Here is a 140,761-nt window from a genome sequence, read left to right on the forward strand (position 1 = left end):
GGGAGGGGACGAGACCTGAGGATAGCTCTAAGCTGGAGAGTCTTTCTATCCCAAGGGGAAGCTGATTTAGTCTCCCCACCATGGGCCACCAGAGGTGCCTTCACGCACACACACGCACTACACACATACATTCTGACAACACGCCCCCCATCCATTCCCATGCTGACCTCTGCTCCAGCCCAGATCCCACGTCTGCCATCACTCTCCAAGCCCCTCCCACACAAGGCTTTCCCCTCCCTGGGCCTCCCCACTCCCTCTCCTCCCGTCAGGGGGATCATCACACCCTTCTCTGGGCTCCTCATAGCATCCAGGGTCCCTTCCCTTTTCTCAAGGCCCTCTGAGCTCTCATTATCTCAAGATTCCCTCAAAGTTCCCTCACCACTACCTGAGCCCTCTGGCCCCCATTCTCAGGGTCTGTGTTCCCAGGAAGCAGAATAAAGTAGTACTGACTTCAAAGTCTTTGGAGTCAGAGGTGCCTGGGTTTGAATCCCTCCCAGCTCCGTCACTTCCTGTATATGACTTTGGGTAAGTGACTCAACCTCTCTGAGCCTCCGTTTCCTCCACTGTAAAGGGGGCACAATAAATTTCTCAGATCAGAGAGCGGTTGTGAAGGTTAAATGAATATATACCAGAAGGCACTCAGCACAGTGTTTACTGCTGAATACACGAGAGCTCAAGAGATGGAGGCTATCTCTAAGGTCTTGTCATCCCTCTCAGGCTTCTACTCATTCCTGGGGTCCCCTCACCATTCTCGGGGTGCTCCATCTCTCCTATGCTGCCATCGGGGGTGGTGCGCTCATAGTGATCCTCAGGCAGAGCCAGGGGACCGAGTCGGGGCCCCGAGGATGACTTGCTGGACGGCGTCTCAGACTCCTCCAGGCCGCTGTCGTAGTAACTGTGCTGGGACGGGTCCTGCAGCTCCTGCGCCTGGCTGGTGGCGGAGAAGGTGACGCGGCGGTGAGGTAACTGCAGGGAGAGGGAGTGTCACTGCCGGCCAGCCAGCCTGCGCCGCGGGGCCACCCACCGCACCAGGCCACAGCCCCAGCCAAGCCCGCCCCCAGAGTTCCTAGCCCTCTAGGCCTCAACAGCAACCAGGGAGAGGCCCAGCCTCCTAGCGCAGCAGAACCCCCCAGAAAGCAGAGACCTTAATAGAGGACTGCCCCTTGATTCTAGGTCAGCTCCCAGGACAGCCAGGACCACGCACTGGAAGTCCCAACACAGCACAGGCCGCAGTGTTATGATAGCTCCCAGGCCAGCACAATAAGCTTAATCCAGTATAACCACTTGTTAGAGCACAGCTTCCCAGTACTGGCACAGCCTCTGTTTAATTCCAGACAGCCAACACCAAAACAGCACAATACCAGCCAACTCCCCTAATTCCAGCATAGCCTCTAAACACCAGCAAGCCTCCAGTTTTTAGAACAGCTCCCTAAAAGCAGGACAGACTCCTAATTCCAAAACAGCTCACCAATACCAGAACAGTTCCCTGATTTCCAAATAGCACCCTCCAGACTCCAGCTCCTCACCTGTCTCATTGCTCTGTTAACTTCTCATTGCCTCCATCCATTGGGGTGCTAACCTCTTTCTGATCTTCTGTTCCTCAGCCCTGGTCTGTAATGCCATAGGCAGGACTCCCTGCTGAGTCCCCACCCACCCAGGTGCCCACTGCGTTCCCCTTCAGAGAGGCCTGGGAGTGGAAAAAGGTGGGAAGGAAGAGGGAAAGGGAGCCTGATGACAAACCAGGGCACCTTGGGGGTGGGGTAGCAGAACAGTGGAAACTCCCCAGTCCTCCAGATCAGGAAACAGTATTAACTGGAGAGGGCAGGGCCCAGGAGGACCTGGGCATAGGGGGAGGGGCCCAGCATCCATCAGGGATTTGGAAGGCTGGCTTCTTCAAATGGAGACTCCTTTTAGGAAATAGGAAGGAGTTTCCGGGAGGGGCCGGTGGCTTGTTAGAGCCGGGATTTAGGAGCTTGGAGCAGGGACTGGGGTGGAGGGAGGGCAACAGTGACAGGCTGCTCCCAGACAGCAGCCCTGCCTGCCTGCCATGGGTTGATGATCATCCCAGGAACCTGGCAACCTCAGCTTGGCACTCGGTACAACCAACCCATCCCCCAAACACCCACCTGGGACCACCACTGGTTCTCCTGCCAACTGGAAATTAGAAGTTGTGGAGGCCGCAGACCCGGGCCCCTGGAGGCCAGGGGTGGGAGCAGCCCAGGCCCAGGGCCCTGCTGACGAGTCTCCAGGCTCCTTCTAGTCCTCTAAGACTTTGTGGTGCTTTGTCTTTAAAACTCTCAATAGGAGGTTCTCAAGATGGCCAGAGGAGGGTGTCCCAGGTTTGCAGACCCACCCTACACAATTTCCGTGCCATCCAAGGCAGCTGGGGTAAGGGAGGCTGTCAGCACAGGGAGCTTTGGAGCTGCCTTCCCACCTTGGCTCCCACCCCACCTTCAGGCATAGGCAACCCTTCTCAAGATCCATGTTGGGATCCAAAACACTGAAAGGTCTGGGTGATGACAGACAAGATCCCCAAAACTGACCTGATACTTGGGGCTGGGAGGATGTAAAGGAGCACGTCCACCTGGTGATGGAGTGAATAGGTTCCAGGAGGGTCTGGGAGGCACCGGGCAGTCTGGCTGTTGGGTGTTTTTCTTTCCAGTTTTCTTTAAGACATTAGCCAGCAGCCCTCCCTCCCTGCAGAACCTGTGCCTGGTAATCCAAGGCTTCAGTCCTGCCTCCTAGGCACATCACTTGGTCTTTTTCCTATGATTCTTTTCTGTAAAATGGAGGGTTGGGTCATACTCAACACTAAATATTCCCTATCATTCCATGACTATCAAATCGTAAAAAGCCTAGATCCAAAACCTCTCTCAGACCCTAGTCCAGGAGTTCTAGACCCTTGCTGGTTATTTCCAATCGGCTGTCCCTATGGACCCTTCAGATTCAACATGCCTGAAACCAAATTCTTTTTCTTTAATCAGCTTCTGCATGGGCAATGATCTCATCATCCTACCACCCAGACTCAGAAGGATGATATCTATCTGGGGATCCTGGTAGCTCTCCACTCACTCCCCATCCCTATCCCATATCCAATTATCCCTTGAGTCCTGTGGGTCATTTCTCCAGAAGGTCAGCCTGATCCATCCATCCATCATGCCCTTTTCCACCATCCTTGCTCAGACCTTAGAGGTGCAGTCCTGTACCTTCACCTCTACCCACTTTAAATCCACCATACACTCCAGTAAACTCTCTAAAACTCAGTTCATCCAAAACTCATGAGCTTTCAGGGCCTCCCACTTCTTCTTAAGGAATTTTTGGCAAAGCATCTATGTCCTCTACAACCTACAGTCTTCCAGTCTCCTGTCTCAGCTCCCTCCTATACCCTCCACTCCAGCCAGAATCCCCTTTCTGCCCTCCCCCTGCCTCCAACTTGGTCACGCTCACTCCCGCCTCGGGATTGGCTCAGCCTCCCGTCCAGCTCACTCCCGCCTCAGGACTGGCTCAGCCTCCCGTCCAACTCCTGTTCCTCACTTTATGAAGAGCCGGCTCCGGGTTCTCATTCCCCTCCCAGAAGCCCACCCTCCCAGAAGCCCACCCTCATGTCCTATGCACATTTTCTCATACTATGTGCCTCAAAGAAAGGGAGGGGGCACCATGGTCAAATAAATTTGGAAAACCCAGAGTTATACAAAGTTTAACAGGTTTTCCCTTCTTGCAGGCTTTGCAGAGCCTTTAATAGGTTAATGTGAACTTAGTCTTGGAACCCCTTTTTTTTTATAGCATAACGGAAAACAGCAGACTCTGGCAATCAGATTTCCTGATGATTTGTGTTTGAATTTGACTCCATCGCTAACTAGTTTTCACTTCTGTAAAACGACCTGCATCACAAAGAGTTATGACCAGTGGATGAGGTAATTCACATAAAATGCTCAGCATGGTACGTTGCACCTGGTAAGGACTCAAAAAAATGGAAGCAAGTAGTGGCAGAAGTGGTAGAACAAGTTGGGAAAAGCTTTAATATGTGGCACTTCTCACTGGTGAGAATCGACACCACGATTCGCAACTGCCTCATCTTGTTACTTGTATGTCTTGTAGAAATATGACCATTTTTTCCTCAAGGTCTAGTACTATGCTGAGCACACAGTAGGGATTCAGCCTATGTGTTTTAACGGACAGTGGTGTTGTGGTTTTGTTGTGTTTGAATGTTCAGTGTGGCTCCATGGATGGGTTGGACTGGAGCCAAGTAAGGGATAATCCCTCAGACCTTGGGAAAGAAAAAGAGATTAAGGAGCTAAAGGAACAGAAGAAAGAGAGAGGCGGTGGCAGCAAGGAGAGGAACAAAAGAGAAAGAATGATTGGTCAGGAGCTGCTGGAGGTCACCCTAGAGATGCTTATTTGTCCGAGGGAAATGCGATGAAACCAGATTTCACTTCCCCATGCACCACTCCTCCAAAGCCCCTAGGAGTTTTTACTTTGGGGGTACCCCGGGGCATTGGGGAGTTTGTGGATGGAATCAGAGTAGAGAGCTGGCACCCTGGACCTCCTGGGAGTGTCTCAAGCCTCTTCAGTCGCCACGGAGACAGGTTGCCTCTGGCCTCAGAGACTCCCCCAGGACCCGAGGCCCCTCACCCAGACTTTAGCCTCCTCCTCAGGCACAGCCAGAGACAGGGCAGACCCAGGAGAGCAAGAAGTGAGAGAAGGAGAGAGAGAGAGTGAGTGAGAGCTAGCAGCTCAGGGTGGCCAGAGCAAGGAGCTGAAGGAAGGGAAGGGAGGGGGCCGGGTAGGGCGCCTCAGCCCTGGCCAGCAGTGGGGATACAGAGCAGGTCAGTCCATAGCACTGGGGGATATCCTCCCCTCTCCCTGGGCCCTCCCTCCCGGCAGCCCAGACTGGTGACCATGGTGGGGAGATACAGGGCAGAGCAGGCTAATTGCTGGGCGTTGAGCAGTTTTGGGATGAAGAGGCTGGGAAAAGGACTTGGGAAGATCTTACCTCGAGGGAAGGTGCCTGGTATAATTAAGAGGTTCTCTGCCTTCACTTGAGGCAGCCAGGCTGCACTCCACCCCCACCAGCTGCTCTGAGCTCTGCTGGGAGATGCTCAATGTGCACAAATGGGAAAGGTCAAGTCTCAGCGAGCGGAGAAAGGGCAGGACTTGGGTGCATCTCCATCCGCTTTCTTGGTAAAGGGTGCCATTCCCAGGGAGGTCTCACAAACATGAGGGAAGGGGACACTGCTGGACAGCTCCATTTGAAGCCTGCTCAGAAAGCACTTCCCCCAGTCATGGACATGGTCATGGTGGTGGTGGTGGGGGCTGGTCAATTAAGATAGGGTTGGGGCAGAGGGGCAGGTCTGGGACGGGGGCAGGGACAAAGAGCAGGGATGGGGAAACTGAGGCAGGACATCAGACAAAGGGCTGTTTCCAGTCTCTCTCGCTCCTTCTCTCAGTTCCAGGAAAATAAGAAGCCAAAACTCCAAAAATAGAGAACTTTATTATCAGGGTGAAGTGTTTGGGGCTGGGGGAGGGGAACTGGGGCCCAGCCCCAGGAGTCTGGGGTGGGGAAGAGGGTGACACACAGCACACAGAGAAGGCACAAATGGGGAGGCCCCCCTCCCTGACAGAGCGTCCACCTGGTTACCCACCAGGACCCCAGGTCTCCCCCTTTCCCCTCTAGAGAAGCACCCATGGCTGGTCTCGGACACAAACCCACGTTTGGAGGAGACTTCTTCTCCATTTCCCCCCCCCGCTCCTGCCTCCAAACCCTTCTGCTCACCTACCCATCAGTCCCCACCTGCAGGACCCAGCAGCTGGTCCAGTGTCCCAGGATGTGACAAGTCACAGGCCTCTCCCAGTGCGGAGGGGGCGGGGGGGGACACGGAGCACACCCTCCGTTTTCATTCTGCCCGACCCTCCAAGCCTGGGTGAGGCAGCGGGGTCCTCAGTGGTCCCAGCATCCCCCTATCTTTGGCTCCACCTCCCACCACTGACGGGCCGGTACGCACGGCAGGCCCGAGACACCAGCTCTGTCACTCCCACACCTCGGTCCAGATGGCCCCGTGGTAGGGGTGGGGTGGGGGCCGGGGCATGCTGAGCCGCAAGGGCTGGCCTACCTGCTTGCTGGGGTATTTGGGGGGGTTGGTGCGGTAGCTGTAGTCGGAGTACTGCTCAGAGCCCGTGGATGTTGTGTCCCCAGTGCCTACGAAAGTGTTGGCTGGTGGCAGGTCCTGCACCACCTGGTGCTTCTTGGAGGCGGAGGGTGACTGGGGCTGTAGCTGGATGGAAGGCAGTGGGGAGTTAGAGCGATAGTGGCGGCCAAGGTCAGGGCTGCCTGGTGGGTAGTTGAGGGGCAGGTGGATGCGGGGGCTGTCCCCAGGGGCATCGCTCATCAGGTTGAACTTGAGGGATTTCTGCAGCCCGGCCTCATCCTCGTCCTCCACCGGCTTCACGGGCTTGGGAGACTTGCTCTTCTTGCCCTTGCTTTTGTTTCCCTTGGAAACTTTGCTGCTGGGCTTGGGGGCATACAGGTCCTTGGTCTCCTTCTTGCCAGCCTGGTAGCCACTCTTGGCCTCCCGTTGCCGGCAGTAGCGCACGAGCACGGCCAGGGCGATAAGCAAGGCCACGGCCACGACACCCGCCACCACGCCAAACAGGATGTTGCCGCGCTGCTTGGAGCGCTCGTATTCCGGATCCCCAGCAATGTCGATGTCCAGCGGTGTGTCCAGGCTGTGGCCCAGCAGGGTCTCCAGCAGGGTGCGGTTGGCCAGGGTGTCATTGACATACAAGTGGACCAAGGCTGTGCCATAGCGAGGGGGCTTGCCGCGGTCACTGACCTTCACCACTAAGCGGTGCAGCCCGTGGTGGCGCCGCTCAATCTCCTTTTCCAGGGTGATGGCACCGGAATGTGACCCAATCTGGAAGAGTCCGTAAGGGTTGCCACCGGCGATGCTGTAGGTCAGCTCAGCGTTGACACCAGAGTCAATGTCCTCAGCTGTCACCTGGCTGACCGTCTCACCCAGACGGGTCTGGGGGGTCAGCAGCCGGTGGGAGGTGTTGGAAGGGGCGGTGATAAAGGGTGCATTGTCATTCTCATCCAGCACGTTGATGGTGACACCAACGTAAGCCGAGCGAGGTGGGACGCCGCCGTCCACGGCCTTCAGCTGGAAGGTATAGGTGCTTTGCTGCTCCCGATCGAAGCTCAGGCTGGAGAGGATGGTGCCCGTGCCGTTCTGGATAACAAAATCACCATTGTCCTGCTCCACCGTGAGCTGCACCCGGGCGTTCTCCCCCTTGTCCCCATCAATGACCGTCACCATGCCCACTGGACTCAGCGCCGGCATGTTCTCCATCACTGAGAAGTTGTAGCCACTCAGCATAAACTTGGGGTCATTGTCATTGCAGTCCAGCACGTTGACAAGGACGGTGGCTGTGCCTTGGAGGCTGGGGCTGCCCCGGTCGGTTGCCACCACCTTCAACTCGTAGCTTTCCCTCTGTTCCCTATCAAGGGATGTCTTCACCCGGATCTCTCCAGTCTCAGGTGAGATGGTGAAGAGGCCCTTGGCAGCCGGCTCAGGCTCCAGAGAGTAAACCAGCTCAGCATTGGAGCCCGAGTCGGCATCACTGGCAGTGACCTCAGCGACCACTTCACCTGGCTTGTTGTTTTCTGGGAAGGCGACCTCAGTGACGCTCTGGGTGAAGACAGGTGCATTGTCATTGACATCCACCACCTGCACCTTGAGAGAGTTGGTGCTCGAGAGCGGGGGATTGCCAGAGTCCACGGCCACAATCTCAATGGTGTAGTCTTTGACCTTCTCATAGTCGAGCGGGGTGGTCGTCTGCAGGAAGTACTTCTTCTTGCTGTCACTTCCCGTCTCACTGGCCTGGCGGAGCTGGAAGGGCACATCACCTGCCACCACACAGGTGACAGCTGCATTTTCTCCCTCATCTCGGTCAGATACCTGCACCAGGGCCACAGCTGTCTCTTCTGCCACGTCCTCTGAGATGTTAGCCATCCCGTCTTGATGAGTCACCAGCCCTATGCCCCGGATCTCAATGGTGGGGGCATTGTCGTTCATGTCCTTCACGGTCACCACCACTTGGGCTCGGGCACTCTTGGGGTTGGTGCCTCGGTCCTTGGCAAGCACCGAGAAGCGCAGGGTGCTTAGGTCCTCGCGGTCCACGGGGCCCTGCACAGTGATAAGTCCCGTGTTCCTGTCCAGTCTCAGAAGACGCCTCACAACTTCGGGCGCCTGGTGGAATGTGTAGTCAATCTCTGCGTTGGCACCTTGGTCGGAGTCATTGGCCTTCACCTACAGGGCAGGGGGAAAAAACAAGGAAAACAGTGCTGGGTTAGTTTGGGGATAAATTAAGCGACACACGTTGCTGCCTTTCCAACAAGCATGGCAGATGCAACTAATCTAACAAGGCACCCTTTCCAAAAGCAGCACATGCATGCCCTGCCCTTTTCCCAATCCTGACACTTTGGCATATATTACTGATCTTTTTCCCTGAAGAGCACAGATACAGACCACAAATCCTCAGTGGTGCTACAAGCTACTACTAGAGATGGGACAGGGCAGAATTGAACTCTACTTATTGCTCCTATACTAGTCCACCCAAATATGGCGATGAGGATCCAATTAGCAACTAGGGAAGCCCTTCCACCCCATTAAACTGGCCTTCAAACCCTTCTGAAGAGCTGGAAAGGTGTGAGTAGTAGAGATGGTGTGTATGCATGACATATGTGTGCAACATGCATTCAGGCACACACACGTGTTGTGATTATGTGAGAAGGTATGTGTTTATGCACGTGTCTATTGGCACACGAATGGAGGGAGACCCACGTGCCCCTCTGGAGGCCACAGGTGAGGGGATTTGTTTTTTGAAAGGAGCCAGGTAGGGATGTGGGTCAGAGGGAGCCCGCCAGGCCAGGTCAGGTCACTACTCTGTCAAAACCGGGGAAACCTGTTTCATCTCTCTTCCCCTCCCAGGGCTGGCACTGGCTAGGCAACAACTTGAGGAATCCAGCCGAGCCTGCGGCCAGGAGGGAGGGGCTGGTGCAGCCCACAGAGCCTGCTGGCAGCGGGCTGGGCTCCCAGCATCACACAATGAACTGTCTGTCCCTTTGCAGTGGGCACATCCTCCCACACCAAGGCCGACACACACTCGGCCCAAGTCTATACAAACATGGGTGGTAATGGGGCAACAGGAGCCAGGTGGGAATGGTCATAAGGTAGCACTGGTCAGCGAGAAACGAGAGGGATGGAGTTAGGTCACAGCCCAACAGAATGTGATGGCAGTACAGGTGGGGGCGGGGGAGGAGGGGGTAGGGGGTAGACAGGCTAGGTGCAACTTGGCAGAGTCTCTGGGGAGCAGAGCAAGAGTCCTAGGTTCAAATCCCAGCTCCGCCACTTCCCAACTATGAGGCCTTGGGCCAATTATTTAACATCCTCAAGCCTCAGTCTACAAATGCGTAAAATGGGGATAATAATAGAACCTATTTAACGGGGTTGTGGTGAGGATTAAATGGGATGATAAGTGTAAAAATGCCTAACACTGCCTGGCACATGGCAAGTGCTCCCTAAATAGCATTTATCCCTCTTTTTGTCCATCCATCTCTGAAAATCGGTGCTGACACAGTATTGGGCATTGCACCTAGCAGGCCCTCAGGCCACTGCTAGTCTCCTTTCCTTCCCATCAGGATTTTTTTGACAGTGAAAACACTGGTGAGCTACCTGGTCTCTGCTCACCCCTCTAATGGTTTCTCCTCACCCCTCGATCCCCCTGTTCCCCCAGTCTGTCACCAACTTTTTCAATATGATTCCCACTGTCTCCCTGTCTCTAGATTGGTCACCCACCTCCTTGCCTGCCTCTCTTGCCATCTTACCTCTCTTTGTCTCTGTCTCTGACTCGTGACTTCTGTCTCTCTTTCCCTCCCGTCTTGCTCAGTTCTCTTTCTGCCTCTTTCCCACTGCTGGCTCTCTCCCATCCTCTCTTTTCTGCTCTGTCTCCCCGTAACCTCGTCTCTGCCCCATTCTCCTGCTTCATCCCACTTCCCAGCTCTTACACACATGGGCTCTGAAGCCAAACTGTTGGATGTGGCCAAGGTGGAATCTGAATACATCAAGTGGGTGTTACCAGGCAAGTTTCCTAATCTCTGTGGGCTCAGTACCCCATCTGCAAAATGGGGATAATGCTTATATTGTACTGTGGAGATTAAGTGATATAATACACATAATGTATTCAGGACAGTACCTGGCACCTAGGCTATTATTATTTGCCATCCCCAACCGTCTGTCTCCCTTTTCTTTCTCAGTCTCTCTCCTATAGGTTCCAGTCCACCAGCCTCTAAAAAATGGCCCAACCTCCTCCCCATGCCCTGCTTCAGCTTGAGGACTTGGGACGAAGGGTTTCCCAGGATGGGTAACGGTGTGCAGGGCAAGCTGAGCCCTCCTCAGCTCCCTCATATCAAAGACAGACAGCTTTAGCCCATGGGGAAGGAGAAAGGAGCTGGGGCTGGCAGGAGGCCAGGGCTGAGATGACAGTGGGAGATACGCCCACCTGTCTGCAGGGACGCTTTCTTTGCTCTCTCCCAGGCCCTGACCCCACCAAGCTGCCCAGCCCCTGGGGCAGTTCCCATCGAGAGGGGTGTTGAGAGCTTCAGCAGAGGCCACCGACTCCCCCTACTGTGCCCAGCACCCCACACCCATGGGTACCCTGTGCCTAGGGGAGGAGGTGGGTGTATAGACATCTGTGTACAGTTTTCTAGAATTCTGAGGACTCACCTGGCTAAAATGATCTCATGTGACTGTCAGGCATGGGCAAAGCAAGTCTCTGTCCTCCAGCCTCAGGAAACTCGCATGTGGCTAAAGGGGCCCTGGTTGGGAAGACATTCTCATCTCTGGAGAGATTCTACTTGGACAAAAGGCAGTTCACTTGTTCCAGCTCAGCTCACTTGGCTGGGGAGGAGGATATCATTTGACTTGGGAGGGGGTTTCACTTTGCAGAGGTTTCTCCAGCTTGAGTCTGCCTCGGGGATGGGGGGATCACTGTTCATATGCTATGTCACTGTCACCTGAATAGCTTGACAGAGGAAAGTAAATCCCCTGCTGGGGTGTGGTGGACTTGTGGGAAGGTCTCACCAGGCGGGGGCTGGGGAAAAGAGATCTCACCACAATATCTTGGCCATCTTGCCCTTAAGTGAAGGGAACTCTCACGAGGTTGGGGTGGGCTCCCATTTCTAAATGTGGGTCACCCTGACAGTTAGATGGAGGGGCCTCTCACCTGGACGACTGAGTGTCCTATGGGGCTGTTCTCAGACAGCTCAGCCTCGTAGGACGGCCGCTCGAACTTGGGGGCATTGTCATTGGTGTCGAGCACAGTGACTCGCAGCAGGGCGCTGCTGGCGCGTGGGGGGTTGCCACCATCCTGCACCTTGATAGTGAGGTCGTAAGAGTCCAAGCGCTCCCGGTCCAGGTTGCCCATCACGATGAGCTGCGGCTGCTTTCCGTCCTGGTCCTCTGCCACCTGCAGCCTAAATAGCTCCTTGGCCTCGGGCCCCACCTGCAGCTCATAGGATGCCACACCGTTGGGGCCAACATCGCGGTCCGAAGCCACGGGGATGGGGAAGAGTGAGTCAATGTTGGTGTTCTCGGGGATGGGCAGCGTGATGACTGGTGAGGCGAAGTTGGGCGTGTTGTCATTGATGTCCTGGACCTCTATCTGGCCCTCTAGCAGCCGGGGGCTGCCATTCTGCACGAGGTCCGTGATAGACACCTCAAACTCCAGGATGCAGGGCTCACCAGGGAGCTGGTTCTGGCATTCACGGAGCCCCTCGCGGTCGATAGAGGTCTCCGTGGTAAAGATGTCGCCCGTCTTGCCATCCACCCGCAGGTACGGGGCGCCTACTTCTAGTTTGTATAGGTGGCCCACGTCTGGAAAACCATAATCGGCTGCGAGGCTCCCAATGAGGGTGTTGGGTGGTTGTTCCTCTGGCACCTTGTACACCACCCGAGTGGCGTGGCCTGGGGATGGAGCCAGCAGCAGCAGAAGTGCCAGCAGCAAGGCGGGCAGCAGCAACCGTTGCCCCCCGGGGCCTGGGCTGCGCCTCAGCGACCCCATCCGGGCAGGCTCCAGAATCAGGAGGGCTGTACGCAAGGGAGACAAAACAGGGGGTCAGCTGGGAGGAGAGCCCAGGCCCTGAGGGCTGCCCAGAGCCAGCCCCCGACTCCCCCTCTGCCACCTACACACTGGTCTCCCAGGAGAGAGCTCTGCCCCAGTACAGAACACTGATTCCAAGACCCAGAACCCTGAGTCTCACCCACAGCTGGTGTAGCAGCGGTGTCTGCCCCAGCTGGAGGAGCAGGTCTAGAGCAGTTCCTGCCCGTGGAACGCCCTGACACACCTGACACTCCCTCCCTCCCTCCCTGCTCTCTACTCTGTGCTTTGCCCGACACCTCCTTCTCACCAGCATCCTGCCATAGTCACCCATGCTAATTACCCTGATACAGGAGAGACAGCAAGTGGAAGGGCAAGACCAGGAGCAACCCCCCACCCACCCCCCGCCACATACAAGGTAGGAGAGAGACGCAGGTACCCTCACATTCCCCAGACCCTGGATCATCGCCGCCCACACTGAGGGCCACTCACGTTGGCTGCAGGGAGAAGGGATGACGTCACGTTCCTCTCCCTTCTGAGATGCCAAGTCAGTGTATGCACAGGAGGTAGGATATCTCAGACCCCTTTCTCCTGGCAGTAATCACCCTAGTGCCCATGTCCCCACCCTCATGAAGGGCCAGCCTGGACTGGGCACCAATCAAGGCTTGAAAACGGTTAGAGCTGTGGAGTAGGTGTTAGCCCTCCCTGACCCCCTTCCAAACAAACATGCCCCTGGGCACTCACACCTGTGTGTACACACACAGTGCCCGGGGCTCCTCTACCCTCCCTCTCCACCAGGGTGGGGGGCGGGGTGGGGAGGAGAGACACGGGCAGGTATGTGGAAGAAGAGAGTAGACGTCAAGACTGGGGTCAGGACTGTGGTCAGAGCTGACTAGCCCTGGTACTGGCAATGGGAGCTGCCCCAGCCTATCCTTAGCAACTAGGAGCCCAGCAGGTCTAACTGGGACAGAGCTGCCAATAACACCAGCAGCCTTGCCCTGACCACGCCCCATACCCCTGCTCAGTCTCTCAGTGAACATCTGGCCCCTCCCCCGCTTAATCGGTCCAGTCCCATCTCATACCTGCCTCTCCCCGCCCACCCCCAAATCCTTCCAGTTAGAGCCCTGTATGCCCCAGCCAACCACAAGCTGCACCGCCATCACCACAAGAGCCTGCTTCTTCTGCCCATCTCCCCCAGCTTTGAGCTGTGCATCAGCAGACCCCAGCCAGACCCTCCAGCTAAGTCCCAGCCTTGACTCCCTCCTCCTCTCCAGCACTACCACGACCATGGCCAGCCCTTCTATTCAAATCCAAAGTCTTCAGCCCAGTATTTTCAGCAGAGGCTCAATCTCCCTTCCCTAGCTCCTGAAGTATGTGCCCCATACCTGGAAATCCCACCCCACGCCCTGTCACAGGCCACACCCACCCCACTGAAGGCGGGTTCTGGTCACCCAGGAAGCCTTCCCAGGCCTCTTCAGCCCTCGGTGACCTCTCCTTCCTCCAACTCATTGCCAATCCCATGGCAATGAATCACTGTGCAGCCTGGGACACCGCCCGCCCGTGTTGTTCAATCTCAGTTATTGTGCACTTATTCCTGTGTTCTCTAAACTTATTCCTCTCCAAGCATCCTGAAGGAAGGGACAGGGCTCCCTACACTCAGCCCCCAGCCCCCACCCATTCACCTTCACAGAGCTGGGCATACTATAGGTGCTCATTCATGCATTCAGTGAGCGTTTATTGGGCACTTACAACATTCCAGTCTCTATCCTGGGCAGTGGGACACAGCAGCGAACAAGACAGATGCAATCTGTCACTGTGGAGCTGACAGTGGTTCTAACTCAAGGGCTATTTGTCACTTTTGTTCGGCTGTACCCATTTGACAGATGTAAGGCAGCAGAGTGGAGAAGAGCAGGGAATGTGACATCAGACAGTCTGAGGCAAACCCCAGCTGCCCACTTTCTGACTGCGTGAGCTGGAGCAATTGATTTAGAGCCTCAGTTTCCTTATCTGTAAAATGGGGATAATACTACCTCTTTCCTAGGGAGTTTGAGATCATGTGGGCTAAATGCCTAGCACAGTGAGTATTCAACAAATGCTCCCTCAAAGCACTCACAATTGTAGTTAGGTAGCTGTTTGGGAAATAACTTGTGAATTGTTTCTCTTTCCTATAAGACTGTGAGCGGAGACTGGGAGAGCCTCTGCTTTGTTTACTCCTACATCCTCAGGGCCTTGCCCTGGACCCTGCACACTGTAGGTACTCAGTAACAGCTCATGAATGACTGTGATTATTTTACCTCTCAGGCTTAGCCTTTCCTGGAACTTTCTGTATGGTCACTGCTTGTTTTCTTGCCCAATTTCCCTACTCCACTGAGAACTCCCTGGGGTCTGATTTAATCCTTCTCTGTGTAGGTCCGTAGCAGACTCTCAGCAAATGGTCATTGAATGCAGATGCCTTACACAAGCACAGCCCCTCCCTGGTCACTCCTCACACTAATAGGCTCAACTGCCTGTGAGGCTGTTATCAGATTAGCGTGTGTGTTTGCTCTCAGCTGCAATCTTAATCTCTTTAAAGGAGGGAGGAATTTATCTGATGCTCTATTTGGATCGACCCTCCAGCCATTTCCCCTCTCTCTGCATGGACCTGGCACTGGGCTCATCTTACCAACAAGCCTCAACCCAAACACACCTGTCTCCAAAGAACCTCATTCCCTTCTGGGCACCTTATCCTGCCCTCCCTTGCACAGCACACACACAACATGGGATCATGTGAGCACCAATTCCGTGCAGAAGTCTTGGCAGGGTGGGGGTTACTTGGGAGTTACCCTAAACATGACAAAGCTGAGAAATAAAGCAGTGCTGGCCTGCCTCCACTCCCTCCCTCCAGATCAACGGTTTGTAACCTTTTGGGGTCACATTCCCCTTTATGAATTTTATGAAACCACACGGCAGATTTTTCCAAGAAAAATGAACACTCACAAATTTTGGCTACAAATTCAGAGGTCCGTGGTCTGGCACCGTCAGGGTGACTGATTTGTAGCTGCTCTAAGAGCTACAGATTAAGCACTGACCTTGGGGGCTTCCTTCCCCATCTTGGGTCACAACCAGGGGCTCTAACCCCTCAGGCCTTCCAGGCAGCACAAACATAGCATGCTTGTGACACATTCCCCCCATCCCCACGCCTGCCCCCTAACTCTCATACACATTCTCTCACTCACCCTGTCACCCTTAGGGGTCAGGAAAGGACTGTGGTATCTAACTTCTGAGTTGGGAAGAAAACCAAAAGGGAATATCCAAGGCAAGCAAGGTTGGGGGCGGGGGGGGGCGCGGTTTCCTGGGAGGAAGGAGGAATTTGGGGGGGAAATGGGGTTGGGGGAGGGTTGCCCAGAGTTGGTTGCCCAATAAGAGCTGAAGAGAGTTTAGGCTCTTTAAGCACCTGGAGAGTTCCTTTAAAATGAGTATTATCAGGCTTCCCTGGTGGCGCAGTGGTTGAGAGTCCGCCTGCCGATGCAGGGGACACAGGTTCGTGCCCTGGTCGGGGAGGATCCCACATGCGGCGGAGCGGCTGGGCCCGTGAGCCATGGCCAATGAGCCTGCGCATCCGGAGCCTGTGCTCCGCAGCAACGGAAGAGGCCACAACAGTGAGAGGCCGGCGTACCGCAAAAAAAAGAGTATTATCTGGCTACACCCTTAGGAATTCTGATTCTGGAAGAGGGGCCTGGAGAAACCCCCAGGCAGCAAGGTGGAGGCAGCAAGGGTCAGGAACCTTTTGGGAACAACTTTAAGGTACTCTAGGTCTTTGGAGTTAAGAAAGAAGTATAAATTCTATTATCATCACCTTTATTATCATCATCACTCTCCTCACTATCATCATCAACCCAACTAACACTCCCCGAGAGATTTTACTACATTTACATCCATTTCCCATCTAATCCTCCCAACCCACTGAAATGGGTACTATTTATTATTAATTTATGGCTCCCCATAGTACAGATGATAAAACTGAGGCTCAAAAATAATAATTGCCTTAGGTCACAGAAGTAGTAAGCAGAAGAGCTGGGATTTGAGAAATAAGAATGCCTCCTCACATGAGTTAGGAAAAGGCTGGATGGGGGAAGGCAAATCAATGGAAATCAGTGGTTGCTATGTACCACCCCTGCCGCCCACCCTCCCCGCCAGCGCGCGCGCGCGCGCGCACACACACACACACACACACACACACACACACACAAACACACACACAAACACACACACACACAAACACACACACAAACACACACACACACACAATCCCTGGGCTGCCAAACCTGCAGGGCAAGGAGTGAAAGAGAAAGAGAGAGCCTAGGGTTCAAGGTCCAAAGGAACCCAGGCCTCCCAGGATTCAGAGAGAGAGAACAGCCAGGAGTGGCAGTGAAGCAGCCTTTCCTACCCCCTGCTCCCACCATCCCTGAACTTTGTCCTGGTGGTTGGTTGTTGGGAGTCATTAGTCCCCTTTGAAGCGATTAGTGCCTTATCTGCCCTTCCCTAGGCATTGGCTGCCTTCCCAGCAGGGGTGTCCCCACCTCCACCTAGCGACATTGGGCACCCAGGACCCTGAGAAGCCAGAGCCTCAGTAGGGACAGTGACTCATTCTTCTCAGGCCAGAGGAGCACAGTGAGGTGTGAGGGGGCAGAGTCCAGGGAAGACCAAGGAAAACACCATCTGTGTCAACATCTGGGAAGGAAGGAGAACAGTGGTGAGGGTTCACCTGGAACCTTCATTGACAGTCCACCTCGGGGACCAGGGGCCATTTCCGGCTGAATGCTGTGGCCAGAGAGGAAACACACGGGGGCAGACATCACTGTCCCAGAGGCCAGGTCAGCCCTGACCCTCACTCCTGCACTGTTACACAACAGTCACCACCACTGTGGGCACAAAACACCAAGGGACATAGCAAACATCTGGGAGAGGAGGGTAAGCAAGCTGGGCTGTGTGGGGTGGAGCTGTTCAGAGGCTTCCCACAGTGAATAAGTGCACAGCCCTCAGCTCCTCTCCCTTCTTTTTCACAACCCTCTGTTAGCCTCTGCAGGGTTTCCAGGCACCTGCATTCTTGAGTCAGATTGTCGGGGTTCAAACCCTGGTTCCACCACTTCCTAGCTGTGTGACCTTGGCCAGGTGACTTTACCTCTCTGAACATATTTCCATATTGTGAAATGGAAATAATCCTGCCTCTTGAAGTTATTTGGGAGGATTAAATGAGAGCTGATGCATTAAGGTCTATTACATTGTAAAGGACAGATAGCTTTCCATCACCGAATAGAGCACTTTATTTCCAACATCAGGCAAACAGTAGGTGCTCATTGGTTCAATAAATAAATGATCCAATCCCCTGCCAGTTGGGAAGACCTATGAAGGCAAGGATGGTGTCTGTATTACTACAGTACTGCATCCTCATCACCCACCATGGGCCCTAGCAGACAGTAGGTGCTCAATACATGGTTGAAAGGATCTCTCTCTGCAGCACCAACTGTCCTCTCTCATGGTAGGGGCAGACCTCACCCGTATCAGAAGGGCCTCCTCCTTTCCCATCTCCTCTCCCCCCAGCCTTGACTCCTGCTCAGCTCCTCCCCCCACCCTTGCAGACCTTCTCCTGACCCTTCCACCCACTCTCCGCAGCAGTTAGCTCACTATCTCTACCTAGCCCAGCTCCCCTGACCAAGTAGCCACAGCAGCAGCCCGTCTGCCAGGAGGACGCCTTACCAGCAAGACCCCCCTTTCCAGCTGAAATCCCTTTTGGAATTGGGGATTGGGTGGGAGGGAAGGGAAGAAACTAAATGCAGCCAGAACTGAAACCAGACCTGCTCCCCTACCACCCCGTCCCTGGCAGTCTCTGGAGGCCCCTCTCATCCCTCTCTCCTCGATTCCACTCCATCCCCTGGTCTGGTCGTAATTACACATTTCAATCCTCCCAGATCGCCACGTCAAGAAAGTAACACCCCTCCACCCCACACACACCTAGACCTCTGGGCTGTCACAAACACCTTCTGCGCGCTCTCCTTCCTGGCAGCTACCAAGGGTTGGCCCAGAGCAGGTAATGCAAGGCTCCCGGCGTTTTCTGGCACGACTTCTCGGACTCTGCCGGCCGGGGCAGACCCCAGCCTACACCGCCGCGGTCAGCGGGCGCTCCCCGTACACCTCCTGCGCGCGGGGTATCTCCTCCCAGAGGACGCGGGAGAGTGTGTCGGGGGAGGTGGGACGGCGGCTGTTCTCCGCCAGCCTCCGGCTCGGCCGGCCCCACCCCACCCCCACCCTCAGCAGGGCGACGCCAGGCCTTCCCGAGCTCAGGGCGAGGCGCGAGCGCGGCGCGGTGAGAACGCGCCTCACCGGCGTGTCCCTGGTGCCCCCCGCCCCAGGGGCCGCCGCGGGGACTCCCTCCTCCTCCGCCTCTCGGGCCTCAGCCTAGGGACCCCGGCAAGCCGGCGTCGGCTAGAGCCGCGCAGCGGGCGCAGGGAGGGGGCGGGGAGGGAGCCAGCGCCGGAATCACAAAGCAGCGAGCCCGGCCCGGAGGAGAAATTCTCGTAAAACGGACCCTCTAGCGGACGGCGGAAAAGGGAGCTTTGCCCCACTCTCAATCGTCAAAGACCTCACAGCAGCCCCGAATATTTCCTGCTAGAAGGAATGGTCTCCGACCACTGCTGAAAAACTGAGGCCAGACGTCTGGGCTCCCGAGGGTAGCTGGGGGGAAGGGGTGCGAGTCCTTCTCGCCTGCCAGTTGTGCTCCTGCGCGTGCCGCGCGCGTGCCCTCCGGGTCCCAGGGCCTTGCCCTCACACACGACTCTGGCCTGCCGCCGGGACCCGGCGGAGAGGACGCCCAGGTGTGAGAGGGACACAGCTGTGTGGGCCCCAGGTGTGCTGGGGATCCAGGTGGTTCGGAGAACGAAGCTAAATGGTCCGAAGAGGGTCGCAAACACCGCCCAGGGCTTGCACCCTCTGCAAAGGGACCTAGGGCCCTGGAGCTCCGGGGAGGCGGGTTGGCGCGGCCTGCCAGGTCCAGCTCGTTCCGGGAATACCCGGCCGGCCGGCCCCGGAGTGGGGGTGGGGAGGCGCCAGCGGGGAAGCAGGTCCGGCCAGCCCCTAGGGTTTCCGCTGGGCCGAAATTTACACTCACTGTACAGCGCTAAGGGGAAAGGGGCGCTAGGGGCTCTCCGGGTGGCCCGGCGGCTTCCCCTGACGGAATCTGGCCTCCGAGGGAGAGGGACAGAGCGTGTATGTTTGTGTGTATACGCTGCAAGGTGTAATGTGACACTGTTGGTGGAAGGTGTGTGTGACACCCAGTGTTAAGATGTGTGAAGCAGTAGATTCTGTGTTTGTGACGGTGAGGCGCTGCTGTGGGTGCCACTTGCTGTGTTAGGGCGTGTGCCGTCAAGGAGTGTGCTGAAACACTGGGTTCTGTGTTTATGGGTGCAGTCGAGGGGTGCAAGCGAGACATGTGTTGTGTACCTGTGTTCTGGCCACGGAGTGTAACATAATTTAAGTTAGGGTGTGTGCCTTAAAGAAATATGTGTGTGCGGGGCTGGGTTTTGAGTGTTCATCTGGCGAACTGTGGCCGTGACACTCGTATGTGAGGGCATGAGATTGCGTTTGTGTGTCCGTGTCTCCGAATGTCACACCCGGTTGTGTTTTGTTGCTCTGTATGGCCACGGGTTGTGTGTCCGTGCTGCTGAGCGTGCAGAAGCTGAAGCAGATTCTAAGCTACTGACGGTGCCCCAGTGGGCGCTGGTGTGCGGGAAGTATGCCTGTGTGCACATATGTATGTATGTGTGTACATATGTCCGTGATCTGGCCCTCCGGGTGCCCGCGGGGAGCTGGAAGCGCCTGAGTGATCCGAGCTGGTCGCCCAACAAGTGTGTGTGTGTGTGTGTGTGTGCGCGCGCGCGCGTTGTGAATGAGGGTCCTTGCTTGCTACATGCTCGGGGACGGCCCCCCTTCCAACTGGGGGCTGCAGGCTTGCCCCAGGCCATCTCCATCCCTCGCGTGGCTGGAGCCCCCCTATCCCCGCAGCTCCAAGCGCTCCGGGGTGCAGGGCGCCCAGGCTGGAGCCCAGTCCAGCACCCGCTCTCCTCGCTCGGCTTTTTGCGGCGGACCTTGGAGGCCAGGGTGCCCCAGCCGCAACCCCAACCGCCCCCACCTCAGCCCCGGCGCGCTGAGCACCGACCGGGTCCCCGTGGCCTCGCTCGGCCGAGCGCCCCTCCCTCGGCTCCCGCCGGCCATGGCCGCTCCCGGCCGGGAGCCACCACCGCCTCCACCGCCACCGATGCTTACCCGCCTCTGGGCAGCGCAGGCCGCGGGCCCTGCAGTCCATGAGCCGCCACCGGCCCCGGCCCGGGCTGCGGCTCGGCACGGCACGGCTCTGGCTGGCGCTGCGGTTCAGGCTCGGCTCCGGCTGGCTTTGGGCACAGCAGCCCCGGCGGCTTCGCGTCCGCGCCGCGCTCCCGCTCCCCGAGTGTGTGAGGCGGCGGTGGTGGCGGCAGCGGTGGCGGAGCCAACGGCGAACGGAGAGCACAGCCGGGCCCGCCCCCTCCCTCCCGCCCCCTCCCTCCCCCTCCCTCCTGGCCCGCCCGCCTGCCTCCCTCCCTCCTCTCTGCCCCTCCCCCGCCCAACACGGCCGGGAGGTGGAGCTCGGGACCGCTCCGGTCCTGCTGGGAGGGGACCCCAGCACCGCTCCCCAAAGCCAGAACCCCTTCGGCTATCTCTCCCCTACCTGAGGCCCGTATACACAGACCGTCCCCCTCCCTGGCTCTTCAGTTTATACTTATCCCACCCGTGCCCCCACCTGGGACCCCTCCCGAATTCCTTTCCTAACCTCACTCAAACACCTGTCCCCTACCCTGTCCCCCTGGGAAGTGGAGGCACGGGAAATGTCTCCCCCGGTGCTTTCTTTTCTGGGCATCTGCTCCTCCAGATCCACCTTCTTCCCGCCCAGACCCCCAGATCACCCCGAATGGCCTTCCCTTCTCACTGCGCTCAGGGGAAGTACACCCCTCCCCCTCTGGCCGAAGCCGCAGAGCGGTCAGCGTCGGTGGCCGCAGCAAGTCTTGGGGGTGGGGCTATGGAGGGGACCGTGCGAGGGAGAGGGTAACGGGACCCGGGGGGCTCCTCTAGAAAGAGGACTGGGGAGATATACAAGTGTTTGGGTGAGGTGACGCGCCTAATCTCGGGCTATTAGAGGGGTCCCCAATCACCTGCCCTCTGGGCGGCATGCAGCTGTGACCCCTACACATTTACCAGTGACATATACACATTCACACAGTCACATGGGTCCCTACCCCGCGAAGCCGAGCAGTGTCACGGCCTGTGTCACACGCCCTCGCAGTGCCACACGCTCCCTGTCACAGTCACACTCACCGAGTCACACACTGTGTCACACGCAGTGTCTTACACACTCATACTCAGTTTCTCCCACTCAGTTTTGGCTCTCTGGCGCCATCTAGAGGTGTCTGAGCAGCCTGGGAACTCCTTTTCCTTCGTTCAGGGTTTGGTACCCCAGGCTTTCAAGTGCCCCAGTCTAATACGACCTCCAGCTTTTGCCACTTATAAGCCAATGCAGTGGGTTCCAGGCCAGAAGAGTGAGAAAGACTGTCCCTGGTAAGGCCTAGCACTGGGTGTGCAGAGGCCTAATATGGGATGACTGATGGCTGGGCCTCTATTTGCCATAACCTCTGACTACTCCCTATCCACCGGCATTTTCCCATCCATACCAGTCCTCTATCCCTTGTCTCTTTCCTCTGCTTCCTCCCCTTCTGATACCTGTATTCTCTGTGGAACACTCTTCAGGGTAAGGGTGGGCTCTCGGGCCAGCTGAGGGCTGCCCAAGATCTCTCCGAGAGCACCCCCCCTCGAACTCCCTTTCTGGCCTGGGCCCTGCTCTAGTCTGCACTCCCAGACCTCAGCCCCAGAATCCAAGATGGGGTGCTCTGGATGGGAGATGGGGTGAGCTAGTGAAAGGAGGATCTGTCCTATAGGTGGTTTCTCCCTGTCCCCTGCAAAACTCATATGCTCCGCATCACTGAGCACAGCTCCAAGGGAGGAATCAGTGGCCCAGAGACAAGAAATCTTCCACAGAGGAGCTGCCCCAGCTTCCCTGCCCCCAGCGTGTGCCCGCTGCCCACTGCAGCAAACCCTCCCCAGTCTGCTTGCTGGGAGCCATTCAAAGGCTCCTCTGTTCTCCTCCCTTGCTCAGGGCTGAGCAAGATAGGCAGCCGCAGAGCTGGGCAGGAAATGCTAATCTCCCAGATGTTCTCCTCCGTCCTCCCTGCTCCACCACCGTCAAACCCAAATCCTGCACCTCAAGTGATAGGAGCAGAACTGGGCCAGTGCAACACCAGGGTGTGTCTACTCTTCTCCCTGCTCCCCATCCCCTCCTACCCCAGCTGCCAGGCTGGGCTCTGTGGGGGACCTGAGCCTGGGACAAGGTAGAAATGAGGATGGGGCTGTCTTCCCCAAGCAAAAGGGCAGGCAAGGGGCTGAGACTGGGAGGTTGCATCTGAAGAGGAGAGAAGCCAGGCTCCTGGCCCCATACCAAACTGGGAGGAGGACCTGGTTGGCAAGTAGGGAATCGGGGTCTTCTAAACTGATGATGCCTGAGATTCCAGCTGAGACCGTGGCCAGGGATTGGGGGATGCTAGGTGTGGGAGTGGTTGCGTTGCTTGTGGCTTAGGGCTCTTGCCATGATATGTATGTGCATGGGATGGGCCGTGGCTAATAGAGAGTTCGGATGCTGTAGAGCCTTGCACTGTAACAGAAAAAACTGCTGTCTCTGATTGCAGCTGGGACACTGTTGTGATGCTATGATGCTGGTGTGCCTAGGGTATAGCCAGAACAATCAGATTATCAGAGAGGCTATTGCCAGCTGTGTGTATATGTGTGTGTGTGTGTGTGTGTGTGTTCATGTGTGCATGTTGAGAGGAGGGCTGTAACTGAAATGCTGTAAGGCTTGAAGCTAAAAGTGTGAGGTTGGCATACCTGAGACTGGCTATAGCTGAGAAGCTGTTCTCTGTTAATGTGACGTAGGTAGAACTGTAGCTGGATCCATTGCTTAGGTACTAGGAGATGAGAGGCCGTTGCTAGGAGCCTGTACCTGAGAGGAAGGCTGTTACCTGGGATAAGAGCAGAGCTACTGTTGTGTATAGGACTGTAGCTGGGATGCTATTGGTCCTGAAGCTATAGCTGTGATGACAGCATACTGGGGATTGGCTATAGCTAAGGTGCTGTTGCCCAGGCTTGTGGCTGGGCTGTTACTGTGTGCAGGACTCTAGCTGGGATGCTGTTATGCCTGCAGCCATAGCTCTGAAGCTCAAGTGGAGCTGAGAGGCCATTTCCTGGTAATATAGCGGGACCACTGTTGTGTGGGGGACGGAGGCCACACTCTGTTTCCTAGGAGATGAGAAGCTGTTCCCTGGGAAGCTGTTCTGGAAGGCAGGATGCTACCTAAGATGGGAGCTGATCTGCTGTTGGAGCTGATCTACTGTTGTACTTGGGAGGGTGGCCATTGCTGCGTCTGTGGCTGGCTGGGTGGGGGAAGGCGAGTGAGTTCTGCCTTGAGGTCTGGGAGATGCCAGGAGCCCAAGGCTGGGCGGGGGCTGCTGCTCTGGGGAGGCTTCAGCAGTTGCTCTGCTGTGGAGCTGGAAAGCCTGTTTTCATTACTGTTTTAACTCTTTTTTTAACCTTGTTTTTCTCTCGGCTGCACTTTCACTCACTCATTAATTTTGGTATTTTTCTCACGGTGCCTCAGCCCCTGTCACGGCTGCCATGGCAACAGGAGGCAGTGTGCACAGCGCCAAAATATCTGATCAAAAAATAACCAAAATAAGCAAACACCGAAACGACTGTGCTGGGGGCTCTGGCTGAGGGAGAGCCTATGGCTCAAGTCCAGGAAACTCTAGGTTCCCAAGGGACCCCTTTTTCTTCCCCAGGGAAGCTTCGCTGAACCTTCTGATAACCTGGGAGGCCCCTTCCCAAGGGAACCCCACCACCACCACACACACACACACAGATCTCCCAGGACTCTGAGATTTCCAATGGTCCCTGCCCGAGAGGCAGTTTTGCCTGAGGTGGGAGCATTGGGAGGGTGTGAAGGCTGGGGTTCACTTCCCAGGAGCTGACAGTCAAGCCTCTAAGAAGCTCCCTACCTGCCCTCACCATACACATCTGCATCACCCCACCCACCCCTCTCCCTGCCCCTCCTTCCTCAGGCTTCTTCCACTTTCTCTGCTCCCAACCCCTACTTGGCCACCTCCACTCTCTTCTTTTCATACCCCAGCATCCTGACAGGATGGATGGAGGGGAGGAAGCTGCAGTCTCTCCCACAACTCTTTTTTTTTTTTTTTTTAATTTTATTTATTTACTTCTGGCTGTGTTGGGTCTTCGTTGCTGCACGGGGGTTTCTCTAGTTGTGGTGAGCGGGGGCTACTCTTCTTTGCGGTGCGTGTGCTTCTCATTGCGGTGGCTTCTCTTGTTGCAGAGCATGGGCTCTAGGTGCGCGGGATTCAGTAGTTGGGGTGCGCGGGCTTAGATTGCTCTGCAGCACATGGGAGCTTCCCAGACCAGGGTTTGAACCTGTGTCCTCTGCATTGGCAGGCGGATTCTTAACCACTGCGCCACCAGGGAAGCCCTCCCACAACTCTTCAGTGGAGGTGCTAGGAGAGATGCCACAAAAGCACCTGACACTCCTGGGCCTCTGGCCACCTCTAGCTCCAACTGCCTACGGGAGATTCCTGAACAGCCCTGAACACTCACACCCCCAATAGCACTGACCCTCACTTTCCCCCCAGTAGCATTCTAGTTTCCTGGGGACCTCCTTCTCTCAAGCGGGCATGTCCCCAGGAGGGGTAAAACAATAGAGCCTCATGTGAAATAGGAAGGGGCAAAGCTCTTGGTACTACCTGTCTCCCTTCTTTACCCACTAATTTCCCCTCTGAGGGGGCTTGTCTAGATTTCTGGAGCGCTAAGAACCGGAGGAACAAGAAGCTCTTCAACTCTGCCTCAGTCACATCACAAAATTATCTCTCTGGCTCCTCTTCTCGGTACCCCTCCAGCAGTGAAAATCTCACTCCCGACAGGTCTTCGTCCCTTTCTGGGAGCTAGGAGTCACCTCCTGCCCCTTACATTCAGTTCCTATAACCCCCTCCCCACCAAGAGCAGTAGTGGCCTTGGCCTCCTGGCAGAGCCTTCCTGGGCCTGTTTCCATAGAAACCAGATAGTCTGTGCAGTGTGAGAAGGGGAGGGGAGACAGGAGCAGGGAGGAGGGACCAGACCTCAGGGGCAGCCCCAGAAGAAGGGACCTGGGCAATGAGAGAAGGAGGAAGCTGCCCCATCCAAAGGGAGGGTGGGACCTTGATCTGGGGAGGGGAGAGAGGAGGTAGCCAAAGCTTGGTAGGTTCTATTCGCCACCCCCCTCCCCGCCCCTGCACCACAGCTTATTCTGCTGCCTCCTGAGGAGATCCACGACTGTCTCTTCCCCTGGCGCAGAGAGGGGGGCTCCTCTCTCCCCACGCCCCTAAGATCCTTCTTTACCAGGAACTACCTGATCTGGGGTGAATCTCTTTCCCAGGAGCCAGCAGTCTTAGTCTAGGACAGGGACCATAGGATACCTTCCCTCCCCCAAGATCTATGCACTCACCCCAGACCAGTGGCTCTGTGCTCTGGAGGCTGGGCCGCCCCGGGACCCGGTGACCACTGCTGACCCCGTGGCGTGCGGCTCTCAAAGGCCCCATTCATCTCCAGGGGCTGAAGGCACCATTGTCCCTGGCGGGGGGTGGTGGGGGCAGTGGGGGGTCTCGACTCAGAAGGAAGGAATGTGTCTGGAGAAGTTGCCCGCAGGGCTCCAGTCTCCAGGTCCCCACCAGCTCTCCATCGGGACCCCTACATGACCCCAAGCCCTTTCCCCCACTAGCTCCCAGCAGCCTTCATGCTTCTCTTGAGGGTGGGGACTGCCGTGGTTTGGGGGAGAAGCCTCGCCCCAACCCTCTGGCTCTCTCGGCAGAACCCTTTCTGGGGCTGGGAGCTGTCCAGCGCCTTGGGTCCTGACGGACCAATGATGCGCCTAGGTGCCATCGGACCGAGGGGGCTCAGGGCCAGCCTAAGCTGGCTGGGGGCTCGGGAGCTCTCCTGCACCCAGGCTAGCACTGCAAACCACACCTGACCTGGGTGGGCATGGGTGCAGCTCTGGACATGGGGATCCATGGGTGCTGAGAACTGACCTGAGGAACAACTTGACCCCTGCCCTATCTGAGGAGAATTGAAGGGTCAAGTGCCACCAGGCCACTCCCCTGGAATTCAGTCTCTGACAGAGTTAACAGAAAAAACCAGGAGAGGTCAGGCCCTGCCTCTTCCTCCCCCGCCCGTCTCTGCCGTGCCTCTGTTTCTGTTTGCCTAGCTCTCTCCACCCTCCTCTTCTCTTTCCCTCCCTGCTGGGTTGGGGGCTGCTGAATTATCACTTCCCAGCTCTGCTAATGTGCTCCCTGCTGCAGGGAGGGATCATAATTCTGGGAGATGATTAAGTTTCAAATTGTTTTTCTGTGTGTCGTTGAAGATGAGGCTTCAATATGGTCCCTCCCCAGATAGGGAGCCTGGCCTGGCCCCAGCTGCTTGCCGCATCCCTCCTCTGCTGGACCTCTCCTCTCTGGTAGGCCAGGTCTGGGAACATGACCCTTGGTGTCCCCTCTAAACTTATGCGGGGTGTGTGGGGGCAGGTGGGTGGACCCACCTTTGACTCAAGCTGGAATACACATAATGTGTGGTGAGAAACACTGGTTTTGAAGTCAGACAAGTCAGAATTCAAATCCTAACTCTGCCACTTACTATCTGTGTGACCTTGGATGAGTTACTTAAACTGTCTGAGCCTCAGTTTCTTCATCTGTAAAATGGGGATAATTTAACAATGGTCTCATAGAGAGCTTTGTGGATTTAAAATGATAATGCATGTAAAGTGCTTAGCGGAGTGCCTGGCTCACGGTAAAACCTGGTCAATGTTAGTGGTTATTAGAACACACGTACCCCATCCTGTGTGATCCTGCCTCCCCCATCCTCCCTAACTTTGTTCTTCAGTTCAGTAAATATGCATCTAATGCCTGCTATTTTTCCAGGCACTGTGCAGTAGAAATTAAGTTATTCAGGAGTGAGGAAGTTGGTTTTCTTGCTTATCTGCCCTTAAACACCCCTTCATTTGCCTCCTTTCCTCCTTTCAATTTAAGTTCACTCCCATTTTACCCTCCCACCTACTTCCAGCTCTTCCTTCATTATTCCTACTTCATTCTTCCTTCTTTCTCTGCAGTCTTATCACTTCACCTTCTTATCCTCCTAACATACACACGTCTTTTACCTTCTAAATCATTCTCCATCCCATTTGGGGCCATCATAGTGAATAAAGTGGTTGAGTTTTCAAACTAGGAGAGAGATTCCTGAGTCATGCCATGTGTGTGTGTGTGTGTGTGTGTGTGTCTAAGGGTCACACACATTAATCTGAATTCAATGGTGGATCTGTAACAGACTTCTAAACTCACACATTTGAACAGTATACTTGTTTGCCTTCTATACCCTATGTATAATAAGCCTTACAATCCTTGAAATATAAGTCTATTTCTTTGCCTACCTACCTACCTACTCTGCCCCTACCTCCATCTTTGTTATACTCTACTCTAAATGGGAAAGCCTACTGGTTGTCAATAACAGAAGCTGATTTATGATAGTGTATTTTTGTTTCTTCTCAGCTGGCTTCCTACCCTTCACCATACTGACCAATTTTTCCAAGAAGTCATTTCACAACTCTTTGAGGGCTTGATTCAGTGCAGGAAACAGAAACTACTCTAGGTATTTTAAACTGAAGGGAATTTAATATGGGAATTGAGTGCTTATAAAAATATTTAAAAGACTTGTGGAAAGGACTCCTAGAAGCTGTACCAAGAGAGCTAATACATATGCCATGATCAGAAAGATGGGGACTCAAAAGGCCACCACTGGAACTATTGAATTAAAGAACACACTGCCAAAGCTTTGCCATCTAGGAGTTAGGAAGAAGAGACCAGGAAGCTGGAATAACTGTTACAGGAGAACCCCATATCTCCAGGATCCTGCTTGCCAGCAGAAAGCCCAAAATAGCAGAAAGAAGGCCTCTTCCACTTTTCTGCCTGCCAGTCACACAAGTGCACTTAATTGTAAGGGAGTCAGAGGACCTGTATTGTAGCTTTCTAGTCTCTGTAACACAGTAGAAGAAAGTAGCAATAGAGGATGCATGCCAACTGACCATATTCAACACTAATTTGGACCTTGCCCTTTAGGAGTTCACAGACTAGAGGAGAAAACACCAGGATCAATGCAGGTTAAAAGGATGAGCCAGAAAGTATCTGTGACAGACCAAATGTCAGCCCCATGAGGCCTGGGACCTTAGTGGTCTTAAAGTGAGTCCAGACCTAATTTGTAGCTATGGAGCTCAGGCTCTGCGAATCACTGGAGGAATAAAGCTGAAGTCAGTGCACTAGGGAGAGGAGGGGAAAGAAGAGACCATGACCCAATGTCCGCAATAGTTCTCACTTCCTGGAAGGGGCTATACACAATAATCCAGGACCCCGAGTGAGGTCCCAAGAAAACGGGGCCCACACTCGGTAGCAGATCCTCCCTCACGCTGACTGTTTTTGGTTTATGTGGCCCTATGTGACTCACCTGTCACCTGCCTCAGACCATCATTCTAAAATGAGCCCTCAGGATCACCACTGGGAGAAGAGAAGTGCAGAGGGAAGGCTAAAGTGGGCCCATCTCTCAAGCAGGAGAGCCTGAACCCAGGGGTGTTTTGCTGGGGAATATCCAGAAACTGGCACCTTCCAGCTGTCTATCTCTGCTTCCTCCTGCAATTCCAGATGTTTTGGCATCTCTTCTCTTCTCTGACTCTAGGAATTAGGAGCTGAGTCTAGGTGCTTCTAGGACAAGGAAATAGTAGCAGCTTCCAAGATCCCAAATAAATCCCGTTTATAAATGGTCAGTTTATATCTGCTGAGCGAGTATGAAAGTGTAGGGATAAGAGGTGGGCTGGCATCTCCTCATGGGCTTAAAATGGAAGGTAGTATATCCCGGTGGGTAAAATCTTGGCTTCCAGAGTCCTGTCCTGACTCAACTGCTTCCTAGTTTGGCCCTAGTGTGACCTTGGGCCAATGACATAATCTCTCTGAGCTTGTTCCCAATCCGTAAAAGGGGAATAATACATACTTGCCTCCCAAGGAGGTTGGAGAACTAATTGAAATAATTATGGATAACCATGTACAAAGTGCTTGGTTCAGTTCTTGGCACATAGTAAGCTTTCAGTAAATGGCAGCTGTTAGTATTTTTGTTATTATTATTGGTATCGTACTTTCTCAGCAACAAACATCTTCCATCTTAATTACCTGGAAACATTTAGAAGACGGGGTTCCTCACACAAGGCTTGCTCTGGAAGTATGAGCTCTTAGTCACAATTTGGAAAAGTGGGGAGCCAGACCAGGTCAGGATGCCCCTCAAGCCTGTTTCTTCCGGCTGAGAAGTCTCTGTCCCCTTGAATCCTAGTGCTGTCCCTGTGTGGATCCATTAGGGCATCTTAACATCACCCAGGGAAGGGGCCGTGATGTCACTCTGGCAGGTGAGGAAAGGCAAGGCTAGTGATATTCACAGCCCCAAGATCAAAAAAGTTTGGAACCATCTGCTCTGACCTTTTGTGCCCCCTTTTCTCCTTTCCTCTCCTTTCCTCAAACCCTCCAACTTCATTTAAATTTTATTGAACATCTACTATGTACCAAGCACAGGCACCATATTAGGTACAGAGGGGTACAGTGAAGAACAGAGAGAAAGGCAACCCCTAACCAACTGGAGCTCTCAGTTCACTGTGGCCACAAACTGTACAACTATAATGACACAAAATAATCATTTAATTACAGTTATAGTGGATGCATCTAAGGAAAATGACAGAGAGTAATGAAAGTGGATAATGGAGGAACTTAACCTTCCTTGTTAGTCTGGGGGAAGAGGGAGTGGGCAGGAAAGGCCAGATCAGACCTGCAGAATGAATAAGAGTCAGCCACCCAAGGAGGGGGAAGTGCCCTGGGCAAAGTGAATTCCTGCCAAAATGTTAGATGATAACCTTATGATGTGTTGCTTTGACCAGAGGTATTTAATTCTTAACTAGGGACTCCCAAAGGGATAAATATTTAATGGTGGGATTTTTGAGAGACATGTGACCAGCTGATAGGGTCAGGAGGCCTTCTCATCAGCAGCATTCTAACCAAACCATGTGGCCAGGAGGCCTATCTCTGGGTATGCATTGTGTGTGTGCGCATGTGTGTGTGTGTGTAGGAATGTAAATGCATGTTTGTGACTGTGAATGTAGGTGCAGGTGTCTATGAATAAATGCAGAGCTATAGCTAATAACTTTGACATCTGGGCCAAGCAACAGAAACATATCTTTTTTGTTTGTTTTTTGTGGTACGTGGGCCTCTCATTGTCGTGGCCTCTCCTGTTGCGGAGCACAGGCTCCAGATGCGCAGGCTCAGTGGCCATGGCTCACGGGCCCAGCTGCTCCGCAGCATGTGGGATCTTCCCGGACCGGGGCATGAACCCGTGTCCCCTGCATTGGCAGGCGGACTCTCAACCACTGAGCCACCAGGGAAGCCCAACAGAAACATATCTTTAAATCCAGGTATACACCAACTCATGGGGGAGTTGCAGGAGAACAGAGAAGGAAAACTGTTCACCTGCATGCACATAGGAGCCCCCAGCAGTTAGATCCCCCACCCTTGACCTTGGACATCCCAGATCATCCATCTCTGCCAAGTATCAGGGGCAAACTAGGCAGCCCTGCTAGCGAAGCATTGGTGTTGAAGGTGGGGGAGGAGAAGAGGCTTTAAAACTTGCACAATCTTTTAGAAAATCATTATTTAAAACGTTGGCATCCTCCATATTTTTGTTCCTAGGCCCCTGGTGAGTGAGTATACCTTTATTGAGAGTTTGAATGTATGTATGCATCTATATGTGTGTGAATGCTGACTGTATGTGCTTATGTGTATAAGAATAGGTGTTTGGGGACTAGAGTGTCAGTTGTGATAACTAAGAGCCCCTGTGAGTTTGGGGCCAGCAGACCTATTTGTGTGCTCCTCCCCTCCTACTATGCCTGTCTCCACTGATCTCATGAGACGCAGAGGCTGGGATTATCTGCTGGTCAGGGCTGAGTCCCTTCATATTAACAATGGACCCAAAATATACTGACCACAAGGCAAACAGAAATAATATGCTCACGTTCACCTCCATCCCATAAAGCAAGTGGAACCTGGGCCCGTTGCAGTGAATGAGCTTCAATAATTCATCCCAGCTGCGGGTGTGGTATTGACACAAAGCTAATTTAACACTGTGGGAGCCAGGGGAGATAAGGAGCAATTATGCCCTCACCTGCAGCATGGTCGCTCTACTAGCTCTCTGACGCTACGTTGGAAAGCAGAATCCCACAGTAGGAAAAAGGTTGGGGAAGTCGCTTGTCCCTTTCCCTCCTTGCAGGCAGTTGACTTTCTGAGGCTGCTAAGATGATGTTCTATTTTCTTCTTGATAATATGCTTGAATAGAGACTTCCCACCCCCATCTCAGGACTTGAACTTCCCAACAGTGACGGAGATGTTTCTTAGGTCAGACCAAGGTCTCTTCTGTATCTCTTTCTGAGGAATCAAAACCACTGGCACAGGGCTTCCCTGGTGGCGCAGTGGTTAAGAGTCCGCCTGCCGATGCAGCGGACACGGGTTCGTGCCCCAGTCCGGGAAGATCCTGCATGCCGCGGAGTGGCTGGGCCCGTGAGCCATGGCCGCTGAGCCTGCGCGTCCGGAGCCTGTGCTCCGCAACGGGAGAGGCCACAACAGTGAGAGGCCCGCGTACCACACACACAAAAAAAGCTAAACATAGAATTAGCATGTAACCCAGCAATGCCACTCCTACGTACATACCCAAGAAAATTGAAAACAGGTACTCAGACAAATACTTATACGTGAATGTTCATAGCAGCAACATCCACAATAGCCAAAAGGTGGAAACAACCAAAATGTCCATTGATGGATGAATGGATAAACAAAATATGGTATATTCATATAATGGAATGTTATTCAGCAATAAGAGGAAATGAAGTACTGACATATTATAACATGGATGAACCTCAGAAACATTATGACAAGTGAAAGAAAGCAGACACAAAATGTCATATAGAGTATCATTTCATTCATTTAAAATATGCAAGATAGGTAAATCCATTGTAGGTTAGTGGTTGCAAATAGATGGGGGAGGGGAGCATGGGGAGTGACTGCTTGATGGGTGATGAAAATGTTTTAGAACTAGATAGAGGTTATGATTGCACAACATTGTGAATGTACTAAATGTCACTGAAATGTATACTTTTTTTTTTTTTTTTGCGATACGCGGGCCTCTTACTGTTGTGGCCTCTCCCGTTGCGGAGCACAGGCTCCGGACGCGCAGGCTCAGTGGCCATGGCTCACGGGGCCAGCCACTCCGTGGCATGTGGGATCTTCCCGGACTGGGGCACGAACCCGTATCCCCTGCATCGGCAGGCAGACTCCCAACCATTGCGCCACCAGGGAAGCCCTGAAATGCATGCTTTTAAGGCTATTTGTATGTTATGTAAATTTTACTTCAGTTAAAAAAAAAAGCAGATTCCTGGCCCCACCTTCAGAGCCTTAGACTCAGTGCATCTGCCATGAGGCCCAGGAATCTGAATTTTCTGCAAGTACCTTAGATACCTGATGCAGGTACAGGTACTGATTTTGAGAAATATCACTATACTGTCTTAAACCTCCTGTTGATCCTCTCCCATAGGACCTGAGCTTCTCCTTTCGTAATACACCTCATAACTGGAATTACTTTTCCCGCAGCTCTTCCTGCACCCCACCACCCCCACGAGTCTGCAAACTCCCTGAGGGCAGAACCCATGTCTTCCTTATTTATCATAATACTCCCAGCATTTAGAAAAATCACCTGGACATTACATGTGCTTAATTGATATCAGGTGAATGGAATTACTGAACTGGATTAACTAGAAGAGGTCAGAATAAAAGGGGGAAATCCTAAGGAGTCTCTAGCTCAAGAACCCACAGTCTATGTAATGCGTCCAAGGTTTAAACTCACTTCTCTCCATGAGTTCCACCGCATGGTTCAATGTATCCATCCCTGGTGTGGAAATCAGCACACTCTGGTTGGGAAAGGCCTTCTCTAGGATCCCAGACTGGGCTCCCCATGGGGAGGCACAGCTAGGGAGCTCCTGGCCAAGCCTGGGCACAGCAGTTTCCATTCTGGGACCCTCAGACGTGGCATCTAGAGGTGTACACCTCTGTTGGCATCTCCTGGCTGGAAGACTCTGCCAGGTTTTCCCAGCCTCCTGGCTGATCCCAGCAACCTTTGGCTGGGCGACTGCTCTTGCTCTTGGCTGCTTGCACATTGCCTTAGAGAACACAGTCAGCAGAATGGCTTCCCTCACCGTCACTGAGCTGGACCTGAGCCATCCTACTGTCGCCCGTGCTGATTTCTGAGGCCTCAACCACACTGCAGGAAGCACAATGCAGCCGAGAGGGTGTAGGTGAGACATCCCGGGGAGTGGCTGGACCTCTCATACGAGGCTTGCAAAATGCAGTTTTCTCCTCACTGCTGTTACCCCTCCCATCCAGGCTCCCTAGAGGCACCCTCGCCTCTGTGTCTTCTCTGAGGAGGAGAGTGAAGTTTTCCAGCTCTGCACTAAGGTTACGACGGTCAATTAACCCTAAATCACCAACCCCCACCCCCACCCCCACAGACTTACGCTTACATACCAGATACCTCCAAAATAGGAAGACAGTGTGTCTCAAAGGAAAAACCAGGGGCTTTTAGAATTTTTATTATTGACTAATTATGTGGCATTTCTCCAAGGCCCCCAATATTTCCCTCAACATGAAAAAAATCACTTCCGTTGAGCACATACTATGCACCAGGCAATGGAACTTAATGCTTTCATCATGTATTACCTCATTCAATTCTCACAGAACCCTACCAGGTATGTGATGCTTTAGAAATTTAATTGTGAATACAACATATACAGAAGATGTCTAAAACATGTATATGAACCATTTAACCCATACTGGTCCCCTATAATATATTAACATACTTATAATTAATATTATAATATCAATAGATTATGTGTTATTATTACATATATCTGTGATAAACATCCCCTTGTTTTTCTTTATAGTTTTATTACCCATGTATGCATTCCTAAATCATATAGTTTTGTTTATTTTTAAACTATATATGAATGGAATAATACAATATATATTCTTTTGAGGTTTTTTCTTATCATGAATCTATGTGGAATTCATTTATGTTGTTTCATGTATCTGAAGTTAATTGATATTCATTGCTGTATATTCCACTGTATGAAACACAACAATTTATATTTCCATTCATTGTAGTTGGGTATTGGGGTTGTTTCTCCTTTTTGGACCTCACAAACTTTTCTTTTTTTTTTAAATTTAATTTATTTTATTTTTGGCTGTGTTGGGTCTTCGTTGCTGTGCGTGGGCTTTCTCTAGTTGCAGCGAGCAGGGGCTACTCTTCGTTGCAGTGCGCAGGCTTCTCATTGCGGTGGCTTCTCTTGTTGCAGAGCACGGGCTCCAGGAGCTCAGGCTTCAGTAGTTGTGGCACACAGGCTCAGTAGTTGTGGCTCACCAGCTCTAGAGCGCATGCTCAGTAGTTGTGGCTCACGGGCTTAGTTGTTCCGCGGCATGTGGGATCTTCCCAGACCAGGGCTCGAACCCGTGTCCCATGCATTGGCAGGCAGATTCCTAACCACCGCACCACCAGGGAAGCCCCCGATTCTCTTTAATAATCATATTTTGAGGCTTACTTCCTGTAAGGCACTGAGCACATACAGAGACATCATAAATGTCGGTTTACCATATATGGGAGTTCCAGAAAACAGCATGTGTGGATGAAGAGTTAAGGACATGTGCTCCTACAGAGTGAGCTTAGAACCAAATCATAGAGTCCCAGATATGTAGCCATGTCCTGCCCTGCAGGGAGAGCCCCACGTAGCACATGCAGAGGAGCTTGGACTGGATGGGATATACATAAGGAAGGAATCTGCTTCACAAAGGATGTACTATGGAATAATCTCACACTTTGAGTAATCCCTCCCCTCTACTCAGGACTGGAGATACAGCCTTGGGCCTTAGCAACAAGGGGTCTTAAGGGGCTTGGTCTGTGGAAATCATGTTTCTTACATTCAAATGGTCCCATTCAAGGGTCTGTGGGTCTCCTGATACCTAGAGGCACCCTCAGATAGGAGGGGCTGTAAGGAGGTGAGTTTTCTGTATCTGTCGGGGAAGTCTGCATGGATTAGGTAAGGAGACCCGATGAGATGACCTGTAGGTCCTTCCCAAATCTGGGCCTATGTTCTAAGGTTAGACGGATATTGTTCTAAGGTGTCAGACTTCCTGAACCATAACTTTTAGTTTTTTCTTCTGCCTCATGGAAAAGAGGATACCCCCTTTCTGCCACAGATGGCCTATTCTGGGAAACCTGGAGGAGCAGCTGGGCAAGACTGGGGGTGAATAAAGAGGGTGAGGATCAGAAAGACATAGGAGTATGTCCTGGCTCTGTCCTAGTTGGGAAAATCTCTAAACTACCTTCAGCCTCAGTGTCTCATTTGTAAAATGTAACTGTATCTGAGAAAGAAAGAAGAATCATCCCCATTTTACAGATGAGGAATCTGAGGTTCAGAGAAGTTAGGTGTTCAAGAATTCACTATACAGAGTAGAGTCAGGATTCAGACTCAGGCTGTCTGACTCTAGAGGTGAAGCTCTTCTTAATTACTAAGAATCACTCCTGGGGTGGGCAGAGGAGCCGGGGAAGGAAGAGATACTCTTTAACACATTTAATGTGGACATCCACTGTCAGACGTAGAGTGTTTTGGCGTGAAGGCAGCGTGGTACTGTGGGTGGGCTGGAAGGAGAAGGAACAGAGACTCCGTGTGACTCCTGCCATTTCTTTGTCGGGTTTACAGCCTCTGGCAGGCACCAAGCAGGGGTACAGCCACGTTAACGGGGGCCTAGGGCACCTGCTCCCCAAGCGGAGGACATGCAGCAGCCTTATCCGCGGGGTGCCACTCACTGCCTTTCCCCAGCAGCCAAGGTTTGGAGGAGCGGGGAGGGGTACAGCGGTTGCCACCGTTTATGCTCCTCCATAGCTTCGGAGCAAGATTTACCCCAAAAGCCGTATTAAATAAATAAAAGGAAATTCAGCAGATGGAAACATGAATCAATGAAAAGACTCCCATATGAGTGCAAAGATTTATGTCAAAAAACAAAACATCAACATCTGGGAGCTGCCGTGTCTCCTCTTGGCTGTTCGTTTGGAATGGATTCTCCGTGTCGCTTTCTGCCTCTTTCTGGCCCTGGGAGAGGCCAGAGAGAAAGAATGAAGCCTATTTAAAAAACAGTCATTTTTAAAATCAGAAACGAAAGCTGTTTTGCCCCCTCAAGGCTGGAGGGAACTTGATCCGGGCTGCCGGGGCCCCGAGATCTCTGGGAGAGAGAGCCCCCTGCCGGACGCGGAGCGGCGGCCCTCGTTCCCCACACCCCCACGGCTCTCTGGGGTCCGGTACTCCAGATTTCACAGCTGCCGCGGCAGCGCGAGCGCGTACCCCAGCGCCCACCGCACTGCGGCCGCGTTCCGCGCTCCCGGCGCCGGCGCCCAGACCCGTCACGTGGCTGGAGGCCTGTGTTAAGGCGGTTCAGTGCTCGCCACCACCCGCAGTACCGCCGGCCGCCAGGGAGCTCATCTCACCAGAGCGGGCCTCTGCGTGGGTTCCCCCAGTTCCGAGGGGAAGGATGGGGGACGTATGGTGAAATTAGAACGCAGGCTTTGAGGATGATGCAGCACGGATCAAAGATCGCGCTTAGCTCGTAGGCTGGGCCACGCTGGGGTTAAGAGGGCAGGCGTTGGGATCCGGATGTCTGGGTTCAAATCCCAGATCTGCCACCGCCAACTGGGTGACCTTGAACACGTTAACCTCCCTGAGCCAGGGTTTCATCATCTGTAAAATGGGAATAATAGCACCAGCCTCCTGGAGGATTGTGCAAAGAGAATGAGAAAACACACATAAAGTACTCAGCTCAGTACAAATATACATGAAATTGAATAAATGTTAGCTATTGTCATCAGGATAAGGGCTCATATTCTCATCATAACCTACAAGGCTCTGCATAACCTATGCTTCCAGCTCTGTGGCCTTGGAGAAGCCACTGACCCCCTCCATCACTAGGCTCCAGTCATTAACCTTGTCTTCCACCCAGCAGCCTAGCTCCCTTCCACCTCAGGACCTTTGCACATGCTGTTTCCTCTGCTTGGAAGGCTATTTTACACCTTCCACTTCGACCCCGGCTGCCCGTTCTTGGGGCCTCAGTTTACTTACCTCCAGGAAATTTCCTGATTCTCCCCTCCCCCAAACGTAGTCTCTGCTCTATACTTTCATAGCAGCCTTGGCTTCTTACCAGCAATGCTCCCAGTTGTAATGTATCATCAGTTTTGTTATATGTTTGATGTCCATCGCTCCCTAGACAGTTCACTTCTTGAGGCCAGGAGCCCATCCTATTGCATTCACTGTGGTATCCCCAGCCCCCAGGACAGTGGCCGACCTAGGCCCACTATTTGTGGTGAAATGGTGGGACTCTGAGGCCAGAGGGAATCTTGAATCTTCTATATTGTTTTACCAGTTCCTTCCAACAATAAATGTATTTATTAAGCTGGGCACCAAGGACACAGAACCGTATAATTCTATCGCTGACCTACTGGAGCTCATAGTCCAATGGCAGAGACAGGCATGTAAATAGAGGACAACACAACACACAGATGGGGTGGAGACAGCAGACAGGGTGTGTGGGGGGTGGTCTAGGTGGACTAAGCTTCGTGCTTTTCCTGCATTATCTTACTAAAACTCTCAACTGTCAGATAGGCCTATTACTATCCGCATTGTATAGATGAAGCATAGAGGTTAAACAACTTGCCTAAGATCACAAAGATAGCCATGGCAGAAGTGGCATTCAAAGAGGGCACATTCTGCTTCAAAGCCAGAGCTCTCAACTACTTGGCCACTCTGCCTCAGAGCAAAGGGCTCTCAGTGAGGTTACCCTCCCTGCCCACGTCCCCAGTTCTGGTTCTGCACTGAGAATGGGGCACTGCCCCTCACCACGTTCTTGCCAGTAGAAATCCCGCCATCCAGCGGCAGAGAGGGAGGTGGGCGCGCAGGGCTGAGGGGCAGGTGAAAGCCCTACGCCCTGCTCCGCACAAGAGCTTAATGAGGAGTGTTCACAGGGTGGCAAAAGGGACCTGCAACAGCTCAGCTGAAAACAGGAGCACCTCTGGCTTCTGTGTTGCCAAACCCCAGCACTGGAGGGAGGCCCCAGCCTAAGCCGGCTCAGCACCCTGAGGGCGTTGCTCTCACCTTTCACACCCACCTCGAAGCTCCACTGATCCTGCTACATCTCCTTTCACCACACCCCCGGGGCTTTTTTTTAAAGGTTGGATTCACATCCTTCATTTGCTCTCTTAACAGCGGCCCTGCCTGCTCTCCCGGATTCCAAGAATCAGCCAGCAAAGCTTTTGGAGGCTTACAGGGGAACTGCTCTTCAGAGTCTTCTCTGCTGGGGCGTGGCTGAGGTTAGGTCAGGGTTCCTTCGAGGATTTGATGAGACCACCCCTCTTTTTCAGCACCACCACCCCTCCAGTTCTCAGAAAGCTGCATCTTCCAGCAGTGGCTGGAGTATTCCGACAGGTGGATCTGAGGTCACAGCAGGACATCTAATGGAAGAGACTAGCAGTTGATGTTAGAACTCAGGAAAGAGAACAAGGGTAAGGCTGTTAAGTGCTGCCATTTATCGAGTCCTTTCTGTGTGCAGAAAGCTGTGCTAAGCACCTCATGTGTGGTTGCCCAGTGAATGCTCACGTCAACCCTGTCAGGAAGGGACCAGTATTATCCCCATTTCACAGATGAGGAATTGAGGCTCAAAAAATTCAGGTAACTTTCCCAAGTTCACTCAGCTAGAAGGTGGTGGTGGGGACTTCCCTGGCAGTCCAGTGGTTAAGACTCCGTGCTCCCACTGCAGGGGGCAAGGGTTCGATCCCTGGTCAGGGAACTAAGATCCCACATGCTGCACGGCGCGGCCAAAAACAAAAACAAAGTGGTGGGGATTCAAACCCAGGCCATTAGGACTCCAGAATTCAAGCTCTTAACCACTCTACTCCTGTTTAGGAGTCAGCCACCCAGAAGGAAGGTCAAGAAGAGAGTGACGGACAGAGAACTGAAATGTGGGCAATGCTGTACTCAGCGTCAGGAGGAAGAGGCAATGGCAGAAACGGTGATCAGGAGGTAAACAAACATGGGAGAGGCAGTACAAGGGAAGCTGGAGAGGAGACAGATTCAAGGGGCTGACACAAAAGATGGTGATTTTTACAGGACCTGGTGACTAGCTGGGTGTGGGAGTGTCTGACACCTTTGGAGTGCCGATCACGAGAAATCCAGGAGGCAAGCTAGAGAGAGAGGACTCACATCATTGGCTTCGAGTCTGCAGTCCTGGGCTTTCCGGGTTCCAGATGCATTCTACCTTTGGGGTCCATTAGCTGTCCCCCACTCCTCCATATCCTGATAAAAACTTTTCTAAAAAGCTATCTTCAATGGGTTTCTCACATTTGCAGTAAGAGTCAAAAGTAATATGGGGGTGGGCAGAGAAAGGAGTTAAGCCAACCCTGAGTTTAAGGTTTATTCCTGAATGGTCTGGGGAAATGATACAATTGACAGCCGTAAGGAAGGGTTGGGTGACGAGGTGGTTTGGTATGTGAGAGTTAAGGAGTGGACGGTCAAGTGAGTCAAGGGCTCTGGGTCAAGATTGATTGAGCGAAGGCCCACTGGTGGTTAATGAGGTGGTCTTTGATGACCCTGGAGACAGCTGTGTCAGAAGAGTAGCGATGGAAGCTGGGAGATGGCCGAAAAGTGAGGGAGTCGTGAAGGAATGGGAGGCAGTGTGTGTTACTTAATTAAGAAATCCAGCAGTAGAGAGAACGAAACAGAATGGTAGCTGTAAAGGGCAGGAGGATGAAATAAAGGATTTTCCCCCCAAGATAGGAAAGGCCTGTGTATATTTCATAGAAAGAAAAAAACTAATAGATGTATGCTTGTCTTGAGGGTCAGGATAATTATAGAGACAAGGTTCTAGAAGAGACAGGAAGGGAATGGGACAGGAGCAAATACAGAGTTTGGCCTTAGAACAAAGGAAAGAGACAGACCTCTTCTGTGTTCTTGTCATTTCCTCCAAAGCACATTCATGGCTTACATTTATTTGTACAGTGTGCAGCTAAACATCCACAGCTGTGTTCACAGCTGCTTTCAAGTTAGATCCTTCTTCACATTACTGTTTGTTGACCACGTGCCAGGCAATTATGTGTTATCTCATGAGATGTGTACAATTATCATTCCCATCTTACAGATGTGGAAACCAAGGTAAAAGATAATATAATTCACTTGACCAAGGTCACCCAGCTGGTAAGTGGGAGAGCTGGGTTGGATGCCAGATAGTCCCATTCCACTGCTCTTCTGTGCTGCTTCTAGAAATTTTAAAGAGTTGAAAATTGTTGCCTCTAGGGGGTAGGACTAGAGGGTAGAGAGCTGTGTGTGGGGTCTGCTGGGTTTTGTTATAAGCCGTTTAGTGATGTTTTTACTAGAGTAGGCTCTCCTTTAACAGACTTTTTTTTTTTTTTTTTTTACTTTATTTTTGGGTGTGTTGGGTCTTCGTTGCTGTGTGTGGGCTTCTCATTGCGGTGGCTTCTCTTGTTGTGGAGCACGGGCTCTGGGCACGCGGGCTTCAGTAGTTGTGGCTTGTGGGCTCAGTAGTTGTGGCTCACGGGCTTAGTTGCTCCACGGCATGTGGGATCTTCCTGGACCAGGGCTCAAACCTGTGTCCCCTGCATTGGCAGGCGGATTCTTAACCACTGCGCCACCAGGGAAGTCCCGGCAGGCAGACCATTTTTTAAGTGAGGGGTAGAATCCACTGAGCCTGGCACAATCCCTGCTTTTTGCAGGCAGGCTCTTCCTTAACACAGTTCACACTTAAGTATAAACTGTTTGACCACCTGGCAGTCTCATGTCCAGATGCTACCAGAAGTAGCAGGCTTTCTATGACATGTTTTTGGTTTTTTTCCCTAATACGAAACAAACAAAAAAAAATCAAAAACTTGCACAAAGGAGTCTGCATTTTTTAATGATACAAATTCCCACTAACAAAAAGCAAAAGGAACTGGTGTCAGTGCTGCGATGACTCAGCCTTCTCAGCGATGAAGGTGAGGTCACTGGCTAGAAGGGACAGGGTGAAAATGAGGGCTTGACCCTCTCCAAACCATCCCTCACACAGCAGCCAAGAGCCTTTTAGCATCCCTTGGGCCTGATCATGCCCCTCCTTCCTTCTTTGATGTTTCAGCCCTTAGGACAGAGTCCAGACATGGTGTGGGGGTGGGCGCTATATAAGACTATGAACCAACAAGGACCTACTGTAGAGCACAGGGAACTCTACTCAATAATACGTAACAACCTAAATGGGAAAAGAGTTGGAAAAAGAATAGATATATATATAGATATATATATAACTGAATCACTTTGCTGCACACCTGAAACTATCACAACATTATTAATCAACTATACTCCAATATAAAATAAAAAGTTAAAAAAAAAGACTTTATGATCTGGCCCCATTTACCTCTCCAGACTAAAGGGCTATTGCTATCCTATACCACCCCCTCCACCATCCCCTACCCTAGCTACAGTTGCACTGATCTTAAATTGTGCTCTCTTTGCCTCCCTGGGACTTTGTACCAGCTGTTTCCCCTGCCTGAATTGTTTTTCCCTTCCCTCCTTCATCTGGCTAGTTCCCAGGCCTCCTCATTCAGGTTCATTGGTTTAGAAGTCACTGCCTCCAGGAAGTCTTCCTGACTTCCATACCTAGGTTATGAGCTTCCCCTGGGTGTTCCAATAGCACCCTGTTCTTTCCCCACAAAAAAACCACATTCCCCTGTATTCGTGCCTGTGTGTCTTCCCCTCCCACACTGATGCTGGGATGACTCTGTGAAGTGCTTTAACCAACAGAGTGTGGGAGAAGTGACCCTGTGCAGGTTCCAAGCCTAAGGCTGAAGAAGCCTGGCAGTTTCCGCTTTTGTACTTTTAGAAGCTCTGAGCCACTATTTAAGAAGTTCAGGGCTTCCCTGGTGGCGCAGTGGTTGAGAGTCCGCCTGCCGATGCAGGGGACACGGGTTCGTGCCCCGGTCCGGGAAGATCCCACATGCCGCGGAGCGGCTGGGCCCGTGAGCCATGGCCACTGAGCCTGCGCGTCCGGAGCCTGTGCTCCGCTACGGGAGAGGCCACAACAGTGAGAGGCCCGCGTACCGCAAAAAAAAAATAAAAAAAAGAAGTTCAGCTACCCAGATGGAGAGGCCCTGGGACTACACGGAGAAAGAAAGAGGCCTAGTTGAGCCTTCATATGACTCCGGCCTCAGCTGCCATCTGACTGCCACCTCACGACAGACCCCAAGTGAGAGCAGCAGAATTGCCCAGCTGAGCCCAGTCAGTTCACAGAACTGCAAGAGATAATAAAATGATTGTTTTAAGCCACTAAATTTTGGAGAGTTTGCTATGCTGCAATACATAACTAAAGGACCATTCTGGATTTCAATCATCTACTGAATTTGTTTGTCCTTCTAGACTATTTTCTCCATGAAGGCAGGGACCATTCCATTCTTAAAAATTGTTATATACTCAGGACATTCTCCAGCACAGAATAAGCTCTCATATATTTGATGAATGCAAATTAACAATGTCTACAAGGCGAAGCCAACAACAAATGTCTAGACCACTCACTGTGTTGAGTATACAATGACATCAACAAAAGGTGATTAACTGGACATCTGGGCAGTAAGTTCTCAATGTAAGACAGCTTACCTTTGTAGAGGGACTGAGTCAGATTGACTTTGGGCTGCAAGCCAACAACACAGAGCAACGTCAGGAGCAGAAGAGAATGGCTAATGGTTCGGGCCTGCAAGTTCAGAAGCTAAAGGCAAGGAACAAAGTTGTTATCCCCGATGGTGCTCCTCTGGGCAGCACTGAACAGGTGATCTGGTGTGTCAGTCAGTGAGGACTCCAGCTGCCCTAGCCAAGTACCCCTCACTCAAATGGTCTGTTAGCGTTCACAGGCTTCTAGGGACAAGAGACATCAGAATGCCACTTTACACATAGGAACAGACATCATCGTCAAAAATTTTTAACTCGCTTTAAACACGGAGGGCCTTCAATGTACGTGGAATGAATACATTTCTGCTCAAATCGGTAAATCCCAGGATTGAAGTCTGGTGGTCTTGTCTGTAATAATCATCAGCACAAAGTGTCCAGTCAAGTCAACGTGTATTGTTTGAATATCTTCTGTGTCAAGCCTTACGTGGGATGCAAAATGGGAAAATGCCATCCCTGCCCTGAGGGAGAGAACTGGGGAGACTAGACTTACACAAATGAGATAATTAAATAACAGGACAACATATAATTACTGCTAAATTGTGTGGTAAGAAATTAAGTGCTACAGGAATTGGGAAACGTGGAGAGCAGTGAGGGCTCAAACAGTTGGGAAGTGCTGGGAGGAGGAAGAGAGCTGAACCAGCATGCTTGTTATTTTATTTTGACACAATAACACAAGGAATGTGAAAGGTGGCTGCCCCAAATCCCAAAGCCAAGGGTATTTCTGAAGTTTCCCAATATTCACATTTCTGGGCCTTTGTTTATTGCTTCTTCTGCTTGCAATACCTTTCTCCCTTCTCCACCTGGTAAATTCTTACTCAAATTTAAAGGTCCAACTCAAATGCAACTACTTTTCTGAATCCTTCCATGGTACCCCATAACCCAGTGCTCTTGCTTCTACTGGAACATATCTATGCCTTTTGCCTACTCACCTCCTCTACCACTGCCATTAATAGCAACTTACATTCATTAGGCTCTTACTATGTGCCGGGAACTATGCTAAACAGTTTAAATGTGTTGTTTAAGCCTCAAAACAATTGCATGAGGTATCCATTTTCCTATTTTATAGATCAAGAACCTGAGGCTTAAAGTGGTTAAGTAAACTGACCAAGAATACATAACAGGAAGTAAGAAACCATTCAAACCATGTGTGGGACTCCAGAGGCCACTCTTAAAACACTGGACCATGTCTTCCTGGAGACTACAAATGCTCTTTACTCCTCGGTCTTCTCCGATTCTAGGATGCTGGCTGACATATGGCTCAAAAATTGCTGAACAAATTAATACCACTGTCATACACATGCCTGGGTCTAAAAGTAGGTACCTCCAGTACTCTTTTACCCCAGATAGAGACTTCCATCAAGCCAGAAGTCACTACCTGGGAGAAAGGAGGAGGGAGAAAGTGTAAGCAACTTACATTTGATTTTGAGCTCCTTTATTTCACGGATTCAGGTGTGGGGAGAGGACCGAGTCTTTGCCCAACAAAAGAATACACAGATAACTCTGGCTGGGTCTGAAGATGAGAGCTCTGATTAACAGGCGTGGGGGCGGGGAAAGGGCCAGTCTCCTCTTTGGTATTTTGAAAGCAGCAATTCAAGTTGTTCTTGTCAAATCAGGAAGGACCAGTCGAGCTCACTCTATCTGACCCTATCACTGGGCGGACGGAGGCCCAGACAAGGGAAGGGCTCAGCCCGAGGCTACACGGTGAGACAAAGCTGGAGCCAGAGCTGGATCCCCCCGAATCGGAACCCCACTCGCAGTTTCCATCGCCTACCCAGTCGGGCAACTCCAAGCAGATGGCCTTGGGCGGAAAGCTCGTACTACTGGTTTCCTCCGTCGGACCCTAAGGTTCCTCTCCCCCACCCACTGGACCTGGTGTCTCCCACCTCCTCTAGCATCGGGGCCTGGGGAAGATTGTTCCCCCTCGAGTCTCCACGGTGTCTGCAAGGTCGTCTGGCACCACCGAGGCCGCTCTCGCCCCGCTTCTCAATGGTCCTTCTTCTGAGGCGGTTCAGCTTCGCCCCCTGCGACCCCACTCCTCTGCGCGACGCCCCCCCATTCTTATGCGGGCAGCAAATGACACCTCTTCCACCGGAGGCCGAGCCCACATCCCCGTGCCCTTGTCTCAGTTCACCTCCCCGCTAGCCCCAATACGCCTACACCTCCCACTTCCTTTCGCTGAGCGCCGTCCTTCCGGCTGGGCCCCCTTCTAATTGGCTGGCGGTGAGCTTCCTTGGGGACTTGGCCACTCCGAGGGCGCCACACAGGCCACTCTAGCCGCCGTCCCGGGGTTTAGCCGCGCTCTTTTGGTTGCGAGCTCTATGGTGTTGGCGACGACATGTGGCGGCTCCCGGGACTCCTGGGCCGAGGTAAGGGCCTTCGGCCGCGGGTCTTGCGGCAGCTGAGACTTGGAACTGAGGAGGGGGCGGGCCGGAGGACTGAGCCAAAGCAATAGTGGGCGGTGTTAGAGCGGAAGAGAGGCGGGGTCGTTAGGGGCCTCGCTGCACTCAGTCAAGGGGCTGTTCGATTTTGAGGTGTGGGCGTGACTAGTAGGAAGAGGGTGGAACTTAGAGCCAAGGAGATGGGTGGAGCTATTGGAAGGGGAGGAGCCAAGTAGCCGGAGATGGTGGGCGGAGTTCATGAAAGATGAGTAGAGGCCAGTGCAGTAGGCGGGGCCAATGGGGTAGGCGGAGCCAATGAAAAGAGGCGCGATTTAGAGACAAAGAGCTACAAACATTGAGCGAGAGTTTGTGTATGAATGTCTGGTCATCTTAGAACAGTGGTTGTCAGCCCTAGGAGGGCGTCAGAATCACCCGGGGAGCTTTTTCAAAATATTGATGCTCAACCCTGAATGATCCTAGTTTATTTGGTTCTGGGGTGGCACGCTGGAATCTGTACTTGGCAAAAGATCCCCACGTGTATGTATCCTTGTTTAAGAACTTCTGCAGAAGCAGGTGCCAGTGTTTCCTGGGTTCCTGGGGTGGGGGCTCTGTCAAGGGTCAGAGGGAAGATTGGTGGGGCTACTGTTGCCTCAATCCCGCTCATATCAAAGTGACTGATCCTTGCTCTGCACAGCTCTTCCCCGTCTGCTGGGACCTGACCTCCGTGGGGTGACCTCCAAGTCCACCAGCCCAGATGGGCCTCAGGCTACCTCCTCCAACCTGCTGGTCCCTGTGCCCAGTTTCGACAGGTGAAATACTACCATTCCGTCACCCATGTGCTCCCCTAGCCTCTCTCTACTCCCACTTAGGACAGAACTTGATAGCCTCTGTTATATCTTCTAGGTCTGGCCACCATGGCCCAGGCACAAGCAAGGGCCCAAGGTCCCATGGATGGAAGGCTGCCTTCCAGTGGATGTCTGCCCGTGACTCCCGGAACACATTGTGGGATGCTATATCATGGGTAAGGTTTCCCCAGTCCTGTCCTTGTCCTTCAGTGTGGATGAGAATGATCCTGTATGGAAGTATAGCCTAGAAACAAGAGCTAGGGCATCATTGTGGCCACACTCAAAATTTGAGTAACTCATGGCATTGGAGCATATTTGGGGAGATATTGCTGCTCCCTTTCCCCCTACTCCCCATGTATATATTCCTCCTTTCATTCAGTAAACATTTATTTAACACTTTCTTTGAGCCAGGCATTTTTTGCTAAGTACTAGGGACATAGCAGAGAACAAGGTAGATATGATTCTTGCCTTCCTGAATCTTACAATTAAATAATACTAAATAGCTAACTTTTAATTTATTAATGTATCTATATATATCATCTTATTTAATCCTTACAAAATCTTGCAGAGGAAATATCTCTATTTTATAGATGAGAAAACTCAGGCTCTGAAACTTTAGGTAACACTCTTAAGGTCACACAGCTATTCAGTAGAGGAACCAGATTTTACTCTGGAGCTCGTGCTCTTAGCTACTGTGCTCTACGGCTTGGTTGCTATACCTAGTATGGCCTGTAAAAGCACATAGTACGTATCCTGACCCATGATCGTCGCTCAGTAAATATTTGTTAAATCTGATCTATAAAGGCAGAGGCTCGGTAATACGAGCTAACACGAGGTCTAACAAGGCAGAATCTTTGCCTCTTAGGTTCTGCTTATAAGATATTCTAAATGAAGTTGGCACTCACGTCACACTTGTCTCCATCGCTTCTCATCCCTCTCACTTTCATGCTGCGTACTTTGGTCAAGTGGCTTGACCTCTCTGAGCCTCAGTTGTCTCATCTGTAACTTGGTGTCATCAGCAGAGCTGAGACTGGAATGTCTCCACGCCAGGGACACTTCTCCCTGGGGAGCTATGGCCTAGGGAGAGGGATGTGTTTTCCCATTTTGTCAAAGATATGAACCCTAGGGCAATCCTATAGTGAGTCCTTCTAGAAACTGGGTCTGCATCTCAGGGGTCCTGATGCCATCCCTCAGCTCTGTCACTACTGCCTATGTGAAAGGGCCTGAGCACAAGCTTATCTCCAGTGATATGGATACGTGTCCCTGTTATTGACATTGCTGGGACCTTCTCTTCCTTCTGGTCTCAGCACACACATCACTTATACAGAGAGGCTTTCCTCTACTCCCTGTCTTGTCAGGGGTCCCTCTTATGCCCTGTGTAAACTCTTGATTTGTTTCCTTAGCGGCATTTAGCATAATTTGTAGTTATTATTTCTCTGTGTACTTGGATTTTGTCTTTCTCCCTCAATGAAGATATGAACTCCATGAGGGCAGAGACTGGGTCTGTCTTGTTTGCCATTGTATACAGTGCCTGTTGCAACAAATACGTATTTGGGTGTCCTTTCTCGTGCATAACACAGGAAGGGACAGGGAAAACCAAGCACTGGGCTAGGAGCTAGCTTAGGTCTTCTGCAGACCTGTTGGAGAAGAGACACCCACAACAAGCCTGTAGCTGTGAATGTGTGTGGTGGGGTGGCTTGAGGGTGGGGGGAGGAGTTGTGCCAGGCTAGAGAAAGAGGGAGCCTGATGGGGAGCTCTGACCTGTCTGCATTTGGCTGCATGTGTGCCCAAGCCCAAATTTGCCACGTTATCTTTTTGCCTGCTTAGACTTTGTTTATTCAGTCACTCGCTCAGGCGTTTATTCAGCATGTATTTATTAGTGCTGTATCTTAGTGCTCTGCTAGGCGCCGGGGATACGTAGGTGAGCAAAACAGACATGGTTCCTCCCTCGTGGTGCTTAGAGACTAACAGGAGAGACAGACCTTGATGAATAATTGTAGAGATGGCTGTTTAAGTACCAGTGTGATCAGGGCTCCATGGGGAAAGTTCGGGTGCTTATGAGAGTGTGCAGTGGGGGAGCGGCTACAACCAGGAGTCAGGAAGGACTTCTCGAGGAAGTGATGTTGGAGATGTAGGCGAAGACTGAAGGAGTTGACTGGTGGAGAGCTGTGTCCCTTGAAGTGCTGTCTTCCTCAGGGCACCCTGGCCGTGCTGGCCCTGCAGCTGGCAAGGCAGATCCACTTCCAGGCGTCCCTGCCAGCAGGACCTCGGCGAGCGGAGAGCTGCTTTTGGCATAGTCCTCTGGACCGTTTCCTCTCATCTCCCTTGAGGCACCCGTGCTCCTGTGAGTTCTCAGTCCCGGGGCAGAAGAGCTGGGCTGGGAGTTTCTCTGGGCCAGGAAGCATCTCTGGACACACCTCAGGAAAAGAGCCGTCAGCAGCTCCTTGCCTCTCCTATCTGCAGTCAGAGGAAGAGGAATGGGAGGAAAGTCTGTCCACCCAGCGTGTGGGCCACGCCTGCCCTCCAGGCTCCTCCCATGTCCTCCCCTCCCCTTCCATTGACAGAGCCCCGCAGGGGTCCAGGTTATTTTAGATCCTAGGAGTGGCTTCCTGCCCACTCCTCAGCCAGTTAGGTCATTCTCTGGTCAGTCATTCATCAATTAGTGAATCTTTGTTGAATGGCTATCATGTGCCATGGTACAGAGGCAATGCACCATAGTGATTAAGGCTCTGGAGTCACATTGTCAAGGTTCAAGCCTAGAACTGCTGATACTAGTTTGGTGTCCCTGGATGAGTTACTTTTAACTTCCCTGTGCCTCAGTTTCTTCACCTATAGAATGGGGAGATAATAAAACCCACCCCCACAGGTTTCTTGGAAGGACTAAATGAGTTAATACATGTTGAGGGCTTAGAACTGTGCCTGGCATGTAGTATGTGCTCAGTAAGTAGCGGTTTAAGTTCTTGCCCTTAGTATTATGATTATAATCATAATCAGTATTAACCATCAAACAAAGTGCTAAGTGCTGGGGCTAGAACAGTGAATAAAGTAGATCCCTCCCTGCGACTGGAAGAATTCAAGCCAAGGAGCGATTTATGCTTGGGGTGTGAGGATCAGCATAAATGTGGGCCCCTCTCCACCCCTGCAGAGGGAAGCCAGCCAAGGAAATGGAGGAGGAGGCATGTGAAGGACATGTCTCAGGAGTTTCCAGATTCTTCCTTTGGTCCGTGAAGACTCAGGGAGGGCTCAGTCAGCCCCAGCAGGCTGAACCTATCCCCTTCTGATGTGACCGCTCTCACTGGCTCTTTCCAGCACTGCGGAGACACATTCTGCCCAGCCCTGATAGCCCGGCTCCCAGGCACACTGGCCTCAGGGAACTCGGGCTGGGCCAGGAAGAACCCTCCACTCGGCCCGAGAGCCTCTCTTCACCCAGCTCCTTGAGAGCAACTGGTCTTCAGGGTGCCTCTGAGGAAGGTATGGTCCCACCTCCTAAAATCAGCAGAAGGTGGTGGCGGGGTGGGGAGTTGGGCAGATGGACCTTTGTTGCTGCATATGCCACATTGGGGAATTGTCATTCCTGTGAGCCCCCATGCTTTCTGGGGCAATTTGGAATGATTTTGGTTCCTGGCAGTGGTGCTGGATGGAGGGCTCTGTGGACCGGGGGAGTGAGAGAAAAGGAGAACTAACACCTTCCTCCTTTGCCTTTTCCCTTGCAGATCCCAGTGACGCCGGCTTCCTGCATGCCAGCAGTAGCTTCAAGTCCAAGGCAAAGCCAGCCCAGCCTCAGCCCACTGGCGAAAAGCAGGTATTGTCCAGATTTGGCCACCTGGATCCCCATAACATTCCCCTAGACAGGTGGCAACCCCAGTGAACTGTCCCATGATGAGTCTTTGTATTTCTTCCCCAGGAACAAGATAAATCAAAAAGTCTGTCCCTCGAGGAGGCCATGACTTCCATTCAGCAGCTCTTCCAGCTCAGTGTTTCCATCGCTTTCAATTTCCTGGGTAACTGGGTGGACCCTGTCTCAAGGAGGGCGGATGGGAAAATGGAAAGGGTATGCGGTAGGTCAAGTAGAGTCAGGGCAGGGAGTGGTTTACATAAGAGAGAGTTTATTTTCTCCCAGGTAGGTCGACCAAATCTGGCGTGGTGGCACAGTGGTGTCAGGGACCTATTCTCAGTCAAATGGTTCTGCCCTTCTTAAAATGGGCTCCCATCTCAAGGTTCAGTTTGCGTCATATCCAAATTCTAGCTAGCTAGAAGGGAAAGGTGGGAAAACTAAAGGACCACTCCTCCCCAACCTAGAAGTTGCACAAATCATTGTCTAGAATGAAGGCTTGCGGCCTTACCTAGTCACAGAGGAGCCTGGAAAATAGAGTCCTTAGGTGAATGACCATTTACCTGAAAATTCGGTTACTGTGTAAGAAGGAGAAAATAAATCTTGAATGACACCTTGAATTTTCTGCTGCACTTAGGCAAGAACAGGCTCCTGAGGTTTGGAGCAGGCCCTCAAGTGCCCTTCCTTACCCACATCTGGAGACTCCAGATTCCTCTCCACCATTTGTCCTGTTCTCCGCAGTGACTTGGCTTCTTTCAGGCCTTCTCATGTGGAGACCCAGACTGCCAGCAGCATCTCCTGGACTCTAGTGGGCAAGTGAGTGAGAGGCTAGGATTCATTCAGTACAAACGTATTAAGCATTCACCTTTGGTTAGGCCTTAGTTTAGGTGTTGGGAGTACAGTGATTCAAAAGACAAAGTCCTTACTCTCATGGAGCTTCCATGTAGGTTGAGGGAGAGAAAAACAACAACCTGGTAAACAAATAAAAAAGAGAATTTCAGATAGTGATAAATGTTACGGAGAAAATTAAACAGGGGGATGCATTAGTGACTTGGGCAAGGAGCAGCTTTGATTTGGAAGGCCTCGCGGATGGAAAGATCCTTGACCTGACTGACAAAAACAAGCCAGTCTTGTTTCCATCTGGAGAAAGCTTTCCAAGTAAAGGGAACAGCAAGTGCAAAGGTCCTGAGGCAGGATTGAGTTTTGTTTGTTAAAGGAACAAAGAAAAGGGTGAGCGTGGTTGTAGTTTAGTGATCACCAGGAGAGTAGAAAGAGATGAAGTCAGAGAAGCAGGCAGGGGCCAGATCAGATCAGGCCTTCTGAGCCATGGTGGTGTATGGTGCTTCTAAGTGAGACAGGAAGCCATTGGAGTGTTTTACGCTGGAGCAGGAAGTGGGGGTAGTCATGTGATCTGATTTACTTTTCCACAGATCTCTCTGCCTGCTGTGTAGACAGACGCGGGTCATAGGAATGCCAGAGGGGAAACGGGACTAGATTGGAGCTGTTACTGATGGCTAAGCAAAACATGATGGTGACTTGGTTTAGGTTAGAGGCAGAGGATCTGGTGTGGGGGATGGGGACAGGGTGGGATCCTGTGCCCTCTCGAGTCTTCTCCTCAAGGACAGAGGGCTCTGTGAACCCTTGACAGTGAGTTTTCAGGCAGCCAGGAGGTGACTCATTCACTGCTGGCCGAATGGAACCCGGCTTCTGCCTCATTAGCTTTTTGTGATTTTTCATGGGCAGACAGTCTTCTGAGAATTTTCTTGCCCATTCCTTCCTTCATATGCATATTCATTTATTCAGCAAGTGCTAAGCACTGTGGCAGAACACAAAGGGAGCATAAGCCATAATCATATTTTGCATTTGTATAGAGCTTTCACCCTATGCAAAGTTATTTCTTCTACATTCTTTTTCTGCTTCTGCCTCCAGGATTTTACAGTCTAATTGAGGAGACAGGGCTTGTACTCTTGAAACAGTTTAGTTCCTAGAAAAAGGCTTGTGTATGAAGTAAGTGCCGAAAGAGTGTTTAAAGCCTGAGTGTGGTCTGAAGATTCCAGAGCAGAAACAGGTTGGGAAGGCCTGATGATAGAGGCAGAAAAAGATATCCCAGGCAGGAGAAACAGCTTGAGCAAAGGCTTAGAGTTGAGAGTAGGCTGTGCTCAGCCCCTTCCCTGTTTTCCTTTTCGTTTGGATGATAAAGAGAACATGGGCTTTGGAGCTGGGCTCTCTTTCTTATATTCTCTCACAGTTTCCTCATAAAGCAAGATTGACAGTGTCAGCTGAATCAGTTACGTTATGTTGGTTACAAGCAGCCTAAAACCACTTTGGCTAACCTAAGCACAAAAGGAATCTATTGGGATCTGTTGACTTGCCAAGCCTCAGAAAGGAAAGGAATCAGAGGCTCCAGGGATGCATGCGGCAGTAACTGAGAAACAGCGTCTTCAGAGTGCTGCCATCAGAATAAACCTGCAGAAGCTGTTTTCTTTCCTGTTGCAGCCAGATCAAGATTCAGATTCCTGAGAGAGGGTCTCATTGGTTGGGAAGAGGGCAGGCACATTGATTGACAGCACTGGGGGGAGGGCTGTTTCCAAAGGGAAATGAGGATGTTGTTACCAAGAGGAGGATGGTGTACAGGAGGGCAGAACCCACTGATACCTATGGCAAACCAGTGAAATATTCAGAGGATGGAAGTGCATGCAAAGTGTCTAGCACAAAAAAGAAAGGAAGGAGCATGTGGGTATCTGACTGAGAATGTGGAGAAGTTCACAGAGGAAGCTATGTTTACGCCTAGTGCTTTCTTACAGGGACAGAGAACATGAGGGATGGAGACTACATGGCAGGCTTTTCTTACTTCCAGAAAGCAGCAGACCATGGCTACAGCAAAGCGCAGTACAATGTGGGCTTGTGTCACGAGCACGGCAGAGGTACCCCCAGGGACCTAGGCAAGGTACTACACTTCCTCCCTGCCCCCAGGCCCGTGGCCTATGCTGCACTGCCCAGAGTGACCTCCAGGAATGAGCAGTGGGCAGGGCTTGGGAAAGTCCAGCTTCTGTCTTCCAGCCCAGAGGGAAAACTAAGAAAGAAGTCCCCAGCTTCTAGGAATTTAGACTCAAAACACAGGAAGGCCGGGGACCTTGTCTATCTTCTTTGCAGCTGTATCCTCACGACATAGAACGTTACCTTGATGAATGGATCAATTCTAAAAAGTAGGATAAGTATGCATAGATGTTATATATAAGAATTTATATATAACAGTTTCTTAGAATTTTATACGATGGCCAAAAAAAAGGGAAGAAACTTGAAGTTCCTTCAACAGAGAATTGGTTAATAACATCTTTGTGGGCCTTAAAAATGATATGCTAGATCTGTATTTATTTGCAGGGGAAGATATTCATGGTGTATTGTTAAATGAAAGAAAATAGGTTACAAAATAGGTTACAAAAAATAGTGTAGTTTTCTCTCCCTTTCTTCCTACACACACACATAGACACACACACACACGCATTTATATATGTGTGTGAGTGTATATTAACATATTTGTGTATATATGTTAATACAGTACAGGGGGGAAGAAATTTACAAGATTGTACACTAAAATGTTAACAGAGAATGATCTTTAGGAGGCAGGATTTCTTGGGATTTTGTTTCTATTTTTGGCTTATCTGTATTTTCTGACTAATCTATAACGATTATGTGTTATTTAATTAAAATAATTTTTAAAAACTTCACTCCAAAAAAAGGCAGCTTACAGAGTTATCAGTTGACTGGATATTTTTCCCTTTGCCCCAGGCAGCCTTTTATTACCAGCTGGCTTCCAGCCAGGGTCACAACCTGGCTCAGTACCGCTATGCCAGGTGCCTGCTGCAAGATCCAGCCTCCTCATGGGACCCTGAGCAGCAGAGGGCAGTGTCCATGCTGAAGCATGCTGCAGACTCAGGCTTGAGAGAGGTGAGTGCTATTGGTGGGGTCACTCCTGGGCACTTGGGGCAGGTGGGGCCTGGCAGTGACCAAGATACCTTTTTCCTCCCTTGACCACAGGCCCAAGCTTTCCTCGGGGTGCTCTTCACCAAGGAGGCATACCTGGACGAGCAGAGAGCCGTGAAATATCTTTGGCTTGCAGCCAACAATGGGGTATGAGGTGTCCATATCCAGGCATGATGGGGATCAAGTCTGATAAAGGAAGGGATTTTGGAACTGGTACTGTGCCTAGGAGACGGTTGATAAGAGCATTGGGCTGGCTTCAAGCCTTAACTCTTGCTGACTTACTGTGTGTCCCTTGGACAGGTCCAGTGGTGTGCTGGCACTAGCTTGTACCAGCCTGCGAGAATTGTTGTTAGCTTGAAATCAGCTATGGGGAGAGCATTAGCACCACAGAATTGCCAAATGCTACAAAACAGGGCTTTTTCCCCTGGAGAGCTGGTTGTTAAACATTTACCAGCATACTACTGGGCTGGTCACTTCTTGTTTTCCTCATCTCTAAGATTGGGATAATAATGCCTGCCTGACCTGTCTACCACTTCACAGGGTTGTTGTGAGGATCAAAATCTGAGATAATAAGCGTGAAAGTGCTTTGTAAAGTGTACACGTGGAAGGTGCATAGTCCAGGGAAGTCAGGAGACACGTGATGTGAAGACATTGAGCAGTTTGGGGGTGTAGAGGGTGTCTGGTTGTCTGTCACCTAGGGGTTGGCATCCAGGCAGCATGGAGTTTGTTCCACAGAGCATTAGTTCCATGGAACGTTTATAAATAATACGAGGGAAAAATGGTCAGATGGGTTTGGGAAATACTTTGTTAAACAGGTATCTTTAATGCAGGAAATCTCAGAGCTTTATGTCACTGTGAATTACTGAAAAGGCATCTGTGGGTTTGCTGTATCCTCGAGTGTCTTTGACCAGTATATTTTTTGAGTTGTATCTTAAAGGACCAGGAGCCCTGGGTTAAAGCCAGCAGTGGCTATGTACTAGGATTTCCCTGCATAGGGGCTGCTGCTTCTCTTTACTTCCTGGCAACACAGTGATAGCGTTATTGAACTCTTGGGCATCAGAATACTTCTCGTTTTTCACTCTGTGTTGTCCAAAGTATCTGCAGTAGCTGTCAAAAGGGGACCAATGTCATCAAACAGTACCTGCCTCTGTGCCTGTCTTTCTATGAAAGAGCCCCAGAGTCTTCCTTGGGCTCAGTGGGTTGTGTGACCATGTGTGGGACAAGCCTGGGGGCACCCTGGCTGGCATTAGTCACCCAGCGCACCAGGAGAAGTGCACAAAGGGATGTTGTGTAACACATACATAACAGCATGGGTGTTTTGGCCTAACTGTGTCCTGAGTTGGCCTGTAGCCATGCATCCACCATATTTATTACATAGACTTTGACCTACATGTTACAGAAACTCTTTAGAAGGTAGAAGAGAAATAGAACCATGGTTGGGAGATTGAATATAATGAAAATATTCATTACAGAGAGGGAGAGATGAATGATGTGGGCAACTAAAGGCGTGAAAATCATAACACTAATCTAAGCACTTTCCACATATTGACACATTTAATCCTCACGACAGGGTAATAAGATAGGTGCTATTATTATGCCTACTTTACAGATGAGGAAACTGAGGCACAGAGACACAGAATATGATTGATGCCCGAGGTTACACAGCTGGTAAGTGGTGGAGCCAAGATTGGAACCCAGGCGTCTGGCTGTAAAGATTGGGCTCCTACTCCCTACCTGATACTGCCTCTCCCAGGAGCCTCATTCTCAGTGAGAGGGGAGAGAGGATCCAGAGCCAGGGACAAAGGGATTAGCCTTTTAACGTTTCAAAGGAGGAGAAACATGTTCTCTGTAATGTATGCTTTGTAGCTCTCTGGGTAGAAATCAGGAAGGCATTCAGGGCCTTCGGAAGCTCAGCCTCCACCCTTGCTCCTGGCTCTTTCAGGATAACGTAGGAGCCCGACTCCCTGGGCTCCCAGAGCAGGGCCAAGTGCTTCCCACAGCCTTCACTTCTGCACACTTTCAGCACCATCCTCAGCACGAGAAGCCTCCACGCTGCTCTGGCCGGAAGCTCCCTGGGTGGAGGGATCCCTGTCCTCTGTTCTGGGCCTCTGGCTCTTCACAGTTGAGATCCCTTGGTCCAGGGAGGGTTGTGGCTGGGCCTGACCCTGCAGGGGTGAAGCAGCAGCCTGCTGACTGCTGTACCTTCCTCCTGCCCCAGCGTTTCAGTTCTTCAGTCCTGCATACGTGGGCATCTGTGTGTCTGTCCGTCTTCTCCTTTAGGATTCACAGAGCAGGTACCACTTGGGAATTTGCTATGAGAAGGGCCTTGGTGTGCAGAGGAATCTGGGAGAGGCTGTGAGATGCTACCAGCAGTCAGCAGCTCTGGGGAATGCGCCCGCCCAGGAGAGGCTGCGGACCCTCTTTTCCGTGGAGGCAGCAGGTACAGATGAGAGTCAAAGCCAGCAGGTGCCTCCCCGAGCTCAGTGCCCTGTGACAGAGAAGGGGTGGCAGTAGCCTTTGGCCTCTTTGTTACTTCTGCTCCATTGGTGGGAACGAGCACAGCTTTTTGAGTCAGACCTGAGTTTTAACCCCTGCTCTATTCCTGAACTTGGCCTGTATGTCTTTTTTTTTTTAATAGGAAATATTCAGGTATTAGTACTTTTTACTTCTGTTGAACACATCTCTTGAGTTTTATTAATTTTACTTATTTATGTTTGCTGTGTTGGATCTTCGTTTCTGTGCGAGGGCTATCTCTAGTTGTGGCAAGCGGGGGCCACTCTTCATCGCGGTGCGCGGGCCTCTCACTATCGTGGCCTCTCTTGTTATGGAGCACAGGCTCCAGATGCACAGGCTCAGTAGTTGTGGCTCAGGGGCCTAGTTGGTCCGTGGCATGTGGGATCTTCCCAGACCAGGGCTCGAACCCGTGTCCCCTGCATTAGCAGGCAGATTCTCAACCAGTGCGCCACCAGGGAAGCCCGGCCTGTATGTCTTTGCACCTGTGTTTCTTCACCTCTGAAAACTCATTAGATTGCAAAGATTAAATGAGATGGGACTTCCGTGGTGGCGCAGTGGTTAAGCATCTGCCTGCCAATGCAGGGGACACGGGTTTGAGCCCTGGTCCGGGAAGATCCCACATGCCACGGAGCCACTAAGCCCGTGCGCCACAACTACTGAGCCTGAGCTCTAGAGCCCACGAGCCTAGAGCCCGTGCTCCACAACAAGAGAAGCCACCGCACTGAGAAGCCTACGCACCACAACGAAGGGTAGCCCCCGCTCACCACAACTAGAGAAAGCCTGCGTGCAGCAACGAAGACCCAGTGCAGCCAAAAATAAACAAACAAACAAATTTTTAAAAAAAAGATTAAATGAGATGACAGCAAAGGGCTTAGCACAGCCTGGCGCACGGTAGGTGTTGAATAAATGGTAGTCACTCCAATGACTTGTCAGGAGACACGCTATCCCAAGGCTGCCTCCGTGCCCTGACTTACCATCTAGGGGTCTGGGAGCCCTGCTCACTCCTGACTCACTCGGGCTGACCTGGGTTAGTAGTGCCAGGGGAACCAAGTCCTTTAAGAAGCCCCTGCTCCAAAGTAGGAGTCTAAGAACACAGCCTGAGTAAGAGTTGCTCTCGCCTCTCCTCGCAGCCCCGGGGCCCAGCGACCTGGCAGTGAGAGGATTGAAGTCGTTTTCCAGCCCCTCCCTCTGCAGCCTGAACACCTTGCTGGCAGGAGCCTCGCACCTGCCACATGCCTCGAGCACAGGGAACCTTGGCCTCCTCTATAGGAGCGCTCGTCTCAGAGCCAGCCCCGGAGCCCCCAGCAGGGCTGTCCTCCCACACCCCTACCCCTTGGAAAGGAGTCTCGTCAGACTGGGTTTTGGCTAAGGTGAGATAAAATGCAGTCACTGGTACCTCTCACTGGAGCTGGGGGGGAGGGGCGGGCAGGGAGGAGATGGGATGGCAGCAAAAACAGGGTGTCAGTATCCCTTTACAGGGTAGAAATTCCATGGGGGCTCAGGTTCCCAAGCAATTTCAAATGCATGGCTAATAAATGACTTTGACCATTTCCCCTAGTTGGTAGCCTCACAAATGGGCAGTGGACACATTCATTTTTTGGCCATGCCACACGGCTCGTGAGGATCTTAGTTCCCCAACCAGGGATTGAACCCGCGGCCTCAGTAGTGAAAGCGCCGAGTCCTAACCACTGGACTGCCAGGGAATTCCCCATTCACAGTCATTTCTGTTCCGTGCGTAAAAAAGATTCGTTCAGTGACCTGTGAAAAACTTTACTGAAGGGTCCAGAGACCCTGGTCTTCACGTTAGCCTTTGCCTTGGAGCAAATCCCTTCCCTTCCCTTCCCCCTTGCCAGTCTTCGACTTCCTCGGGCTTAGACCACATCATTTTTTGCCAGCATCTGATGTGTGTGCCTCCAGTGCTTCACCAGAGGATTTTAGGTAGTATTCAAACTAATATTTTTTAATTTTAGTGTTTGTATATTAATAGATATTATAAAAATGTGATTAGCATATCATAGTGTCACAGATACTAAAAATAATGAATCAAGTAGAGAAAAAACCTTGTGACATTGCGTAAAGGGGAGCACAGATCCAGAGAGGTGGCAAAAGTCATGGGGTGGTTTCATGAATGCCTAAAACTCAGGAAACGCTGAATGACGTCCGCTTTTGTTCATCCCCAATGGATTCCCGACCGTCCCCATTTCACCTTTGATTTGGAAGGAAGGAGTTTAGTGTCTAAACGCCTGATGTAACTGTTTGACTTTTTCAGACCTTCACACTTCACTCAGCCCTAAAGATGGAGCCTGCGAGTTCTCAGAGAGATACCACAACTTGAATCCCAGAGAAGAGGCCAGATATTCACCCGCCTTCCCAAAGAACCTTAAGTACCTGCCCAGCACAGTAGAGAAGAAGAAAGTGTGTAAAGATCCAGGTTCTGGCCACGTCACCTTGAAGCAGTGGCCTTACTTGCTGTGTTGTTTCCTCAACTGTAGACCAAGGGCAGCGGTGTCTGCCCTCCTACCCTCCAGGGCTCATGTAGGGCATTTCACTGCGGAAAGGACGTTGGTGCTCACTTAGGCCTGAGGAGGCAGAGTGATGCCCATGGTTACATGGCTTTATGAGTCACCAGCCCGCGACAAGGACCCCAGCCTCCTGAATCCTGGCCCAGGGCTCTTTTGCACAGTTCTCACTGTGATTTTAGGTGAAAGCGTTACTATCGTCCTGCAGATACGAGGGGGTAAATGGCAATTGGGCCCTTGGAGTCTTGAAGCAGGAGAGTGTAGATTTTGAGATCCTCTTTTGTGAAAGGTTTGTGCCAGAAATGGATGGGAGTTTAATAAAACAGATACTGGATTATCTCATCACTCTTGCCCTTGAGTATGTTGGGGAAAGCCAGGGAGACGGGCAGGGGAAGCAGAAAGCCGAGGCTCCATCCTCATCTCTAAACTCTCCATTAACCAATTTAAAGGGTCTTAAAAGCTTCTCCAAGAGAGAGAGAGCAAAAAATGATTTCTGAGTCAACGCTAATGACTCCAATTACTGAATTTGTATATAGCTGTTCCCCGGCTTCTGGATGTTAGCCCAAGTTCAAAAGCAGAGATGTGGTTGAGGACGGGGGTGGGGGGACTGAGGCCCAAACCCGCTAGGAACTGTCCAAATGCGAAAGACCACCCAGCATGGCCAGCTCAAAGCGGGGAGGATTTGAGGAGGGGAGTTGTCCACATTTCCCTCTCTGCTGCCCGCCCCCCTCCCCAGCCTCTAGTGGTCTCATCACACTTTTCCCAGCAACTTCCTCTCACGGCTGGAGCCCTAAGCTTCCTCCAGCTCGAGCGCCTCTCCTGCCCTCTGCTCCCTTTCCAGGGCTGCCCTGCACACTGGCCTCACCCCCACTGGTCCCCTCATGTGGCTTTCTCCCACAGATGGCTCCTTGGAAGCAGGGACTTTGTCTTTGGATTCCAGTATCCTCAGCACTTAGCACAAGGCCCCGTCGTCCAGGTAAGGGCTCAATACACACATTGGTTAAAGCTCCAGTTTTTAAGCAGTGCAGTGCGCTAATCTCTCTGCAAAAAAAAAAGATTTCTGTGGTCAAATAAGTTTGGGAAACACTGCACTAGATGTCCCCTTTTTATAGATGCACGATGCACATCAACATATTCAAGGTTCCAAGAAGTCCTGCAGTAAAGAACTTGGTTAACCCAGTGCTTCCCTCACAGAGTCGGGCGCAGAGCCCAGCTCCCTGCAGATCGCCGATGAACCTTCCCGGGCACCCTCTGTGTAAAGTAAAGTGTCACTTCCTGCCTTCCCGTGGAGCTCCACTTGCCAGCCTCTTCCCCTCCTGTTGTCACTTGGGGTTCTCTGATTATGGGCTTCTCTGGCCATGCCTGGGGCAGAGGGGCAGTTCACACAGTCCGGGGACCCAGGGCCTTCTGTGTTGATGGCCAATTAGGCCTCTCCCTCCCTCTCTGTCGTTATAAGTCAAGTGCTGATCCAATTTAGGGTACCAAATGTGGAGGGAGGATATTTTTAAGCTCTCCTTGTGGAGCAGGAAGGATGGAAGAGTCGTGAGAGAAATGCTGTCAAGGGGCCAAGAATCCTCCCTGTTCAGTCCCTACGGTCTCTGTACAGCCCCAGGGGATGGGCTTCCTCGCAGACCCTGGAACTGCTGTGCTTTTGCCATTAAAATTCCGTTATTAATGACTCATTGTTAGTGCCCTGAAAGGAAATGTGAGGGGAGGCTAGGGAGGTGGCCTTTGTTAGCAGGGCCAGCCTGCGTCAGGGTGACCCGAGGCTCGAGCCCTGATGCCCTCAGCAATGAGCCCTTTGCGCAAGGCTCTGCTGCCTCAGTTTCCTCATCCGGAGATGCTGTTTTCAGGGAGCCCTGACACCGTGGAGGGAATGAGGCTGTTTGGTTCATTGTATCTTCAGTGCTAATACAGGGCAGGGCACTTAGTAAATGTTCAGTAAATATTCATTCAGTGGATGAGTGATTCTATGCATTGTCTTTTCTCCACCGGACACCAGCACCAAGCCTACCCAGCAATATAGGAGATGCTTTAAAATATCTGTTGAATGAATGATTCTGTATACCCCGCCCCTGACTGCCATTCCTAGTGCTACTTCTGACCTGTAGTAGTTGCTCAGCAAATATAAAATGTCTGTTGAACGAGCGTTTCTGATCGTGCCCCCCACCCCAGACCCATTATATTGTGCCCAGTACTCAGTAGGGACTGGAAAACACTGACCTATTTTCTAGGTCCACACTATGTGCCAGGCTGAGCCTGTGCTAAAACTCCTCCCTCCCCTCCCCTGTCCTCTCTTCTCGTGTTGGAGATTTGGTTCTCTCCAGAGTCCCAAGGGTGGTAGTTGCCATCTCACTCATTTCAGTCAGCGGAGAGGTGGGGATTAGTGAGCTGCCAAGCTGAAGTTGGGTAACAGACAAGGAGGCTTCCTGTCAATCTCAGAACGGCCCCCAGGCCCCGAGTGAGCATTGCATTGCCCTCCTGGTGCTGGAGAACGGCTGACTGTTGATAAAACATGTCCCTCTGTGCCTTCCAAATTAAGACGACATTTAACTGAGAGCTCGCTGGCTCGCCAGCTCCTTCAGTCTCCCGGGGGAGAGAGCCCATCTTGGTGGAAACAGTTTTGAGCACGTCCGAGGTCTCAAATCTGACATCTCGGCTGATGTCAAGAAGTTTCTGTAACCTTTCTGTTCAGCACACTCAGTTCTGTCAGCATACACACTGTCTCACTCTCAGTCGGTTATCGGGGATAATATCGGCTGGCATCAGCCTACTTGGAGGGGTTGCAGCGTCCGGGTGAGAGCACGAACCCTCACGTACATACAACCCCGCCCTGATCAAAGGTCTGTTGCCTCAGAACAGGAACAGCTCTACCCATGAGTTCTCCAGGTTCTGCGGGGAATAGAGGATCACAGTGGGCCTTATCTTATTTAGGTCACAGACCCCTTTGAGAATCAGATGAAAGCACTGACTCCTTCCCATAGAAAAATGCACATCTTCCCAATTTTGCATGCAGTTCAGCAGTTTCTTAGATCCTAAAGCCCAACCAAGAACCCCAGGTTAAGAACCCTTGATATATTAGAAAGAACATCATCCTGAATCTCAGATGCAGATGCTAGCCCTGTCACAAGCCTGCCGTGTGGCTCTGGGCCAGTCAGCCCTTTCTGTCTTGCCATTTCCTTGGCTATAAAATGTTCAGACTCCTTGTGACTACAATTGCCCACGTCTGTGGAGGTTTAGATAGTGACTGAGAGCAGTGCTGCTTATTTTTTTATAGGTCACATGTTCCTTTGAAAATCTGATAACTCCGTATCTTCTGCATAGAAAAATGCCTGTACACAAAGTCTTGCCTGGCATTCAGGGGGTCCAAGATTTAGGACTTTTGAACTAGAGTGAGGCAGTGATCCAGTTGCGAGCCCTGGTTCCAGTTTCCCTAGGTCACCTCCTCTCCCCATCTCTTCTCTCCACCTCCCAACATCAGCTCTGCACTGAAAATCCACTAGTAATTGGGGGTCAGCACTGTCTACTCCAGTGCTGTGGTTTTCAGACTCCGTCTTCACGTAATGGAACTTTTTTTTTTCTCTTTTCTAAGGAAGTCTTACCTGGAGCTCCAATATAGAGAAAAGGGACTCCTGTAGCATTTATTTACCCATTTATTCATTTATTCTTCCATTCGACAAGTATTCATCAAGTGTTGCCTTGTGCCAGGTACCTGGCTGGTCAGGTTGGAGACCCTACCTGCTTGGTGTCCCCCAGCCTCTTTCATTGACTTGGGGAACTCAACAGCTTGCAAATCACAGACCTTGTAAAGAGTTTACTCTGCCTCAGAGTGAGATGATCAGAGACCCTGCTCCAGAAGCATTCCTGCAGCTCCTGAAGCACTATGAGGGCCTCATTTTCCTCATCTGTAAAACGGGATAATGGAATAATGATGCCTCACTGCATTCCAAGTGTGGATGGTTTTCATTATCCCTAGTTGGGAGTATGACTGGCCCATTTCTGTGGACAGTGAACATGTATTCTGAGCTCCAGAAAAAGGGCAAAAGGAGAGGCACAGAAAGGAATTTTCCCCTATAGTATCCAAGAAAGCCCCACATTACTGAGAAGCTGAAGAGACTGCTTGGAAATTTCCAGGGAAATTATAAGGCTGAGCCTTGGGAAAATATTTGCTATTTTTTTTCACTCCTTCCTCTCCTGGAAGGTTTGCTGCTGTCAGTGTCAATTTCATAGACCCGGTTCACACACTGTCCTCTAGGGCCTGAATTCACTGCTGTGACAGGAAGATTTACTCACGTTTGGTGGGTCTGGAAAGATGACTTCTGTACCTGAAGGGCTGCTTGCTGGGGAAGGACAGGAGTCTGCAGACGCCCACCCTGCATCAGGTCAGTTCCAAGTCCCTCTCACTATGTGCTTGGAAGAGCAGAGATGTGAAGGCCTGAGTGGTTTTGGAAATGTTCTTTTCAACAGTGTTTCTTGAGGGGATCTCAGGCAAGTCTGCTACTGGCAAAAGCTCACCTATGGGGGCTCTTCCTTTCCTTTCCTTGGCTGGCAGTCTAGTGTCAAGGTCGAGGGCATGGGTTTTGGTGTTGGACTCTGGCTCTGCCTTCTCTCACTGCTTGATCTTGGCAAGACCCTCAGCCTCTCCAAGTCTCATGGCCTTGTCTGTGAAACGGGGATAATAACACCGCCCCTCCTAGGGCTGTGGAGAAATGAAATTAAATCCTATCGTAAAGACTTGTGCCTGGCTCGTGTTAATGCTCTATAGTCATGCTTTTCTTAGCCTTAATTTTCCAGCTGAGAATCGGATTATTTGATACTGTAGCAGCAGCAGAGGAGCAGGGGTCAGGAGTACCCATGTCCATCATTGCCTACCTGACACTGTGCACCCTCCTGTCCAGGCCCCACATGACCCTCTGGCCAGGGACTGGATGACAAAGAACCTTCACTCTTATTCTTCCGTCCTCCCTCTCGACAGGTGCAAACAGGATAATGAGCCACTGCTTTTCCTTTATTAGTAGGTCAGAGAGCTTTGCCTGGTGCCCCAGGATCCAGCCCCCCACACCCTCCAGTGTGCACCCAGGCCATCCTTTCCTGCTTGTGACACTCCCTGGCATCTGCTCTGCGGGAGGATGAACCCTCTGTGCTCTTACATGTGTTTTGCCAGCAAACACTTATCTCAGCGGCCAACTGTCTTCCTCCTCCAAAAAATCCACAGGCAGAGCCAGCCCCTAACAAGGGGTTGCTTTGGTCAGCCCGCTGTTTGTCCTGGGGCTCCTGCCTCCTCTGTGGGGCAGCACTGGTCACCTTAAGTTCTCAGGCCACCTCTGGTCAGTGAGTTCAAAGATTAGAGAAACCACCTCCTGTCCCAGAATCCTCAGGGCCTGGGCTTCCTAACCTCTCCCGGTGCCCCTGGTTCCTGGATCCACAGGCCCCTGCTGCTGCTGCCGCTGCTGGTCCTGCCCTCCGCCCCCTTCTTTCCAGCTCGGCCCCCAGGGCCTTCCGAGCCCGAGGCCCCGCTGGTGGCTAGGTCTAGACTCAGGGTCCTTCCGCAGACTGAGAGCCGCCGCAGCACCTCGGAGGCGGCCTCCACCGGCACGGCGGGGCGCTGCTCCAGCAGCATCTCCAGCAGTGAGCTCATCTCCGACAGGAAGGTGCTGGCCAGCCGCGTGCCCGTCGGGCTCAGCTCGGGCCCCGGCGCCTTGCCGAACGTCTGGAAGGTCCTGGGCTCCTCCGAGGTCGCAGCGTCCGGGGAGAACACGTTGTCACGGTAGTTGGTGGCGAGGGGCAAAGAGAGTCTTGCCATCCAGGCCGGGTCGGGGACGCTCAGCCGGTCCAGGGCCAGGCCTGCAAGGGGCGGAAGGGACGCGGTGAGGGCGGAGCCCATGGCGGGCGGGGGTGGGGTCGTGGGCAGGGCGGGGCGCCGGACAAAGGAGGGAAGGGAAATGGAGGGGACCGATGGGGCGGCCGGAGGTGGGCGGGAAGGAAGAGGCCCTGACAGGGAAGCGCGCCGGGCAGGAAGGCAGCGACTGATGTCCGCGCGTGAGCTGAGTGAGGACGCGGCAGGGGGAGGAGGAAGGCCTAGAATTAGAAATGGCCCGTTTCTAAAGCATCTCCCGGTCCATGGGGCTGTTTCAGGTTTAGGTGTCCTTCATCCTGTGCAGCCAGGATTTTCACTCCCTCAGGACACCACTAGCTGAGGATGGGGCGGGGGACGCGGCGCATCCCCGTTTTTAGCCATTGCTGGAGTTCCTGGCTTGGTGATGCCTTCGGTTCCTATTCATAATAACAGTGACCACTTATTAAGTACTTCTGTGCTAGGCAATTTACATAATTATCTCATTTAACCTCCACACAAACCTTTGAAGTCAAGAGTATTTTATGGATGAGGAAACTGAAGTTCCAAGAAGTTGTCACATAGCTACTAGGCAACCAAGCCCAGATTTGACCCCCAGGTCTGATGACTTGGAAGCCCCCTGTCACTGCACCACCGCACCCATTCTCTGAAGAGCTGTGCCTTCCTCCCCCTGGATGCTAGGTGGCTCTGGTTTCCCAGACCCACTAAGGTCTCTACTGTTGCCTCCTGGCCCCATGCTCTCAACTCTTTGACCTTCCCCTCTCAAGCTGCAGGAAACCGTGTGAAGGGGCTGGCTGCCTAAGAGCTGTCCCAGGAAAGGGCCAAGGCAGTGAAAAAGTGTCCCCCAGGCCCCAAATCCCACCATCACACTTCTCCTTTTCCCATCTCTTCAACAGAAAATCCTGTCTCAGAAAATTAGTCCCAAGCCCAATGATAGAGGCCAAGCCAGAGGGAAGAAATTATAGGCCTTGTGGTTAAGAATGTGTGTCTTTAAAAAAAAAAAAAAAAAGGCACGACATCTACTTTAATATTTGCTTAAGGTAACCTGCTTTAAAATCTGTGCGTAGAATGAAAGACTGGAAGGGGACGCGTCATAGTGTTAACTGAAATTACCCCTGGGCAGAGATGATTCATTCTCTTTTTGTTTATCTACATTTGTCTATATTAACCAAGTACTACTCTTGTGATTTTGAAAAGTTATTGCAAAATACAGTAAATGCTGTTTTTATTGATAAATGAGTCTCGGTCTTGCCTTCACAGTGTGGGGCTGTGCAGGCTGTGAGGCAGGGTCAGGCCCCTTCCCGAGTGGTCCAGCCCGCTCCTGGGGCTGAGTGAACGTTTATTGAATGATTGAATGGACATAAATATTAACCCTGGACATTTGGGAAATGTAAACCTAAGTTCCCTGAGACTCCAGGGTAATAAGGTTAGAACTCTTTTGGTGTTACAGAATCAGGCTTTTCCTTGCACAGGGGTCAGAGTGCTTTGGAAGGAATGAAGCTTGGAATGAGAAAATCAGTGGAGTGTAGGAGAATGGCTGAAATGTGATGATGAATTCACTCCGCGGCAGGTGGGCACTGGGCAGACCTGGATTTGATTTCCTAACTTTGCAGCTTATGAGCATTGTGACCTTGAAAAACGTGCTTAACCTCTCTGAGCCTCCTTTTTCGCTCATAAAGTGGTGAAATAGTAGCACTTATCTTGTCAGGTGGCTGTAAGCATTCAGTGAGCTCATGCAACGGTAAAATATGGTCATCATCACATCGTCAGGTGGGGCTTTTATCTGATGCAGCCAAAACCCCAGTGTCAGGCACATTCACCAGTAGCCTCATCACAGTCCAGCCCTGTGAGCAGCGCAGGCACTTCTACCCCTGCTGCGCTCTTCGTCACACCACTTGTTACCATCTCCCTGTGTTCTTTGCCCTCTGTGCTATGGGGAAGCAGGACCACATGGGAACTGAGCCCACAGGTTCCAGTGCAGAGCTGGTGCACAGAGATATAATGCAAGGCATTGAGGTCGTCTGAAATTTTCTAGTAGCCACATTTAAAAAGGAGAAAAGAAAAGAGGAGGTGCAATTAATTTGTAAACGTTTTTTATATCTAATATCATCATTTTATCACATAATCAATATTTTTGAAATTATCAATGAGATGTTTTACATTCTTTTTTCATACTAAGTCTTCAAAATCTGGCGTGTGTTTTATACTTCTATCACATCTCAGTTGCTACTAGGCATTTTCACATGTGGCCAGTGGCTACTCTATTGGACCTCACAGCTCCGCATTCTAGACAATGCTGTCCTATAAAACTCTGTAGATGTGTGCTGTTCCAAGCAATATCCATTAGCCACACGTAGCTACTGAGCTCCGGAAGTGTGGCTGATACGACTGAGGAACTGAATTTTTCATTTTACTTGATTTTAATTAGATTTCATTTTACTTAATTTTAATTTAGAGCCACACTGCCTGGGGTTAATAACCATTGGCTGCACAACCTTGGGAAAATTATTAAACACCCTGGCCCCTCCGTTTTTTTCCTTTATGAAATGGGGATAACGAATAGTCCCTATCTCAGAAGATTTTCTCATGAGGCAATTGGAACAGGGACTAGCACATAGAAAGCACTCAATAAAAGTCAGCTATATATTTTTTTAACCAGTGAAAGGGAAGTCCCTGTCATGCCTTCAGCGCACAGAATATGTCCAGATGAGGAGCAGAGTATTAACTACAGAAACAAAATCACAGCGTAGGTTGGACTTACTGTGTGTTACCTGAAGGGGGCTGACTGGTGCGGGGGCGGAGGGAGCTGGCAGATTCTTGAATTCTCAGGGTAAAAGTGTATTTAAAGACATCAAAGAAATGCAGATGAGTGGTTTAGGAGGTAAAGAGAGGTCCCCTGATGGTAGGTGGGCTCAGGATGGCTTCCCTTCAATCATTGAAGTGACTCAGGGCGGGCTGTATTACCTCTCTGAGCCTCAGTTTGCTGATCTCTAAATTGGAGCTCATAATATCTACCTGAAAAGACTGTTTGGAAGCTTAACTGAGATAATGTATATAAGATGCTTCCTTGGTACCTGGCACACACCAAGAGCTCAGTAACTGTTCACTATTCTTATGATGATTTTTTTAAATGAATGATCAAAGTAGAATCTGATCTTTAAACAAATGAAGATCTGAAGCTCCAGGGGAAGTAAAAAAATGTTGCTGATAGTCTTCTCCAGAAATAGAATGGCTGTTTTCCTGCAGTGGATTGGAGCAGAACTCTGAAGCCTGGGCACAGGAGGGTACCATGGGGGCAGAAGCGGGGTCGGGGTGACTCTGGGGAGTCCCTACCTGTGTAGGGGTCCAGCAGGTTCGACAGCTCTTCTTCTAGCAGCTGCTTCACAGAGAGGTCCTCCTCAGGGTCCAAGGGCCCTTCCTCCTGATCCGGTTCTGCCTGGCCACCAGCCCTGGCACCTGGGCCATCTGTGTCTGGGATTGCACTCCTGCAAAGGAAGCCAACACAGTCCACGCGTGAGGAAATTCACACATAGATTCATTCATTCCTGCTCATGAATAGTCTTCTATTCATGCCAGCATTCATTCATCCACAGAGGGAAATGGGTCCACAGCCCAGCCTGTCAGAGTCAGACCAATCTGGGTTACTTGATCCCAGCCCTCCTGCCTACTCTGAGTCTGCTTCCTCTTCTGTAAAATGGGAGTAATAAATAACACCCACCTCATGGGGCATTATGGGGGTAAAATGAGGTGTTGCATGTAAAGAGCTTAGCACAGTGTTGTAAGCAGTCAGCAAACAGAAGTGACTGTGAATGCCCTGATATTACTCACCACTGTCCCTCATTACCTGGCATGGAATAGGAGTTTAGTAAACTTTGGGTGATCTAATGCAGTCATCCTTCCACCCCTCCATCCCTCTATCTGAGTATGAGCTCCAGTGAGGGCAGGGATATTTGTCTGTCTCATCCCCTGCTCTCTCACCAGTGCTCAGAATAGGACTTGGCACATAGTAGGTGCTTAATAAATACTTTGTGGACTGAGTAACTGAATGTTCCTTCCTCCCTATTTGAGGCTAAATCCCAGACCAGAAGAGCAGGTCAACAGAGGATGCAGCTGAGGTGAGGCATCCAAAAGCTACTCAGAATCTACTATGGTGTCTCTTGCTGTCTCCCTGACCCCTCCCTCCCAAAGGCCCTCTCTATCACCTGGGGGAAGCCAGTTCCTGGGACTACCTTAGCATGGTGGGGACAGGCCTGGCCCCTCATCCTAGCATCTGGAAAGGCTCCCTTTAAGGCCTGGGGGTCCTTGCTGCTTTTTTTCTGTGGCCATTTCTGCTCCTATGCAGGGGTAGCAAGTTTGCAAGTAATGGCAACAACTAATGTTTATTGAGCAATTACTCTGAGTCAGACATACGCTTTGCAAGGTATATTTACCTTCTCATCAAACCTTTCACGTCTGTAAGGGGTTCTCTTGTTGTCCTCATTTTACAAATGAGAAAACCAAGATTTGTAAAGATTAGGTAGCTTGTCCAAGGTCCCCACAAATTAAGTAAGAATTCAAATCCAGGCTGATATGACTCTGGAATGTGTGTGCTCAACCCTACTCTACACTATTTCTAGCTATCTTTGCAAAAAAAAAAAAAAACAACAAAAAGACTGTAAGTTGTCACAGCAAGAGCACTGAACTGGAAGTCAGTGTCCTGAGAGCTGGTCCCAGCTTTGCCACTCACTGGCTATTTGACCTTGAGCAAAGTCACTTTAAGGGGAAAGGCCTTAGCATTGTTTGTGTAACTCCTATGTGCCAGGCACTGGGCCATGGGCTTAGAATGCATGTGATCATTAAATCCTTACCCCATCACTACAAGGAAGTGCGGTGACCTCTGTTTCATGGATGAGAAACTGCATCCCTGAGGCTTGATCTGACTTGCTCAAGTTTACATAGCTGGGTTGGATCAAACTACTTAGAGCCTCAGTTTCTCCATCTGTAGCAAGAGGGAGTTAAATTAGATGTCCTCTTGAGGTCTCTTTAATTCTAGGACCGCCCAAAGGAACACACCCACACACCCACATCCTTAGCCAGGAGCCTTCATATTATGTTTAAGGGTCAAGAGAAGGAGCTAAACGTTACAGATTTAAAGTTCATAGCCCAGCACCTCTGCAATCAGGGAACAGATAATCAGAGCCTCAGGGATGAAGTCACTTCCTTAGTGACTCGGGTCCTGTAAATACTGTTAATACAGTTGCTCCCGGACCAGGATGCCTGGGTGGGGGAGTGGATGCTGTTCGCTGCGGTCTCCCAGGGGAGCAGCGTCTGGGATGTGCTCAGCCTTCCTCAAGGCACAGAGGCTGCAAGGGTGAGGGCAGGCTGGTGGGGGGCTTGAGAAGCCAGTGGGGGCTACGTGCAGCTTACCTGCTGCCGCCGGGCTTGGCCAAGTACTTATTTCCCCGGTGGTTTGGTTTGGGCTGGAATTGGCCCTGATGCAGCAAGGACAGCAGCTGGGAGATTTGCTACAAGACAGGAAAAATCTGTTGACTCCACACAATTCCGACCCAGCACACTTCCCCACCGGATGTTTCCCTCAATGCCGGCGCTTTCTTTTTATAGTCTTTCCTCCAGCTTCAGATGTTTGTGGATCGGATGGGGGATGGTGAACGGTGATGGTGACGGAGGCAGGGATGTGTGCAGACAGGTTCCCTGCTTGGCCATGTGTCAACTACAAATTCCCGGGACCTGGGAGTCTGAGAGAGAGAATGAGAACCCTCTGGGCCTGTCCCCCAACTCTCATTCCCCCAGGAGACCTGCTCCCAGTGGAAGCTGTGGGACGGGGGTGAAAAGGGCATGTCCTGACTATAAATGTATTACAACCTCGATAAGGATTATTGTAAAGTGTTATTTCCCCCGCTTCAGTGATGTTCAAAGACTGAGCCATTGTTGGCGGGCCAGATGAAAGACTATGTTGTACAGAAGGCAGAAGGGTGTCTTTGAATCATTCGTTTATTCATCCTTTCATTCGCTCGACAAGTATTTAATGAGAGCTTGTTTGTTCCAGGCCAAATGCTTGCTGGGGGTGGGTAAGAATGAGAACAAGGCCCAGTCTCTGCCCTCAGGGAGTTCCCAGTCTGCCAGGGAGGACAGTCAGGGGAGACAGGACACAGCAGCTGCTATGGGGGGTTGCACCAGGGATGAGAAAGGATGGAGGTCAAGTGGAGCAGAGGAAGGCCCCTCACCCAGCTTGCAGCAAGGAGGGAGTTACGGGGTGGGGCTGTGGATACAGGGGGAAGTAATTCACTTATTTCAACAAATGTTTTCTGAGTTCGTACTACACGCCAGGTGCCTCTGCTGAGACCCGCAGGTTCCACAGGGGCTTGGCAAGTGGAGAGAGGGTGAGGGCCAGGGTGAGGGAGGAAGGGAGTTTCGGTCAGAAGGTTCTCAAGCTGAAAGGCCAGAGGAAACGGTGGCGTTTCAGAAAGGCTGGTGAATGGGGCAGGGGTGGGTCAGATGTCAGGGCGAGGCCCCACAGGCCCTTGTGAGGGAGAAGGCAACAGACCAAGTCAAGGTCGTTTCTAGCTTGTTGTGTGATGTCAGGCAGGTTTTTAGACATACTCAGACCTCAGTTTCCTCATCTCTAAGGTAGATCTAAAAATACCGCCCAGGGGCTTCCCTGGTGGCGCAGTGGTTGAGAGTCCACCTGCCGATGCAGGGGACACGGGTTCGTGCCCCGGTCCGGGAAGATCCCACATGCCGCGGAGCGGCTGGGCCCGTGAGCCATGGCCGCTGAGCCTGCGCGTCCGGAGCCTGTGCTCCGCAACGGGAGAGGCCGCAACCGTGAGAGGCCCGCGTACCGCAAAAAAAAAAAAAAAAAAAAAAAAAAAACCACCCAGACTTCTTTTTTTTTTTTTTTTTTTAAACTTAACTAAGATTCAGTGGTTTTATAAATTTATTTATTTATTTATTTATGGCTGTGCTGGGTCTTCGCCTCTGTGCAAGGGCTCTCTCTAGTTGCGGCAAGCAGGGGCCACTCTTCATCGCGGTGCGCGGGCCTCTCACTGTCGCGACCTCTCTTGTTGAGGAGCACAGGCTCCAGACGCGCAGGCTCAGTAGTTGTGGCTCACGGCCCTAGTTGCTCCACGGCATGTGGTATCTTCCCAGACCAGGGCTTGAACCTGTGTCCCCTGCATTAGCAGGCAGATTCTCAACCACTGCACCACCAGGGAAGCCCCACCCAGACTTCTTTACAGGGTTGTCAGGATTAATTAGGTGGTTTGAAAGTTTGAAATGCTCTGCAGAGTCGAGGGGTTTGGGTTGTTCCTCCTAGAAATGCTGCCTCTGCCTCCCTCCTGGGCCCAGTCCCCCTCTTCCCTGAGAGGGTCCCTCTGCCCTCTGGGCAGCTCAAGACAGAAAATGCCAACCTCAGAGGATAGTTGGAAGGGGAGGTGGCCAGGACTGGGGTTTCACTGTGATGTGGGAGGGTCAGGGTCCCATTGCCTGCCTCAGGGCAGTTCCCGCCTCCTGGCTCCGGCCCAGAAACCCTCCTACAAGCACCTGCCACCCTTTTTTCGAGTGACAGCTGACACTTCAGGGAAACTCCCTGAGTGCCAAACCCTAAGTTATATGCCGTCATTTCACAGTTAGAGTCCAGACTCTGGAGTCAGACTTGGGTTCAAGTCCTAAATCTGCCCCTGTTCCACTTCCCATCTGTGTGGCCTTGAGGAATTACTTAAGCATTCTGAGCTTCAGGTTCCTCAGCAGTAAAAAGAAAAAGGGAATAATAATGAGACTCAGGTCATGTGTTGGTTGTAGCTATGAGGATTAAATGAGTGAAAGTCTATAAATTACTTAGTAATAGATCTTATGATAAGCACTTAATAACTGTCCAGTGATATATAATCTCATGTCATTCTTCAGTAACCCAAGGAAAGAGATACCATTATACCCACTTTACAGATGTGGCACCTGAGGCTCACAGGGACTACACAGCAATTAGAGGCAGGGTTGGACTTTGAACCGGGATCTGACTCCACAGGTACCTGCCCACACCGAGGTACCTGAACAGGAGGCGAATCCACAGTGAGCTCCTCTACGGGGTTCCGCTCCGCAAAGGCAGCCACAGACAGCCGGACCAGGCTCCGCAGGATCTGACGGGGGCCTGACTCTTTCTCAGGGGCTACTTTGCCATGGAGATTCCGCTGCCGCCTCAGGGTTGCAGAGGAGGCTGGCGGGCTCAGCGGGGCCTCCTTACTGCCCTGGTCCCCAGGCACCCTCCCTGTGGGGCTGCCCGCAAGCACTGTGCTTCTGGAAAGCAAGCATTAGGCAAGCTGCCTCTTACCCTCAACTTGATCCCAACTTGGTACCCTTCTCTCTTTCACCCCAATGGGGTCACCCACAGGGCTTGCTATCTGCTGTCTCTGTTTGCCAAGCAGCAGCACAGTGTTTGACACAAAGAGCTCATTCAATAAGCATTTGATGAATGAATGGGTGAATGAATGAATGAATGAACAAATGAATGAATGAATGGCTCTGGGCAACTTCTGAGGCTGCACAGAGCCCAGGGCAGGACTCCTGAGAGAGCAGCTGGGCCCTCTCGAGGTGGCTTCCTGGGGAAGGGGTGGGGGAAGGAAGCTGTGTCCTTGCTCCACAGGAAACATGAGCTGATAGCCTGGCTCATGACAGAAGTGTGCCTTGGGCGGGCAGCCTGGCACAGGGAAAATGATCTGGGCTTCAGAGGAGTTGATACAGGTGTGAGATCAGGCACCATCCCAGGAAAAGCTTTCCCAGGTGTGTCCAGTAAATCCTAGGTCACTGGACACAGCCATTCATCATCCCATTCAATTCTCAACCCCCTGGGAGGTAGACACAGCTAAGTTTGGCATCACAATCCCCATTTTATAGATGAAGAAAATAAGGCTCAGATGTTAATGTTGCCCAGCTCCTAAAGTGGCTGTGCTGAAACTGGAACCGAGATCTGCCTAACTCCCAAGTTCCAAGGTTGTTTCCACTGTCCTATCCCATAGGCCTAGCTGGCAAGCTCTGGGGTCTCAGGCAGGTCAAATGCAGCCCCTGAGCCTGGGGGCAATGATGCCTATGCTGGCTTGCTTCACCCGGAGGTTGCCCAGACGAGATGAGGGCAGGTGAAATGGAGAAGAGCTTTGCAGAAATCATCCTAATCATTTTCTGAGTGCTGACTACACGCCAGACGCTATTCTAGAGGCTTTAAGCACATTCACTTTATTATCTTCAAGCAAACTTGGGAGATGGGTGCTGTTAACTTGGGCAACGTCAACAGAGAAGCTGAGTGACTTCCCTGTGGTTCACAGCTTGGAAGAGGTGGAGCCAGAATTTGAACCTGGGCAGCCTTGCTCCAAAGCTTGTACTCTTTTTTTTTTTTTTTTTTTTTGCGGTACGCAGGCCTCTCACTGTTGTGGCCTCTCCCGTTGCGGAGCACAGGCTCTGGACGCGCAGGCTCAGCGGCTATGGCTCACGGGCCTAGCCGCTCCGCAGCATGGGGGATCTTCCCGGACCAGGGCACGCACCTGTGTCCCCTGCATTGGCAGGCAGACTCTCAACCACTGCGCCACCAGGGAAGCCCCAAAGCTTGTACTCTTAATCACTACCTTTGCTATGTGTCTACTTGCACAAGGCACTCTAAGTAAGTGCTCATATAGGAATTAACTGACCAAATCCTTAGGATAATTCCTCAAGGCAGATGCTCTTACTGTCATCCCTATTTTATAGATAAGGAAACTAAGGCTCAGAAACAGTAAGTCATTTGTCCAGGATCACACAGCTAAATTCTGTTGACCCCAGAGCTGTGCCCTGAACCACTGCACCCAATGCATCCTAAAGTGCGTGGTGAGCCTGAGGAATGAATGTGAAGAATGTGAGGGTAATGGGGTCTGATGCTGTTGCGGGCGGGTGAGGGGGGCTGACAAGAGAGGGAGCTGCCCACACCGAGGTACCTGAACAGGAGGCGAATCCACAGTGAGCTCCTCTACGGGGTTCCGCTCCGCAAAGGCAGCCACAGACAGCCGGACCAGGCTCCGCAGGATCTGACGGGGGCCTGACTCTTTCTCAGGGGCTACTTTGCCATGGAGATTCCGCTGCCGCCTCAGGGTTGCAGAGGAGGCTGGCGGGCTCAGCGGGGCCTCCTTACTGCCCTGGTCCCCAGGCACCCTCCCTGTGGGGCTGCCCGCAACCTTCAGGGGCCTTGAGCGGGGCTGGCCCGTCGCAGGTTGGGGCTCGGGAAGGTTCAGATTCTCCCGGGAGGCATTCCTCTGCCTGGGATGGTTGAAAAGGAGGTTGACAGTGTCCTGCAGCACCTCTCGGCTCTCGGCCAGTGTTCCCTGGTTACCTTGGTTACGCAGAGTCCTGTACAGGGTCGGTGTGAGATGAAAGGGGGCCTGCAGGCAGGGGTCCCAGCCTGCTTCCATCATTGCTTCCTTGCCCACGTGCTTGGGGGGCTGCCCAGCTTCGCCAGGCTCATCCACCTGGCCCCTGAGCACAGGCACGAGGTGGATGTCTGCCTTCTGGATGTGTTTCTGGGGCCTCTTGGGCTGCTGACGGTAGGTGGACTCGGCCTCCCGACAGTTGTAGGCCCTGTTGTCCTTCTTCTCCGTCCGGCAAATGGACATAATCAGAGCCAAGATCAACCCGGAGATGGCCAGCAGTACGACCAGGCAAATCACCGTGAGCACCGATGTGCTCAGAGCCCCAGGCTCACGGGCTGAGTCCCTCAAGTGGTCCACACTGGTGACGAAGAAGACCCTCAACAGGGCTCGGGTCTGTAAGGAGGGGCTGCCTCGGTCTTCCACCACGATCTCCAGCTCCCACTCACTCCCAGTGAGGCTGCTGGCATTGGTGACGTTGATGAACAGCTGCCCCAGGTGGGGGCTGAGGACAAAGAGACCGGCTTCGTTCCCACTCTGAATGCTGTAGAGGAGCTCTCCATTTGCCCCCGAGTCTGCATCTCTTGCTACAATGGTCACCAAAAGGAATGGCCGGGAGCTGGGGGTGGCCTGTGGTGGCATGTCAGTGCCTGCTGGACCCACGCCATTGGGAGTTTCAATGGGCACCAGCAGGTGACCTGTGGAGGCATTTACAAGCACCGAGAGACTGGCTTTCCCATCGCTGAGTATGGGGTGAGTCACCTCTGGGGCATTATCATTGGCGTCCAGCAGGCTGACCCACACAGAGACACTGGATGCAAGCTGGGGCTGCCCCCTGTCCTCTGCGATCACCAGGAACTCAAAGCCGGCCATCTGTTCATAGTCCAGTGACCTCTGAGCGGTGACCTCGCCTGTGTCTGAGTCAATAGCTACCAAGTGAGAAACTGGGGAGTCCTGGATGTGGTATGAGATTTTCCCATTAACGCCCAGATCTGCATCATGGGCCTTGATGGTAATGAGGTGAAGAGAGGGTAGGTTGTTTTCCCGAGTGGAGACCTGGTACCTGCTTTTCTCAAACACAGGTGCGTTGTCGTTGGCATCACTGATCTGAATGCTGAGCTGTTTCTTGACTGATAAGGGCTGGGGTCCTTGGTCTTGGGCCAAAAGAGTGAGGGTATATTGCGGCCACTGCTCTCTGTCCAGCGTGGCATTGGTTAGCAGCATGTATGTGTTGCCATTGGTCCTTTTCAGCCTGAAGTGGCCCAGCTCTTGGCTCAGCCAACAGTGGACCAGACCATTGTTTCCTGAGTCTAGGTCATTTGCCATGATGAGAGCAATGAAACTGTCCTTGGGAAGAGCTTCAGACACCAGTGATGGTTGGGAGGCCCATGTGATGTGGATGTTTGGGGTGTTGTCATTGACATCCAGAACCTTAATGAGAATTTTGCAGTGGGCTGGGATGGGATTGGGACCCAGGTCCCTTGCCTGGACATCCACCTCATAGGCAGGATTCTTCTCATAGTCTAGGGGTTGACGCAGAATCACCTGGCCTGTCTTGGCATCAATACTGAAGGTGTCCAGCACCTCTGGAGGCACATGCTTACTGAGGAAGTATTCCACCTCCCCGTTGGGGCCTTGATCAGGGTCTGTGGCAGTCAAATTTATGAGGAGAGTACCAGGGGCAGCATCTTCTTGGATTTCTAGTGCCAGCGAGCTCTCAGCAAACACAGGGCTATTGTCATTGGAGTCCAGGACATTGACCTTGACCAAGCTGGTGCCTGACTTGGGGGGGTTCCCACTGTCATAGGCAGTTAACACCAGATCAAAAAATGAGTGGATTTCCCGGTCCAGCTCCTTCACCACCACGAGTTCCGCGTGTTTGGTCTCATCGGGCCCCACAATGACATCCAGGGCAAAATGCTCGCTGGGAGACAGGCTGTAGGAGTGCAGGGTGTTGGGGCCAGTGTCTGGGTCCAGAGCTCTGTCCAGGGGGATCCGGGTGCGCAGGGAGGCGCTCTCAGAGATTTCCAGCTCCTGCTCACCTTTGGGAAACTGTGGCTGGTGGTCATTGATGTCCAGCACCTGGATCTCCACGTGGATGAGAGCCAAATCCCCTGTGGCAAGCACGTCAAAGGAAACCAGGCAGGGATCCTGCTGCCGGCAAAGCTGCTCCCGGTCCAGCCGCCTCCCTGTGCTGAGCAGGCCGTCCTTGGAGTCCACCTGGATGGGGAGCGCCTGAGGCAGCTGCAAGACCTGGAAGGCGGCCCCTGCTCGCCCAGACCTCTCCTCCCGGCCCAGTTCCTGAGACAGCTTCCCTATCACTGTGCCGGACGGTACTTCCTCTGACACTTGATATTTCACAGTGAGAGTGGCGACCTCCTGACAATCCCCTGAAAGGAACAAGTAGCCACCTGGCCCCAAAAGTCCCAGCAGAAGTGGCAGAAGTCGCATCATGCTTACCGCCAGAGTGGGCTAGATCCAGAAACCGCTAGAGTTCTTCAAAGGCTGGGCAAGTCCTCCAGTGTTTCCTGGGGGGCTTGATTAGCCCTGTTCTCCTGCCCCCAGACCTGCTGGCACAGCCTCGTCCCATAATTAGTTGATGGAGCCAGCAGAATTCCCAGGCAAGGCCATCTTCATCAGAAGAGATTTGAGGGGTCCAAGGACCAATGAAGTAAAATTGTTCCGGGGCACTGTTGGTCCCCGTTAGCAAATGATGGACAAGAGCCGGTCCAGGAGGGACTTGACCCAGGAGAGCAGGATGTGGGGATCTGACTTCCAAACAGTTGCTAGGCTGGGGAAACAGAGAAGCAGCTTTTTCCTATGGAAACCCCACCTACAGGAAAAGGGAGGGCTATGAGTTTCTATGCCAATTAGAGAAAGAGAGTTTCCGTGAAGCTGAGTGGCCCGCCGCTGAGGAGGATGCGGCTGGGGACAGGCCGGATGGGAAGGTGCCATCCATGCGGCGAGGCAGCCACTGAGGGGCGGGGAGCCCCTGCTGTGGCCAAGTGAGCAGAGAGCCTGAGCCCCTCCTGGGCAAGTCACACCCTGGCCTCTCTTCCCTTCCTTGTCTCTCTTTGTTTCCGTCATCTCCCGTTATTCTTCTCCCATTCCCCTTTTTCCCACGCTTGTCTACCTCTCAGTCTTGACTTTGCCCTCATCACCCGTTTTTGTCTCATGGGAAGCAGCGCTGATTAAGAGAGTGGCCATCAGAGCCAAACTGCCTGGGTTCAAATCCTGACTCCACAACTTCCCAGCTGGGTCATGTAGGACAAGTCACTCAGCCTCTGTGGGCCTCATCTTAAGAGTGCAGATGGGAATAACAACAGTAGCCCTCTCAGCAGGAAATCGTGGGGATAAAATGAAACGTGCATGGAGAGCCTGGCCCGGAGTCATAGGCAATGACGTTGTTATTAGTGGTGGATGGCGTGATCTGCTGGCTTGGCCTACCTTGTGGCTGCCTCTGGCTCTTGCACTGGCCCTGGGTCAGTCCCTGCCCACATGGACCCATAAAGGTGCCCGTGTCCTTGGCTCCTGAAGTACAGTGAACTCTCTGACCCGACGGTGTGGCCTCCCTCCCCCTTCCCTTCCGGCTCCCCAGCCTCCCGGCCCATTGTTCTCCACATCTGGTCCAGCCTGAGCCCCTGTCTCGGGGAATCCCCCAGCCTCCTGCTCCTTGGTCTTGGAGGTTTTTATACCTTTCCCTCTCCCACACCTTCCTCTCCCTTTCCCTCCCTTCCTCCAATTCTTCTCTTCCCACTGCTGTTCATGTCCAAGAGTCCCGTCACAGAGGTGAGGCCAGGAGGGGGGCGAGTGGGCAGCTGGCTTGGGTGGCCTTGAGGTGGCTTGCTCCTTCTCATTTCCTCCTCCACCCACTGCCCCCACCATTGTCCAGTCTCGCACTTTACCTTGAGGTTGAGTCCAGAGGTTTGTGAAGCTTTTGAAGTGATGGGAGTTAAGGGCCAGCTTCCCCTCGATGGGTGTTGGCAGCTCAGTCATTGGGGCTGGAGGTGCCTGTTGGGACACAAGTGACTCCAATCAGGCCCATTGGCCAGGGGGCTTGTGGCCATTAGGATGGGGCGACTGAGGACCTCCCTGGCCTAAGCCTCACCTTGCACCCCCCTTCCCCTCTGTATTCTCTTTTCCACACCCTATCCTTTCATATTCTACTCCTGGAGGCTTCCCAATAGCAAGGGGCCTGAATCCAATGGGGTGTTTCCTACAGTCTGGCTCTGAAGACAGACAGAACACTCAGCAGCTCAGAGACATGGCACAAGTCACATAACCTCTTTGGGCCTCAGTTTGCTTCTCTGTAGAGCATGGCTGTCACCCATCTCCCGAGTTTGTGGTAAGGATTTGATGAGATAATACAAGTGAGGGCTTGATGCAATGCCTGGTACAGAGAAAGCACTCATTACATGGGACTAGTTTACCTTGTGCTATTTGCCAGGCTTTGTACCTCGAATGCAAATGGTAAAAATGGTCTTGCATTTGTCCCTTCACTTTTTTTCCTCTGCCTTCTTGGCCAGTAAGGCTCATTTCCCAGGGCTTCCTCAGCTCGGGCGGGGGCCCAGTGCTACCTGCCCTGCAAGGGGAACCAGCGTGGGCCCCAGGCCCTCTGGTGACAGTCAGCCTGCATGGCGGCCTCACTGTCTGGCCCTCACTCATCCTACTATGTGCAAGGCAGTGAGCGAGACAAAGTGACCCCCAAGGGGCTTGCAGTCTCAAGCCAGGGTGGGGAAAATGAAAGAAGTGGGTCCAGTGGATGGCTCCAGAGTCAGGCTTAGGGATCAGGGGAGGCTCCTCCTGTAGGACCCTCCGACACACCCTGAAAGACGGGGAGGAGTGAGCCAGAGGGGGGCAGGTGCGAGCAGGTGGAGGGAACAGAATGGAAGAGGCTGGAGGTGGGCGAGCTTGCTTCTCGCAGTCCCACACGAGGGCCTGTGTGAGTGGGGAGGAGGACGGTGGGCTGGGGGTGTCAGCAGGGGCTGCCAGATGATGGAGGGCCTGGGACGCCGTGCTCAGGATTTGGACCTTGTCCTGAAGGCCATGGAGAGCTTTGGAAGGGGTCTGAGCAGACTGATGAGAACAGCAGCTACCTGCCAAGCCTTGTCCTGAGTGTTTTACCTGCATCGTCCCATGCCACCCTCACAACCAGGCCATCGGGGTGAAGAAGCCGAGCATGGAGGGTTGGGTAACTTGCCCAAGATCACGCACATCTGCCCTCCACAAAGCCCCTTCAACTGTACTCTGGGACGTGGATTGAAAGGGAAGAGAAGAGGGAAGGAGGGCGGCCAGCTGGGAGTGATGCCGGGGAGCTTTGGTGCAGGAAACTGGTGCTGAGAACGTTTCCAGAGTGCCATCTTGTGGCCAAAGGCAGGAAATCCACAGAGGTAGGGAGGTGGGTGGCTGGAGTTCTCAAATGTCCACAGCTGCAGACCCGTGTTCCTGTGCGTACAACACAATGGAAGGAGCTATATACCCAGGTGACAATCATTTCACTTAGTGGGAAACCTAATGTGACCCAATGCCCACAGGAGGAATTATGGAATTCATGATTTTACATGTGTTAACATTTATATTCTGGAAAGGGCATTGATGTGTGGGTGTGTATGTGTGTGTGTTGCCTTGACTGGGATTCGTAGATGTAAAAAATGGACTCACAGGTCAAGAAAAACTTTGAATTTGGATTTCGTAGGTGGTTTTATTTTTGTTCTCTGTTTTACTCACGTTGGGGGCAGGAAGCTAAGACAACCCTTTAAGAATCCAAAGTTGGCAAACCAGACCTTTTAAAGGCTATTACCTCTGGGAACGAGGTCCCCTTTTAGTAATATTTCCTCCTCCTTTCTGGCTACAGGGTCAGTTGATCTTTAGCCGCCACATATCAGGGGGTGAAACTGGAGTTTATCTGGAGAGCCTTCATCATCCTGAGTTTTGAAAATAAGTTTGAAGGAGCAGAAGTCCTCTGAAATAGGTCTGAAATAGCTGAGGACAGCCTCCCTAAGTCTGAAATATTTTTGAAAGGAGGGCAGGCTTGGGCTTGGTGCTTGGAGGCCTTGTTCACCACCAGCCTTGGGGTTGTTCACACTTGGGTCCATTGTTTGGGAGGGGTCTGGGAGTGGAGTGAGAAGGGTAGGGGGTCAGAGGATCCCTGGTGTCTTGAGGAACCTTGAGGGGTCAGACCAGCAGGGCGGGACTCTGACCCTTGGGGGACTTTAGGCCAGTTGGAGGAAGGCTAAGATCATGCCCCACCTATGAATGTCCTGTGGGGTTGGCTGCTCACCCCCAGGGCTCCCTGTGAATCTGCCCAGTTGCTGGCCATAGTCATCACCACCCACCAAGGCAGTGTTGATGAAGCTGGGAAGCTTCATCCTCAGGATCATTCTGGTTGGAGAGGTGACTGGACCACCTAAGGTCTGCCTCTGTTTTTCAGCAAGACCTTGTTGAAATTGGAGGCAGTCTAGCCAGGGCCGTTGACTGGGAGACTCAAGTAGCTGTTCTGGGTCACCTGGTCCTGGCCTGCACTTGGTGATCTCTGCTGGGACAGACCACAGATGTCCATTCCCACACAATGGTACCTCTTTCTGGGCAAAGAGCAGAGAGAAGAATGCACTTTGCAGGGAGAAATTTGCCAAGAAATAAGACTTTTCAAGAAATGAAAAGGCTTTTTGTCTTGATTAAGAGTGGTATCTCTCAAAAGCGTCCACATATCACGATCCCTTGAAAAGCTTTTCAAAATACCAGGAACAGGGCAAGAAAATTCATACTTTTTTCTTTCGCAGCCTGCCAAAGAGAATTTTATAGTTGCCAGCTCTATTACCCCCTCTCTGAAAATGCTTCATCTTTCAGATCAGTTGGGACTGGATTGAGAAAGTTGATTGGACCTTTTTTGCTGGCAAGAGAGGCCTAATTGATCTACATAATAAAAGGAAAAATAGATGAGGGGGTGGGGGATTGCTGAAGCTTGAGGATATTGTGGAGGGAGGTACCCTACAGAACAGCAGAGGCTGTGAAGGAAGTAGATTGAAGATAAGGACTTTCCAACAGATAGTTGTAAACTACGGATCACCTTCGTGGTTTTCAAGATAAATGCAAGAAAAGATTTATAATTTATTTTGTGCTTTAGTAACCACAACACGGCCCCCCCCAACAGACCACATAAATTCTGAGTTGATAAGGGTTACACTTATGTTTCTCTCCCCAGTCCTCAGAGGGGGAGAGGGCTACTTCCAGCATGTAGATTTCGGTTCTGATATACTGTAGGTCATTCTGCCACGCACCCCTTCTCCACCCCTCCTCCACCCCAACCTCACTGAGAACCACTGACATAGAACTTCTTAGAAGCACCAACAACCTTGTAAGGGCCAAACTCTACAGCCATCAGGCCTTTCTCACTGAGCGTCCTCCTGGTCCCCACCTCTCCCCTGTGCTTGTATCAATGCTCAGCAGAAGCTCTGTGCACAGCTGGTTCTTCCGTATTTCTGCAGGCACTTCTGTCTGCTTCTCTGATTCCTCCTTTGGTTTGCCTTCCTTCTGACTCCCAGGTGTGGGCATGTCCACCAGATAAGTCTCTTCAGCCCTCTCTTCTACATAGGGTTATTAGCCCAGAAATAGTTTGCCAGATTTAACAAATAAAAATATACTGTGCCCCGTTAAATTTGAATTTCAGATAAACAATGAAAAATTTTTAGTGTAAGTATTTTTATCTGGCAATCCTATCCAGAAGTAATGTATGATCTTACCACAAGTTCTTTTCTGTTTTCATTTTTCCTCTTCTTCTTTTTATTTTTAGAACTTTGGTTTACACGGTGAATTTGAAAATCTATCAGTAAACACAAAAATCAAACATATTGACTGGGAGCATCATCTGTGCATGAATATTCAGAGGCTGACTCTGTTGATTGGCCTTGTTATGTATTCAGCATTTCTCGGTGACTCTAGGATGGAACTGTTCTCACACTGAAAGAACCACCCCAGAGAAAGCCTGGATCACACTCATTCATTAATTTATTCGGTCATCCAGCCACTCATTTTTTTTTTTTTTTTTTTTTGCGGTACACGGGCCTCTCACTGTTGTGGCCTCTCCCGTTGCGGAGCACAGGCTCCGGAGGCGCAGGCTCAGCGGCCATGGCTCACGGGCCTAGTCACTCCGCGGCATGCGGGATCTTCCCGGACCTGGGCGTGAACCCGCGTCCCCTGCATCGGCAGGCGGACTCTCAACCACTGCGCCACCAGGGAAGCCCCCAGCCACTCATTTATTTGGTGGAATTCAGCATGTTCTTCTCCATACATACAAGGTCAGGGTTTTTTTGGCAAGGGAAGTAGTAAGTAGCTAAAGCTGACCCACATTTTTCCTTTCCATTGGTTTGGTTTTCTTTCTTCACATAGAATCTAATCAGCCTAATTCTCACCTTGCTTCAGAAAGATTCTTGCAGGAAGGAAAATGAGTCCTGCCGTCATTACATAAATTCTCATGGGGCTCCCCTTTATAAGTTTATGACAGCCAGGAGTTGAGCCTGGAGCTCCGAGAGAAACAGCCATACACTGATTTATGATGGCAGCTGCTGCTAAATCTCACCCCTCTTTCCTTCTTACAGTGCCATGTTACCTTGGGGTTACAAAACTCTTTTCACTGTTATTCAGGGGAATAATAATAAAGTCCCAGTTTGCAAGTATAAACATGATCATTCTGTGCCTATTACTGTAAATCAAATTTTACCTTTTGCATCAGAAGCACAGAAGACATTTTTATACTGTTAGCCAATGCAAGCCTTTCTAGGAGTCTGTTTTTATATAACCCTGGGATGACCTGAGGTATTGTTTGGGCTACGCTGACCAGGGAAGCTGGCCACACAGGTAGTCTGGTTTTTTCTCCTTACAGACCTGAGCACTTTGCATGAGCAAAGTGTAAACTTGATCTAAGCATAGCATTAGGGTTAGTAATGTGGGCTCAGGATTCCAATTGCCTGGGCTCAAAGCCTGGCTTTGTAATTTCCTATCTGTGTGACAGTGGCAAGCCACTTAACTTCTCTGTGATCAGTCTCTTTAGCCTTAAAATAGGGATGACGATGATGGTAATATGTTACAGGGTTACTGTCAGGTTTAGGTTAGTCAATACAGGACATTTAGAGTGGGGCATGGGACATGAGTAGCGCTCTAGTTGTTAATTATTTATAATTGCTTTTAGTGTAGTAGCCCTCAATTTTTCTTTTGAGGATGAAGCCCCCGCTTAAAAAAAAACACCAATTTTTCAGATTCCCAGGTGATAATGGTAAATTTTTTGAGATCTACAAAGTGAGCAAATACATAACGACAGGAGACCAGCAGTGATACTTCTGTAATGGGGTGGGGCTCACCTCTGTCCAGTCCTGTGCCAGAGTTGGGGCAGGGCTTTCCCTTCCACACTGCTGCCCCTCTATACATCAAGGCTTGTTTCAGGGGTGCTTGTGAGTGGTGGCCATTGAAAAGGAGGCTGTCCCCTCTGGGCAGGTGAGATGAGCTCAGCAAAGTCTCTGGACACCATTTGGATGCCAGTGATGGACGGGAACCAGTGCAGGTCCTGATGGAAGCCCTGCTGGTCCCTACAAGACCAGACATATTTTGTGACTTACTCCTGCATCTCTACCCAATGGCCTGGGTCTTGACCTCTGGCCTAGGTCACACACCCCATCCTCTCCTAGCCCTAGACTCCATCATCATCTAGTGTCCCTGGGGATGGGGGATGGAGTTGGGTCTCTTTCTCTCTCTCTCTTTGTATCTTCATTCTCACCTATCATGATGTCATAAACTACAATCCTGACTTTCCTAGGGCCTTCCCTTTTAATTCTTAAAGCCAGAATGATTTTATTCTGTATTTCTGTTTCAACAAACCCTAGTTCTTTCACAGGCTATAAGAGAGGGTCAGACTGATGCAGAATTGGTCCTGATACTATATGTCACCACTGAATGACACCGGTAAAATCATTTCACCCCTTAGCACCTCAAGTTCCTGATTTGTGAAATGGGGAGATAAAATTACCTTGGTCATGGGGTCCTGGGTATTTAAATGGGACAATGTGTGTAAAATGCTTAGCACAGTGAAGGGCTGGGCACATGGGGATAGCTCAATTTAAAACCAAATGACATAAAGCCAGTCACTTAAAACCAAAGATACAGAAATGTTATTTTTATGGAGTCTAAAAAGAAAATTAAGTAGAAAACTCTCTTTATCCAATCCTGACCTCCAAACTGGACTCTGAATGCTTAGTCCACTTCAAACATTCATCCAAATTATTAACACTGCTTTGAAATTCTCCCTTCTATTCCCTCCATCCTGTGACCTCTGACATGAACTCATGATGTGATGTCACAATTCACCTCCTACTCCGACTTTGTGAAAATTTCCCGACCTGGTTCTTCGGCTCCCTCACTTTTTGCATCTGGGAGGTCTCTGCCTGTGTTTGTGGTCTCACCTTCAAGCACTCTGTGGTACGGTTGCCATGCATTTCTCTCTTGATTTTATTTCCTTTGGCTAAACATGAACAATGATATTAGTGAATGGCTTCAGAGAGTCTTCTTCCTTCCTTTACGTTTTTAAGGAGTATATTTCTGGTTTTGGTGTCCATTACAGGGGTAGTTAGGTTTTTGTTCTATAATGGTCAAGATTTACAGTAGAGAAAATAAGGGCTGATTATTTGCATTTCAAAAAGTTCCCTTCTGTGACAGTCAGGTAAGCCCTTCCAGTGCCCGATTTTTTTTCCCACTTGGCTTTTCCTTTCTCTTGGGTGCAGGAACAGCATCGTGATTTGTGAAGCCCAGCACAAAATGAAAATGCAGACTCTCTGTTTTCCAGAGTGGCTACACCATTTTACATTCCCGAAAGCAATATATGAGGGTTCCAATTTCTCCACATTCCCACCAACACTTGTTATTATCTGTCTTCTTTTTTTAAATTGTTATTGAGGTATAATTTACATAAAACATTGTGTTAGTTTCAGGTATATAACAATGATTCAATATGTGTATGTATTGAGAAATGATTTCCACAGTAAGTCTAGTTAACATCCGTCACCATACATACAGATTTTTTTTCTTGTGAGGAAAACTTTTAAGATTTATTCTCTTAGCAACTTTCAAATACTGTGTACAATACAGTATTATGTACTATAGTCACCACGGTGTACATAACATCCCAATGACCTATTTATTTTATAATTGGAAGCTGTACCTTCACCCAATTTGCCCACCCCCTACCTCTGGCAACCACCAAATGGTTCTCTGTATCTATGAGCTTGTGTTTTTTTTTTAATTTTTCTTTTTATTATATCAGTCCTAGTGAGTATGAAGTAACTTCTCATTGGGGTTTTGATTTCCCTGATGACTAATGATGTTGAGTATTTTTCACATGCTTGCTGACCACTTGTATATCTTCTTTCGAGAAATGGCTATTCAGATCCTTTGCCCATTTTTAAATTGAGTTACTGGTCTTTCTATTGTTGAGTTGTAGGAGTTCTTTATATGTTCTGGTTATTAAACCTTTATCAGATATATGATTTTCAGATATGTTCTCCTATTCTGTGAGTTGTCTTTTCACTTTCTTGATAATGTCCTTTGAAGCACAAAAGTTTTAAATTTTTTTTAAACTGTTCTTTTTAAAAAATTTATTTATTTATTTATTTATATTTTTGGCTATGTTGGGTCTTCATTTCTGTGCGAGGGCGTTCTCTAGTTGCGGCGAGCGGGGGCCACTCTTCATTGTGGTGTGCGGGCCTCTCACTGTCGTGGCCTCTCTTGTTGTGGAGCACAGGCTCCAGACACGCAGGCTCAGTAGTTGTGGCTCACGGGCCCAGTTGCTCCGTGGCATGTGGGATCTTCCCATACCAGGACTCGAACCCGTGTCCCCTGCATTGGCAGGCAGATTCTCAACCACTGTGCCACCAGGGAAGCCAAAAAAGTTTTTAATTTTGATGAACCCAATTTATCTACTTTTTCTTTCGTTTCTTGTGCTTTTTTTCATATCTAAGAACCTACTGCATAATCCAAGTTCATTATTTACTCCAACATTTTCTTTTAAGAGTTTTTTAGTTTTACCTTTTACATTTAGGTCTTTGATCCATTTTGAGTTAATTTTTGCATATGGCATGAGGTAGGGGACATGTAATTTTAACTCCCATTCAGCCTGTTAATAATCGTGTACCCTTTGGTAAATTCTTGAACCTCCCTAAGTTTCAGTTTTCTCACTCGTAAAGTGGGAATAACAGATGGTACCGAAATCATAAGGTTATAGTGAAGATAAAGAGAAAATTTACATAAAGCACGTAGCACAGGGTCTGAAGCATCCTATGCTTAATAAACATGGTAATTATTACTGTTATGAACAATGAATGAATGCCTTCATAGTGGAGGTGCCAGAAAGATGGGCAGCATTTCTGAGACCGGGATCCGAGGAGGGAGAAGAGGCTTGCTTTGTCTATTTGGGGGAGCAGGTCTGGGATTGTTACAGGAATGTCTGCCCCCGGTAGATCGCTGCCTCATGATCACCTGTAGGGATTGGTAAAAATTCTAATTCCCGGACACTGTCACAGAAGTACTGAAAGGACCTCCCTGGGTAGGGGGCCCCAGAATCTGCATTTGTGTCAGCTTCTCCAGAGGCATACTTAAGTGTGCAGGGCTGCGGTACGGGTGACGGTGGTCGCTCCTGCAGCGCCGCCTTTGACCTGCGGGGGGCGGCCGAGGGACCGGGGCCGTCAAGGAGGCTGCGCAAAGCCCTTCTCACGCTGGGGCCTCCCAGCCAGATCCGCGCCGCTCAGCTGACTGAAGCTCCGAAGACTGAAGAGGCGGTACGCTGGTTGAGCCGGGCGTCTCCAGGCGGAGCCGGCGAGTGGAGGTGAGGGGACCCGGAGCTAGGGTGGAGGGCGGAACTGTCGGGCCCGGCACGGCGGGGCAGCCGGAAGGTACGGTGGGGACTGCGCTCCGGGCGCGCAAGGCAGAGAAGGGCGGCCGGGCCGGGACTGCTCAGCGGGCTTCAGCTCCCCAGACCCGGGACGGGGCGCCCACAGCCCGGCCCGGCTAAGACCCCCGGGGCGCTTAGAGGAGGAAGGGGAAGGTCCAGGCCCTGCTCCTTTGGGACGCCCCGGGCCGGCCCACACCCGTGCAGCGCCCTCCGTGTCCAAGCGCCGGGGCAGGTAGCAGGGCTCGGGCCTGCCCCCAGGTTGTAGGTGAGTCTCACAAACAAGGACTCCACACCCCGCGGTGAGCGGTGGAGACACCGGCAGCGGCGTGCTGACCCCGGAGCCAGGGCAGACCCCAGGGCTGGAGCCCGCACGGTGTGGCCTGGGAGTATGAGTAGGATTTTGCCAGGCCCAAGGGAAGCCCGAAGGAGGAAGGGCCTTTCCTCACTGGTGTAGTGGTTTCCGGTTTGCCAAAAGTAATATTAAACTTGAATTCTCTCTTGTGTCGTGGCACCCGGGTTTATTCTCGTTACCGTGTTACGGCTGAGGAAACAGGGTGGTCTGAATCCAGGTTTAGTTATGTATTAGCTGTGTGACTTTGGGCCAGCAGGGACTTAAAATGTCATTTTTCTCTGCATAATGGAAGTAGGGCCAGGACTTGCTCCATGGGGCTGTGGGAGTGTAACGAGCTAATGCATTTAAAGGGCTTAGCACAATGCCTGAGACACGGTAAGAGCTCCCTAAGTGACGGTTTTTACCGTTATTGTGAAGACCGACCCAACCTGCTCCTAGTGGGATGTGGCAACGCTGTCACTAAACCTTGATTCTAGTCCCCCATAAGAGCACACTGCATCTCACCCCAATTCAGTTCTCACTTTTTCCAGTGTCTAATGTAAGGCACTGCTAGATGCTGAGAACAATATACACAGATGCAAAAGACTTGATCCTCACCCTTAAGGAGCTAATGCGGTCTGGTAGGAGAGGAAGTGCAAGTTCAGAGGGAGAACTGTTATGCAAGGTGGGTTGTGACAATGTCATAGGAAAGTTACAGTAGAAAAGTTTGCTGGATTTTTAAAGAAAGACATGATATCTAATTGGAAATTTTTACGTGGAATAGGGGCTTTGGATATGGGTCTTGAAAGCTGAATGGATAGAATCAGAAGGAAATCTAGGTCAGCAATCTGAATTAAGGGACTGGGACCCAGTGGCAGCTTCAGAAGCTGGGGTCTGGTGGGGTAGGTCATGAGGAGCTGCCGATGGGAAACAGCTTGGAGTAGAGCTTAATCCTGGCTGCTCATTAGAGTCACGTGGAGAGCTTGGATAGCTACTGATGCCTGATTGAATTGCTCTGGGGTATAGCCTGGGTATTAGGATTTTAAAAGTAGCTTCTCAGGTGATTCTACCATGCAGACAAGGTAGAGAACACTAATCTAAAACCAGAAACTATAAATTCATTTCACCCCATTTATAATGTTTGAAAAGGAAGAAACAAAAAGCTTAATTACATTATCACCATGTACTATACCTGGTAAAATTGTTTACAATTAAGTAATGTGAAAAAACAGTGTAGTACGTAGTAATACTACTCAGTAAATGTAAATTAATCCTGAATTTCATTCTTAGCTTATTTGGGAGTCACACATCTGAGAATTTGGTTTTAAAATTATGTTTTTATATCATATTTTTTGCATATAATATTAGGATGTTCATAGGATTCTCTAAAACCCGTCTATGGACTACTCTCCCCTTCTCCTTCATTCCCAGTTAAGAAGCCTGGTAAAGCATTTAGAATAGGACTTAAAAGTGTGTGTGTGTGTGTGTGCGTGCGTGTGTGTGTGCATGCGTACGTGCCTGTGCGCTTTTATTGTTTTGTTTTTAAATATCCTGCTGTCTTGCTTAAATTAACCTAATGTTGAGTGTCCCTGGCAGGATTAATTCATTAGCAGGCAAGAGGACAAACTGGAGGGGGATAGGAAGTGAAGGAATAGAGGAAGCAGAAGAGGAAAGGAAAAACAAAATCAAGAAAACCGCAGGAAGTCGTTTGTTATGGGAGCATGCTGTACTGTCCTCTCATACGACCTCGGTGTTTCTCCTCAGCTCCTCCTGGGGCTGAAGGCAGTCAGATAAGAAGGGCGCTCTTATTACTGGGGACATGCACATGTCCGTTCAACCACGTGCCTCAGTTAGGCTGACCTAGGAGAGTAATATGCAGCTGTAGATTAGGATTGACTGTGTGTTAGGATGTTTGATTTAAGTGATGGTAACGGAAATTCAGAACTTAAATTTGGAGAGGGTCCTAACACCATCTTTTGTATTTTTTTCCTGCAGTTGGCAGGATTTCTGTAGTATACCTAGTATGAGTTCCACATCTTGGCCTCTTAATCCAGCTTCAGCAGTCTCATCTCCATCATCTGGAGAATAAATGAGATTTGCATGAGTTCCAAACTGAGCTGAAATACGGACTGCAGTGCTAATATCCTTTTCTTCTGGTTGTTACTAACAGGTACTAACTGACCTCGAATAGAATATGTCACTGTGTCTTAGGGACACAGCTTAAGCAGAACTGTTATCATCTGCTGGAAAAACATACTTTTTGAAAATGGAATCATTTTAAATGAATTTTTCTAAGTTTTGTAGTATCACCTTTTATAATGTGAAAAACCATGTCCTAACTTTTCAATTCTGTGCATTTCAGTTTAGAAAAATATTTCAGCCAAGAGGGAGCATATTTGCGAATGCAATTATAGTACAATATTTTAATTGATAGAATGGTAATTTTGGGTGGTTGTTTTATTAAAGTAATTTTCATAGATTCTCACTACATATTTTTTGCACGTTTAAATTATTTGATAGTGTGGTGCATCTTTCAGCTGCTGCGATTAAAAAGCATTGTACAGTTTAATTGTAGCATATTTTCACTGTTGGTGTTACCTTAAAAAATGATAAATTTTACAATTGATTAGACAAAATTCATTTTGTTTCAAAAATTTAATATTATTTTGCTACTCCCTCAGTTATCTCTCTTACATAGTATCTGTCCCTGTAACATTCTCTAGAGTAGGGTGATCTCAACTGGGAGCAATTTTCTTCTGCCTCCCCTGTGCAAGGGGGGATATTTGGCTGTGTCTGGCGATGTTTGTGACTGTCACAACTCTTGAGGAAAAGGGATGCTATTGGTATCTAGTAGGTTGAAGCCAGGGATGCTGATACACATCCTCTAATGCACAGGATAACCTCCCACAACAATTGTTTGTTCCAAAATGTCAGTAGCGCTGAGATTGAGAAAACCTGTCCTAGAGATTGCTGTGGATTTAAAAAATTCATTTATTTATTATTTATTTATTTATTTATTTATTTATTTATTTATTTTTGGCTGCATTGGGTCTTCGTTGCTGCGCGCGGGCTTTCTCTAGTTGCTGCGAGCGGGGGTTACTCTTCATTGTGGTGCTCTGGCTTCTCATTGCGGTGGCTTCTCTTGTTGCAGAGCACAGGCTCTCGGAGCACAGGCTTCAGTAGTCGTGGCATGCACGCTCAGTAGTTGTGGCGCACGGGCTTAGTTGCTCCGCGGCATGTGGGATCCTCCCAGACCAGGGATCGAACCTGTGTCCCCTGCATTGGCAGGCGGGCTCCCAACCACTGCGCCACCAGGGAAGTCCCTAAAAAATTCATTTATTTTTAAGAAGCATATCAAGTATACTTTGACTACTTTTATTATGAGCAAGGCGTTGTCCGAAGTTCAGTGGGCAAGTCAAACTAATTTGTGATTTTTTTGATTGTGCTTTTTTTCTTAAATCATACCTAACTGATAAAGTCAGCAATTAAAAGAACCGCAACTGTCCTTTTTGGAAAAGGCTGTTACTGTTGCAGAGCTACTGGGATATTAGATATGCCTGTCATTTTTAGTTTGACAGAAAAGCGAGAATATTGATTAATTCTTTGCAGTCGTTTTTGAGGAACTTTCTTTTTGGGGGGTGTGCGGGGGGGCCGTGGACAGTGCCGCTAGACTTTTCCAAACTCTGTGCCTTTTCTGTTCTTAACTGACTTGAATGATTGTCTTCAGCTCCTCAGAAAATTAAATGTCGTCAGAAGACCGAGAAGCTCAGGAGGATGAATTGCTGGCCCTGGCGAGTATTTATGATGGAGATGAATTTAGAAAAGCAGAGTCTGTCCAGGGTGGAGAAACCAGGATCTATTTGGACTTACCACAAAATTTCAAGATATTTGTGAGCGGTTAGTTAATATTCTCTTAAACAGATTTTTCTAAATAAAGATTATTCTCAGTTTCTTAGTGTACCCTAAATTATTTATCATCTTGTGTTTATAGGCATTAGTGACATATGGTAGTATTACAGATTTAATGCCTGTTTCTCTTTTAATTGAAAATTGAGCTGGGGGTGAACAATTTTCAATTTGATTCTGCCTTTTTGATCACTGAATTAGGATATTATCCTGCGTATTTCATGCATCCTAATTGTCTTAACTAGCAGTTCATTAGCCATGAGTCATTGGCTGTTAAATAGGGATAATAAAAGAGAAAATGAAATAATATATGTGAAAACACTTGGAAAGATTTAAAGTACCATGGCGGTTGTTAATACTATTTGGTTTCCAGAATCTTTTCAACCACCATAAGCACATGGCACTTGCTGCTACTCTGTGACCTTCTGCTTCAGAAAAAAGTTGAAAACTGGTACTTTTGATACCAATGTACCAGATGTCATCTGTGAACACTTTCTCAAAATGTTTCTACTCTAAAGGCTTTGAGTAAACAAAGTAAGCGTGATAACTGAAAATGAAACTTTAATTGTGAGAGTGTTGTGTGTTGTATCTTGCCCTCGAGATCCTTGTGTTGGCACAAATTCACCCAACTATGATTCATGGGTAGTTGGCACATGCTGGTCTAAGTAGGTCAGGGCTCTTTGATAGAAATAAACGTCCTGTTCTCTAGATTGTGTCTTTAATCATCTACTGGAAAACAACAACAAAAGAAAACATTGTGTATTACTTGTCATTAGTGTTAGGAATTATACTCAAAGGTGTATACAAGAATAAGTTGTGTATCTTCATTTAAAATTTCATGATGCTTAGTAGATTTTTTTAAGGGCTTACAAGATTTTTTTTTTTTAAGGTGGCGGCTACGAAGTAACATTAGGGAATAGAAGGTGCTTTGGGGGAGGGTTTTTATCCCCTCAACTAAAGCATTACGTTTTTCTTGAGCACTGCTCAGCAGTAACGGACACTCAAGTGTTGACCAACTGATCCTTTCTAATCTTTGTTTTTGGTTCAGGCAATTCAAATGAGTGTCTCCAGAATAGTGGCTTTGAATACACCATTTGCTTTCTGCCTCCACTTGTGCTGAACTTTGAACTGCCACCAGATTATCCATCCTCCGCCCCACCTTCATTCACACTTAGTGGCAAATGGCTGTCACCAACTCAGGTTAGACCCGAAACTTAATTTCTCCTATCCATTTTTAGAAACTTAAAAATCATCTTTAATTGAACACTACCTTGATGATCTTGAATTCAGTGCATGAAGAACAAATGGGTTTGATTTTGTAATTTTTTTCCCTTGCCTTCATGAATTGTAATGTTAATAAATTGAAAATGTTTGGTGTTTTAGAAAAGAATGGTGTAATTAGAACGATTAATCATGTTGAATTGCAGTAAGAGTAATTTTTAATCAAGTATATTGTTTCTCTCTTCGTCTTGCTATTTTCCTATTTAATCTGTATTGTAATGGATACTATAAGGTCCTCCTCATTTTCCTTAGATGTTGGTATTGCTTTTTATTTTTTTTAGTTTCTTATCCATTCCTTAAATGAAAGATTTAATTGTAGTTAGGAGGACTAAAATTGAGCTAATGGAGTTCTAATAAATATTTCCTAAGAAAACATAAGAGTGCTTTTATTTTTAAAAGTCTGTATATTAATAACAGAGTTGTTGACTACTCTCACATAGGTGTGAATGCACACAAATAGAAATGTGTATGATTCCTGTAGATATCTCATTAAGGCTTGAGATCTTATATTATGATTTTCATTTCCTCTGGGTTGTATATCTTTTTCTAGTAACAACCTCAGCTCTTGATTGAGACATAAATATGACTTGAAGCTAATATAATGTATTCTGGGATAGATAATGGATCAGTAGCAGTTATTTTTCTAGAAGTCATGATGAAGATTGATAGGCTGATGTATTAAGACAAAAGCTGTCAGAGTTACTTGACCTCAAAGAACAGCTGTCAGTTTTTCCTTTTTGATCATGTAATTTTCATTCCCACCCCTGCTCATCACCAGTCTAATCTTTAGATGAGAGTGCTTTTGTAAAATTGAACTTACAGTTTAAAAATAAAATTAAACTTTAAAAAAGAATAATACATGTAGAATAAAAAGGAATTTTACTTTTTTTTTTTTTTTTTTTCCGGTATGCGGGCCTCTCACTGTTGTGGCCTCTCCCGTTGCGGAGCACAGGCTCCGGACGCGCAGGCTCAGCGGCCATGGCTCATGGGCCCAGCGGCTCCGCGGCATGTGGGATCCTCCCGGACCGGGGCACGATCCCGGACCAGGGCACGAACCCGTGTCCCCTGCATCGGCAGGCGGACTCTCAACCACTGCGCCACCAGGGAAGCCCTACCTTACATTTTAATATCTGTGTCAGAGGCAGCACATGCAAGACAGTGGATGATTTGCCCAAGAATATCAAAGGTGTTTGACATTTAGATCACTGAGAGTTGACTGAATTATCTAGATATTTATAGTCCCATTTCTCCAGAGAGTTCTTGATACTTTATGTCCATGCATGTTTGCACATACACAGTTTCAGATTCTAGCCAAATAACATCTACTTAATGCTGGCTTTTAGGGTGTGCGGAGAAGAGGGTTATTCATTATTTTATGTTACACAGCTAAAATTACAGTAGGATTCTCTATCAAATAAATTTTTGTCCATATAATTGGCATTTTAATTGTTCTGTGTTCCTTCTTTCTTCAATTCTTGTTTGTTACTGGCCCCTGAGTCCTTCTTGGCATTATGAATTTCACCTGTTGATAGTGAAGTTGATTCATGGACCTGTCCCTCACTGAATTTGGTTGGTAGATAGAAGTGGGTTTAGTTTTCTAGTATTTTCCATTATTCCTCTTCCAATATATATGCACAGTCTCTCTCATGCTCTTCTCTTTCTTACTCCCTTATTCCTCACATTTATGTACATCCCAGATGCCTCTTTTGAGAAGGGACTAGAGAAGAAAAGAGGATGGAGGAGAATGGCTTCTTCACTGGACTTGTTAGCTCAAGCAATACTCACGAACAGGGCTTCCCTTTTAGTATTTATTACATTTTAAAGATTTCATCAGGTTTCTGGTTGATCATATAAGCATATTCATGCAAATGTATAAAAGCATTAGTTGTCCAATCTTGAAGTAGTCAGTAAGTGTTTAATTTTGTGCCTGTATAGGGTTTAGTGAATAGCGCTATGCAGCATAAGGAAGAGAGAATGTGGTCCTTTTTCACTTGGTATTCAAATTTACAAAACTTGTTTACATCTGGAAGGCTTATTTTTTGATGTTTACCTTAGAAAGAAAAGCTGCTTATGATTCCTGAGCTCTACTTAAAAATATTTTACATTTCTAATGGAAAATCTTCTTATATTTGCCTTTCAAATTGAACAGACCCGTTTTAAGGAGGAAAAGTCAAAATAGTTTAAACTTTGGTTGCTTAGGTTAGGAAATGTGAGCTTTGCCTATGGCAGCCAAACCATGTTAAGGGCTTATAATCATGTCTGGGTTCAATATCAGCCTGCCTCCCTCTATTAGCCAGGATCTGGTGTAAGCCCAGATTGCTTAGTTAAAATCAGCTTGTAAATCTGAATACCAAGGACTCTGAGGTTAGATTCTGTTAGTGATTCTTTCGCACGAGGTGGCTTCTTGATACGACTGAAAGAATTAATTTTAAGGTTTGGATGGTTTTGTTTGTTTGTTTGTTTGTTTTTGCGGTATGCGGGCCTCTCACTGTTGTGGCCTCTCCCGTTGCGGAGCACAGGCTCCGGACATGCAGGCCCAGCGGCCATGGCTCACGGGCCCAGCCGCTCCGCGGCATGTGGGATCCTCCCGGACCGGGGCACGAACCCGTATCCCCTGCATCGGCAGGCGGACTCTCAACCACTGCGCCACCAGGGAAGCCCTGGATAGTATTTTTAAACTGTTCTTTTCCTATTCATTATTGTAGGGTACCTACAGGGCTAGGACTCCAAGTAATAGAAATAGTTCATTTTAGAACTAGATCTCTTCTCCTACATGAGGTAGCAATACTAACGTGAAGAAAAATAAAGAACAGAAAAAGTCCCCCATTGCAGTGGCTCGTATGTAAACCTAGTTCTGCATCTGGTAGAGCCTTGCTGTTTCTCTTGTCTTAATGATACTTCTTTTAGCTTCTGACCTTGTGTTCTGCTGTGGCTCGTGTTGCTGAATAGTTTAAGAAGTGCTTCGATAAGAACACTGATGCTGTTGTGCAGCACAGTTTATCACAGAAGTGAAAAATCATGTTAGGAAGTGGAAAAGCCTGAGTTAAAAAGATTTCCAGGGAAATCAGGAGTTGACAGCATCGTCATCTTTCCAAACTTACCAGCATCCTCATGTGTTTCCCCCTATAGCTGTCTGCTCTCTGCAAGCACTTAGACAACCTGTGGGAAGAACACCGCGGCAGCGTGGTCCTATTTGCCTGGATGCAGTTTCTTAAAGAAGAGACCTTAGCGTACCTGAATATTGTCTCTCCTTTTGAACTCAAGATGGGTTCTCAGAAAAAAGTTCAGAGGAGGATGGCTCAAGCTTCTTCCAGCACAGAGCTAGATTTTGGAGGAGCTGCTGGATCTGATGTAGACCAAGCGGAAGTTGTGGACGAGAGAGCCGTGCAGGATGTGGAATCGTTGTCCAGTCTGATCCAGGAAATCTTGGACTTCGATCAGGCTCAACAGATAAAATGCTTTAATAGTAAATTGTTCCTGTGCAATATCTGCTTCTGTGAGAAGCTGGGTAGTGAGTGCATGTACTTCTTGGAGTGCAGGCATGTGTACTGCAGAGCCTGTCTCAAGGACTACTTTGAAATCCAGATCAGAGATGGCCAAGTTCAGTGCCTCAACTGCCCAGAACCCAAGTGCCCTTCAGTGGCCACTCCTGGTCAGGTAACTCTTTGACTCTGCTGACAGCTGCCCCCTAATGCTCTCTCACAAAGGGAGACATTTTCTCAGGAACTTCTTGATAGGGCTCATCAGGGCAGTCTGAGGCCTGGGAGCCAGCCCACAAGTTGTTTCATTGTATCCATCAAGAATGCCATGATCTTAGTTTAAGCAAATGTAAATGCTTCCTTTGCTGGCTTTGGAATGGGTGGTCCTCCGCAGGGATGAGTAGTTTAAAAAGTAAAGTAATTCTGGTGATTTACTCTGTATATCTGCTAGGTGGGGGAACTACTACCCTGTCTTTATGTGGCGTTGGGATCTTGAGGGGTTATCTCTTAGAATAGTTAACCAAATGTTTTACAGACTTTAAAGACAGCCTGCTTGGTCTTCTTTTTTTTCAGTCAACTCCATTAAGGCATAAATGTACTCATTTAAAGTGTACCGTCTGCTTAGTTTGACACATGTGTAGACCCATGTAACCACCATCTCAGTCAAGATGTAGACCTCCCATACTTGGTTTGATTTTGAAGGGAGATAGAGTTTTAGTTTATGTGCCTCTGGTTTACACTAGCTTCCTAAGGATCTCCTCAGGATCAGAACTGGTTGGGAAATCATCAAACCTATGATGTTTTATATTTCCCTCCAGGTCAAAGAGCTAGTGGAAGCAGAGTTATTTGCCCGTTATGACCGGCTTCTCCTCCAGTCTACCTTGGACCTGATGGCAGATGTGGTGTACTGCCCCCGCCCATCCTGCCAGCTGCCTGTGATGCAGGAGCCTGGGTGCACAATGGGCATCTGTTCCAGCTGCAATTTTGCCTTCTGTACTTTATGCAGATTGACCTACCATGGGGTTTCTCCATGTAAGGTGACTGCAGGTAGGTTGTAACTGTGTGAACTCAGTCTCCCAGCGCTCCACCCGCCCTGCCCCACCCCCCCAAATAAAAAGGGACATCACTTAAATTCTTCAGTTTGGAAGAATTGTGTTCTTCTGTGTTTGTTCAACACATACTTTTGAGTCAGTTACTGTCTTAGGTTCTGGGGATATAGCAGTGACCAAATTCCCTCATGGAACTTACATTCTAATGGGGGAGATAGGCAAACAAATAAGAATATTCGATGGTGGTAGATGCTGAAGAGGGAAAAAAAAATAAAGCAGGGACAGGCTATGAAGTGTTCTGAAGGGGAAGGGGCTTCGGATTTTATTTAGAAAAACCAGGGGAGGCCTCGCTGGCAAAGTGGTTTGAGTAAAGACTTGAAGGAAGTAAGGAAACAAGCCACACAGATATCGGGGGGAGCATTCCAGGGAAGGAATGACAGAGTAATTTCTGTCTATGAATATGGAATAATGTAGATCCTGGTCGGCAAATGCAGAGCATCTAAGCTATCACTCTTGTTTCCACGGTACACGTTTGATCAGTCATCAAGTGCTTTCTCAGTGAGCCCAGGGAGGCCTCAGAATCTTCCTCAACACAGTGCTTCAGAAGGCCACCCTCTATTGAGGTAGTCACAGGAGGTAAAACCTGTTAGCCATTTCTGATCTAGATTAAGGTTTGAGGAATCAGGCCCTGGACATCAATTTGACTAGACTTTGGTGACTTAGTCTTTCTCAAACTAAAAGGGCTGATGATAATAGCTACTTCATAAGGTTATTGTAAGTTTGAAATGACCTATTGTGGTGCTACTTAAAGTTGTTATAGTTGTTATACTGGTCTGTGACAAGGTAAATACAGAAATTGAGAGTCAGTGTTTGAAACTTTAATAACGATTTTGCTATCGCTATTCACTGACTAAATTTTATGGCAGTCAAGTCTAATAAAAATTCAGGCTTATATTTTTTGTCTTTTTACCCTCATTTTTCTAATAATTCATTTGATTATATTTTGCAAAAGTACTGGTCCTTGACAGAGTGAGGGAAAAAAACTGGTACTTAACCATAGTTTGAGAATGGGCTAATGTATGTAAAATGCAAAATGGTAACTATTTTTTTTTAGTTTGTGTATTTATTTATTTATTTACATTATTGAAATATAGTTGATTTAAAATGTGTTAATTTCTGCTGTACAGCAAAGTGATTAAGTTATACATATGTATACATTCTTTTTTATATTCTTTTCCAGTATGGTTTATCACAGGATATTGAATATAGTTCCCTGTGCTATACAGTAGGACCTTGTCGTTTATCCATTCTGTATAAATGTAATAGTTTGCATCTGCTAACCCCAGCCTCCCAATCCATCCCTCCCCCAGGCCCCCTCCCGCTTGGCAACCACAAGTCTGTTTTGTATGTCTGTGACTCTGTTTTTGTTTTGTAGATAGGTTCATTTGTGTCATATTTTAGATTCCACGTATAAGTGATATTATATGGTATTTGTCTTTATGACTTAGTTCACTTAGTATGATAATCTCTAAGTCCATCCATGTTGCTGCAGATGGCCTTATTTCATTCTTTCTTATGGCTGAGTAATATTCTGTTGTATCTATATACGTACCACATCTTCTTTATCCATTCCTCTGGCGATGGACATTTCGGTTGTTTCCATGTCTTGGCTATTGTAAATAGTGCTGCTATGAACATAGGTATCTTTTTGAATTATAGTTTTGTCTGGATACATGCCCAGGAGTGGGATTGCTAGATCATATGGCTACTCTTATTTTTAGTTTTTTGAGGAATCTCCATACAGTTTTCCATAGTGGCTACACCAATTTACATTCCCACCAACAATGTAGGAAGGTTCCCTTTTCTCCACACCCCCTCCAGCATTTGTTATTTGTAGACTTGTTTGTTATTTTGTGGGTTTTTTTGGCCTTGATGTGTGGCATGTGGGATCTTGGTTCCCTGGCCAGGGATTGATCCCGTGCCCCCTGCATTGGGAGTGTGGAGCCTTAACCACTGGACTGCCAGGGAAGTCCCCTGTAGACTCTTTTTTTTCCTTTAAAGTTTAGTGTTTTTTTTTTCCCATTTATTTATTTATTTATTTATTTATTTATTTTTATAAATTTATTTATTATTTATTTTTGGCTGTGTTGGGTCTTTGTTGCTGCACGCGGGCTTCTCTAGTTGTGGCAAGCGGGGGCTACTCTTCGTCGCAGTACACGGGCTTCTCATTGCGGTGGCTTCTCTTGTTGCAGAGCAGGGGCTCTAGGGCGCGCGGGCTTCAGTAGTTGTGGCTCGTGGACTCTAGAGCGAAGGCTCAGTAGTTGTGGCACATGAGCTTAGTTGCTCTGCGTCATGTGGGATCTTCCCAGACCAGGGCTCGAACCTGTGTCCCCTGCATTGGCAGGCGGATTCTTAAACCACTGTGCCACCAGGGAAGTCCTCCCCTGTAGACTTTTTAGTGATGGCCATTCTGGCTGGTGTGAGGTGGTACCTCATCATAGTTTTGATTTGCATTTCTCTAATAGTTAGCAGTGATGAGCCTCTTTTTATATGTCTTTTGGATATCTGGATGTCTTCTTTGGAGAAATGTCTATTTAGTTGTTTTGCCCATTTTTCTATTGAGTTGTTTGTTTGTTTTTTGTTGAGTTGTATGAACTGTTTGTATATTTTGGAAATTTAGACCTTGTCGGTTACATATTTGCAAATGTTTTCTCCCAGCCTATAGGTTGTCTTTTCATTTTCTTTACGGTTTCCTTTGCTGTACAGAAGCTTGTAAGTTAGATTAGGTCACATTTGTTTATTTTTGCTTTTATTTCTATTGCCTTGGTCAGGAAATGTTTTGCCTATGTTCTCTTCTAGAGGTTTTATGGTGTTATGTCTTATATTTAAGTCTTAAACCACAAAATGGTAACTAGTAATGCCAGTATTACTATAGTTATTAATTGTTAGCAGAGTGTCATTATCTCTAAGAAAGGACCCTGAGAGGAGAATGAGTAAATACAGTACTTCCAGTTGCCTATTGCAGAGTTTTGTAGTGGTTATAGGCAGATGGGATGGAGAACTTACCAGAATATAATGATAGCCTTTACTTTAGACTTCTGTATCCTTATCACTGAGAGGCTGAAGTACATTTCAGGTGTTTCACAGTGTTTGGGGAAGAAATCAAAGATAGGCTTGGGGGCTTCAGCAAAATTAGGAATCTCTTTCTCAGTCTCTATATCTATATATTCGATATTACCATACAAAATATATGATATACTAACAATTTTATTATTTTGAGAACATTAGAGCAGTAACCTTTGTCCTTAAGATGTCCAGGAACACAAAAACGCTTTGAATTAGTAGAGGAGATAAAAGTGACAGGATAAAAAAATACATGTCTGCTACATCTAAGTAGAAGTGATGGAGTCATGGGAATGAACAACACAGAGAAAGGATTCACAGGTGAAGCAAAAGTGCAGATAGAATTCTGCCCCTGAAGATGTCCACTGCATTTAGAGGGAAGATGTCCACCTCTAAATAATGTGAGGAAAGTAAATTAATAAAATAGCTAGAACATTGTTGAGAGAGGTCTTTAATTAATTGTGTTGAAAGATTAAGGTAATAGAATTGTGAGCAAAAGCCTTGTCTACAACTAAAGCCTTTGGGAATGGCTGCCCATTCCATTTGAGTTAAGTGATAAAGCAGTAGAAACCAGACTGAAGAGTATTAAGGGGAAAAGTTGACAGGAGGGACTTTTCATTTCCTGTGGGTGGTAAACTTTATTCACTGGCTTCTTTTTATATACAAAATTGAACAGCTGGTCTTTGCCCTTAGGTGCTTTTGTTTAATTTGGTAGACCTGTTGTTAATCAAATGGTGAATGATGCTGATTTAGTAGAAAATCAGCGTCTGTTTCGACCTTTGTGTCATTTAGATAAGTCAGTCTTAAACTGTACTCCTAGTTGTACTAGTTGCACAAAAATATCAACATTAATAAGTTAAAATCAAAGGAAAAAGATAAGCTGTTATTCTGTCACCTTTAACAAGTCCAGCTTTTCTACTTGGAGGATTGCTGTCTGTTCTTTGTCTTTCATGCATGTGTAATTTTTACCTAGTTACAACCTAAATATGCTTTTTTCTGAATTCCATAATGAGTATTTTAACTGAGTTGTAGCCATCCTAATTATAAGTTTTAATAACTAAATATTATATCTTAAGTGGCTCCACACATAATTATTCCTTTGGACATTTAATTTGTTTGCCATTTTTATATGTAACTTTACTTTGGATTAATTCCTTATGATAAAATCCCAGGAATAGCATTATTGAGTAGTCAAAGGTTATGGCCAATTTTAATGGTTTTTAATCAGCATTACAAGTTGTATAAAAGTTAATTTTCCATTTCACTTTCTAGAGAAATTAATGGACTTACGAAATGAGTACCTGCAAGCAGATGAGGCCAATAAAAGATTTTTGGAACAGAGGTATGGTAAGAGGGTGATTCAGAAGGCGCTGGAAGAGATGGAAAGTAAGGAGTGGCTAGAAAAGAACTCAAAGAGCTGCCCATGTTGTGGGACTCCCATCGAGGTAAAGGTTTGGGGACAGACATGGAGGCAAACCTAACTGCAAGCATGTTACGATTTCCTCAAGAAGCCTTTTAATTTTGTGACTAATTAAGAAAACACATTTTGGTATTTATTAAACTTTCTTACCTTGGAAGATGTAAATTTACTACTAAATATTGTTACTGACCTAAAATGTATGTAGACTTCCCATTTCAAAGTGCTTTCATATGGTGACAGTTGTTCTCCCATTATATCCACCTCAAAATTGAGTGGGTTATAAAGAGGCCATACTCGAGCTACAGTCAACTCTTAACTCATCTACGTGACTAAAAAAGAATCAAGCCTGACTTCTCCTCCGAACTATATACCCTGGAATTTAATAGCTGTTTTACAAGTGCCTGCTTATGAAATAGAGACATCGGAGTCAAGATAGATAGATACATCTACTGCTTCTTGACAAAATCTTAATATGTTTCAAAATTGAAATACGTCTTTGCATTTGATTCTGTTGTTCCAGTCCATCATATCTGAGCTGACCCTTGTGGTGATGCCCCAGTTACTCCATTAAGGAAACTGGCCTTCTATTTAACCACTTCTGACATGCCTCAGCTCTTATAGAATGGGGGACTTGGTACCAAATGTTTACTTAGATTTATGTAAAAAGTTTAAATCCCACATATTAAATCCAAACATTTTAATATTAATCTAACTATACGTTTCACTTATACATGTTTGGTTTGTATTTACTGTTTATCAGAAGAGGTTTTGCTAAGTATCTAATTGTAGGAACACCTGCTAAGTATTTTCTGTATTTTACCTGTAATGCAAAAGAGTTAAGCATTCATAGTTATCATTGTGTGTTACCTGTATATCTCCACCCTGCATTAGAAAAGGGAGAAGACAAGGAGAATGTTGTACCAAATCATTTTGGCATTGTGCATTTCTCTTTTGCTTTTGTAGCCTTGATATTTTTCTCTGTCTTTCCCACCAGAAATTAGATGGATGTAACAAGATGACATGTACCGGCTGTATGCAATATTTCTGCTGGATTTGCATGGGTTCTCTCTCCAGAGCAAACCCTTATAGGCATTTCACTGATACTGCTTCCCCATGTTTTAACCGGTACGTACACACAGAGCTCCTAGTCTCAGCAGTTTTGGGTACTTGGTTTGCGGACCATAAGCCCAGAAAGTTTTACTTCAGTACTTTGCTTATTTAGAGAATTCTCATATATTTTCCCCCATGTATGAATTTTCTTGAAAATGAGTTTTATGATGAAAATATACTATCTGGGGATTTTCTTTTATTTATTATCCTCCTCAATTTTTTTAGTGAAAATTTTCAAACATACAGAAAGGATAGGACTATGATTAATAGGATACCTTCCAACAAAATGAACAATTGGTCATATTTTGCCATATTTGTTTTCTAAATTTATTGCTGAACTACTTGACCCTAAGTTGGAAATACGATGCTTCATGTCTATATGCTTTTTTTTTCTTTAATTAATTAATTAATTAATTTTTGGCTGCTTTGGGTCTTCGTTTCTGTGCACAGGCTTACTGTAGTTGCAGTGAGCGGGGACTACTCTTGGTTGCGGTGCGCGGGCTTCTCGTTGCGGTGGCTTCCCTTGTTGCGGAGTACAGGCTCTAGGCGCATATGTTTCAGTAGTTGTGGCACGTGGGCTCAGTAGTTGTGGGTCACGGGCTCTAGAGCTCAGGCCCAGTAGATGTGGCACACAGGTTTAGTTGCTCCGTGGCATGTGGGATCTTCCTGGGCCAAGGCTCAAACCCGTGTCCCCTGCATCGGCAGGTGGATTCTTAACCACTGTGCCACCAGGGAAGTCCCTCTATATGCTTTCACACGTCTTTCCTAAGATAAGAAAAGTCTTCTATATAACAACAGTACTGCAAAAAATTTAACAACAATGGCATACTATCATCTAATAAAATATTTAAGACTTATCAACTATCCCTAAAAATATCTCTTGAAGCTGTTTTATTATACCAGGATCTAATCAAGTTCAATCACTTTATTTGGTTCTGTCTCTTTAGTTTCTTAATGGAGAAAAGTTTTGCCCACCTTTCTTTTGTTTGTTTGTTTGTGTTGAGGGGAACATTGACTTTTTGAAGAGTCCAGGCTGTTGTCCTGTATAACTTCTTACCTTCTCGAGTTTTGTTTCTCCATGGTACCTTTGAGTTTGTTTCTCTATCCTCTCTATTTCCTGTAAAGTGGAAGTTAGCTCTAGACTGGAGTTTGACTAGATTTAGAGTAACATTTTTGATAAGAATACTTAATAAGGGGTGACGTACTTCATGTTGTACCACATCAGATCAATAATGTCAGGCTGTCTCACTGTTAGTATGATGCTCAGTGCTACCATTTGTTCCATTGTAAAGGTAAGGTTTCTCTTTTTGTTATTAGTAAGTGATCTGTGGGGTGATTCCTTGGCACAATGTGAATATCTAGTTCTCCACCAGCTCCAATTTCAGCATCAGCTGATAATCTTTGTTAATAGACATCTGTGGAGTACCTACAATCAATCATTGGTGTTATGAAACTGTAAGATAAGTTGAAGAAACAGGCTCTTCCCATGAACCACTGGAAATATAGTGTTGAAAATTGCATAAATTTTAAGTAACATAAGGGGAGGAAAACAAATTGGCAACTGAAAAATATTCTATTGATGGAGAGTGCAAGAACAGTGAAGATGGAGAGGATGGAGTGATTAGCGTGTAATAAAGTTATAGTGTTTTGAAGGAGTTAGCTTCTAGACTACCTGAATTTTCCAGTCTTGGCTTATTCCACATATTGTACACATTTAGTATCAGTTTTGTGATACCCATCTCCCATTATTGTTTATTCTTGGTCCTAGAGAGTTGTCTGGATCCTTAAAAGGGCTGTTCCTATAAACTTTAAGGGACCCATATTTCAGCCCTCCCCAGTGGAATGATTAAGGGAGAGGAAAAGATATACAAAGATGTTATCAGAAGAGTACAGAAAGTATATTTGAGAAAAGGAAAGAAATTGTATTCAGTTTCTATCAGGTATATTAAAATGTACCTTATTTTATGCTTCCAGGTTGTTCCATGCTGTGGATGTTAATGGAGATATTTGGGAAGATGAGGTTGAAGACTAGTTAACTGCTGCTGCTCAAGATATGGAAGTGGAATGGTTTGCCCTAATCTTTTGTCAAGTATACAGAGTAACTTTGCAGGATATTTAGGGTACCATTGATTCCCTCTTCCTATGTAGAAGATATGGAAGAACAAGTTTGATATTTTCATGTGGTACTACTGATTAAGGCATATTCAGACATTTTTCATTGCAACATGATTGAGGAAATATTAAGCCAAAGGTTCCGAAAATGAAAACTAGAAAATATTAGTATTACAATGTGCCCAAAGCTTTGAGTAGTTAAAAATTAAATATTTATTTTCTTCTCCAAGCTTTAGGTAAGGAGAGAGGGGTCAAGAGTTAAACTTATAGTCCTTTTTATCTCTGAGAAACATCCCTCTAAGACATTCTGTGGGAGCTCCCTCAGTAGTACTGCTTACAACTGGGGTGGGTAGAAGCCTTATTAAAATTGTACCGAGAGCCTGATGTTATTTACTCAATGTTACATTCTTTCCAACCTGAATTTCTGCTAAATTAATCTTCTTTGGAGGAAGCCCTTTACTCTATAACTGATTGGATGGCCCAGTGTCATTTTGATCTGATTTTCAGAATAGAAATTTATAGATAATTTTTAAAATATTTTTTGATACCACAAACACTGTGGGTCACCTGATATATTATTAGTGGTCTATAGTCCACTGGTTTTGAGCCAAGTCTAGAATTTATTGATACTGGCTCAGAAGAATTTCAGCCCTATTCAACTTTCCAGTTTCTTCTAGGCAGTAGAGCCTAGATTCAGAACGACTTGTCTTCTGTTCTGCATTCTTTCTGTTGACTCTTGCCCTGCTTTTCATTGGTAAGGACAATTTTAATATTAGCTCCAGCAGCTCATATTTCTATTTCCTCTGCTGGGATAGGAGAAAGCCTAATATGTTCCCAAGCCGAACAAGCTGAACTTTTTTTTTTTTTTTGCGGTACGCGGGCCTCTCACTGTTGTGGCCTCTCCCATTGCGGAGCACAGGCTCCGGACCTGCAGGCTCAGCGGCCATGGCTCATGGGCCCAGCCGCTCCCCGGCATGTGGGATCTTCCCAGACTGGGGCACGAACCCGTGTCCCCTGCATCGGCAGGCGGACTCTCAACCATTGCACCACCAGGGAAGCCCGCAAGCTGACCTTTAATTATCTGCGTTTTGAACACTGTACCACCATAGTTCCAGTCCTAGCTTTCTGAATTCTTTTTAAAGGGCTTCTCTAATGAGCTATGGAAATTTGTCTTCCTATCCTTTTTTTTTTTTTTTTGCAACAGCGCTGTTTCAGGGGATAATTTTGGCTTGATATCTGGATCGTTGTTTCTGGGTTTTGCTGGCTTTTTGAAAAATTGTCTTTCCTTGTGGTATGGTGAGTGGCTTGGTAGCAAAATAAGACTTTTGGAAAAAAAGGACAGAGGAATTCATCTGCATTTGTGAACATGTTCTTTTTTCATATCTTGTCATTGAAAATTGGGGAATCACTTTTAACCATTTTAAGTGTGTGTATCCAAAGAGCACGGACTGTTTCTGGATTGTCAATGAGGATGCTTAATCTTAAAAATAAAAATTATTTAAAAATTGTCTTATAATTAAAGCAGAGTTGCTGCTCTGTGTTCTGTCACCAAGGCAACTGATCACATTTAAAAACTATATGGTATATAACACATATTCTTAAAATGAGCAGAAGAAAGTCATAGTACAGCGCCTCCACTTGTGACTGAACTTAGATTTTAGGACCCATATTTTGTTTGAACTACATGGACTTCGATTCAGCACATTTAATATAAGAACGAAAGTTAACTTAAAGGATAAGTTGAAGATAAGAAATGGAAATTAAAACAACTAATTATACAGTACATACTTGAGAAGAGTGCTTCTTCTCAGTGACTGGATAGGAGTTCAGTTCATCTTTCACTACTAGCCACTCAGAAGCTCTTTAGTTCATGGGCTACTTGATGTTGCTAGAGATTATTTTATTTTAGGCTGTTGTACATTATGTTGATGATGTATTGGACGTAGGAAAGAAGCCTTAGTTTCGTGAAACAAATGGCATGGTTTTTCTCCATGATTTTAAAAAGCACGTGGGCTTCCCTGGTGGCGCAGTGGTTAAGAATCCGCCTGCCAGTGCAGGGGACATGGGTTTGAGCCTTGGTCTGGGAAGATCCCACATGCCACGGAGCAACTAAGCCCATGAGCCACAACTACTGAACCTGCGGCCTAGAGCCCGCGAACCACAACTACTGAGCCCGCGCATCACAACTACTGGAGCCCGTGCACCTAGAGCCCATGCTCTGCAACAAGAGAAGCCACCACAATGAGAAGCCCGCGCACCGCAACAAAGAGTAGCCCCCACTCGCCGCAACTAGAGAAAGACTGCGCACAGCAATGAAGACCCAACGCAGCCAAAAATAAATAAATAAATAAATAACACAACAGGTCGTTAGTCTCAAAGATTTGTTTGTTCAACTGAGTGTTTCTTCCTTAGGTACAAAATCTTCATCCCTTAATTTTCACAAAGACAATAGGGCTTATTTTTGAGGCATGAGTTACAAGCTAATTTTAAGATGGTATAGTTTTGGACAGATGGTATAGTTATAGACAGAGTACTTCTGTCTCTGAGTAAAATGGAAGATTGAGGTAACCCCTCATATGACCTGTGAAATAAATAGGTTTGTGGAATGTTGGTATATCAAGAAACTCTATGAGAGAACAAAGAGTTTTGTGTATCTAGCTTCATTTCATAAAGGCCTTTTTTTCCCCAGCATTTAAAATTATTGTTTTATTTTAAAATTAACTTATTTTTGCCAATCTGATAGGGCAAAATGGCACACAATTAAAAAATTTTTTGCACACATTAATTACTAATGAGTATAATTTTTGGAAATTTGAAATTTCATTCTATGAATTGCTGTTAATTTGATTTATTTTTAAGTTATTTATTTATTTATTTATTTTTGGCTGTGTTGGGTCTTCATTGCTGCGCGTGGGCTTTCTCTAGTTGTGGCGAGCGGGGGCTACTCTTCGTTGCATTGTGTGGGCTTCTCATTGCAGTGGCTTCTCTTGTTGCGGAGCACAGGCTCTAGGCGCGCGGGCTTCAGTAGTTGTGGCACATAGGCTCAGTAGTTGTGACTTGCGGGCTCTAGAGTGCAGGCTCAGTAGTTGTGGCACACAGGCTTAGCTGCTATGCGGCATGTGGGATCTTCCTACACCAGGGCTTGAACCCGTGTCCCCTGCATTGGCAGTTGGATTCTTAACCACTGTGCCACCAGGGAAGTCCCTGAAATTCTTTTTTGATTGAGGTCTTTTGGTAGCTTTGAATCAGGTTTTTTTGAGAACACTGGCTGTCTCTGGAGTTTTAGGCTGTGTGCCTGTTATGGTCATTTTTCTGCTCAGCTTCATGAGGAAATCATTAAACACTGGACAAGTTGATCAGACTTGTGGGTCATCTGGACTCACGGAGGCTCTGCACTAGTGTGAGAGGATTAGCCTGCCACCTCAGCTAAATACTGAATCCAGCGAGTGAGCATCTAGTGGCTACATCCCTTCCTGTTGAGGAGATGGGTAAGGGAGAAAACACTTGGCAGCCGTACTCCCAGACCTATAGCATTGTCAGCAGTCATTTTTTAGTAGTAGAGGGTTCTCGTTTACATTAGAATTTCATTAATATACTTACTACTTTTTTGTTCAGATAAAAAAAATTAGAGTTAATCAAATATGATAATCACAAAGCCATTCATGTGGTTGCCTGCTTTAGAAGGGAACTTTAAAATTTTGACTGGAATTTTGGAGAGCCCACCAAGTATTAATTTTATCATAAGCATCACCAGCAGGTGGCAACAGTTCCCATGTTATAAATGCAATAACTGGTTATGACAGGAGTAGTACTTTGTTATAGAAGCAGGTTTATTTCTGGGATTTTAATTTTCCTCATTGTGTTTCATTATAGTCTGCTACACACCTTGGTAGCTAGAATAGCATCTAATGAGACAAGCAAGGCAGGAATAGCAGTATTACCAAAAACTGTAAGGCCATTTAAAACTATTTGAACCATAGTTGACATCCAATTGTGATGTGACATTAAAGTGTCACTCCTGATAGTAACACTTGCCTGCAACCACTGAAGTAAAGAAATTAAGTTATAGCTGAAGCGGCTAAGTAAGACAAGGGATTGTAACACTGTGATGCCCTCTCATACTGGTAAGAGTAGCCAAATAGTCTGTTCCCTGAACTTTGGCTCATTAAAAAAAATATCGGCCTGCAGACCAGGTTGAGAGTTTGTGGTCAGAAAGCTGTTTATGGCAATATCAACTTTCAGCACCCGTAGTCTAGTCTTTGCACAATTATTCAGGTAGCCCAAAGATTTACCACTCCAAGGAGTCCCATATTTCTCAGAGCCAGGGGTTGCTTTGGAGAATATTGTGCACATTGAAAATTTAGTGAGATTCTGATGCCACAGTTGGTAAGTATAAAGTCAGCACAGTTATTTCTTTTCCTTGGCTCTTTTTTATTTTTTTCATTGAATCAACAAACTAAACTAATATTAATATAACCTAAATGCATATAAATTTAAAAAGTGATTGTGTATCTTATTTTCGATCCCGTTCCACTTCTTGTAACCTATTGTGTTTCCTAGTATTCATTCACTCATTTAACGAATATTTATTGAACACCTCACAATGGGCCTTACTATTTTTCTAGGTGCTGAGAATGTAGCAGTGATTAAAGCAGGTATAAATCTCCCTGCCCTTGTGGAACTTAAATTCTCGTGGAAGGAGACAGACGCTAAGCAAATCATATGGTTTATCAGAAAATAAGCACCACAGAGAGAAGTCGGGAGAAGGAATAGGGTGTTAGGGGAAGCAGAGTGATGTTGGAATCTTAAAGAGTGGAGAGGAGTTCACCAACATAGCACTTGAACCAAGGCTTGGCAGTGTGGCAGTGAGCCTTGTGGACACCTGTGAGAAGAGAGTCGAGGCAGAGGGAACAGCAGTGGCAAAGGCCCTTGGGATAGGAGCATGTTAGAGGGCTCCAGGAATAGTGTGGTAGCCAGTAAGGACTTAAGCAGACTGAGGAAGGGAGAATTTTAAGAGGCGGGATGGGAGTGGGTGGTGCTACAGACCACACAGGGCCTTGGGTGAACTTTGGCTTCTACTCTGTGATGGGAGCCTTTGGAGGACTTTGAACAAAGTGTGATAGGGTCTGACTTACGTTTTAGGGGAGCAGGGTGAGCAGGGACAGAAACAGACCAATTAGGAGACTACTGCAGTGACTCAGGTGAGAAGTACAGATGGCTTGGACAAGTGTACCAGCACTTGGAGTCGACAAATGTTCAGATTCTGTACTTCCTTGAAGGTAAAACTAATAGGATTTGCTGATAGATTGGATATACAGTGTGAGAAGGTGAGGCATCAGAGTCGATTTCTAGGTCTTTTTGAATAGTTGAGTTGGAGAAACCTATAGGTAGCAGAGGTTTGCCAGTGAAGATCAGGAGTTGAGTCATGGACAGATGAGTTTGAGATGTCTGATAGTTATTTCAGTGGAGATGTTTGGTAGGCAGTTGGATATTCTAGTCCAGGGTTCAAGGGAGAGATTCGGTCTGGAGATATAAATATGGGAGTCAATGTATAGATTGTATTTAAAGCCACGAGACTGGATGAAATTACCAAGAGAGTGAGTTTTAAGAGAGAAGAGGTCCAAAGACTGAGTCTTGGGACACTGCAAATGCTAAGAGTTCAGGGTGATGAGGAGGAAGCAGCAAAGGAGAGTGAGAGTGGCCAGTAAGGTTAAGAAAACCAGCACAGTGTGATGTCCTGGCAGCCATGTCAAATTTGAAGGAAGGAGGGGTCGGCTTTGTCAGGTACTGCAAATGGATCAAGTAATATGAGCTCTAAGCACTGACTTGGCAATCAATGTAGAGGTCATTGGTGGCCTTGACAAGTGCTGTTTCACTGGAGGGGCGGTGAAAATCTGGAGTGTGTTTGAGAAAGAATGGGGTATCTTCACAATAAAAAAAGCTGAACAAACTGAAAATCAAATTTTCTTCGATCCATCAGAGAACTGAGGTCACAGGGCAAACTTCCACAAAAACTAGAAAGACAGGAAAATGCAGAAAATATAGATCAGCTCACCCAAAGTCGAAGTTGCTTGAGGCAATAATTAGGATTTAAATGAATTGCTAGGGGGCTGAGTGTGGATTCATTTGAGAGTTTAAAACTCGGGAGCAATTTGTAACAAGTATCAAATAAATTGTTACAACTTAAAACAAGAACAACAACTCCTGGGAGCTTTCCTTAGGCGGCCCCCACACTTCTGTGGGTTTTACCTCCAGGAGCTGGATCATGTTCCCACTCTGAAGATGGCAGAGGAATCCCTCCTCGTTGGGGGAACGGGCGGCTCGGGGAGGGGGGGGTGGGGTGGGAGGAGTAACCATTTGGAAATATACCCAGAGCTTTGCTTCCACAGCAGAAGCCTGCCCTCAAGGAAAATTACTTTGCTGGAATCTTCTGTGATCTAGGGGAAGGGCATTTGGATGGTTTGAGCCCTCTCTAGCCTTCCTTGCTCACGTAAGTGGGGAGAAAAAAAGGCTAAGGAACTTCTGTAGGTCTCAGCCCAGAGATTCTAGCCCAGTAAAATAAAGCAGATTTAACCATAAGATTATAGAATGCTTCTCCCTAGTGCTATACCATCTATAGGGCTCCAGTTTTTTTTTTTGTTTTTGTTTTTGTTTTTTGCGGTACGCGGGCCTCTCACTGTTGTGGCCTCTCCCGTTGCGGAGCACACAGGCTCCGGACGCGCAGGCTCAGCGGCCATGGCTCACGGGCCTAGCCGCTCCACGGCATGTGGGATCTTCCCAGACCGGGGCACGAACCCGTGTCTCCTGCATCGGCAGGCGGACTCTCAACCACTGCGCCACCAGGGAAGCCCAGGGCTCCAGTTTTATAACAATGTATTACAGCTCTTGGAAGAGTTGCAAGACACAGCCTCTATTTTAAGGAGTTTCTAGGGAAACCCAAAGACAACAGGGGAGACAAAAACAAAAGACACTGAAGAAAATTGAAGCATCTGACACCTACAGGAGACATTAAAACACAGCCTAACTGCTAGCCAGATAAACATAAAACCTCACATTAATGGCCTATTTATGTCAGTTCCTATTACCCAGTACCTCGTGTCCAACTTTCAATAAAAAATTACAAGGATGCTAAGAGGCGGAAAAAAATAATCTGAGGCGATAAAGCAAGCATCAGAACCAAACTCAGACATGGCAGAGATTTTCGAGTTATAATGGAATTTAAAATAACCCAGATTAATATGCTAAGGTCTCAGAAAAAGTGGACAACATGCAAGAACAGATGAGTAAGTAAGCTAAAGAAACTCTAAGAATAGAAAGAAATGCTAGAAATAAAAACATTGTAACGAATGCTTTTGATGGGCTCATCAGTAGACTGAACACAGCTGAGAAAAGAATCTTGCACTTGAAGATATGTCAATATCTTGAAATGTCCCAAACTGAAATTTAAAGAGAAAAAGGAATGAAAGAAAAATAGGTACAGAATATCTAAGAACTGTGAGAATTGCAAAAGGTGTGTAACGTGCATAATGGGAATACCAGAATAAAGAGAACTGGGGGAGAGAGATTGGAGCCGGAGTATAGGTAATTCCAGAAATTTTGCTTATTGAAAAGGGTATCAGAGAATGAAGCTATTATAGGAGGGGACAAACAGGGTAAAGAGTTTTGATTTTAAAGCTTGCTTTGTATTCTGATAGGGTGGTCCAGGAAAGAAGGAATTTGATGCTGTAGGTGCGAGAGAAGAGTCTTGCTGGAGCAATGCCCTCAAGGAGGCAAGAGAAGATGGGATCTAGTGCACAGAGGGACTGGCCAAGGAACAAGTGACAGGAAAAGGGCAAACAGTGAGGGCAGGGCTGGCAGGCAGGTGTATGTGATGGTGGGAACTTGTGGAAGTTCTTTCCTGATTGCTTCTATTTTCAAGGTCATCAGCTCAGAGAAGAACTGGAGGAAAAGGGATTAGAGTCTTGAGACATTATGAATTAGGTCTCTCTAGGTAGACCGAATGGACTAGGGGAAAATAGTTGGTGTTAAGGGCACCCTTGAGGTCCAAATTACTATGTTGTTTTATTTACCCATTATTTCATAACCCAGGATTCTATCACAACATGTCTTAATGGAAACTTATGCATGCTTCACTAGCATCTCATCACAGTAGGGATTTTAGTTCCCAGGAAGGAGGCATCAGAAACTATCCCGGAGAGGGCTAGAGAATCAGGATTGCTACTTTATATTGGAGGGTCAGGGAAGATCTCTCTGATAAATGACATTTGAGCAAAGACCTGAAGAAGTAAGGGAGTAAGCCATATATAGGGGCGGGTAGATAGTGGGCTAGACTCTTGTATCCATCTGTTCTTTATAAACAGACGTATTTAATAGGAGAGGTGACACCCATTTATGTCAACATGCTGCTTGTTTTTACTAAATGTAATGAAAATTTAAGCACATTCCATCCACCCTTCCTGAAATACAACTCCATGTATACTTAATATTACCATTTCCTTTTTGAGTGTCACACTTGGGGTTTTACAGATAGATTCAACTTGTTCCACTTAGCTGTATTTATTTATTTTTAAAAAATTTTGTTGGAGTATAGTTGATTTATTTAAAATGTTGTGTTAGTTTCAGGTGTGTAGCGAAGTGATTCAGTTTTATCAATACATATACATGTATTTGTTCTTCTTCAGATTCTTTTCCCATATAGGTTATTATAGAAAATTGAGTAGAGTTCCCTGTGCTACGTAGTAGGTCCTTGTTAGTTATCTATTTTGTATATAGTAGTGTGTATATGTTAATCCCAAGCTCCTAATTTATCCCTCCCCCCAACATTTCTCCTTTGATAATAATGTTTGGTTTTGAAATCTGTGAGTCTGTTTCTGTTTTGTAAATAAGTTCATTTATATCATTTTTAAAAATTAGATTCCACATATGAGTGATATCCTGATATTTGTCTTTCTCTGTCTGACTTCACTTAGAATGATAATCTCTAGGTCCATCCATGTTGCTGCAAAATGGCATTATTTTGTTCTTTTTTACGGCTGAGTAATATTCCATTGTATATATGTAACACATCTTCTTTATCCATTCCTGTCGATGGACATTTAGGTTGCTTCCATGTCTTGGCCATTGTAAATAGTGCTGCAATGAACACTGGGGAGCATGTATCTTTTCAAATTATGGTTTTCTCCAGATATTATGCCCAGGAGTGGGACTGCTGGATCATATGGTAGTTCTATTTTTAGTTTAAGGAACCTCCATACTGTTCTTTGTAGTGGTTGTACCAATTGACATTCCCACCAACAGTGTAGGAGGGTTCTCTTTTCTCCACACCATCTCCAGCATTTATTGTTTGTACCTTTTTTTAAAATGTTTTATTTATTTTTGGCTGCGTTGGGTCTTCATTGCTGCGCGTGGGCTTTCTCTAGTTGCGGTGAGTGGGGGCTACTTTTCGTGTGGTGCGCAGGCTTCTCATCGCAGTGGCTTTTCTTGTTGGCAGAGCACGGGCTCTAGGGGCGCGGGCTTCAGTAGTTGTGGCTCGTGGGCTCAGTAGTTGTGGCTCACAGGCTCTAGAGCTCAGGCTCAGTAGTTGTGGCACACGGGCTTAGTTGCTCCGCGGCATGTGGGATCTTCCCAGACCAGAGCTCAAACCCGTGTCCCCTGCACTGGCAGGCAGATTCTTAACCACTGTGCCACCAGGAAAGTCCTGTTTGTAGACTTTTTGATGATGACCATTCTGACTGGTGTGAGGTGATACTGTAGTTTTGATTTGCATTTCTCTGATAAATAGTGGTGGTGAGCATCTTTACATGTGCTTTTTGGCCATCTGTATGTCTTCTTCCACTTAGCTGTATTTAATACTTCTTTATTGATCAAACTGTCACAACCTGGCCAATAGAAGTCTCATTAAACGGGCCGCTTTGTCCTCTCAGTACTGCCTCAGACATTTTTTAAAGCATCCTTGTTTTCTGGGAACAAGATATTCCAGGCCCACTGTGATCCCTGCCCCAAAACATATAATTTCTCCTCTCCAAGAAGCCCTGAGTGGTATCAGAGGCCCAGTCTGGCCCAGGAGTATACATCCCACTTGATCTGCATAAGAGCTGGTTGTAGCAGGACAACACAGCTGTTGGGCCGCCAGGGAAACTGGCCTGGGAAAGACAGATCTTTTTTATTTAATTATTATTATTTTAATTTTTATTGGCGTATAGGTGATTTAATGTTGTTACTTTCTGCTGTACAGTGAAGTGAACCAGTTATATACATATATCCACTCTTTAAGATTCTTTTCCCATGACATATCTTTTTAAGGTCCTGAGTTCATACAGACATCTCCAGTTTAGCTGTCATCACTAAATCCTTTCTCATTTCATTCTAACATGATTTTTTTCCTATTAACATATGTACTTAAAATGTAATCCCTTCTTTACTGGATAAACAAAATGTGGTATATCCATACAGTGGAATATTCTTCAGCAATAAGAAGGAATGGACTACTTGCTACATGTCATATGGGTAAGCCTCAAAAACATTATGCTTAGTGAAAGAAGCCAGATCCAAAAGATGTCTGCTGTATGATTCCATTTATATATGAAATGTCCAGCAAAGGTAAATCTATAGAGACAAAGTAGATGAGTGGGCACCTGGGCTGGGGTAGGAGTAGGGAGCTTTGGGGGATGATAGAGAGGGACTGTGGTGAGGAATTGTACAACTCCATAAACTTAATAAAAATCATTGAATTTATATTTAAAACAGGTGAATTCTATGGGAATGTAAATTATCTTAATACAGTTCTTAAAAAAGTAAACCCTTCTTTCAACTTCTACTTGTACCTCAGTTGGTTATGTTGACCCAAGATGTTCCATTATATTGACTTTTTTAACTAAAAAAAAAAACTTAAACCTGTTTTCCATACCTTGCAGTTGATACATCCCTCCTGTTCACAAATCTGCCTTATTCTATTTAACAGTCATATCTTCATTTGGATGCCAAGTAGAGCCAGAATTGGATAATTTATTGCTCATCTGTTCATTCCTACCATTTTTTCACACAGGCACTTCATTTTTATGAAATATTTTGATTATTTCCCCCTCTGGTGATTGAAGAAGATCAACAGTTGCTATGATTGTGACTTCCTGCCGAGCTGCTGTGAGGAGTGAGTATGAAGCTTTGCTCGCTAGCTATTCTCAAAATATATAAATATCAACCCAAACCAGCTTCTTCTGACTTTTGGGGGTGGAAGTCCACAAACAACACATTTTACTTGAAAATACTGGATTTAATAGAAAATATTGTAAACAAGTCCATTGATCCATTAGCTTAAAACAGAATGACAGCACAATCACGTATAAAAGCTAAAGATGAAATGCTGGTACCAAACACAGCACTGAAAGAGAGGCCTGAGCCAGGCTCTGAAAGGTCTTTCCCAGAAATAGAGGCAGCAGGAGCTTCAAATGGGCACAGAAATAGGGAGGAGGCGGCAGCATCCAAACCGTCAAGGCAGAGGAGTAAAAGAAGACAGAGCAGTGGACAGCTTGTGAACAAGGGGTGGAGGATAAAGGAGCAAAAGCATTGTATCTCCTGATGTTCTGGGAACATCAGACCATGCCACACGAACCTGGGAGGGTTAGAAGGGCAGGGTATTTTCAGTGGGGAAAGGACATGAGGCAACTTTAGAAACGGTATGTTTCTTGGCACTCAGCTCTTAGGGATGTAGAACATGTCACTCGTGTGTTGTTTCTAACTCAACTAAGCTGCTTGCCCTGGCTCCATCACCTTGACTGAACACAACGCTGAACTTGACAGTATCTGCTGGCCTTGTGGACTTATGAAAGAGCATGTATGAGAGGTGCCACAGTGAGACCTTGGAACAAAACACAGGGCTCTGGTGGGAAAAGCGTTTCCGCCTTCCTCCTGGTGCTGGAAGGTCCCTGATGGAGGGGAGTTTGACGTGGCTGGGCCCCTTGAGGCTCTGAGTTTATCAGCACAAGCCTCCTTCTTAGTCCTACCCACCCAAATCCTCCTGCAAGGAGTCCTCTGAGTTCACGGAAAGGCCAACTGAAAGAGCAGTAAAAACTGGGGAAAGAAAGTAAGGGATAGTTTCCTTCCCATGGCACTTGTTACTGACCAGAGGGACCGCTTCCTTATACTGATTTTAGACATTGAGAGTGTTTGTTCCTTAATCTAAAACAGTGATTCCCAAATAAGGGGCAGGCCTGCTCAAGAGGGGCTCTCAGGACTCTCCAAAGAGGTTTTGTCCCATATACATAAGCCCCTAACTCCCTCCCAATTGAGAATCAGTGCACATAATGATAGAACTTAGTGGCAGGAGTGTATTGTACGTGTGAACAGTGTCAGAGACAGAACAAAAAGCTAAAACCCCCTAGTCGGGCTGACATCAAAATTATGGAGTGATTGTTTTTCTGATTAACAGTAAGTTACAACCAAGTAGCTAAACTCCATGACTAGACTCCACGCTGCATAGCCAAGAACAGTAAGTTCACCCACTTATCTGGAGTAACCGTACTAGATTAAAGAAATATAATTCTGTCCTCCTAAAGACAATTTCCAGAAAGACCTGCCTGTCCCAATGAGGTACTTGACACTAGGATTAGCACAGGCTAATCACTGTATGGTTTCTTAGAAGACTGGCTTTTCTCTGTTTCTTTCTCTTTGATACTGTACAAGGGGTCCACCAACTTGTTATGAACAAGCATTAAACCTACAAAAAATTAAAAACAAAAGTCATTAATGCAGGTAGAGGCAGAGTTCCATGATCATCAACAGTAACATCCAGGAGCTCTCAAATTTTGTCCTAGAACTGATACTCATCATCTTTTCTCTGTGGGCCCAAATAATAAATACCCTAAGAATAGGAAAAGAATTTGTTATTCCGGGGCTTCCCTGGTGGCGCAGTGGTTGAGAGTCCGCCTGCCGATGCAGGGGACGTGGGTTTGTGCCCCGGTCCCAGAAGATTCCACATGCTGCGGAGCGGCTGGGCCCGTGAGCCATGGCCGCTGAGCGTGCGCGTCCGGAGCCTGTGCTCCGCAACGGGAGAGGCCACAACAGTGAGAGGCCTGCGTACCGCAAAAAAAATAAATAATTTGTTATTCCTAATGAATGCTAGAATCCACGGGACTGTTATAAATTCAGTCTGTAGGAGAGTTGGCCATTAAAAGGTTAATCTTTTCATCAAAGAACAAATTCCTAATTTGCCTGCTCAGTAAATGAGGATTTTCACATAAGTTTATTTAAAGCAGTGAGTGTCCGCTTTAAGTAGAAGAAAAAAAGATGTGCATGACAGTTCAGTGCCTTGACTACAAGGAAATGGCCTGTACAAGATCTGGAAAGATAAAAAACCTGAGGCTCAATATCACTGCAAGGAGATTACCAAACTGCCCTTGAACTACAACTTTCATGTCATTTTCTTTCCTCCTCCTCAGAGCAAACAGGTCTCTAGAAATGGACCCTTAAATAGTCATGGATGGAAGAGAAAACTGTATTCTGAGAGGAGGGTTTGATTTTATTAAAATCATAGTTGTCAAAGTGGCCAGAGCATGCAAGCTAGATCCATTCCTCACTCCTGGCACACCTGAACTTGGCAACCTACTCCCTGACCCACCCCACCCTCACCTTTGAAATACTTGACGGTCTTCACTTTCAACTCCAGGGTGGCATCCTCGTCGCACACAAACACCGTGCGGGGATGCTGCTGGAAGGCAGACACGGTCCACATGTGGTTCACTCCCTCCTCGATGGCCTTGTATAGAGCAAACGCCTTGTGAGCACCCGTGATGAGGATCATCACCTGCGGATCAGAAAACAAGCCTGTGATGGAGGAGAAGGAGCAGCGGAACTGGGAGTCTAGACACCTGAATTCTCGTGGCCACACCCAGAACAATCGTAAGGACTGTTGTTGTTATGTGTCATTGTAAGTCATTAGCACATGGCACACTGCTCCACGCTCTGTGTGCTTTATCACACAAGTAGCCTGAGATGGGGAGCACTGTTATCCCTACATTCTAGGATAAGGAAGTGGACTCTGTGATGGGGGTTTCAGTAACTTACCCCAGGTCATTTCTAACCCAGAGTTCATGCTCTTGACCACCACATGATAGTGCCTCCTGGCACCTTTGATGATGACCGTGAAAGTGCCCTGTGAACAGATGTGCCATACATAGAGGCCCACACCTTATCCCAACAGTTCTGACACTGGGTCCTGGGGCCCCTAGGTTGGGTGAGTTTTCACAGTGACAAACTGGAAAAAGAGGGGTCCTGATTTGTACCTCTAGGGAGGCCTTGGAAGCAATGGTGAGAGTTATCTGTGTGGCTGCTAAGGTTGAATCCCAATAAAGCTGCCTCTTAATCTGGTCACTTTCAGTTCAGAGTATTAGACCTGCTCATGTGACTTGGAGTAATGCTTTTTGTTTAAGTAAAACAGGCACAGACTCCCCTCAACACTTAAAATATCGAGAATGTTAAGTGTGGGAATTCCCTGGAAGTCTAGTGGTTAGGACTCCTTGCTTTCACTGCCAAGGGCCCGGGTTCAATCCCTGGTCAGGGTACTAAGATCCTGCAAGCCGTGAGGCACGGCCAAAAATAAATAAATAAAATAAAATAATTTTTTTTAATTAAAAAGAATGTTAAGTGCCAGAAAGTGATTATAAAGAACTCAGCATTCCAGATATCCTTTCATTGTAATTCACTTGTGCCATGGAGCTGTGAGCAGGATTTACTGTTCCTTTCTTGAAATGAGAAAACAGAGGCATAGAGAGAAGGTGACTCTTTGTTCAGGACCCCAGAACTCATTTTAAAAGAGAATTTCCAGATTTCCAGCCCCAGGTCCTTTCTGCACACCACAGGAAGAGCCCTCAAACTGTAGTGTTTATAAGCTGCAAGGCCAAAACCAGCAGAATGACCTCCCGAGGCACTGATTCAAGGTTTACCCAACAGAAATCTGCTGCCATCGCTCATTTCACAAAAATTCACTTTAGACAGGGAAACTTTTTCAATGATTTACATGTTTGTTTACAGACTTGGGCAAAGAAACTTAAAGCTAAAATGTCTGTAGCTGCTTCCCACTGAATATATCAGAAAGGAAGAGAAAATGCTTCTAATGAAGGTAAGGAAATTGGAACTACAAAAAATTCAAATGATACCCAAATTTCTATAGAAAGACTCAATTCAGTTCAAGACACTATTTCAAGCACACTTCTCCACATTTATGAATCCCTGAGCACAGGGCTATAACCACAAGCATCCTGCGGTTGCAGGGGGACCTCCCTTCAAGCAGTGGCCTCCACCAACTGCAGGGAACCAGAGGGCCCCTCTCAGTACCTGGACAGGTACAAATTCATATTCTGATATTAGTGGTGCTGGGTAGGCAGAGACCAGGAGCCTGTGGCCTCCTGGGCAGTCAGTGCTGAAAAGGTTTCACCTCACACTGGGAAGAATGGTTACTTCCAGAGAGGAAGGACAGCAGTGATAGGGTCAGTTGGGATTTTAGCCTTATTTACAATGTCTTCATTTTTAATAAAATGGATTCAGGTGGTACCTGTATAGTTGAAATTAACAGCAAAAAGCCAAGTCCAGCCCCCCAGTGAAGGCCTGTGGATCCCTTGTGCCCTTACCTCTCTAGCATCCATGACAGTGCCCACACCCACCGTCAGGGCCATGGTGGGCACCTTGGCGAGATCTCCATCGAAGAACCTAGCATTGGCCAGGATGGTGTCCATGGCCAGCGTCTTCACACGGGTCCTGGACACCAGACTGGACCCTGGCTCGTTGAAGGCAATGTGTCCGTCAGGGCCGATGCCTGCCCAGAAGAGACAGGGCAGCCCTGTCAGTCCCAGGGATCCATGATTTCAAGAATGGACAATCTCTCCTTCCCCACCTGGGGTCTGAAAAAAATCCCTGAAAACCGTGTCTCTCACCTCATTCATTTAAAGGTACACTTTAAGCATATGATCTTCCCCTCTCATTTCTAGCTGAGGCACACACAGACATTGTTAACTTGCTGCCACCCTCAGAAAGCTAAGTAGGGAGCAATCCCAAAAGCCTCTGCCCCCCAGATCATCCAAGTGTAACTTCTCTCTCTCCTGCCACTTCTCTATCCCTGCTGGGATGGAGTCACACCAAAGAAAACATACACAGGGCCTGGAAAGGGGCTGCCAAGTTTATAAAATCTCAGAACATGAGCACTCCTAGCCATTTCCTCCCCACCTTGAAGTAAAGAAGGGTTAAATCTGGAGCAGTCAAAGACTGTTCAACTTCAGCCTCCCACCCCCACCCCCCATGGGGGACTGCAGAGGCCGTGACAGACAGAAGTGTAAGAGGGCAACTCAGAGCAGGAACACGCATAAACCTGAGAGCGGGATACCCTAGGTCCCCACCCTCTCTCCACTGCTCTGGCTGGCTGACCTTGGGCAAGTCACAAAACTTCTCTGGGGTTCAATTACTATTTTTAGCGTGCAGGGGCTGATGGTGGAATCTTCTGGAACTACATGAGTCTGTGATTATGTTTAACTAAGTCCCATGACTGATCCATAAAACCTTGTCTGAGGAATAGAATCTCGGAGTCCAAATCCAAATACCTCCATTTACAGACAAGGCATCAAATTGCAGAAAGAGGAGATGCCCCAGATCACAAAGTTTCTGAGCGGCAGAGGCAGGGCAGGGCAGCAGGGCTCCCACTCTGTGCCTTCCCTGCTGCCTCAGGCTAATAAGTGACCCCACTGTCACTGGTGCAGAGAGAGGGAGCTGTTTGCAGACAGGCATGGGTCTTGTCTCCTTCTCATGTGTTCCAGCCACCCTGGGTTTGCCCTGGACACCTGCTGTGGCGTCGAGCTCACCTCCAACAAACAGCTCAATCCCACCCGCAGCCTTGATCTTCTCTTCAAAGGCATCACACTCAGCCTGCAGGTCAGCTGCATTCCCATCCAGAATGTGGGTGTTTTCTGGGTGGATGTCAATGTGCTTGAAGAAGTTGTTCCACATGAAGGAGTGGTAGCTCTCCGGGTGGTCTCGAGGAAGGCCTGTGGGGCCATGGCTGCACTCAGTCATGCCAGGCTGAGCAAGAGCACCCTCCCAAGGATGCCAGGATACCCCCAGACCCCCAGAGACACTTTCAGGGAAGAGCCCATCAGGGAGCCTTGGGCACTAGCCCTCTCACCCCCAGCCACTCGGAGTAAGCTGAGCTGGTGTCGTGCCCATGACCATGGGCCTGGGCCCTCATTCTGATCTCCTTTTCACAAGAGAATGGCTGGAGGCCAGGATCAGTCTGGACCTCTGGAGGTGGGCTAGCCTCTGTGGGGTAGGGCTGGGCCCATCAGGAAAGGAAGCAAGAACACCCCTTACCCTGTGCCTCCCACCTCACCATTCACCCCACCCCCCGTTACACCCTGCTCAGCCTGAACCGCAACTGGAACACCAAGTGGTTGGAGAGAATTATCTCAGAGCTTCCAAAAAAAGATTTTTTTTCAGTCAAGAAGAAAAACAATGTTTAAAGTGCATGTTTCAGGGGCCTGAGGAGCGGGGAAATGGGCAGTTGATTTTTAGTGGATAGTTTCAGTTTTGCAAGATGAAAAGAGTTCTGGAGATTGGTTGCACAACAGTGTGAATCTACTTAACACTGAACTGTACACATAAAAATGGTTAAAATGGTAAATACTATGTTACGTGTAGTTTACCACAATTAAAAAAAAAAGAATCTTTAAGGCGAAACCATTACAAAATGATGGTGGAGGTGGAGAGGGTGACAGAAGTCCAAGGTGCCACTTTGCATCAGTGGAAAGGACACCAGTCTCAGCTCCCTTCCCAGTATACTTGGCAGGAAGGGGACTGGAAGATGAACAGTAGAGAGAAAGTCCAGACACAGACACTGGTGTGTGGGGGGGGCACACACCTCAGCCATGGGACCCCAGATCCCATTTGCAGCCATTTGTTCCAGAAAGAAATGGCATGGGGTTGGGGTGGAGGCAGGGGGGGAGATACGCTGGAATTCATTAAGTGCTTGCTCTGATCAAGAAGCTTCCACACCTGTTATATCACTTAATGCTTACAGCCTATGAGGTCAGCTTTATTAGCCTCATGTCATAGCTGAGTGAACCAAGGCCTGGAAGATACAGTATCACCAATTGAGCCTACCCCCAAATGCCACTGGTTCCCTGAGACCTCCCCCGTCCTCTCCTGGGCCGATCCTGTGAGGGGAGGAGTACGATTCTCCCAAGACTCACCCACATACTCGTCCATGTTGAAAGTCTTCACATATTTGAAGGACAGGTCTCCATTCTTGTAGTATTCAATCAGCTTCTTGTAGCAGCCAAGTGGGGTGCTCCCTGCAAGAGAGGCCACAGCCATGAACCCCCTTCAGCCCCCAGCTCCTGGAAGCCCAGAGGGCGCCCGGGAATGAATCAGGGATGCTCCACCAGGAGAACCTGTCAGATCTGACAGAAACAAATCAGATCTGAAGTCCTACCCAATGCTCAATCCCAACTGCCATCCATTAAGTGCTGGTTTAATGCCTATTTCCCCCCTAGACTGTAAGCTCCAGGAGGGAAGGGCTGTGTCTGTCTTGTTCACGGCTGAATCCCTAGCATTCAGCACACTGATGATTGAAATGGCTATGATTAGCACCTGAGTGAATGTCAGACTTAATTACTGACATGACATTCCCTGAGCAACCAGTACGTGAGAGGTACATGATGGGGATGCAGAGAAGTGAGAGACACAGCAGCCACCCTGGAAGAGCTCACTGTTTAGGAGTGGGGACACGAAGCAGTAATGTCGGCTGTGGTACAGGCTAGGCTGTGGTACAGGCTAGCCTGTGGGTTTGGGAAAGACTTCCCCTCGGAGCAGCAAACCCGAGTTGAGTCTCATTAAAAAGTCAGTCATAAAACCCATAAAAAGGCAAGAGGACTGCTGTCGATTAAGAAACTAAATATGCATGAAGCCTGACTGGACACTGGGATTAATTTTTTAAAAAAACTATAAAAAATAAATGTGGGCAATTAGGGGAAAAATTTAATATAGTCTATATATTAGATGATATTATGAAATGATTTTTAATTTTCTTAGGTGTTATAATAGTATTGTGGTTATATAAGAGAATGCCCTTATTCTGAGGAGATATGTACTAAAGGATTTAGAGGTAAAGTGCCAGGATCTCTGGACCTTACTTTCCAGTGGCTCATAAGAAATGTGTGTGTGTATGTGTGTGTGTACAGACAGAACATGAGCCACAAGAGATGAAAGCAAATGTGGCAAAAGGTTAACAATTGGTGAATCTAGGTAGATGGTACTGTACTATTCTTTCAGCTTTTCTGAATGCATGAAACTTTTAAAAATAAGAAGATGGAAAGAGGGCTTCCCTGGTGGCACAGTGGTTGGGAGTCTGCCTGCCAATGCAGGGGACACGGGTTCGAACCCTGGTCCTGGAAGATCCCACATGCAGCGGAACAACAAAGCCCATGCGCGACAACTACTAAGCCTGCACTCTAGAGCCTGCGAGCCACAACTACTGAAGCCCATGTGCCTAGAGACTGTGCTCTGCAACGAGAGAAGCCACCACAAAGAGAAGCCTGAGCACCGCAATGAAGAGCTGCAACTAGAGAAAGCCCATATGCAGCAACAAAGACCCAATGAGGCCAAAAAAATAAAGTATATTTAAAAAAAAAAAAGAAGATGGAAAGAAAAAAGCCCCACCCAAATCAGATCATTCTTTTCATAACCCACTAATGGCTTTTCATTTCACTCTGAGTTATAATCAGTCCTAACAAAGGCTCTATATAACCTGGCTCCTGGCTAACTCTCTCCCCAGCTAGGAATCCTGCTTCAAGCAATTCTACCTCAGGGCCTTTGCACATGGTGTTTGTTCCCTTTGCCAGCAATGCTCTCCTTCAGGTATCTGCATAGCTAACTCACCTCTTTAGGCCTTTACTCAAATGTCACTTTCTCAGAGAGACCTTCCCTGCCCCCATATCCAACACTGTAACTCCCACCTCTGCCTAAATACTCTCTAGCCCCTTTCCCTGCTTCATTTTTCTCCTTCCCTCTTATCACCATCTAACATACTCTGTATTTTGCTAATTCACTTGTTTACTATCTGTCTCTCCCACCATAATTCAAGCTTCAGGAAGGCAGGAATTTGTGTTCTTTTTGTTCACTGCTGTATCCCTGGCACCTAGAACAGCTTGGCATACAGCAGGTATTCAATAAGTATCTGCTGAATGAATGACAGTGGCAGCCCCATCCACACAAAATAATCAGCCTATCCCTGTGACATGGTCTTAGCCATGGCTGAGCCACCCAGCTTCCCTGTCCTCCCCCTGAGCTTCATCATGTCCGTTTTCCAAACTTGTGCCTTCCCATCAATTCTGTGAGCTTCTAATATCTAGCCAATAAATTCCTTTTCTGCTTAAGTTAGCCAGAGTCGGCTTCTGTGGCTTCCACCCAGAACCCTGAGGGTGCTTCAACTAAAGCAGGAATGTTCCAAGGAACCCATATGGAAATGCTGTGCTGGTTCAAGTGTGACAGTCAGGAAGGGGCCAGGTCGTGGAGGTCCCTGAACACTACTCTGAGGGGCTTGGATCTAATTTTGCAGACGATGGGGAAATGGGGAGGGGTTTCAGCAGAAGCCCAGACTCTGACCCAGGGTGGCTCCACGGTTAGAAAACAGGATGTTAGCACAGCCTGAGACGCTGGTGGTTTCACAGATACCTACCTGAATATACTGTTCCCACAAACCTCTAGAGCAGAGGTCGGAAAACTTCAGCCCACAGGCCAGATCTGGCCTGCTGCCTGTTTTTGTAGAGCTCATAAATTAAGAGTAGTTTTTACACTTTAAAAGTTTTTAAAAACCAAAAGAATATTGTGATATATGAAAATTGTATAAACTCAAACGTCAGTGCTGGCAGACATCCATGCTCATTTCTGGATTGTCTATGGCTCCTTTTGAGCTACAAGGGCAGAGTTAAGTAGCTGCAACAGAAACTGTATGGCCAGTGAAATGTAAAATATTTATTATTTGGCCGTATACAGAAAAAGCTTGAAGACTCCTGCAATAGTGGATTGGTCACTGAGGCAAATCCACCACACTTCTGAAAGAAATAATCAGAACATTTGCCTTGAAAAACTGGGTTCAAAATATCCTCCCATAAAGGCAAAATTCTGATTTTTTTCCCCAAAGAAACTAGGACTGTTTTTCACTTAGGTCCTGTGTTTAATTAAGCCTTACAGAAAATGCATTGAGTGACTATCTTCTCAATTCTCCCAAGGATGGCGCTTAGTTAGTAGCACTCTAGATGCAGAGAAGAGAAATTAATTCATTACATAAAACGTATGCCTTAAGGTATTAGGACTTAATTCTGTTAAGGAAACTTGACTGACAAGAGCTGGCTTAGGATATAGCATAAAAATCAAAGTTTTTCCTGCCTAACCAAGATCCCTTCTACTCTAGGACTCTTCAGGAGCAGGCAGCAACAAACCAACCCAGAGGAAGCTGGGTCCTCTGTTTCGTATGTCCAGGGACAGGGGAGTTGTTCACTCATAGGGCCAGTACCTCAGAGCCCTCCTTGCAGTCCCTTGGCTGAATGGGCCTACCTACCTGGCCCCTTAAAAGCCCATAATGCCCTCACCCACCCTCCCCATCTCACAACGCACCAGTAGGGAGCCCCAGGGTGAAGTACTTGTCTGGCCCTGGGTTAAACTGGATGATGCGGTTCCTGATGTATTTGGCTGCCCACTCACTGGCCTGAGAATAGTGGTCCAGGATGATGAGCTTCATCTTGTCCTGCAGGGGTAGATGACAAAAGGAATCAGTGGTAAGGGGTAAGGAGAAAGGGGTGGAGGGGAGAAGCCCTTCTCTCCATGCTATCTGAGCCCAGAAAGGGAAGTTCACAGAGCACTGACAGGCTGGGCCAAGTGCCTCCACTACCCACCGGGAGGCGCTGCTGTGGGACAGACCTGGGTTCTAATCTCGGTTCCTCCACTGATCAACTGCAGGACCTTGGTTAAGGACCCAAGTTCTTTGAGCCTGTTTTCTCTTACGGGAAAATGGGGACAACAGCACCTACCTGACAAATTTCATGATGGTGAATATGAAATGAGAAGATGCATGTAAACCACATAGTATTCAATATAACATGTTGGCTATTATCTTGCAGCTCGACCCAGGCCCCCCTTCGCCTCCCCTCGACAACCCCCACCTGGCTAGATACTCTACTGTTGAACTCCTCCTCAGTAAACAGAGAGGTCATGGGATCATCTTGGATCACTAGAGCAGGTGGAAGCCTGGAGAGGTGTGTTCTTTCAGTACCAGAGAGGGGCGCTCCCACCGGCCTGCCTTGCTTTGCAGATCCTGTTTCCCCCAAAGAACTCGCGGCAAAGGTAATCGCTCTGGAAGGAGGGCGTTTAGTCCTCCCCGCCGCACTGCGGTCAAATCAGAGTGGGAAGGCCAAGGCTGAGGTGGCCGGATCCGCGGTCCGTGGGGTACAGGAGTTTTCCCCCCACCCCAATGGCGATCCCATCGCCCCTCCCGGGGAGGGGACCCGAGCGGATCGCTGGGGGTCCCGGCCCCAGGTTGTCGGAGGCTGGGCAGCGCCCGGAACCCCGCCGAGGAGGGTCCCCGCGGACCCCGCTCCCCACTTACGCGGACGCCTCCCGCGGCTGATGCAGCAACTGCGCTGGCGGCCCCGCCCCGCGTGGGTCATGTGGCTGCAAGTCACGCGGTGCCATGCTCCGCCCGCGGGGCTGACTTCTAGGGTTCGCGGCTCCAGGGAGGACTCTGCCCGGCGGGCCAGGGGCTCCCACTTTCTTAGCTCAGGGGCTGTGCAGGCCCCCGGAAAAGCCGTGGGGGGCGGGGCTTGGAGACTGGTTTGGTGGAGGAGGGAGACTTGGGGGGGTTCTCAGGTCGCTCCCAGGGATGCAGTCCCCAAGGCCGGGGGCTGGGGCAGGGTTTTTCAGTGCTGGGGCTGGGGCGCGGGAGGAAGAGCAGAATCGCTTTCTCTAGGGCTGGGCTTGGTTCTGCCTTCAGTTTATTTTTTTTAGATATCATTTATTTACCTAGATATTACTGCTTTTTTGTTTTAAATATAATTGGATTTTTTCTACCTTAAAAAAAATCCATCTTTGCAGCAGTATGAACTAGAGAAAAATGTAGGTCCCTGGTCTTCTCTACTTCCCACCCTAAGGTAATCATTGCTAACAGGTTAGACTACATCCTCAGTGATTTTTCGTGAATATCCTTACATTGTATTTTACAGAAATGAGAATACACCACACGTGTGGTCCACAGTCAGCTGGGCGACCACATCCTGCAGTTCCCGTGACTCGGCTCGCCTCTTCCTTGGGCCTCGCTGCGGCTCCGGAGCAGCTTGAGAGAGTGGGCTTCTAATGGTGAGGCCCTGATGAGTCCGGGCGGTGGAGCTAACACAGTTTGAGGGACTTGTTCTTTGGCCTCAATGTTGGTGTAGGTGTCTTTTTTTTTAAATTCAGTTAGAAATCTCATCTCAGCCTGAGGATTGCAGATGTTTCACAGTGAGGTTCCCACCCCAGTCTCCAAACACTTCAGATGATACCTCCAGGTCTGCAGCAGTTGCCCTCAGATGGTACAGGAAGTGACTTCATGGGACCTTAATTGGGCCTGTTTCCCCAGAGTTACCCTTTCTGTAGGGAACCAGTGCAGGTGTCTGTTAAGTCTGGAGGCTCTTGATTCTGCATGCGGACTAATCAGGAAGGCCTGGGTTTAAATTCTGGTCTTGCCAATATCCACTTGAGTGAGTGACTCAAGCCAATGACTCTGCTTCTCCAACTCTTCATTTTCTTATCTGGAACTTGGGAATTGAGTGGAAATTATGTAATAGTGACCTCATGTAGCTGTTGTAAGCATTAAATGAAAACCAGTGGGCCCTCCATATCTGTGGTTCCAAGTGCACAGATTCAACCAACCTCAGATGGAAAATACTCAAAAAATAATTCCTGAAAGTTCTCAAAAAGCAAAACTTGAATTTGCTCTGTGCCTGGCAACTGTTTACATAGCATTTACGTTGTATTAGGTGTTATAAGTAGTCTAGAGGCGATTTAAAGTATATGGGAAGATGTATGTAGGTTATATGCAAATACTGTGTCATTTTATGTGAGAGATTTGAGCATGCATGGATTTTGGTATTTGTGGGGGTCCTGGAACCAATTTCCTGGGGAAACTGATGGCTGACTGTGTTAGCATAGCATAGCATGGCTAGCCATGTTACTGATACCCCTTATTTCCTCCTACCCTCCTTACAGCTCTCTCTCTCTAACCCTGAAATACTCTCTACCCTAAACCTCTGCCCTCCTCAGGCTCCTCCCACTCCATGCCTGGGTTTAAACTGTTACCCAGACCCATCCTTCCATCCTCTTGTTTTGGAACTTAAGTTGGCTAACTAAAAGAATTGTGAGTCCCTCCCCACCCCAGGTTTTTTGCTTGTGAGTTTGTCTATGCAGTCTCTGTTCCTTTTCCTTCCTTCCTGTGGTGAAGGCAGATGTGATGCCTGGAGCTGGGGAAGCCATATTATAACTATGAGGCAATAAGCATGAGGGTAGAGTGGAGGATAGAAGGAACTTAAGTCCTTGATGTTTGACAAGTGCTAGGCCTCTACTTCTGGACTTCCTCTAAGGAAATAACAAATATCCGTGTGGTATTTATTTAAGCCACTGCTGGTAGAGTTTTCTGTGTCTTGAGATTAAAAACATGACTCACTGTTACAGCAGATGACTCAGGTCTTCCTTGGGGTTTATGTTGGTATTGTGGGGAGATACCTTTCTTCTAAAGGAATTTTGAGCTGTGAAATCCAGGAAAGCTTAGAGCTGCCAGTGAGGAAAGTAGAAACAATAGAAAAGAGATACAAAGCCCCGTGACATCATTTGAGCTGCCTAGATCTAGCTATGTCCAAAGCCAAATATACTCTGCTGGGTTTAAGCTGGGTGAATGAATGAGGGAGTATAAAAATAATATCTTTTCTTCCCTGAGGCTAGTTAGGGGAAACTCTGGAAGAATATTGACTTATCTATTGCTGCATAACAGATTACCCCAAAACTTAATGGCTGAAAGCAATAATTACAATAAGGGCTGAAAAGAAATGTGCTGTCAAGCCATGAAAAGACCTGGAGGAAACATAAATGTGTGTTACTGAAAAGGCTACATATTGTAATATTCCAACCCTATGACATTCTGGAAAAGGCAAAACTATGGAGACAATAAAAAGATGGTTGCCAGGAGTTAGCAGGGAGGGTGGGATGAATAGGTAGAGCACAGAGGTTATAGGGCAGTGAAACTATCCTGTATGACACTGTAATGGTGGATACATGTGGTTATACTTTTGTCTGAACCCTGGAATGTACAAGAGTGAACTTTGATGTAAACTATGGACTTTGGGTGATTATAATGTGTAGGCTTGTCACTTGTAACAAGTGTGCCACTCTGATCAGTATATTGAGTGAAATCTCATGAGAGACCCTGACCCAGAATCACTCAGCTAAGTCAGTCCTGAATTCCTGGCCTACAGAAGCTGTGAGATAATAAACATTTGTTGTTTTAAGCTGCTAAATTATAAAGTCATTTGTTATGCTGCAATAGATAACACACTCAGGAAAATTCCATAGGTGGGGTAGGTGTTAAGCAGGGGATTCAACCCCTGTTTCTCTCCCCTGTGCATGGAGGTGCGTCATCTGACCCACCAGAGACTCCATTCCTCAGACCACACATTCCCACGTTGTGCTGCCCTCCGCCATGTTTGTGGAATCCCCTGCCAAGGCTTCTGCTGAGCCTTTCTTCCTGTTACTTGCTGTTTTCTAATTATCTGAGGCCATGTCTTACCTTCATTCCCTGTAGCTGTTTCTCACTGATCTTTGCATTTCCCATACCACCTAGCTCACTACCTTGCACATAAAAGCCAAAGCCCCACATGTTTCAGAGCATTGGCTCTGGAGCCCATTGGGTTCAGATGCTAGATCAACCACTTATTAGCTGGGGCACTTTCTTAATCTCTGTGCCTCAGTTTCCTCAACTGTAAAATAGGGAGAGTAATGGTAGCTACTTCATAGGGTTGTTTTGAGCATTAAAATACATTGTCACGGGGCTTCCCTGGTGGCGCAGTGGTTGAGAGTCCGCCTGCCGATGCAGGGGACACGGGTTCGTGCCCCGGTCCAGGAAGATCCCACAGGCCGCGGAGCGGCTGGGCCCGTGAGCCATGGCCTCTGAGCCTGCGTGTCCGGAGCCTGTGCTCCGCAACAGGAGAGGCCACAACAGTGAGAGGCCCGCGTACCACACAAAAAAAATAATAATACATTGTCACGTGGAAAGCATTTGGAACTATGCCTGACACCTGGCAGCTGCTCCATAAATATCACTTATTAGATTGAATCATACAAAAATTGTCATTTTTCTGGGTCAAAAAACTAAATATTGGCGATTTCACATAGTTTAATCTCATATTATTATTTTTATCCTTTCACCAGAGTTATATTCAAAGAAACAGTCCGGCAACCCAAAACAATTACAGTTGTTGGTAATGTCTCTAGAAGAATGTTAAAGACAATCCAAATCAGAACTCAGAGCAACTCTTAAAATTCTCCTTGCCTCAGGCTTCCCTGGTGGCGTAGTGGTTGAGAGTCTGCCTGCTGATGCAGGGGACACAGATTTGTGCCCCGGTCTGCGAAGATCCCACATGCCGCAGAGCGGCTGGGCCCATGAGCCATGGCTGCTGAGCCTGCACTGCATGTGGGATCTTAGTTCCCCGACCAGGGACTGAACACACACCCCTGCAGTAGAAGTGCGGGTCTTAACTACTGGACTACCAGGGAAGTCCCTACATATATTTATTCTTTTTCAGATTCTTTTCCCATGTAGGTTATTACAGAATATTGAGTAGAGTTCGCTGTGCTATACAGTAGGTCCTTGTTGATTATCTATTTTATAAATAGTAGTGTGTATATGTTGAGTTTGTCTGGTTTTGAAGTATAATTGACCTACAACACTGTGTTAGCTCCTGGTATACAACATAGTGATTCGATATTTCTATACGTTACAAAATGATCACCACAATAAATCTAGTTACTGTCTGCCACCATATAAAAATATTACATTATTATTTACTATATTCCTCACGCTATACATTTCATACCCATGACTCTTATTTTGTAACTGGAAGTTTATACCTCTTAATCTCTCTCACCTATTTATTTCATTCCCCCACCCCTCTCCCCTCTGGCAACCACCTGTTGTTCTCTGTGTTTGTTTTGTTATGTTTGTTCATTTGTTTTGCTTTTAGATTCCACGTATAAGTGAAATCATACAGTATTTGTCTTTGTCCATCTGACTTAGCATAATGCCCTCCAGGTCCATCCATGTTGTCACCAATGGCAAGATTTCATTCTTTTCTTATGGCTGAATAATATTCCATTATATGTACCACATCTTCTTTATCCATTCATCTATCAGTGGGCACTTAGGTTGCTTCATATCTTGGAAATAATGCTGCAGTGAACATAGGGGTGCATCTTATTTTTTATTATTTATGTATTTATTTATTTTTGGCTGTGTTGGGTCTTCGTTGCTGTGTGCAGGCTTTCTCTAGCTGTGGCGAGCGGGGGCTACTCTTCATTGCGGTGCGTGGGCTTCTCACTGCGGTGGCTTCTCTTGTGGAGCACGGGCTCTAGGTGCACAGGCTCAGTAGTTGTGGCTCATGGGCTCTAGAGCGCAGGCTCAGTAGTTGTGGTGCACGGGCTTAGTTGGTCCATAGCATGTGGGATTTTCCCGGACCAGGCCTCGAACCCGTGTCCCCTGCATTGGCAGGCAGATTCTTAACTACTGCCCCACCAGGGAAGCCCGGGGTGCATCTTTTTGAATTCGTGTTTTTCTTTTCTTCAGATAAATACTTAGGAGTGGAATTCCTGGATCGTATGGTAGTTCTGTTTTTAATTTTTTGAGCCACTATTTTCCATAGTGGCTGCACCAATATTTACATTCCCACCAGCAGTGCACAAGGGTTCCCTTTTCTCCACATTCTCGCCAACACTTGTTATTTGTTGTCTTTTTGGTAATAGCCATTCTGACAGGTGTGAAGTGATATCTCATTGTGGTGGGGTTTTTTAAATTAATTTATTTATTTGGCTGGTTTGGGTCTTAGTTGCGGCACACGGGATCTTTCATAGAAGCACTCAGGCTCTTTGTTGTGGTGCGTTGTCTTCTCTCCAGTTGCGGCGCAGGCTCCAGAGTGTGCGGGCTCAGTAGTTGTGGCGCATGAGCTTAGTTGCCCCATGGCTTGTGGGATCTTAGTTCCCTGATCAGGGATCGAACCTGTGTCCCCTGCATTGGAAGGTGGATTCTTAACCACTGGACCACCAGGGAAGTCCCTCATTGTGGTTTTGATTTGCAGTACTAACTTTCTAAAATATATACAAAATACTACGTATATTTAATGTGTATAATTTGATGAGTATGGGCATATGCATTCCTTGGGGAGCAATCACCATAATCAAGGTAATAGATTTATCCATCACCTCCAAAAGTTTCCCGTGTCCCTTTGTGTTTGGTTTGTGTGTGTGTGTGTGTGTGTGTGTGAGATTAACTCTTAACTCAATAAGAGAGTGTCTGCAAAAATTTTTACTGTTTCTGAAGTCTCATCTGAAAGGCATTCTACTTGCAATAGCCTTGTATGCAAGCCTTTTTCACAAGAAAAATATTGCACAAAGGAAAATTTGTTTCTGCACTGTGATTATTTGCATTTTGGCTATGCCATAAAAGGATGAGACATTTAGATCTTTGATAATCTCTGTAGTAATAAATGGAGCTATTGTATTGTTATTATAGCAGTAGATTTCATCCTAGCATTTGAAAATTTGTTTGCAATTTTGGAACCTGAAAACACTTCTGGTGGTAGTACATCCAAACACTTACTTGAGTTGAAAGACTGATGATGATATACAGGTGTGGAAGTCCATTACATTTCTGCTGTGATTGTATTATCTGCTTAATCTGAATTTTTCCTAATAAAAAATTGTTTAGCACTTTCCTTAGTGTTAGTTAAGGAAATCATACATCTCTTATGGTTAGTTGTTAATATATGCTGGCTTATGTCTGTTTTTTCATCTTTTTTATATTAAATGAACAACTGCATACTGCAGAAACTTTCAAAAGGGATTTCTGTCTTGTTTAATAAATGTTCACTGCTGAGAAAGTTCAGCACAAGTTATGCTTGCTCTTTTATATTTGGGGGTTCGTATATACAGAAAAGTAGATTTCTGATAAAGTGTTAATATCCAAAATACATAAGGAACTCACACAACTGAATAGCAAAAAACAAACAATCCCAATTAAAAATAGGTAGAGGATCTGAATAGACATTTTCCAAGGAAGATATACAGATGGCCAATAGGTACATGAACAGATACTCAACATCACTAATCATGAGGAAATGCAGATCAAAACCAAACCAGAGATGATGTGAGATGATGGGGTATCATCTCACACTTGTCAGGATGGCTGTTACCAAAAAGACAACAAATAACAAGTGTTGGCGGGAATGTGGAGAAAAGGGAACCCTCGTGCACTGTTGGTGGGAATGTAAATTGGTGCAGCCACTATGGAAAACAGTATGGAAGTTCCTAAAAAATTAAAAATAGAACTACCATACGATCCAGCAATTCCACTCCTAGGTATTTATCCGAAGAAAATGAAACACTAATTTGAAAAGATATATGTTAGGACTTCCCTGGTGGTCCAGTGGCTAAGGCTCTGAGCTCCCAAAGCAGGGGCCCCGGGTTCGATCCCTGGTCAGGGAACTAGATCCCACATGCATGCTGCAACTAAGAGTTCACATGCTGCAACTAAAAGATTCCCGCATGCCGCAACGAAGACCCCATGTGCTGCAACTAAGACCCGGAGCAGCCAAATAAAGAAAGAAATGTTTTTTTAAAAAGATATATGCAACCCTGTGTTCACTGCAGCATTACTTACAACAGCCAAGATATGGAAACAACCCATGTGTCCATCAATGGATGAATAGATAAAGAAGATGCAGTATAGGGACTTCCCTGGTGGCACAGTGGATAGGACCCCATGTTCCCAATGCAGGGGGCCTGGGTTCGATCCCTGATCAGGGAACTAGATCCCACATGCATGCCACAACTAAGAGTTTGCATGCCACAACTAAGGAGTCCACCTGCCACAACTAAGATGAGGTGCAGCCAAGTAAGTAAGTAAATAAATAAATATTTTTTAAAAAAAGAAGATGCAGTATATATTACACAATGGAATACTATTCAGCCATCAAAAAGAATGAAATCTTGCCATTGGCAACAAAATGGATGGGCCTCAAGGGCATTATGCTAAGCAAAATAAGACAAAGACAGAATAGCCTATGATTACACTTATATGTGAAATGTAAAACAACATCAAAAAACCAAGCTCACAGATACAGAGAACAGACTGGTGGTTGCCACAGGTGGGGGGGTAAGGAGTGGGAGAAATTGGTGAAGAGGACCAAAAGGTACAAGCTTCCAGCAATAAAGTAAATAAATCATGGGATGTAATGTGACTGTAATGTAATGGTATAATGTAATGGTGACTACTGTTCAACTTTACTGCAGATTTTAAAGCTGCTAAGAGAGCAGATCTGAAAAGTCCTCATCACAAAAAAAATATTTTTGTAACTGTATGGTGACATGTTAACTAGGCTTATTGTGGTGATCATTTTGCAATATTTACAAATACCAAATATTTTGTTTACCTGAAACTAATACAGTGTTATGTCTGTTACACCTCAATAAAAAAAAATATTGCAGGAAGGTTGAAAAAAAAGTAATAGAAACCACTTCAAGAATCAAAGAGATTGAATTTGATAATCTCACAGCTGTGAGAGTGCATTTGTCATTTACAGGTTCAAACTCTTGACTTACTATAAACTGGGTCCAACTGTTGAAAGGGCTGCAAAACTGCAAGCTAACATAAATTGAATTTAACATCTGATTTAAAAAAAAAAAAAAAGGTGAACTTCCTGTTTGCCTGAAAGTGAGACTGCACTTTTTTTTTTTTTTTTCTTTTTTTTTTTTTGCGGTATGCGGGCCTCTCACTGCTGTGGCCTCTCCCGCTGCGGAGCACAGGCTCCGGACGCGCAAGCCCAGCGGCCACGGCTCACGGGCCCAGCCGCTCCGCGGCATATGGGATCCTCCCAGACCGGGGCACGAACCCGTATCCCCTGCATCGGCAGGCGGACTCTCAACCACTGCGCCACCAGGGAGGCCCGAGACTGCACTTTTAAGGCAAAGTCTCCCCAGCAAAGCCAGAGCTGATTTTATGGAAGGTTTTGGGAAGCCTGGGCGCAGGGGCTGATGGACTTTCAGAAGAGAAAGGATTTAAGGATGTAAGGACTTTCAGCTGCTCCCTGGAGCAAGGTTGCCTTTGACTGGCTGGCTTTCGAGCATGGTCCTGGGAGTGAGACGCTTGCTGATTGGCTGTCGTCTAGGAGCGTGGGGACTGTCACTGACTGGCTAGCTTTCAGAGGCTTGGTCGTGGATTTGTTCACATCCAGAAGCATAGTTACTGAAGTGAGAGTATCGCTGATTGGCTGATTTTCAGAACAAAAATCGTAAGTGATTTCTCATCATCGTGGTTACTGGTCACAGCTTGGGACTTTGGCCAAAGAACAGTGTTCTCCTTTCCTGAATATGAAAATAAGTACCTTTAATTCTCAGTCTCCCCTTTTATTTCTCTCAGCTAAACCTGCAAGAGATCATAAGAGGTTGAATTTTTATTTGTGGAGATACGTTTTTCAGCTGGTGTTGCCATTTAAGTGATTTAAGCACCAGTTGCCGTGGAGGAAAAATAGCTCTGACGCATTTTAGTAATTTATTGAAAAAGGCTGAATACAAGACATTCAGGGTGTCCTGACAGTCAATACAGGACGCAGGACAAAATACAGGACATGTCCTGTACGTACAGGCAACTCTATGAGCAAAGTGCTAAGGGAAGAGAAGGAAGCCTCACCTCAACAGAAGGAAATTGAATTCTCATTTCCTTCTAGAAGGGCATTTATTGTAGCCTGCTTGTTAAAGGCAAATACTGGAAACAACCTAAATGTCCATCAGTCGGGAACTGGTTGGATAAAGCTTTGGGTACCTGTAAAATGGAATACAGTGCATCCATTAAAAATGAGATGGAGTTCTGTGAACTAATATGAATACTACCATGATAGATAGTTAATTTAAAAAAAAGATGCAAATTCCATGTATGTATCATTTGTGCTAGAATATGCGTGGGGGTCATGGAGAGAGGAATAAATATATGTTCCTATATGTGTCGACTGTCTCTGGAAGGATATTCAAGAAACAGTCATGATGATCTTGGGGCAGGGGAACGGAAAGGCTGGGAGGCAGGCTGAAGGGCAGGGAGAAGAAGAGGCTTCCTTTTCAGGGCATATCCTTTTGCAAACGGAACACTTTTAATTATTTTTAAAACAATGATTTTTAAAAAATCGAATGTGTGACCTGGGCATGGGTGAGAGGCACAGGTTTGATAGGCTAAGGGTGTGGACAGGATGTTTTTGAGCCTAGTGACCCGTCTGCACAAGGGTGGACCTCTGAGGCTGGCTAACCAGCTGTGTGGGATGTTTCCCACATCTCCAAGTCTCCACACCACAGAGCACAGGAACTAGCCTGGGGCTGGGAGGGGAACAATGCCATCCCACATAGCAAATGACCAAGAAACAGAGTTCACAATAAGTGCACTAAATTGCACAGGCAGCCAAAGGGAACAGGGATTGCTCTAATGATCCTGTGTCGAGTTCACTGGAGGTCTCCTCATTGGGGAGTCAGTCTGCTTTGAGGAGAACAGCTCCTTTCCTGGCAGAAACTGATCTCTGCAGCATAAAATGTATAACAGAGAGAGTATGACAAAAACTTTTGAAAATGGAGGAGTTGGAAACAGTGAACCCACTATAGGGGATCATCATCATAATTATAGCAGCTAATATTAACTGAGCATTTATCGTGTCCTAGGGACTGTTCCAAGTGCTTTGCATGCATTATATTCTCACTTAGTCCTTAAAACAACCCTATGAGGTAGATACCCTTATTCCAGTTTCACTGATGAGAAAACTGGTAACCAGAGGTTTAGAAATTCACCCAAGGTCACATATGTAGTTGATCTGGGGTTTGAACCAAGGCTGTCTGTACTCCAGCCATTTGACCATACTGCCTCCAAAAGAGGGCTTCTCTGGCACAACCTAAAAACCAATTAACAGCATTAAGCATAGGTGCCATGGGAAACATTTGGTGTTCCTGAGTGCCAGCACAGCTCCTGGAATGTGGTTTTTTAAAAGTTGAGGTGAGGGACTTCCCTGGCCATCCAGTAATTAAGACTCCACACTTCCACTGTAGGGGGCATGGGTTCAATCCCTGGTCGGGGAACTGAGATCCCTCATGCTGTATGGGGCAGCAAAAAAAAAAAAAAATTGAGGTGAAATTCACCTAACATAAAATTAACCATGTTAAAGTGAACAATTCAGTGGCATTTAGTGCACTCACAGTGTTTTATAATCATCACCTCTATTTAGTTCCAAAACATTTTCATCACCCCAAAAGGAAACCCTCTACCCGTTAAGCAGATTCTCGCCATTTCCCCCTCCCCCCAACCTCTGATAACCACCAAATATGTGTTCTGTCTCTGTGGATTTATGTATTCTGGATATTTCATATAAATCGAATCATACTATATGTGACCTTTCGTGTGTGGCTTCTTTCCCATAGCATATGTGTTTGAGGTTTATCTACATTATAACATGCATCAGTGCTTCGTTTCTTGTTATGGCTGAATAACATTCCATTGTATGCATCTGCCACAATTTGTTTATCCATCCGTTCACTGATGGACTTTTAGGCTGTTTCCACCTTGTGGCTGTAGTACAGCTGTGAACATATGTGTATGTGTGCTTGTTTGAGTACCTGTTTTCAGTTTTTTGGGTGTATACCTAGGAATGGATTGCTGGGTCATATGGGAATTCTGTTTAACTTTTAGAGCACCTGCCAAATCAGAATGTGATGTTTTGATATTAGAATCTCTCCTTGGTACCTTGGCTTTCTCCTATCCAAGAAAAGGAGAGCTCATTTTTCAGGTGAATAAGAGAAACACAGTGTGGTGTAGTGCAGGGAAGACACAAGCTGAACTGGTTTTGAATCTCTGCTCTACCACTTATTGAAAGCATCTGCTAATAAGTTATCAGCAGAAATGGAGATGATCACACCATCCACTGTCTTTTTCCTTATCTGTAGAAATGGAGATGCTCACACCATCCATTCATTCATTCATTCAATGAATCCGCTAAGGGCTTGTTGCAGGTCTGGCACTGGGGATAGAGTAAGCCATCGTGAAGTTTACAAAATGAGGGGTGGTGGGGAGGAAGGGAGGACCCAGGAGTGAATTATTTTA

General features: G+C 48.1%; 5 protein-coding genes across 16 annotated transcripts in view; 2 read left to right on the plus strand and 3 right to left on the minus strand.

Annotated features, from left to right (window-relative positions):
• PCDH1 (protocadherin 1) overlaps positions 1 to 20,664 on the minus strand; it is a 23,288-nt gene extending 2,624 nt beyond the window's left edge. Inside the window, exons 1-4 of one of the 2 annotated variants that reach the window (XM_081232050.1) lie at positions 20,452 to 20,664; positions 11,281 to 12,143; positions 6,111 to 8,306; positions 747 to 966 (exon numbers count right to left, since the gene is read on the minus strand). In XM_081232050.1, coding sequence (XP_081088176.1) covers positions 747 to 966; positions 6,111 to 8,306; positions 11,281 to 12,143; positions 20,452 to 20,491 — 3,319 coding nt within the window. In that variant the 5' untranslated portion in view covers positions 20,492 to 20,664. The remainder of the gene's footprint in view (positions 1 to 746; positions 967 to 6,110; positions 8,307 to 11,280; positions 12,144 to 20,451) is intronic. The other variant, XM_081232049.1, reaches the window with a different exon arrangement.
• A 24,837-nt stretch (positions 20,665 to 45,501) lies between these two features.
• DELE1 (DAP3 binding cell death enhancer 1) lies at positions 45,502 to 59,684 on the plus strand. Of its 2 annotated transcripts, XM_081230497.1 has the most exons (13): positions 45,503 to 45,636; positions 46,343 to 46,457; positions 46,552 to 46,669; positions 48,690 to 48,837; positions 49,803 to 49,964; positions 50,207 to 50,295; positions 50,398 to 50,494; positions 53,130 to 53,272; positions 54,115 to 54,273; positions 54,364 to 54,456; positions 56,590 to 56,749; positions 57,954 to 58,193; positions 59,093 to 59,223. In XM_081230497.1, the coding sequence occupies exons 1-12, from the start codon at positions 45,606 to 45,608 to the stop codon at positions 58,190 to 58,192; spliced, it is 1,554 nt and encodes a 517-aa protein (XP_081086623.1). In that variant the 5' UTR covers positions 45,503 to 45,605; the 3' UTR covers position 58,193; positions 59,093 to 59,223. The 2 variants fall into 2 exon arrangements, with proteins under 2 accessions (XP_081086622.1, XP_081086623.1); XM_081230496.1 differs by lacking the exon at positions 57,954 to 58,193 and having other exon boundaries at positions 45,502 to 45,636; positions 59,093 to 59,684.
• A 2,787-nt stretch (positions 59,685 to 62,471) lies between these two features.
• On the minus strand, positions 62,472 to 78,441 carry PCDH12 (protocadherin 12). Its single transcript, XM_081230510.1, has 4 exons — positions 75,150 to 78,441; positions 70,603 to 70,700; positions 68,530 to 68,681; positions 62,472 to 65,186 (listed from the first exon to the last, which is right to left on the minus strand). Exons 1-4 carry the CDS (start codon positions 78,027 to 78,029, stop codon positions 64,717 to 64,719), a joined length of 3,600 nt encoding a protein of 1,199 aa, XP_081086636.1. The 5' UTR covers positions 78,030 to 78,441; the 3' UTR covers positions 62,472 to 64,716.
• Positions 65,025 to 107,819, plus strand: RNF14 (ring finger protein 14). 8 transcript variants are annotated; one of them, XM_081230500.1, is made up of 8 exons: positions 65,025 to 65,109; positions 92,562 to 92,731; positions 93,789 to 93,940; positions 97,151 to 97,678; positions 98,319 to 98,547; positions 102,945 to 103,117; positions 104,087 to 104,217; positions 106,177 to 107,819. In XM_081230500.1, the coding sequence occupies exons 2-8, from the start codon at positions 92,578 to 92,580 to the stop codon at positions 106,232 to 106,234; spliced, it is 1,425 nt and encodes a 474-aa protein (XP_081086626.1). In that variant the 5' UTR covers positions 65,025 to 65,109; positions 92,562 to 92,577; the 3' UTR covers positions 106,235 to 107,819. The 8 variants fall into 8 exon arrangements, with proteins under 8 accessions (XP_081086626.1, XP_081086630.1, XP_081086624.1 ...); XM_081230498.1 differs by lacking the exon at positions 65,025 to 65,109 and adding an exon at positions 88,304 to 88,437; XM_081230501.1 differs by lacking the exon at positions 65,025 to 65,109 and adding an exon at positions 88,485 to 88,504.
• A 9,743-nt stretch (positions 107,820 to 117,562) lies between these two features.
• On the minus strand, positions 117,563 to 128,998 carry GNPDA1 (glucosamine-6-phosphate deaminase 1). 3 transcript variants are annotated; one of them, XM_081230507.1, is made up of 7 exons: positions 128,951 to 128,998; positions 127,963 to 128,092; positions 124,539 to 124,640; positions 123,156 to 123,338; positions 121,935 to 122,119; positions 119,938 to 120,112; positions 117,563 to 119,026 (listed from the first exon to the last, which is right to left on the minus strand). In XM_081230507.1, exons 2-7 carry the CDS (start codon positions 128,084 to 128,086, stop codon positions 118,926 to 118,928), a joined length of 870 nt encoding a protein of 289 aa, XP_081086633.1. In that variant the 5' UTR covers positions 128,087 to 128,092; positions 128,951 to 128,998; the 3' UTR covers positions 117,563 to 118,925. The 3 variants fall into 3 exon arrangements, with proteins under 3 accessions (XP_081086633.1, XP_081086634.1, XP_081086632.1); XM_081230508.1 differs by lacking the exon at positions 128,951 to 128,998 and adding an exon at positions 128,618 to 128,889; XM_081230506.1 differs by lacking the exon at positions 128,951 to 128,998 and adding an exon at positions 128,508 to 128,573.
• Positions 128,999 to 140,761: the final 11,763 nt, after the last annotated feature.

This window comes from Mesoplodon bidens, assembly GCF_964165515.1.
Source record: "Mesoplodon bidens genome assembly, chromosome: 4".
Taxonomy (NCBI): domain Eukaryota; kingdom Metazoa; phylum Chordata; class Mammalia; order Artiodactyla; family Ziphiidae; genus Mesoplodon; species Mesoplodon bidens.

Excerpts from the sequence above, each read along its gene's own strand:
- DELE1 (XM_081230496.1), top strand. The coding sequence starts at position 45,606 with ATGTGGCGGCTCCCGGGACTCCTGGGCCGAG. Across the intron at positions 46,458-46,551 it reads CCTGTGCCCAGTTTCGACAG|GTCTGGCCACCATGGCCCAG; the intron begins GTGAAATACTAC and ends TATATCTTCTAG. Across the intron at positions 54,457-56,589 it reads GGCTTGCAGCCAACAATGGG|GATTCACAGAGCAGGTACCA; the intron begins GTATGAGGTGTC and ends CTTCTCCTTTAG.
- PCDH12 (XM_081230510.1), bottom strand. The coding sequence starts at position 78,029 with ATGATGCGACTTCTGCCACTTCTGCTGGGACTTTTGGGGCCAGGTGGC. Across the intron at positions 68,682-70,602 it reads GCCAAGCCCGGCGGCAGCAG|GAGTGCAATCCCAGACACAG; the intron begins GTAAGCTGCACG and ends CTTCCTTTGCAG. Across the intron at positions 65,187-68,529 it reads CCTGCTGGACCCCTACACAG|GCCTGGCCCTGGACCGGCTG; the intron begins GTAGGGACTCCC and ends CGCCCCTTGCAG.
- RNF14 (XM_081230500.1), top strand. The coding sequence starts at position 92,578 with ATGTCGTCAGAAGACCGAGAAGCTCAGGAGGATGAATTGCTGGCCCTG. Across the intron at positions 98,548-102,944 it reads TCCATGTAAGGTGACTGCAG|AGAAATTAATGGACTTACGA; the intron begins GTAGGTTGTAAC and ends TTCACTTTCTAG. Across the intron at positions 104,218-106,176 it reads GCTTCCCCATGTTTTAACCG|GTTGTTCCATGCTGTGGATG; the intron begins GTACGTACACAC and ends TTATGCTTCCAG.
- GNPDA1 (XM_081230506.1), bottom strand. The coding sequence starts at position 128,558 with ATGACCTCTCTGTTTACTGAGGAGGAGTTCAACAGTAGAGTATCTAGC. Across the intron at positions 124,641-127,962 it reads CACCCTGGGGCTCCCTACTG|GGAGCACCCCACTTGGCTGC; the intron begins GTGCGTTGTGAG and ends CCTCTCTTGCAG. Across the intron at positions 122,120-123,155 it reads GATTGAGCTGTTTGTTGGAG|GCATCGGCCCTGACGGACAC; the intron begins GTGAGCTCGACG and ends TCTTCTGGGCAG.